Source organism: Scyliorhinus torazame, chromosome 13 (assembly GCF_047496885.1).
Source record: "Scyliorhinus torazame isolate Kashiwa2021f chromosome 13, sScyTor2.1, whole genome shotgun sequence".
NCBI lineage: Eukaryota > Metazoa > Chordata > Chondrichthyes > Carcharhiniformes > Scyliorhinidae > Scyliorhinus > Scyliorhinus torazame.
The window spans coordinates 121,145,425-121,289,603 of NC_092719.1; the positions used below are offsets into that span (position 1 = coordinate 121,145,425).

Consider the following 144,179-nt stretch of genomic DNA (forward strand, 5'->3'; position numbering starts at 1 on the left):
CAGTACATGCCTCCTCCATCCAGCACTCTCCTCCGCCACCCAGCACTCTCCTCCGCCACCCACCACACTCTTCCTCATTTCAGCACACTCCTCCTCCATCCCGCACACTCCTCCTCCATTCAGCACACTCCTCCTCCATTCAGCACACTCCTCCTCCACCCAGCACTCTCCTCCGCCACCCACCACACACCTCCTCAATCCAGCACACTCCTCCTCCACCCAGCACTCTCCTCCTCCACCCACCACACTCCTCCTCTATCCAGCACACTCCTCCTACCACCCAGCACTCTCCTCCTCCATCCAGCACACTCCTCCTCCACCCAGCACTCTCCTCATCCATCCAGCACCCTCCTCCTCCATCCGGCACACTCCTCCATTCAGCACACTCCTCCATTCAGCACACTCTTCCTCCACTCAGCACACTCCTCCTCCACCCACCACACTCATCCTCATTTCAGCACACTCCTCCTCCATTCAATACACTCCTCCTCCATCCAGCACACTCCTCCTCCATCCCGCACTGTCCTCCTCCATTCAGAACACTGCTCCTCCATCCAGCACACTCCTCCTCCATCCCGCACTGTCCTCCTCCATCCAGCACCCTCCTCCTCTATCCAGCACACTCCTCCATTCAGCACTCTCTCCTCCGCCCACCACCCTCCTCCTCTATCCAGCACACTCCTCCTCCACCCAGCACTCTCTCCTCCACCCACCACACTCCTCCTCTATCCACCACACTCCTCCTCCACCCAGCACTCTCCTCCTCTGCCCACCACATTCCTCCTCTATCCAGCACACTCCTCCTCTATCCAGCACACTCCTCCTCCATTCAGCACACTCTTCCTCATTTCAGCACACTCCTCCTCCATTCAATACACTCCTCCTCCATCACGCACTGTCCACCTCCATCCAGCACCGTCCTCCTCCATTCAGAACACTGCTCCTCCATCCAGCACACTCCTCCTCCATTGAGGCCAATCCTCCTCCATTCAGCACACTCCTCCTCCACCCAGCACACTCATCCTCCATCCCGCACACTCCTCCTCCACCCAGCACACTCATCCTCCATCCAGCACACTCCTCCTCTATCCAGCACGTTCGTCCTCCATCCAGCACATGCCTCCTCCATTCAGCACTCTCTTCCTCAATTCAGCACACTCCTCCTCCATTCAGCACTCTCCTCCTCGATCAGCACACTCCTCCTCCATTCAGCACTCTCCTCCTCGATCAGCACACTCCTCCTCCATTCAGGCCATTCCTCCTCCACCCAGCACACTCAGCCTCCATCCAGCACATGCCTCCTCCATCCAGCACTCTCCTCCGCCACCCAGCACTCTCCTCCGCCACCCACCACACTCTTCCTCATTTCAGCACACTCCTCCTCCATCCCGCACACTCCTCCTACATTCAGCACACTCCTCCTCCATTCAGCACACTCCTCCTCCACCCAGCACTCTCCTCCGCCACCCACCACACACCTCCTCAATCCAGCACACTCCTCCTCCACCCACCACACTCCTCCTCTATCCAGCACACTCCTCCTCCACCCAGCACTCTCCTCCTCCATCCAGCACACTCCTCCTCCACCCAGCACTCTCCTCATCCATCCAGCACCCTCCTCCTCCATCCGGCACACTCCTCCTCCATTCAGCACACTCCTCCATTCAGCACACTCTTCCTCCACTCAGCACACTCCTCCTAAACCCACCACACTCTTCCTCATTTCAGCACACTCCTCCTCCATTCAATACACTCCTCCTCCATCCAGCACACTCCTCCTCCATCCCGCACTGTCCTCCTCCATTCAAAACACTGCTCCTCCATCCAGCACACTCCTCCTCCATCCCGCACTGTCCTCCTCCATCCAGCACCCTCCTCCTCCACCCACCACACTCCTCCTCTATCCAGCACACTCCTCCTCCACCCACCACACTCCTCCTCTATCCAGCACACTCCTCCTCCACCCAGCACTCTCCTCCTCCATCCAGCACACTCCTCCTCCACCCAGCACTCTCCTCATCCATCCAGCACCCTCCTCCTCCATCCGGCACACTCCACCTCCATTCAGCACACTCCTCCATTCAGCACACTCTTCCTCCACTCAGCACACTCCTCCTCCACCCACCACACTCTTCCTCATTTCAGCACACTCCTCCTCCATTCAATACACTCCTCCTCCATCCAGCACACTCCTCCTCCATCCGGCACACTCCTCCTCCATTCAGCACACTCCTCCATTCAGCACACTCTTCCTCCACTCAGCACACTCCTCCTCCACCCACCACACTCTTCCTCATTTCAGCACACTCCTTCTCCATTCAGGCCATTCCTCCTCCACCCAGCACACTCCTCCTCTACCCAGCACCCTCCTCCTCTATCCACCACACTCTTCCTCCATCCAGCACACTCCTCCTCCATCCGGCACCCTCCTCCTCTACCCAGCACCCTCCTCCTCTATTCAGCACACACCTCCCCCATCCAGCACGCTCTTCCTCCATCCAGCACACTCCTCCCCCATCCGGCACACTCCTCCTCTATCCAGCACACTCCAACTCCACCCAGTACACTCCTCCTCTATCCAGCACCCGCCACCCCATCCAGCACTCTCTCCTCCACCCACTACACTCCTCCTCTATCCACCACACTCCTCCTCCACCCAGCACTCTCTCCTCCACCCACCACACTCCTCCTCTATCCAGCACACTCCTCCTCCACCCAGCACTCTCTCCTCCACCCACCACACTCCTCCTCTATCCACCACACTCCTCCTCCACCCAGCACTCTCCTCCTCTGCCCACCACACTCCTCCTCTATCCAGCACACTCCTCCTCTATCCAGCACACTCCTCCTCCATTCAGCACACTCTTCCTCATTTCAGCACACTCCTCCTCCATTCAATACACTCCTCCTCCATCACGCACTGTCCACCTCCATCCAGCACCGTCCTCCTCCATTCAGAACACTGCTCCTCCATCCAGCACACTCCTCCTCCATTGAGGCCAATCCTCCTCCATTCAGCACACTCCAACTCCACCCAGTACACTCCTCCTCTATCCAGCACCCGCCACCCCATCCAGCACTTTCTCCTCCACCCACTACACTCCTCCTCTATCCACCACACTCCTCCTCCACCCAGCACTCTCTCCTCCACCCACCACACTCCTCCTCTATCCAGAACACTCCTCCTCCACCCAGCACTCTCTCCTCCACCCACCACACTCCTCCTCTATCCACCACACTCCTCCTCCACCCAGCACTCTCCTCCTCTGCCCACCACACTCCTCCTCTATCCAGCACACTCCTCCTCTATCCAGCACACTCCTCCTCCATTCAGCACACTCTTCCTCATTTCAGCACACTCCTCCTCCATTCAATACACTCCTCCTCCATCACGCACTGTCCACCTCCATCCAGCACCGTCCTCCTCCATTCAGAACACTGCTCCTCCATCCAGCACACTCCTCCTCCATTGAGGCCAATCCTCCTCCATTCAGCACACTCCTCCTCCACCCAGCACACTCATCCTCCATCCAGCACACTCCTCCTCTACCCAGCACGTTCGTCCTCCATCCAGCACATGCCTCCTCCATTCAGCACTCTCTTCCTCAATTCAGCACACTCCTCCTCCATTCAGCACTCTCCTCCTCGATGAGCACACTCCTCCTCCATTCAGCACTCTCCTCCTCGATCAGCACACTCCTCCTCCATTCAGGCCATTCCTCCTCCACCCAGCACACTCAGCCTCCATCCAGCACATGCCTCCTCCATCCAGCACTCTCCTCCGCCACCCTGCACTCTCCTCCGCCACCCACCACACTCTTCCTCATTTCAGCACACTCCTCCTCCATCCCGCACACTCCTCCTCCATTCAGCACACTCCTCCTCCATTCAGCACACTCCTCCTCCACCCAGCACTCTCCTCCGCCACCCACCACACACCTCCTCAATCCAGCACACTCCTCCTCCACCCACCACACTCCTCCTCTATCCAGCACACTCCTCCTCCACCCAGCACTCTCCTCCTCCATCCAGCACACTCCTCCTCCACCCAGCACTCTCCTCATCCATCCAGCACCCTCCTCCTCCATCCGGCACACTCCTCCTCCATTCAGCACACTCCTCCATTCAGCACACTCTTCCTCCACTCAGCACACTCCTCCTCCACCCACCACACTCTTCCTCATTTCAGCACACTCCTCCTCCATTCAATACACTCCTCCTCCATCCAGCACACTCCTCCTCCATCCCGCACTGTCCTCCTCCATTCAAAACACTGCTCCTCCATCCAGCACACTCCTCCTCCATCCCGCACTGTCCTCCTCCATCCAGCACCCTCCTCCTCTATCCAGCACACTCCTCCATTCAGCACACTCTTCCTCCACTCAGTACACTCCTCCTCCATTCAGCACACTCCTCCTCGATTCAGCACACTCCTTCTCCATTCAGGCCATTCCTCCTCCGCCCAGCACACTCCTCCTCTACCCAGCACCCTCCTCCTCTATCCACCACACTCTTCCTCCATCCAGCACACTCCTCCTCCATCCTGCACACTCTTCCTCCATCCAGCACACTCCTCCTCCATTCAGCACACTCCTCCTCCATCCCGCACCCTCTTCCTCCATCCGGCACACACCTCCTCCATTCAGCACACTCCTCCTCCATTCAGCACACTCCTCCTCCATCCAGCACACTCCTCCTCCATTCAGCACACTCCTCCTCTATTCAGCACACACCTCCCCCATCCAGCACGCTCTTCCTCCATCCAGCACACTCCTCCCCCATCCGGCACACTCCTCCTCCATCCTGCACACTCCTCCTCTATCCAGCACACTCCAACTCCACCCAGTACACTCCTCCTCTATCCAGCACCCGCCACCCCATCCAGCACTCTCTCCTCCACCCACTACACTCCTCCTCTATCCACCACACTCCTCCTCCACCCAGCACTCTCTCCTCCACCCACCACACTCCTCCTCTATCCACCACACTCCTCCTCCACCCAGCACTCTCTCCTCCACCCACCACACTCCTCCTCCACCCAGCACTCTCCTCCTCTGCCCACCACACTCCTCCTCTATCCAGCACACCTCCTCCTCTATCCAGCACACTCCTCCTCCATTCAGCACACCTCCTCCCCCATCCAGCACGCTCTTCCTCCATCCAGCACACTCCTCCTCCACCCACCACATTCTTCCTCCATCCGGCACACTCCTCCTCCATTCAGCACCCTCCTCCGCCATCCAGCACACTCCAACTCCACCCAGTACACTCCTCCTCCATCCAGCACACTCCTCCTCCGTCCTGCACACTCCTCCTCCGTCCCACACACTCCTCCTCCATTCAGCACCCTCCTCCGCCATCCAGCACACTCCTCCTCCACCCAGCACTCTCTCCTCCACCCACCACACTCCTCCTCTATCCACCACACTCCTCCTCCACCCAGCACTCTCTCCTCCACCCACCACACTCCTCCTCCACCCAGCACTCTCCTCCTCTGCCCACCACACTCCTCCTCTATCCAGCACACCTCCTCCTCTATCCAGCACACTCCTCCTCCATTCAGCACACCTCCTCCCCCATCCAGCACGCTCTTCCTCCATCCAGCACACTCCTCCTCCACCCACCACATTCTTCCTCCATCCGGCACACTCCTCCTCCATTCAGCACCCTCCTCCGCCATCCAGCACACTCCAACTCCACCCAGTACACTCCTCCTCCATCCAGCACACTCCTCCTCCGTCCTGCACACTCCTCCTCCGTCCCACACACTCCTCCTCCATTCAGCACCCTCCTCCGCCATCCAGCACACTCCAACTCCACCCAGTACACTCCTCCTCCATCCAGCACACTCCTCCTCCGTCCTGCACACTCCTCCATTCAGCACCCTCCTCCGCCATCCAGCACACTGCTCCTCCATCCAGCACATTCCTCCTCCATCCAGCACACTCCTCCTCCGTCCCACACACTCCTCCATTCAGCACCCTCCTCCGCCATCCAGCACACTGCTCCTCCATCCAGCACACTCCTCCTCCATCCAGCACACTCCTCCTCCGTCCCACACACTCCTCCATTCAGCACCCTCCTCCTCCATCCAGCACACTGCTCCTCCATCCAGCACACTCCTCCTCTATCCAGCACACTCCTCCATTCAGCACACTCTTCCTCCATTCAGTACACTCCTCCTCCATCCAGCACACTCATCCTCCATCCAGCACATGCCTCCTCCATTCAGCACTCTCCTCCTCGATTCAGCACTCTCCTACTCTATCCAGCACACTCCTCCTCCACCCAGCACTCTCCTCCTCCACCCACCACACTCCTCCTCCATTCAGCACACTCCTCCATTCAGCACACTCTTCCTCCACTCAGTACACTCCTCCTCCATTCAGCACACTCCTCCTCCACCCACCACACTCTTCCTCATTTCAGCACACTCCTCCTCCATTCAATACACTCCTCCTCCATCCAGCACACTCCTCCTCCATCCCGCACTGTCCTCCTCCATCCAGCACACTCCTCCATTCAGCACACTCTTCCTCCACTCAGTACACTCCTCCTCCATTCAGCACACTCCTCCTCCATTCAGCACACTCCTCCTCGATTCAGCACACTCCTCCTCGATTCAGCACACTCCTTCTCCATTCAGGCCATTCCTCCTCCATTCAGCACACTCCTCCTCGATTCAGCACACTCCTTCTCCATTCAGGCCATTCCTCCTCCACCCAGCACACTCCTCCTCTACCCAGCACCCTCCTCCTCTATCCACCACACTCTTCCTCCATCCAGCACACTCCTCCTCCATCCGGCACACTCCTCCTCTACCCAGCACCCTCCTCCTCTATTCAGCACACACCTCCCCCATCCAGCACGCTCTTCCTCCATCCAGCACACTCCTCCCCCATCCGGCACACTCCTCCTCTATCCAGCACACTCCAACTCCACCCAGTACACTCCTCCTCTATCCAGCACCCGCCACCCCATCCAGCACTCTCTCCTCCACCCACTACACTCCTCCTCTATCCACCACACTCCTCCTCCACCCAGCACTCTCTCCTCCACCCACCACACTCCTCCTCTATCCAGCACACTCCTCCTCCACCCAGCACTCTCTCCTCCACCCACCACACTCCTCCTCTATCCACCACACTCCTCCTCCACCCAGCACTCTCCTCCTCTGCCCACCACACTCCTCCTCTATCCAGCACACTCCTCCTCTATCCAGCACACTCCTCCTCCATTCAGCACACTCTTCCTCATTTCAGCACACTCCTCCTCCATTCAATACACTCCTCCTCCATCACGCACTGTCCACCTCCATCCAGCACCGTCCTCCTCCATTCAGAACACTGCTCCTCCATCCAGCACACTCCTCCTCCATTGAGGCCAATCCTCCTCCATTCAGCACACTCCTCCTCCACCCAGCACACTCATCCTCCATCCAGCACACTCCTCCTCTATCCAGCACGTTCGTCCTCCATCCAGCACATGCCTCCTCCATTCAGCACTCTCTTCCTCAATTCAGCACACTCCTCCTCCATTCAGCACTCTCCTCCTCGATCAGCACACTTCTCCTCCATTCAGCACTCTCCTCCTCGATCAGCACACTCCTCCTCCATTCAGGCCATTCCTCCTCCACCCAGAACACTCAGCCTCCATCCAGCACATGCCTCCTCCATCCAGCACTCTCCTCCGCCACCCAGCACTCTCCTCCGCCACCCACCACACTCTTCCTCATTTCAGCACACTCCTCCTCCATCCCGCACACTCCTCCTCCATTCAGCACACTCCTCCTCCATTCAGCACACTCCTCCTCCACCCAGCACTCTCCTCCGCCACCCACCACACACCTCCTCAATCCAGCACACTCCTCCTCCACCCAGCACTCTCCTCCTCCACCCACCACACTTCTCCTCTATCCAGCACACTCCTCCTCCACCAAGCACTCTCCTCCTCCATCCAGCACACTCCTCCTCCACCCAGCACTCTCCTCATCCATCCAGCACCCTCCTCCTCCATCCGGCACACTCCTCCTCCATTCAGCACACTCCTCCATTCAGCACACTCTTCCTCCACTCAGCACACTCCTCCTCCACCCACCACACTCTTCCTCATTTCAGCACACTCCTCCTCCATTCAATACACTCCTCCTCCATCCAGCACACTCCTCCTCCATCCCGCACTGTCCTCCTCCATTCAGAACACTGCTCCTCCATCCAGCACACTCCTCCTCCATCCCGCACTGTCCTCCTCCATACAGCACCCTCCTCCTCTATCCAGCACACTCCTCCATTCAGCACACTCTTCCTCCACTCAGTACACTCCTCCTCCATTCAGCACACTCCTCCTCGATTCAGCACACTCCTTCTCCATTCAGGCCATTCCTCCTCCGCCCAGCACACTCCTCCTCTACCCAGCACCCTCCTCCTCTATCCACCACACTCTTCCTCCATCCAGCACACTCCTCCTCCATCCTGCACACTCTTCCTCCATCCAGCACACTCCTCCTCCATTCAGCACACTCCTCCTCCATCCCGCACCCTCTTCCTCCATCCGGCACACACCTCCTCCATTCAGCACACTCCTCCTCCATTCAGCACACTCCTCCTCCATCCAGCACACTCCTCCTCCATTCAGCACACTCCTCCTCTATTCAGCACACACCTCCCCCATCCAGCATTCTCATCCTCCATCCAGCACACTCCTCCCCCATCCGGCACACTCCTCCTCCATCCGGCACACTCCTCCTCTATTCCGCACACTCCAACTCCACCCAGTACACTCCTCCTCTATCCAGCACCCGCCACCCCATCCAGCACTCTCTCCTCCACCCACTACACTCCTCCTCTATCCACCACACTCCTCCTCCACCCAGCACTCTCTCCTCCACCCACCACACTCCTCCTCTATCCACCACACTCCTCCTCCACCCAGCACTCTCTCCTCCACCCACCACACTCCTCCTCCACCCAGCACTCTCCTCCTCTGCCCACCACACTCCTCCTCTATCCAGCACACCTCCTCCTCTATCCAGCACACTCCTCCTCCATTCAGCACACCTCCTCCCCCATCCAGCACGCTCTTCCTCCATCCAGCACACTCCTCCTCCACCCACCACACTCTTCCTCCATCCGGCACACTCCTCCTCCATTCAGCACCCTCCTCCGCCATCCAGCACACTCCAACTCCACCCAGTACACTCCTCCTCCATTCAGCACACTCTTCCTCATTTCAGCACACTCCTCCTCCATTCAATACACTCCTCCTCCATCACGCACTGTCCACCTCCATCCAGCACCGTCCTCCTCCATTCAGAACACTGCTCCTCCATCCAGCACACTCCTCCTCCATTGAGGCCAATCCTCCTCCATTCAGCACACTCCAACTCCACCCAGTACACTCCTCCTCTATCCAGCACCCGCCACCCCATCCAGCACTTTCTCCTCCACCCACTACACTCCTCCTCTATCCACCACACTCCTCCTCCACCCAGCACTCTCTCCTCCACCCACCACACTCCTCCTCTATCCAGAACACTCCTCCTCCACCCAGCACTCTCTCCTCCACCCACCACACTCCTCCTCTATCCACCACACTCCTCCTCCACCCAGCACTCTCCTCCTCTGCCCACCACACTCCTCCTCTATCCAGCACACTCCTCCTCTATCCAGCACACTCCTCCTCCATTCAGCACACTCTTCCTCATTTCAGCACACTCCTCCTCCATTCAATACACTCCTCCTCCATCACGCACTGTCCACCTCCATCCAGCACCGTCCTCCTCCATTCAGAACACTGCTCCTCCATCCAGCACACTCCTCCTCCATTGAGGCCAATCCTCCTCCATTCAGCACACTCCTCCTCCACCCAGCACACTCATCCTCCATCCAGCACACTCCTCCTCTACCCAGCACGTTCGTCCTCCATCCAGCACATGCCTCCTCCATTCAGCACTCTCTTCCTCAATTCAGCACACTCCTCCTCCATTCAGCACTCTCCTCCTCGATGAGCACACTCCTCCTCCATTCAGCACTCTCCTCCTCGATCAGCACACTCCTCCTCCATTCAGGCCATTCCTCCTCCACCCAGCACACTCAGCCTCCATCCAGCACATGCCTCCTCCATCCAGCACTCTCCTCCGCCACCCAGCACTCTCCTCCGCCACCCACCACACTCTTCCTCATTTCAGCACACTCCTCCTCCATCCCGCACACTCCTCCTCCATTCAGCACACTCCTCCTCCATTCAGCACACTCCTCCTCCACCCAGCACTCTCCTCCGCCACCCACCACACACCTCCTCAATCCAGCACACTCCTCCTCCACCCACCACACTCCTCCTCTATCCAGCACACTCCTCCTCCACCCAGCACTCTCCTCCTCCATCCAGCACACTCCTCCTCCACCCAGCACTCTCCTCATCCATCCAGCACCCTCCTCCTCCATCCGGCACACTCCTCCTCCATTCAGCACACTCCTCCATTCAGCACACTCTTCCTCCACTCAGCACACTCCTCCTCCACCCACCACACTCTTCCTCATTTCAGCACACTCCTCCTCCATTCAATACACTCCTCCTCCATCCAGCACACTCCTCCTCCATCCCGCACTGTCCTCCTCCATTCAAAACACTGCTCCTCCATCCAGCACACTCCTCCTCCATCCCGCACTGTCCTCCTCCATCCAGCACCCTCCTCCTCTATCCAGCACACTCCTCCATTCAGCACACTCTTCCTCCACTCAGTACACTCCTCCTCCATTCAGCACACTCCTCCTCGATTCAGCACACTCCTTCTCCATTCAGGCCATTCCTCCTCCGCCCAGCACACTCCTCCTCTACCCAGCACCCTCCTCCTCTATCCACCACACTCTTCCTCCATCCAGCACACTCCTCCTCCATCCTGCACACTCTTCCTCCATCCAGCACACTCCTCCTCCATTCAGCACACTCCTCCTCCATCCCGCACCCTCTTCCTCCATCCGGCACACACCTCCTCCATTCAGCACACTCCTCCTCCATTCAGCACACTCCTCCTCCATCCAGCACACTCCTCCTCCATTCAGCACACTCCTCCTCTATTCAGCACACACCTCCCCCATCCAGCACGCTCTTCCTCCATCCAGCACACTCCTCCCCCATCCGGCACACTCCTCCTCCATCCGGCACACTCCTCCTCTATCCAGCACACTCCAACTCCACCCAGTACACTCCTCCTCTATCCAGCACCCGCCACCCCATCCAGCACTCTCTCCTCCACCCACTACACTCCTCCTCTATCCACCACACTCCTCCTCCACCCAGCACTCTCTCCTCCACCCACCACACTCCTCCTCTATCCACCACACTCCTCCTCCACCCAGCACTCTCTCCTCCACCCACCACACTCCTCCTCCACCCAGCACTCTCCTCCTCTGCCCACCACACTCCTCCTCTATCCAGCACACCTCCTCCTCTATCCAGCACACTCCTCCTCCATTCAGCACACCTCCTCCCCCATCCAGCACGCTCTTCCTCCATCCAGCACACTCCTCCTCCACCCACCACATTCTTCCTCCATCCGGCACACTCCTCCTCCATTCAGCACCCTCCTCCGCCATCCAGCACACTCCAACTCCACCCAGTACACTCCTCCTCCATCCAGCACACTCCTCCTCCGTCCTGCACACTCCTCCTCCGTCCCACACACTCCTCCTCCATTCAGCACCCTCCTCCGCCATCCAGCACACTCCTCCTCCACCCAGCACTCTCTCCTCCACCCACCACACTCCTCCTCTATCCACCACACTCCTCCTCCACCCAGCACTCTCTCCTCCACCCACCACACTCCTCCTCCACCCAGCACTCTCCTCCTCTGCCCACCACACTCCTCCTCTATCCAGCACACCTCCTCCTCTATCCAGCACACTCCTCCTCCATTCAGCACACCTCCTCCCCCATCCAGCACGCTCTTCCTCCATCCAGCACACTCCTCCTCCACCCACCACATTCTTCCTCCATCCGGCACACTCCTCCTCCGTCCCACACACTCCTCCTCCATTCAGCACCCTCCTCCGCCATCCAGCACACTCCAACTGCACCCAGTACACTCCTCCTCCATCCAGCACACTCCTCCTCCGTCCTGCACACTCCTCCATTCAGCACCCTCCTCCGCCATCCAGCACACTGCTCCTCCATCCAGCACATTCCTCCTCCATCCAGCACACTCCTCCTCCGTCCCACACACTCCTCCATTCAGCACCCTCCTCCGCCATCCAGCACACTGCTCCTCCATCCAGCACACTCCTCCTCCATCCAGCACACTCCTCCTCCGTCCCACACACTCCTCCATTCAGCACCCTCCTCCTCCATCCAGCACACTGCTCCTCCATCCAGCACACTCCTCCTCTATCCAGCACACTCCTCCATTCAGCACACTCTTCCTCCATTCAGTACACTCCTCCTCCATCCAGCACACTCATCCTCCATCCAGCACATGCCTCCTCCATTCAGCACTCTCCTCCTCGATTCAGCACTCTCCTACTCTATCCAGCACACTCCTCCTCCACCCAGCACTCTCCTCCTCCACCCACCACACTCCTCCTCCATTCAGCACACTCCTCCATTCAGCACACTCTTCCTCCACTCAGTACACTCCTCCTCCATTCAGCACACTCCTCCTCCACCCACCACACTCTTCCTCATTTCAGCACACTCCTCCTCCATTCAATACACTCCTCCTCCATCCAGCACACTCCTCCTCCATCCCGCACTGTCCTCCTCCATCCAGCACACTCCTCCATTCAGCACACTCTTCCTCCACTCAGTACACTCCTCCTCCATTCAGCACACTCCTCCTCCATTCAGCACACTCCTCCTCGATTCAGCACACTCCTCCTCGATTCAGCACACTCCTTCTCCATTCAGGCCATTCCTCCTCCATTCAGCACACTCCTCCTCGATTCAGCACACTCCTTCTCCATTCAGGCCATTCCTCCTCCACCCAGCACACTCCTCCTCTACCCAGCACCCTCCTCCTCTATCCACCACACTCTTCCTCCATCCAGCAAACTCCTCCTCCATCCGGCACACTCCTCCTCTACCCAGCACCCTCCTCCTCTATTCAGCACACACCTCCCCCATCCAGCACGCTCTTCCTCCATCCAGCACACTCCTCCCCCATCCGGCACACTCCTCCTCTATCCAGCACACTCCAACTCCACCCAGTACACTCCTCCTCTATCCAGCACCCGCCACCCCATCCAGCACTCTCTCCTCCACCCACTACACTCCTCCTCTATCCACCACACTCCTCCTCCACCCAGCACTCTCTCCTCCACCCACCACACTCCTCCTCTATCCAGCACACTCCTCCTCCACCCAGCACTCTCTCCTCCACCCACCACACTCCTCCTCTATCCACCACACTCCTCCTCCACCCAGCACTCTCCTCCTCTGCCCACCACACTCCTCCTCTATCCAGCACACTCCTCCTCTATCCAGCACACTCCTCCTCCATTCAGCACACTCTTCCTCATTTCAGCACACTCCTCCTCCATTCAATACACTCCTCCTCCATCACGCACTGTCCACCTCCATCCAGCACCGTCCTCCTCCATTCAGAACACTGCTCCTCCATCCAGCACACTCCTCCTCCATTGAGGCCAATCCTCCTCCATTCAGCACACTCCTCCTCCACCCAGCACACTCATCCTCCATCCAGCACACTCCTCCTCTATCCAGCACGTTCGTCCTCCATCCAGCACATGCCTCCTCCATTCAGCACTCTCTTCCTCAATTCAGCACACTCCTCCTCCATTCAGCACTCTCCTCCTCGATCAGCACACTCCTCCTCCATTCAGCACTCTCCTCCTCGATCAGCACACTCCTCCTCCATTCAGGCCATTCCGCCTCCACCCAGAACACTCAGCCTCCATCCAGCACATGCCTCCTCCATCCAGCACTCTCCTCCGCCACCCAGCACTCTCCTCCGCCACCCACCACACTCTTCCTCATTTCAGCACACTCCTCCTCCATCCCGCACACTCCTCCTCCATTCAGCACACTCCTCCTCCATTCAGCACACTCCTCCTCCACCCAGCACTCTCCTCCGCCACCCACCACACACCTCCTCAATCCAGCACACTCCTCCTCCACCCAGCACTCTCCTCCTCCACCCACCACACTCCTCCTCTATCCAGCACACTCCTCCTCCACCAAGCACTCTCCTCCTCCATCCAGCACACTCCTCCTCCACCCAGCACTCTCCTCATCCATCCAGCACCCTCCTCCTCCATCCGGCACACTCCTCCTCCATTCAGCACACTCCTCCATTCAGCACACTCTTCCTCCACTCAGCACACTCCTCCTCCACCCACCACACTCTTCCTCATTTCAGCACACTCCTCCTCCATTCAATACACTCCTCCTCCATCCAGCACACTCCTCCTCCATCCCGCACTGTCCTCCTCCATTCAGAACACTGCTCCTCCATCCAGCACACTCCTCCTCCATCCCGCACTGTCCTCCTCCATCCAGCACCCTCCTCCTCTATCCAGCACACTCCTCCATTCAGCACACTCTTCCTCCACTCAGTACACTCCTCCTCCATTCAGCACACTCCTCCTCGATTCAGCACACTCCTTCTCCATTCAGGCCATTCCTCCTCCGCCCAGCACACTCCTCCTCTACCCAGCACCCTCCTCCTCTATCCACCACACTCTTCCTCCATCCAGCACACTCCTCCTCCATCCTGCACACTCTTCCTCCATCCAGCACACTCCTCCTCCATTCAGCACACTCCTCCTCCATCCCGCACCCTCTTCCTCCATCCGGCACACACCTCCTCCATTCAGCACACTCCTCCTCCATTCAGCACACTCCTCCTCCATCCAGCACACTCCTCCTCCATTCAGCACACTCCTCCTCTATTCAGCACACACCTCCCCCATCCAGCATTCTCATCCTCCATCCAGCACACTCCTCCCCCATCCGGCACACTCCTCCTCCATCCGGCACACTCCTCCTCTATCCAGCACACTCCAACTCCACCCAGTACACTCCTCCTCTATCCAGCACCCGCCACCCCATCCAGCACTCTCTCCTCCACCCACTACACTCCTCCTCTATCCACCACACTCCTCCTCCACCCAGCACTCTCTCCTCCACCCACCACACTCCTCCTCTATCCACCACACTCCTCCTCCACCCAGCACTCTCTCCTCCAACCACCACACTCCTCCTCCACCCAGCACTCTCCTCCTCTGCCCACCACACTCCTCCTCTATCCAGCACACCTCCTCCTCTATCCAGCACACTCCTCCTCCATTCAGCACACCTCCTCCCCCATCCAGCACGCTCTTCCTCCATCCAGCACACTCCTCCTCCACCCACCACACTCTTCCTCCATCCGGCACACTCCTCCTCCATTCAGCACCCTCCTCCGCCATCCAGCACACTCCAACTCCACCCAGTACACTCCTCCTCCATCCAGCACACTCCTCCTCCGTCCTGCACACTCCTCCTCCGTCCCACACACTCCTCCTCCATTCAGCACCCTCCTCCGCCATCCAGCACACTCCAACTCCACCCAGTACACTCCTCCTCCATCCAGCACACTCCTCCTCCGTCCTGCACACTCCTCCTCCGTCCCACACACTCCTCCATTCAGCACCCTCCTCCTCCATCCAGCACACTGCTCCTCCATCCAGCACACTCCTCTATCCAGCACACTCCTCCATTCAGCACACTCTTCCTCCACTCAGTACACTCCTCCTCCATCCAGCACACTCATCCTCCATCCAGCACATGCCTCCTCCATTCAGCACTCTCCTCCTCTATCCAGCACACTCCTCCTCCACCCAGCACCCTCCTCCTCATCCACCACACTCCTCCTCTATCCTGCACACTCCTCCTCTATCCAGCACACTCCTCCTCTATCCAGCACCCTCCTCCTCATCCACCACACTCCTCCTCTATCCTGCACACTCCTCCTCCATTCAGCACACACCTCCCCCATCCACCACACTCTTCCTCCATCCAGCACACTCCTCCTCCATTCAATGCGATCCTCCGCCATCCAGCACACTCCAACTCCACCCAGTACACTCCTCCTCCACCCAGCACACTCCTCCTCCATCCAGCACCCGCCACCCCATCCAGCACTCTCTCCTCCACCCACTACACTCCTCCTCTATCCACCACACTCCTCCTCCACCCAGCACTCTCTCCTCCACCCACCACACTCCTCCTCTATCCACCACACTCCTCCTCCACCCAGCACTCTCTCCTCCACCCACCACACTCCTCCTCCACCCAGCACTCTCCTCCTCTGCCCACCACACTCCTCCTCTATCCAGCACACCTCCTCCTCTATCCAGCACACTCCTCCTCCATTCAGCACACCTCCTCCCCCATCCAGCACGCTCTTCCTCCATCCAGCACACTCCTCCTCCACCCACCACACTCTTCCTCCATCCGGCACACTCCTCCTCCATTCAGCACCCTCCTCCGCCATCCAGCACACTCCAACTCCACCCAGTACACTCCTCCTCCATTCAGCACACTCTTCCTCATTTCAGCACACTCCTCCTCCATTCAATACACTCCTCCTCCATCACGCACTGTCCACCTCCATCCAGCACCGTCCTCCTCCATTCAGAACACTGCTCCTCCATCCAGCACACTCCTCCTCCATTGAGGCCAATCCTCCTCCATTCAGCACACTCCAACTCCACCCAGTACACTCCTCCTCTATCCAGCACCCGCCACCCCATCCAGCACTTTCTCCTCCACCCACTACACTCCTCCTCTATCCACCACACTCCTCCTCCACCCAGCACTCTCTCCTCCACCCACCACACTCCTCCTCTATCCAGAACACTCCTCCTCCACCCAGCACTCTCTCCTCCACCCACCACACTCCTCCTCTATCCACCACACTCCTCCTCCACCCAGCACTCTCCTCCTCTGCCCACCACACTCCTCCTCTATCCAGCACACTCCTCCTCTATCCAGCACACTCCTCCTCCATTCAGCACACTCTTCCTCATTTCAGCACACTCCTCCTCCATTCAATACACTCCTCCTCCATCACGCACTGTCCACCTCCATCCAGCACCGTCCTCCTCCATTCAGAACACTGCTCCTCCATCCAGCACACTCCTCCTCCATTGAGGCCAATCCTCCTCCATTCAGCACACTCCTCCTCCACCCAGCACACTCATCCTCCATCCAGCACACTCCTCCTCTACCCAGCACGTTCGTCCTCCATCCAGCACATGCCTCCTCCATTCAGCACTCTCTTCCTCAATTCAGCACACTCCTCCTCCATTCAGCACTCTCCTCCTCGATGAGCACACTCCTCCTCCATTCAGCACTCTCCTCCTCGATCAGCACACTCCTCCTCCATTCAGGCCATTCCTCCTCCACCCAGCACACTCAGCCTCCATCCAGCACATGCCTCCTCCATCCAGCACTCTCCTCCGCCACCCAGCACTCTCCTCCGCCACCCACCACACTCTTCCTCATTTCAGCACACTCCTCCTCCATCCCGCACACTCCTCCTCCATTCAGCACACTCCTCCTCCATTCAGCACACTCCTCCTCCACCCAGCACTCTCCTCCGCCACCCACCACACACCTCCTCAATCCAGCACACTCCTCCTCCACCCACCACACTCCTCCTCTATCCAGCACACTCCTCCTCCACCCAGCACTCTCCTCCTCCATCCAGCACACTCCTCCTCCACCCAGCACTCTCCTCATCCATCCAGCACCCTCCTCCTCCATCCGGCACACTCCTCCTCCATTCAGCACACTCCTCCATTCAGCACACTCTTCCTCCACTCAGCACACTCCTCCTCCACCCACCACACTCTTCCTCATTTCAGCACACTCCTCCTCCATTCAATACACTCCTCCTCCATCCAGCACACTCCTCCTCCATCCCGCACTGTCCTCCTCCATTCAAAACACTGCTCCTCCATCCAGCACACTCCTCCTCCATCCCGCACTGTCCTCCTCCATCCAGCACCCTCCTCCTCTATCCAGCACACTCCTCCATTCAGCACACTCTTCCTCCACTCAGTACACTCCTCCTCCATTCAGCACACTCCTCCTCGATTCAGCACACTCCTTCTCCATTCAGGCCATTCCTCCTCCGCCCAGCACACTCCTCCTCTACCCAGCACCCTCCTCCTCTATCCACCACACTCTTCCTCCATCCAGCACACTCCTCCTCCATCCTGCACACTCTTCCTCCATCCAGCACACTCCTCCTCCATTCAGCACACTCCTCCTCCATCCCGCACCCTCTTCCTCCATCCGGCACACACCTCCTCCATTCAGCACACTCCTCCTCCATTCAGCACACTCATCCTCCATCCAGCACATGCCTCCTCCATTCAGCACTCTCCTCCTCTATCCAGCACACTCCTCCTCCACCCAGCACCCTCCTCCTCATCCACCACACTCCTCCTCTATCCTGCACACTCCTCCTCTATCCAGCACACTCCTCCTCTATCCAGCACCCTCCTCCTCATCCACCACACTCCTCCTCTATCCTGCACACTCCTCCTCCATTCAGCACACACCTCCCCCATCCACCACACTCTTCCTCCATCCAGCACACTCCTCCTCCATTCAATGCGATCCTCCGCCATCCAGCACACTCCAACTCCACCCAGTACACTCCTCCTCCACCCAGCACACTCCTCCTCCATCCAGCACCCTCCTCCTCCACCCAGCACACTCCTCCTCCGTCCTGCACACTCCTCCTCCATCCAGCACATCCCTCCTCCATCCCGCACACTCCTCCTCCATTCAGCACCCTCCTCCTCCATCCGGCACACTCCTCCTCTACCCAGCACCCTCCTCCTCTATTCAGCACACACCTCCCCCATCCAGCACGCTCTTCCTCCATCCAGCACACTCCTCCCCCATCCGGCACACTCCTCCTCTATCCAGCACACTCCAACTCCACCCAGTACACTCCTCCTCTATCCAGCACCCGCCACCCCATCCAGCACTCTCTCCTCCACCCACTACACTCCTCCTCTATCCACCACACTCCTCCTCCACCCAGCACTCTCTCCTCCACCCACTACACTCCTCCTCTATCCACCACACTCCTCCTCCACCCAGCACTCTCTCCTCCACCCACCACACTCCTCCTCTATCCACCACACTCCTCCTCCACCCAGCACTCTCCTCCTCTGCCCACCACACTCCTCCTCTATCCAGCACACTCCTCCTCTATCCAGCACACTCCTCCTCCATTCAGCACACTCTTCCTCATTTCAGCACACTCCTCCTCCATTCAATACACTCCTCCTCCATCACGCACTGTCCACCTCCATCCAGCACCGTCCTCCTCCATTCAGAACACTGCTCCTCCATCCAGCACACTCCTCCTCCATTGAGGCCAATCCTCCTCCATTCAGCACACTCCTCCTCCACCCAGCACACTCATCCTCCATCCAGCACACTCCTCCTCTATCCAGCACGTTCGTCCTCCATCCAGCACATGCCTCCTCCATTCAGCACTCTCTTCCTCAATTCAGCACACTCCTCCTCCATTCAGCACTCTCCTCCTCGATCAGCACACTCCTCCTCCATTCAGGCCATTCCTCCTCCACCCAGCACACTCAGCCTCCATCCAGTACAAGCCTCCTCCATCCAGCACTCTCCTCCGCCACCCAGCACTCTCCTCCGCCACCCACCACACTCTTCCTCATTTCAGCACACTCCTCCTCCATCCCGCACACTCCTCCTCCATTCAGCACACTCCTCCTCCATTCAGCACACTCCTCCTCCACCCAGCACTCTCCTCCGCCACCCACCACACACCTCCTCAATCCAGCACACTCCTCCTCCACCCAGCACTCTCCTCCTCCACCCACCACACTCCTCCTCTATCCAGCACACTCCTCCTCCACCCAGCACTCTCCTCCTCCATCCAGCACACTCCTCCTCCACCCAGCACTCTCCTCATCCATCCAGCACCCTCCTCCTCCATCCGGCACACTCCTCCATTCAGCACACTCCTCCATTCAGCACACTCTTCCTCCACTCAGCACACTCCTCCTCCACCCACCACACTCTTCCTCATTTCAGCACACTCCTCCTCCATTCAATACACTCCTCCTCCATCCAGCACACTCCTCCTCCATCCCGCACTGTCCTCCTCCATTCAGAACACTGCTCCTCCATCCAGCACACTCCTCCTCCATCCCGCACTGTCCTCCTCCATCCAGCACCCTCCTCCTCTATCCAGCACACTCCTCCATTCAGCACTCTCTCCTCCGCCCACCACACTCCTCCTCTATCCAGCACACTCCTCCTCCACCCAGCACTCTCTCCTCCACCCACCACACTCCTCCTCTATCCACCACACTCCTCCTCCACCCAGCACTCTCCTCCTCTGCCCACCACACTCCTCCTCTATCCAGCACACTCCTCCTCTATCCAGCACACTCCTCCTCCATTCAGCACACTCTTCCTCATTTCAGCACACTCCTCCTCCATTCAATACACTCCTCCTCCATCACGCAGTGTCCACCTCCATCCAGCACCGTCCTCCTCCATTCAGAACACTGCTCCTCCATCCAGCACACTCCTCCTCCATTGAGGCCAATCCTCCTCCATTCAGCACACTCCTCCTCCACCCAGCACACTCATCCTCCATCCCGCACACTCCTCCTCCACCCAGCACACTCCTCCTCCATCCAGCACACTCCTCCTCTATCCAGCACGTTCGTCCTCCATCCAGCACATGCCTCCTCCATTCAGCACTCTCTTCCTCAATTCAGCACACTCCTCCTCCATTCAGCACTCTCCTCCTCGATCAGCACACTCCTCCTCCATTCAGCACTCTCCTCCTCGATCAGCACACTCCTCCTCCATTCAGGCCATTCCTCCTCCACCCAGCACACTCAGCCTCCATCCAGCACATGCCTCCTCCATCCAGCACTCTCCTCCGCCACCCAGCACTCTCCTCCGCCACCCACCACACTCTTCCTCATTTCAGCACACTCCTCCTCCATCCCGCACACTCCTCCTCCATTCAGCACACTCCTCCTCCATTCAGCACACTCCTCCTCCACCCAGCACTCTCCTCCGCCACCCACCACACACCTCCTCAATCCAGCACACTCCTCCTCCACCCAGCACTCTCCTCCTCCACCCACCACACTCCTCCTCTATCCAGCACACTCCTCCTCCACCCAGCACTCTCCTCCTCCATCCAGCACACTCCTCCTCCACCCAGCACTCTCCTCATCCATCCAGCACCCTCCTCCTCCATCCGGCACACTCCTCCTCCATTCAGCACACTCCTCCATTCAGCACACTCTTCCTCCACTCAGCACACTCCTCCTCCACCCACCACACTCTTCCTCATTTCAGCACACTCCTCCTCCATTCAATACACTCCTCCTCCATCCAGCACACTCCTCCTCCATCCCGCACTGTCCTCCTCCATTCAGAACACTGCTCCTCCATCCAGCACACTCCTCCTCCATCCCGCACTGTCCTCCTCCATCCAGCACCCTCCTCCTCTATCCAGCACACTCCTCCATTCAGCACACTCTTCCTCCACTCAGTACACTCCTCCTCCATTCAGCACACTCCTCCTCGATTCAGCACACTCCTTCTCCATTCAGGCCATTCCTCCTCCGCCCAGCACACTCCTCCTCTACCCAGCACCCTCCTCCTCTATCCACCACACTCTTCCTCCATCCAGCACACTCCTCCTCCATCCTGCACACTCTTCCTCCATCCAGCACACTCCTCCTCCATTCAGCACACTCCTCCTCCATCCCGCACCCTCTTCCTCCATCCGGCACACACCTCCTCCATTCAGCACACTCCTCCTCCATTCAGCACACTCCTCCTCCATCCAGCACACTCCTCCTCCATTCAGCACACTCCTCCTCTATTCAGCACACACCTCCTCCATCCAGCACGCTCTTCCTCCATCCAGCACACTCCTCCCCCATCCGGCACACACCTCCTCCATTCAGCACACTCCTCCTCCATTCAGCACACTCCTCCTCCATCCAGCACACTCTTCCTCCATTCAGCACACCCCTCCTCTATTCAGCACACACCTCCTCCATCCAGCACGCTCTTCCTCCATCCAGCACACTCCTCCCCCATCCAGCACACTCCTCCTCTATCCAGCACACTCCAACTCCACCCAGTACACTCCTCCTCTATCCAGCACCCGCCACCCCATCCAGCACTCTCTCCTCCACCCACCACACTCCTCCTCTATCCAACACACTCCTCCTCCACCCAGCACTCTCTCCTCCACCCACCACACTCCTCCTCCACCCAGCACTCTCCTCCTCTGCCCACCACACTCCTCCTCTATCCAGCACACCTCCTCCTCTATCCAGCACACTCCTCCTCCATTCAGCACACCTCCTCCCCCATCCAGCACGCTCTTCCTCCATCCAGCACACTCCTCCTCCACCCACCACACTCTTCCTCCATCCGGCACACTCCTCCTCCATTCAGCACCCTCCTCCGCCATCCAGCACACTCCAACTCCACCCAGTACACTCCTCCTCCATCCAGCACACTCCTCCTCCGTCCTGCACACTCCTCCTCCGTCCCACACACTCCTCCTCCATTCAGCACCCTCCTCCGCCATCCAGCACACTCCAACTCCACGCAGTACACTCTTCCTCCATCCAGCACACTCCTCCTCCGTCCCACACACTCCTCCATTCAGCACCCTCCTCCGCCATCCAGCACTCTGCTCCTCCATCCAGCACACTCCTCCTCCATCCAGCACACTCCTCTGCCACCCAGCACTCTCCTCTGCCACCCAGCACTCTCCTCCTCCATCCAGCACACTCCTCCTCCATCCAGCACCCTCCTCTGCCACCCAGCACTCTCCTCCTCCATCCAGCACACTCCTCCTCCATCCAGCACCCTCCTCTGCCACCCAGCACTCTCCTTCGCCACCCAGACCATTCTGCCGCCACCAGCACCCTCCTCCACCTCCCAGCGCACTCCTCCACCTGCCAGCACACTCCTCCACCTCCCACCACACTCCTCCTCCACCCATCACACTCCTTCTCCATCCAGTACACACCTCCTCCATCCAGCACACTCTGTTCCCTATCGACCACACTCCTCCCCCATCCAGCACACTCTGTCCTCCATCCAGCACACTCCTGCTCCATCGACCACACTCCTCCTCCAACCAGCACACTCCTCCTCCATCGACCACACTCCTCCTCCATTCAGCACACTCCTCCGCCATCCAGCACATTCTCCTCCATCCCGCACACTCCTCCATCCAGCACACTGCTCCTTTATTGAGGCCATTCCTCCTCCATCCAGCACAATCCACGTCCATTCAGCACACTCCTTTCCATCCAGCACACTCCTCCTCCACCCAGCACACTCCTCCTCAATCCAGCCCACTCCTCCTCCATTCAGCACACTCCTATTCCACCCAGCACACTCCTCCTCCATTCAGCATACTTCTCCTCCATCCAGCACACCTCTCCTCCACCCCACACACTCCTCCTCCATCCAGCACACTCCTCCTCCATCCAGGACACTAACTGCGGTAGTCACCACTGTTGTATTATATTGTATTTCCTGCACTGCATACGAGGGTATTACGGTAAGGCCCCTGTACTACAGGTACGAGGGTAGATCCCTGCCTGCTGGCTCCGCCCAGTAGGCGGAGTATAAATGTGTGTGCTCTCCGAACGGCAGCCATTTCGCCAGCAGCTGTAGGAGGCCACACATCTCTGTGTAATAAAGCCTCGATTACTCTCTACTCTCGTCTCGTCATAATTGATAGTGCATCAATTTATTACACAGAGATTTTTCAAAGATGGACCTCCGCATCAAGCTGGATTGCCTGCAGCTGCATCCTCAAGCCGACAACGGCAAAAAGGACTTCCAACATTGGCTAGCTTGCTTTGAAGCATACATCGGATCTGCACCAGACCCAATCTCAGAAGCACAGAAGCTCCAGATTCTGTACATGCGGCTGAGCTCCGATATCTTTCCCCTCATCCAGGAAGCACCTACCTACGCAGAGGCCATGGCGCTACTGAAGGAGAACTATGCTCAGCAGACCAAATAGATCTACGCCAGGCACCTCCTGTCCACGCGGCACCAACTTCCCGGTGAGTCTGTGGAAGATTTCTGGCGTGCCCTGCTCGCCCTGGTGAGACACTGTGACTGCCAGGCCATTTCGGCCACTGAAGATTCTAATCTGCTAATGAGCGATGCGTTCATTGCGTGCATAGGGTCGGCCTACATCCGCCAGCGCCTCTTAGAAGTGGCTACGCTTGACCTCGCGGCGACCAAGAAACTAACGCACTTGCTCACAGTCGCCTCACGCAACGTACAGGTGTATGCCCCCGACTGCCCCTCCTGGGCATCATGGACCACGCCAGCAGCCACCCCATCGTGGACCCCATCAGCGACCGCCCCCAGGCAACCCCACGCCTGCGCCGCGCGGCAGCCAACCTACCCCGGGGGACCCAAGTGCTACTTCTGCGGACAGACAAAACACACCCGGCAGCGCTGCCCGGCGCGGGGCGCGTGCTGCAAGGCCTGTGGCAAGAAAGGACATTTTGCTGCAGTGTGCCAGGCCCGCTCAATCGCCGCTATTGTCCCTGCACCCTCCGTGTGCGGCCAGTGGCCGCTGCCATCTTCCTCACGTCAGACCACGTGCGGCCCGTGGGTGCCGCCATCTTGCTTGCCTCACAACCAATGGGCGGAGCCATCTTGCCTGCCCCAGGACATGTGCGGCCCGAGGGTGCCGCCACCTTGCCTACATCAGGACATGTGCGGCCCGCGGGCAGCGTCATCTTCCCCGCCTCAGGACTCCTGCCCGCCGTGCACCTCATCCGGCCGCTCATCGCCTGCAACCGCCACCGACCAGCCGCGCCTCGCCTCCATCACGATCGACCAGGCCCGACCGCACAGCCTCGCGACCGCGTCGACAAAGGTGAAGGTCGACGGGCATGAGATATCCTGCCTTCTGGACTCTGGGAGCACTGAGAGCTTCATCCACCCCGATAGGGTAAGGCACTGCCCCCTCGCGTTACACCCCATTAACTAAAGAATCTCCCTGGCCTCCGGATCCCACTCCGTGGCGATGCAGGGTACTGCATCGCCACCCACACCATCCAGGGTATAGAGTTCAGCGGCTTCCGGCTCTACGTCCTCTCCGACTTCTGCGCTGCCTTGCTACTCGGCCTGGATTTCCAGAGCCTAATCCTGAAATTTGGCGGGCCCCTACTGTCATAATATACACCAGTATATCATGGTGCAGCCAAGCATTGATGGACACACAGCAAGACCAATCAACACACACAACACCGCAGCCAATCACCAGTGAGAGTACACACACTATAAAGACAGGGGGCATCAGAGTTCCCGCTCATTCGAGTAGCAGCTAGCTAGGAGCACAGAGCTCACAGCCTGCATCACAGACATTCACCATGTGCTGAGTGCATCAATTGGTTAGGACAAGGCAAAGGTCTTTAGTTAAAGCTGGTGTCGTATTTACCCACAGTTCAAGTATGTTTAAACATTTAACCTTTTAATAAAATAGTGTTGCACTACTTCAAGTGTTGATGACCTGTATGTGATCCAGAACACCCGACACATCACCTACCATCCCTTACTGTATGTTCCTCACGACCCTTAAGGTCGACCCGCCTTCTCTGTTTGCAAACCTCACCCCGGATTGCAAACCCATCGCCACCAGGAGCAGACGGTACAGCGCCCAGGACAGGACTTTCATCAGGTCTGAGGTCCAGCGGCTGCTGCGGGAAGGTATCATCGAGGCCAGCAACAGCCCCTGGAGAGCCCAAGTGGTAGTGGTGAAAACGGGGGAGAAAAACAGGATGGTTGTTGACTACAGTCAGAACATCAATCGGTACACGCAGCTTGACGCGTACCACCTCCCACGCATATCGGATGCGGTCAATTGCACAGTACAGGGTCTTTTCGACAGTGGACCTGAAATGTGCCTACCACCAGCACCCCATTCACAAGGTGGACTGCTCGGACACCGCGTTTGAAGCGGACGGCTGCCTTTACCATTTCCTTAGGGTTCCCTTCGGCGTCTCGGTCTTCCAACGGGAGATGGACAGAATGGTTGACCGGTACGGACTGCGGGCCACTTTCCCGGACCTGGATAACGTCACCATCTGCGGCCACGACCAGCAGGACCACGACGCTAACCTTTCCAAATTTCTCCACACCGCCAAACTCCTCAACCTAACTTACAACAAGGAGAAGTGTTTGTTCAGCACAAACCGATTAGCCATCCTCGGCTATGCGGTTCAGAACGGAATTCTAGGGCCCGACCCCGATCGCATGCGCCCCCTCATGGATCTCCCCCTTCCCCACTGCCCCAAGGCCCTCACCAATGCCTGGGGTTCTTTTCGTACTACGCCCAGTGGGTCCCTAACTATGCGGACAAGGCCCGCCCACTCATCCACTCCACAAGTTTCCCACTGACGGCCGAGGCTCACCAGGCCTTCAACGGTATCAAGGCCGACATCACCAAGGCCGCGATGCACGCGGTCGACGAGACGCTCCCCTTCCAAGTCGAGAGCGATGCATCAGACGTCGCTCTGGCCACCATCCTCAACCAGGCAGGCAGGTCCATGGCATTCTTTTCGCGCACCTCCATGCCTCCGAAATTCGGCACTCCTCCATCGAAAAGGAGGCCCAAGTGATCGTTGAAGCTGTGCGACATTGGAGGCATTACCTGGCCGGCAGGAGATTCACTCTCCTCGCAGACCAACGGTCAGTTGCCTTCATATTAAACAACACACTGTAAGATCAAAAATGATAAGGTCTTGCGGTGGAGGATCGAGCTCTCCACCTTTAATTACGAGATGTTGTATCGCCCCGGTAAGCTCAACGAGCCCCCTGATGCCCTGTCCCGAGGTACATGTGCCAGTGCACAAGTGGACCGACTCCAGACCCTGCACGACGATCTCTGTCACCCAGGGGTCGCCTGCTTTTACTACTTCATTAAGGCCCGCAATCTGCCCTACTCCATCGAGGAAGTCAGGGCTGTCACCAGAGACAGCCAGTGTCAACCGCACTTCGACCGGTCTGACCTGGTGAAGGCCTCCCACCCCTTTGAATGCCTCACCGTGGACTTCAAAGGGCCCCTCCCCTCCACCGATTGCAACACGTATTTTCTCAATGTGGTCGACGAACATTCCAGATTCCCCTTTGGCATCCCATGCCCTGATATGACGTCTGCCACCATCATCAAAGCCCTCAACACCATCTTCGCTCTGTTCGGTTTCCCCGCCTACGTCCACAGTGACCGGGGATCCTCATTTATGAGCGAGGAGCTGCGCCAGTACCTGCTCAACAGGGGCATTGCCTCAAGCAGGACGACCAGCTATAACCACCGGGGAAGCAGGCAGGTGGAGCGGGAGAATGGGATGGTCTGGAAGGCCGTCCAGCTGGCCCTACGTAGAACATTACAAAGCAATACAGGCCCTTCGGCCCTCGATGTTGCGCCGACCTGTGAAACCACTCTAAAGCCCATCTACACTATTCCCTTACTGTCCATATGTTTATCCAATGACAATTTGAATGCCCTTAGCGTTGGCGAGTCCACTACTGTTGTAGGCATGGCATTCCACGCCTACTCTGAGTAAAGAACCTACCTCTAACATCTGTCCTATATCTATCTCCCCTCAATTTAAAGTTATGTACCCTCGTGCTAGACATTACCATCCGAAGAAAAAGGCTCTTACTGTCCACCGTATCTAATCCTCTGATCATCTTGTATGCCTCAATTAAGTCACCTCTTAACCTTCTTCTCTCTAACGAAAACAGTCTCAAGTCCCTCAGCCTTCCCTCATAAGATCTTCCCTCCATACCAGGCAACATTCTGGTAAATCTCCTCTGCACCCTTTCCAATGCTTCCACATCCTTCCTGTAATGCGGCGACCAGAATTGCACGCAATACTCCAAATGCGGCCGCACCAGAGTTTTGTACAGCTGCAATATGACCTCATGGTTCCGAAACTCAATCCCTCTACCAATAAAAGCTAACACACCGTACGCCTTCTTAACAACCCTCTCAACCAGGGTGGCAACTTTCAGGGATCTATGTACATGGAAACCGAGATCTCTCTGCTCATCCACACTACTAAGAATCTTACCATTAGCCCAGTATTCTGTCTTCATGTTATTCCTTCCAAAATTAATCACCTCACACTTTTCTGCATTAAACTCCATTTGCCACCACTCAGCCCAGCGCTGCAGCTTATCTATGTCCCTCTGTAACTTGTAACATCCTTCTCCACTGTCCACAACTCCACTGACTTTAGTGTCATCTGCAAATTTACTCACCCATCCTTCTACGCCCTCCTCCAGTTCATTTATAAAAATGACAAACAGCAGTGGCCCCAAAACAGATCCTTGTGGTACACCACTAGTAACTGGACTCCAGTCTGAACATTTCCCATCAACCACCACCCTTTGTCTTCTTCCAGCTAGCCAATTTCTGATCCAAACTGCTAAATCACCCTGAATCCCATGCCTCCGTATTTTCTGCAATAGCCTACCGTGGGGAACCTTATCAAACGCTTTACTGAAATCCATATACACCACATCAACTGCTTTACCCTCATCCACCTGTTTGGTCACCTTCTCAAAGAACTCAATAAGGTTTGTGAGGCACGACCTACCCTTCACAAAACCGTGTTGACTATCTCTAATCAAATTATTCCTTTCCAGATGACTATACATCCAATCTCTTATAAACCTTTCCAAGACTTTGCCCACAACAGAAGTAAGGCTCACTGGTCTATAGTTACCGGGGTTGTCTCTACTCCCCTTCTTGAACAAGGGGACAACATTTGCTATCCTCCAGTCTTCTGGCACTATTCCTGCAGACAAAGATGACTTAAAGATCAAAGCCAAAGGCTCAGCAATCTCCTCCCTAGCTTCTCAGAGAATCCTAGGATAAATTCCATCTGACCCAGGGAACTTATCTATTTTCACACTTTCCAGAATTGCTAACACCTCCTCCTTATGAACCTCAAGTCCTTCTAGTCTAGTAGCCTGAATCTCAGTATTCTCCTCGACAACATTGTCCTTTCCCTGTGTGAATACTGATGAAAAATATTCATTTAGCACCTCTCCTATCTCCGCGGACTCCACGCACAACTTCCCACTATTGTCCTTGACTGGCCCTTCACTTACCCCAGTCATTCATTTATTCCTGCCATATCTATAGAAAGCTTTAGGGTTATCCTTGATCCTACCTGCCAAAGACTTCTCATGTCCCCTCCTGGCCCCTCCTAGCTAACTTGTAACTCTCGAGCGCCCTAACTGAACCTTCACGTCTCATCTTTGCATAAGCCTCCTTCTTCCTCTTGACAAATGTTTCGACTGCTTTAGTAAACAACAGTTTACTAAACAACAGTTCCCTCGCTCGACCACTTCCTCCCTACCTGACAGGTACATACTTATCAAGGACACGTAGTAGCTGTTCCTTGAACAAGCTCCACATTTCCATTGTGCCCATTCCCTGCAGTTTTCCTCTCCATCTGATGCATCCTAAGTCTTGCCTCATCGCATCATAATTGCCTTTCCCCCAGATATAACTCTTGCCCTGCGGTATATACCTATCCCTTTCCATCACTAAAGTAAACGTAATCGAATTGCGGTACTATGACCAAAGTGCCTCCAGATCTAACACCTGTCCTGGTTCATTACCCAGTACCAAATCCAATATGTCCTCGCCTCTCGTTGGCCTATCTACGTACTGTGTCAGGAAACCCTCCTGCACATATTGGACAAAAACGGACCCATCTAAAGAACTCAAACTATAGCGTTTCCAGTCAATATTTGGAAAGTTAAAGTCCCCCATAACAACTACCCTGTTGCTTTCGCTCCTATCCAGAATCATCTTTGCAATCCTTTCCTCTACATCTCTGGAACTTTTCGGAGGCCTATAGAAAACCCCTAACAGGGTGACCTCTCCTTTCCTGTTTCTAACCTCAGCCCATACTACCTCAGTAGACGAGTCCTCATCAAACATCCTTTCTGCCACCGTAATACTGTCCTTGACTAACAATGCCACTCCTCCCCCTCTTTTACCACCTTCCCTGAGCTTACTGAAATATCTAAACACCGGCACCTGCAGCAACCATTCCTGTCCCTGCTCTATCCATGTCTCCGAAATGGCCACAGCATCGAAGTCCCAGGTACCAACCCATGCCGCAAGTTCACCCACCTTATTCCGGAAGCTCCTGGCATTGAAGAAGACACACTTTAAACCACCTTCCTGCCTGCCTGTACACTCCTGCAACTTTGAAACCTTACTCATGACCTCACTACTCTCAACCTCTCGTATACTGGAGCTACAATTCAGATTCCCAAGCCCCTGCTGAACTAGTTGAAACCCTCCCGAAGAGCATTAGTAAATACCCCCCCAGGATATTAGTACCCCTCTGGTCCAGGTGTAGACCATCCCGTTTGTAGAGGTCCCACCGACCCCAGAATGAGCCCCAATTATCCAGAAATCTGAAACCCTCCCTCCTGCACCATCCCTGTAGCCACGTGTTCAACTCCACTCTCTCCCTATTCCTTGTATCACCAGCACGTGGCACAGGTAACAACCCAGAGATAATAACTCTGTTTGTCCTAGATCTAAGTTTCCACCCTAGCTCCCTGAATTCCTGCCTTACATCCCTATCCCTACCTATGTCGTTGGGACCTATGTGGACCACGACTTGGGGTTGCTCACCCTCCCCCTTAAGGATCCCGAAAACATGACCCGAGACATCACAGACCCTGGCACCTGGGAGGCAACACACCAACCGCGAGTCTCTCTTGTTCCTACAGAACCTCCTATCTATCCTCCTAACTATGGAGTCTCCAATGACTAATGCTCTACTCCTCTCCCCCCTTCCCTTCTGAGCAACAGGGACAGACTTTGTGCCAGAGACCTGTACCCCATGTCCCCCCCAACAGTATCCAAAGCGGTATACTTGTTACTAAGGGGGACAACCACAGGGGATCCTTGTACTGACTGCTTCCTCCCAGCCCCTCTCACCGTCACCCATCTATCTTTATTCTTCGGAGTAACTACATCCCTGAAGCTTCTATCTATGACCACATCTGCCTCCCGAATGATCCGAAGTTCATCCAGCTCCAGTTCCCTAACGTGGTTTCTGAGGAGCTGGAGATGGGTGCACTTCCCACAGATGAAATCAGCAGGGACACTGACGGCGTCCCTCACCTCAAACATTCTGAAAGAGGAACATTGCACTACCTTTCCTGCCGTCCCGTCTAGATAAAGAAAGAAAAAGAAAGAGCTTACCTGTTAGTCACTCTACCCCTTACGTTAAAGGAGGTGGAACGATGGGGGAGCACTACAAGTGTAGTGTCTAGGGTTTAGAAACTGCCCAACTTAAATACAGGTAAAAATAAAACACTTAACCAGCAACCACTGCGCCCCACACAAAAATGGCAATCAGCTGTTATTGGCCTGCACAAACAATTTAAATCTTTACTACTTACCCAGCAGTCACTCTGTCCTCACTCCGACCGGATTCTACTTCTACCTGCCCGCGAGCCTTCCTCTTGATCTTTACAGCGGTTGTTTTTTTTGGGTTAGAGGAGGAGGTAGGGTGGGGAAGTGTCACTTGACAACAGCTCCTCCACAAACCATCTTCAAGTTAGGGTAACCACAATGCATGTATGCAAATTTCCCCGCAACAGCCAATCAGCAGCTCCACTCTACTGCCCTTTTCTGGATGCTTGTCTTCACTTGAACAGCTAGGATCTCTTGCACAGGTACACCTTCAAGTTTGGATGACCACAACGCACGTATGCACATTTCCCCCGCAACAGCCAATCAGCAGCTCCACTCTACTGCCCTTTGCTGGATGCTTGTCTTCACTTGAACAGCTAGGGTCTCTTGCACAGGTACACCTTCAAGTTAGGGTGACCACAACTCACGTATGCAAATTTCCCCACAACAGCCAATCAGCAGCTCCATTCTGCTGCCCTTTGCTGGATGCTTGTCTTCACTTGAACAGCCAGGGTCTCTTGCACAGGTACACCTTCAAGTTAGGGTGACCACAATGCACGTATTCAAATTCCCTCCTCAACAGCCAATCAGCAGGTCCACTCTACTGCCCTCTGCTGGATGCTTGTCTTCACTTGAACAGCTAGGGTCTCTTGCACAGGTACACCTTCAGGTTAGGGAGACCACAACGCACATATGCAAATTTCCCCCACAACAGCCAATCAGCAGCTCCACTCTACTGCCCTCTGCTGGATGCTTGTCTTCACTTTAACAGCTAGGGTCTCTTGCACAGGTACACCTTCACGTTAGGCTGACCACAATGCACATAGGCAAATTTCCCCAACAACAGCCAATCAGCATCTCCACTCTACTGCCCTCTGCTGGATGCTTGTTTTCACTTGAACAGCTAGGGTCTCTTGCACAGGTACACCTTCAAGTTAGGGTGACCACAACGCACCTAAGCAAATTTCCCCCTCAACAGCCAATCAGCAGCTCCATTCTACTGCCCTCTGCTGGATGCTTGTCTTTACTTGAATAGCTAGGGTCTCTTGCACAGGTACACTTTCAAGTTAGGGTGACCAGAACGCACGTATGCAAATTTCCCCCACAACAGCCAATCAGCAACTCCACTCTACTGCCCTCTACGGTCCAGACATCTCCCGGCCTTCCGCTGGCAGGAGGTCTTCCCCGATGCACTTCACTCCATTCAGTCGCTTCTGTGCACGGCGACTAACGAAACCCCCCATGAACTTCTCTTTGCCTTCCTCAGGAAGTCCACCTCCGGGGTTTCACTCCCAACGTGGCTGGCAGCTCCAGGGCCCGTTCTTTTCCGCAAGCACATGCGGCACCACAAGGCGGACCCGTTGGTTGAGAGAGTACAGCTACCCCACGCAAACCCGCAGTACGCCTACGTAGCATAACCTGATGGCTGCCAAGATACAGTCTCCCTCAGGGACCTGGCACCAGCTGGGTCCCCACCCCCCCCCCCCCCCCCGCCCCGGCTCCACCCAGCCTTCCCCCAGCGCACCCCACCACAGCCCCCGGCCCAGGACAATCCATCCTCCCATTGGTCCCACCCGGGGATGAAGAGGATGTCGACACGCTCCCGGAGTCACCGACAACCGAGCTGACGCCTGAGTCACCACCAGCACTGCGGCACTCTCAACGACGGATCAAGGCGCCCGACCGTCTAAATTTGTAATCTTCTCTGAAATTTTAATGACAACCTGTATGTAAATAGTTTTCCACCACCCCCGCTGGACTCATTTTTAACAGGGTGTGAATGTGGTAGTCACCACTGTTGTATTATATTGTATATACTGCACTGCATACGAGTGTATTACGGTAAGGCCCCTGTACTACAGGTACGGGGGGTAGATCCTTGCCTGCTGGCTCCGCCCAGTCGGCGGAGTATAAATGTGTGTGCTCTCCGAACTGCAGCCATTTTGGGAGCAGCTGTGGGAGGCCACACATCTCTGTGTAATTATAACCTTGATTACTCTCTACTCTCGTCTCGTTGTAATTGATAGTGCATCACTAACCTTTTGTGTTTATCCTATGATTAGTTTGCTGTTGGGTTATTAATAAAAAATTGGATTACACCAAAACTGGGTGCTTGGGAAATCCGCTTCTGCTTGTAAAAAGGGAAGCAAATCAAACTATCTTTCTGTTTATGGACAGGCGTGTGAGAGGGGAAATCAGGGCAGTTTACATTTCAGCCTGCTAGCGAAGATCGATCATCAGCTGAAGCCCAAGGTGAGATGCAATTCCATTTCTTGTCAGCTTGGATCTTGTATGGAGTCCGTGAATTGGGTTCAATTTGAGATGTTTTTTTCGAGCAAGCAATGAAGCGGATTAGGGGCTTGCCCATTCCACCCTGCGCATTAGCTTTGCCACTTTAAGAATGGAGTAAAAAAATTAATTACCCTCCTCCGCCCTTGTCTGTGATAGATGAAACAGTCTGACTGTCAAGAAAAAGAAACACTTCCATTTATATAGCACCTTTCAAAAACAACCCATTGTCGCCAAATTAATTATTTTTGATTACCTTCAGCAGGTTGACGAGGGATTTCTCAGAGATATTTTTCTCTGAGATTGCCTAACGTGTATGTGTTGCCTCTCCCAGGAGAGTACATGAGTACTGAATGTTGGGAAAGATTGTGGGTCATAATGTTGGTTTACTACCTGACTGAATGGGGCAGGTTGGTGCTCTGCAAAAGGTGACACAGAGGCTGAAAGAAATTACAATCACATTTTATGAGTAAATGCGTAGCTTGGGCATCATATGAAAGGACAATTAACTAGAGGTGGATCCAAATTATTGCTGCAGCATCAAATTATTGCCACAGGTAAGGGTTGAGGTGGAGATCGTTGATGTTTTATTGGGAAAATAGAAAATACTCGAGGGAAGGACAGCACACTTACGATGGGCCAAATGGACTCACTTCTACCATTCTGTAGCAGTATAGCAGAGCACAAAGCAGGCTTACCGCCAAGAATATGCAGCAATCTGCTAGACACGAAGCACTTGAGATGTCAAGAAGTCGTGGTGACAGGAGATGGTATGAAGGACCCAGATGAATCACTGAGCAACTGGTCTTCAATTCCCACAAGAATAGGCAGAGACGAGTTATAGCTGATCCTTCATCAACTCGCACTCATGTTTCAATCCTGGTGTAGCATTAGAATCTATGCACTTCAGGGGCGTCATTCTCCGACCCCCCGCCGGGTCGGAGAATGCCCGTTGGCCGCCGTGAATCCCGCCCCCGCCCCCGCCGAAGTCTCCGAAGGGAGAAAAGTCGGCGGGGCGTTAATGGCGCCGCTGCCGCGGAGAATGTCACGGGTCTGCGCAAGGCAGCCGATTTTCGGCCTGCCGATATTCTCCCTTCCGGATGGGCCGAAGTCCCGTCGACGTGATGACCGTTCACGTCGACGTGAATCAAACCTCCTTTTCATCGGCGTGATCCGGTGCTCCAGGCTCACGCCGACCAGCGAGGAGGTGAGTGACGGCCTGGGGGCTTGGCTCTGGGCAGGAAATGGCGTGGCCGCAGACTGATTGCGTGAGGAGAGGCGTGTCTCGGCTTGTGTGTGTGTGTGTGTGTGGCCGGGGGGGGGGGGGGGGGGGGGGAGGGGGGGGGGGGTTAGAGTAGGTTGGGCTCCGGGGGAGTGCCGGGAGGGGGTCCGTGCTGGGGTGGAGGTTGGGGGGGGGGGTCCGTGCCGGGGTGGAGGTTGGGGGTTGGGGAGGGGGTCCGTGCCGGGGTGGAGGTTGGGAGGGGGGTCCGTGCCGGGGTGGAGGTTGGGGGTTGGGGAGGGGGTCCGTGCCGGGGTGGAGGTTGGGGAGGGGGTCCGTGCCGGGGTGGAGGTTGGGGGTTGGGGGGGGGGTCCGTGCTGGAGTGGAGGTTGGGGAGGGGGTCCGTGCCGGGATGGAGGTTGGGGGTTGGGGGGGGGTCCGTGCTGGGGTGGAGGTTGGGGAGGGGGTCCGTGCCGGGGTGGAGGTTGGGGAGGGGGTCCGTGCCGGGGTGGAGGTTGGGGGGGGGGTCCGTGCCGGGGTGGAGGTTGGGGGTTGGGGAGGGGGTCCGTGCCGGGGTGGAGGTTGGGGGTTGGGGGGGGTCCGTGCTGGGGTGGAGGTTGGGGAGGGGGTCCGTGCCGGGGTGGAGGTTGGGGAGGGGGTCCGTGCCGGGGTGGAGGTGGGGGGGGGGTCCATGCCGGGGTGGAGGTTGGGGGTTGGGGAGGGGGTCCGTGCCGGGGTGGAGGTTGGGGGTTGGGGAGGGGGTCCGTGCCGGGGTGGAGGTTGGGAGGGGGGTCCGTGCCGGGGTGGAGGTTGGGGGTTGGGGAGGGGGTCCGTGCCGGGGTGGAGGTTGGGGAGGGGGTCCGTGCCGGGGTGGAGGTTGGGGGTTGGGGGGGGGTCCGTGCTGGAGTGGAGGTTGGGGAGGGGGTCCGTGCCGGGATGGAGGTTGGGGGTTGGGGGGGGGTCCGTGCTGGGGTGGAGGTTGGGGAGGGGGTCCGTGCCGGGGTGGAGGTTGGGGAGGGGGTCCGTGCCGGGGTGGAGGTTGGGGGGGGGGTCCGTGCCGGGGTGGAGGTTGGGGGTTGGGGAGGGGGTCCGTGCCGGGGTGGAGGTTGGGGGTTGGGGGGGGTCCGTGCTGGGGTGGAGGTTGGGGAGGGGGTCCGTGCCGGGGTGGAGGTTGGGGAGGGGGTCCGTGCCGGGGTGGAGGTGGGGGGGGGGTCCATGCCGGGGTGGAGGTTGGGGGTTGGGGAGGGGGTCCGTGCCGGGGTGGAGGTTGGGGGTCCGTGCCGGGGTGGAGGTTGGGGTTTGGGGGGGGGGGTCCGTGCTGGGGTGGAGGTTGGGGAGGGGGTCCGTGCCGGGATGGAGGTTGGAGGTTGGGGGGGGGTCCGTGCTGGGGTGGAGGTTGGGGAGGGGGTCCGTGCCGGGGTGGAGGTTGGGGAGGGGGTCCGTGCCGGGGTGGAGGTTGGGGGTTGGGGAGGGGGTCCGTGCCGGGGTGGAGGTTGGGGAGGGGGTCCGTGCCGGGGAGGAGGTTGGGGGTTGGGGGGGGGTCCGTGCCGGGGTGGAGGTTGGGGGTTGGGGAGGGGGTCCGTGCCGGGGTGGAGGTTGGGGAGGGGGTCCGTGCCGGGGTGGAGGTTGGGGGTTGGGGGGGGGTCCGTGCTGGGGTGGAGGTTGGGGAGGGGGTCCGTGCCGGGGTGGAGGTTGGGGAGGGGGTCCGTGCCGGGATGGAGGTTGGGGGTTGGGGGGGGGGTCCGTGCTGGGGTGGAGGTTGGGGAGGGGGTCCGTGCCGGGGTGGAGGTTGGGGAGGGGGTCCGTGCCGGGGTGGAGGTTGGGGCGGGGGTCCGTGCCGGGGTGGAGGTTGGGGGTTGGGGAGGGGGTCCGTGCCGGGGTGGAGGTTGGGGGTTGGGGGGGGGTCCGTGCTGGGGTGGAGGTTGGGGAGGGGGTCCGTGCCGGGGTGGAGGTTGGGGAGGGGGTCCGTGCCGGGGTGGAGGTTGGGGGGGGGGTCCGTGCTGGGGTGGAGGTTGGGGGTTGGGGAGGGGGTCCGTGCCGGGGTGGAGGTTGGGGGTCCGTGCCGGGGTGGAGGTTGGGGGTTGGGGGGGGGTCCGTGCTGGGGTGGAGGTTGGGGAGGGGGTCCGTGCCGGGATGGAGGTTGGGGGTTGGGGGGGGGGGGTCCGTGCTGGGGTGGAGGTTGGGGAGGGGGTCCGTGCCGGGGTGGAGGTTGGGGAGGGGGTCCGGGCCGGGGTGGAGGTTGGGGGGGGGGGGTCCGTGCCGGGGTGGAGGTTGGGGGTTGGGGAGGGGGCCCGTGCCGGGGTGGAGGTTGGGGGTTGGGGGGGGGGTCCGTGCTGGGGTGGAGGTTGGGGAGGGGGTCCGTGCCGGGGTGGAGGTTGGGGAGGGGGTCCGTGCCGGGGTGGAGGTTGGGGGGGGGGTCCGTGCCGGGGTGGAGGTTGGGGGTTGGGGAGGGGGTCCGTGCCGGGGTGGAGATTGGGGGTCCGTGCCGGGGTGGAGGTTGGGGGTTGGGGGGGATCCGTGCTGGGGTGGAGGTTGGGGAGGGGGTCCGTGCCGGGATGGAGGTTGGGGGTTGGGGGGGGGTCCGTGCTGGGGTGGAGGTTGGGGAGGGGGTCCGTGCCGGGGTGGAGGTTGGGGAGGGGGTCCGTGCCGGGGTGGAGGTTGGGGGTTGGGGAGGGGGTCCGTGCCGGGGTGGAGGTTGGGGAGGGGGTCCGTGCCGGGGAGGAGGTTGGAGGTTGGGGGTCCGTGCCGGGGTGGAGGTTGGGGGTTGGGGGGGGGTCCGTGCTGGGGTGGAGGTTGGGGAGGGGGTCCGTGTCGGGATGGAGGTTGGGGGTTGGGGGGGGGTCCGTGCTGGGGTGGAGGTTGGGGAGGGGATCCGTGCCGGGGTGGAGGTTGGGGAGGGGGTCCGTGCCGGGGTGGAGGTTGGGGGTTGGGGGGGGATCTGTGCTGGGGTGGAGGTTGGGGAGGGGGTCCGTGCCGGGATGGAGGTTGGGGGTTGGGGGGGGGGTCCGTGCTGGGGTGGGTGATGGGAGGGCAAATGAGTTGGTCCACCTGGCCAGGTGCCAGCCTACAACAGTTGGACCCATGCGGTCCATGCCACCTGGCTGGGGGGAGGAGGGGATATGGGCAATGATGACATGTCGTCGTTCCCCTCCCCCCCACCAGGCCGTCATGTTTTCAGACCATCCAGCGATGTTGGCCGCCGTGGTGGCAGCCGCTCATGTCTATGTTGCCCTGGATGAGGAGGAGGAGGAGGAGGAGGAGGAGGAGCGTGCCAGAGAGGCGGCGCAGGCTGCCGCAGAGGGGCAGGCGGCAGCCGCCCAGGCTGGAGGGACACCTGACCGACAGGACGAGGAGGGGGAGGAGGACGTCGCGGCCCCACGGCAACGGAGGCACCCGAGGGCGCCCCGTGTGTACCGGCCCCGGCAGTCATACCAGGACCTCACGGACCGGGAATGCAGGAGGAGACTCCGGATGAGCCGGGAAACCGTGGCTCACATCTGCCACCTGCTGGCACACCTGTCACCGCGTGGCACTGGCGGGGGACACCCTCTCCCCGTGTCCGTCAAGGTTACGGTGGCCCTGAACTTTTATGCAACGGGGTTATTCCAGGCACCGAGTTGGGACCTGTCCGGCATATCGCAGACATCGGTGCACCGATGCATCCGGGCAGTGACAGATGCCCTTTATGCCATGGCGCACCGCTACATCCGCTTCCCCGTGGACCGGGCCAGCCAAGATGCCCGGGCCGTGGGCTTCTCTGCCGTTGCCGGGTTCCCCATGGTCCAGGGCGCGATCGATGGGATGCACGTCGCCGTGCGGCCACCTGCAGAGAACAGGGCCGTGTTCACTAATAGGAAGGGGACCTATTCAATGAACGTACAGGTGGTCTGCGACCACCGCATGATGATCCTGCACGTCTGCGCCTGTCACCCAGGCAGTGTACACGACTCATTCGTGTTGTCGCGGTCATCCATCCCCGGCATGTACGAGGGACGCCATCCCCGGCTGAGGGGCTGGTTGCTGGGCGACAGGGGCTACCCATTGCGATCGTGGCTGATGACGCCTATACGGAGGCCACGCAATGAGGCGGAGAACCGCTACAATGATGCCCATGTAGCGACAAGGGGAGTGATCGAGAGGTGCTTTGGCGTGCTGAAGATGCGTTTCAGGTGCCTGGACCTCTCTGGGGGCGCCCTCCAGTATCGGTCAGATAGGGTCGGCCGCATCATTGTGGTGTGCTGCGTCCTGCACAACATAGCCCAGCAGAGGGGCGATGTGCCGCAGGCAGAGGAGGGCGGAGTGGAGGAGCAGCAGGAAGAGGCCCAGTCCTCCCCAGATGAGGGGGATGGGGGCAATGGTCAGGGCAGACGGGGTAGACACAGACGGGTGGCTGTCCACCGTTACCGGCTGGCCCAGCGGGCACGGGACAGACTGATAGACGCCCGCTTCACTGACTAGATGGGCGTGGGAATCGGGTAGTATGGCCACAGACCGCACACCATGACAACAGCCGACCACCCACACCCCCCACCCATCCACCCACCCAGCACCCTCACCCCCCTCCCCAACCCTACACACCCCACCCGCATGCACACCACCCCCCCACCCCCAATTGCCGATCCACCGGCGGCACAACGGGCCGGGCTCACCCAGTTGCGGGTGGACGCGTGTCTATCGCAGGCCATGGAGAATGATGACAACCCGCCCTGCGATGAGCTCCTGGCTCTACATCGTTGGACGATGTCTGACCCATGGCCACAGTACCACCATCCACCCGGACCATCCCTGCATGCGGCTGTGACACTGCAGCGCACGGTCCCGTCCTCTGCCCGGGGGATGTTGATGGCGGCCCAGGGGGAAGGGGGCAGACTCACCTGGGGCTGAGGTAAGACCACCCCTCACACACACACTTGCGCTCAACGTACATGACACCCCCGCACACTTTGGACAGAGCACAAAGGCAGCTTCGGTAGGTGTAACATTGACTTTAATAACCAAAGGAGTTCATGCACGTGCCCTAGCGCCTAAAGCTCATCTGTGCCCTGCACCCGTGCCAACTTACTCAGTGTCTAATTGTTTGGCCTTACGGGCCCTTTGACTACGTCTACGTGGTTCCCCAGACGGTACAGCAGAACTGGAGGTGGACTCCTGTGATTCCTGCCCTCTGACACTGGATCCCTTTGGCGGCCGTTTCCTGGGGCGTCCTGGCCTAGATGGGCCAGGCTGCGGCCCGGGCGACTGGGATGGCGATCTGTCAGCCTGTCCTGCCCGTTGCCCACCCGATGCACCTGGGACGGAAGGGGGGGAGTCCGAGGTGTCGCGGTGTACCGGGACCTCCCCTACAGAGGGAGCCGGGACGGACCACACCACCTCCTCCTCCCTCGGGGTGCCCGATGGCCCCCAGGCCTCTACATGGGTGGGGGATGCGAACGGACTGGCCATCCGACGCGCCCCCGACATCTGGCGCTGCCAGTCCTGGAGGCCCGTGCTGGTATCGACAGGGGTCTGCAGGTTTGCAGCCATGGAGCCCAGGGGGTTGTCGAACCCTGTCTGCGACAGTGCGACGCCAGCTCGCACATGGCCACTGGCGCCGATGCCCTCAGCGATGGCCTGCTGAGACTGGGCCATGGCCTGCAGAGACTGGGCCATGGCCTGCAGAGACTGGGCTATGGCCTGCTGAGACTGGGCCATGGCCTGCTGAGACTGGGCCATGGCCTGCTGAGACTGGGCTATGGCGTGCTGAGACTGGGCTATGGCGTTGAGCGCCTCTGCCATCTGGCGCTGGCACTGGCTCATGGCCTCCTGTGAGAGGGCAGCCATTTCCTGGGCCACAGACGCCGCCTGCACGGAAGGCCTCGCAAACCGTTCCCCATGTCTGACACCGTCGCACCCATTGCCTCCACCGCGGACGCCACCCGTGCGGTGTCAGCCTGGGTGGCACGCATGACCGGGACCACTCCCAGCTCCTGGACGCGGGTGGACTCCTCCACCTGCGACCGCAGCCGCCGCAAGCCACCCGTCACCCTATTCGCTCGTCTCCGTGTCAGTGGTTGCATCGGATCTATGTGTGGGTGTGGTAACTGCAGGAACCCGGGATCCATCTGGGCGGCAGATGTTCGCTTGGCCTGGGCTGCCCTCCGACCGCCCGGTCCCTCTGCTGCTCCTACCTCCACCTGCTGTACCGGGACGGCTGTGTTGTGCGCACCAGTGAGTGTACCAGACGCCTCATCACTAAAGTGCCCAACCGTGGTGTTTCTGCGATGGTGGAGGGTGTTGGTGACAGCAGTGGCGTTGTGTCGTGCTCTTCGTCCCACTCTGAGTCCATGGCACTTTGGGGTGGGGGTTCGTCTCCACCCATCCACTCTGAGTCACTGTCCGGTATTTCGTCTTCCCGGGTAGGGGTGTCCTGGGTAGTGCTGTCCCGGGTAGTGCTGTCCCGGGTAGTGGTGTCCCGGGTAGGGGTGTCCTGGGTAGTGGTGTCCCGGGTAGGGGTGTCCTGGATAGTGGTGTCCTGGGCAGTGGTGTCCTGGATAGTGGTGTCCTGGGTAGTGGTGTCCTGGCTCGGATGTGACGGGGGCCTGTGGCTGCCCCCCTCGTCGCTGGATGGTCGCTCCCGCACGTGACGGGGGTGTCGTCTCCCTGTTGCTCCAGGTCTCTCCGTCTCCCGTGGTGTGCGAGGGGCATCCTGCGGGCGTCGCATGCTGGAGGGTCCGGGTCTCTCCGTCTCCCGTGGTCTCCGAGGGGCATCCTGCGGGCGTCGCATGCTGGAGGGTTCGGGTCTCTCCGTCTCCCGTGGTCTCCGAGGGGCATCCTGCGGGCGTCGCATGCTGGAGGGTTCGGGTCTCTCCGTCTCCCGTGGTCTCCGAGGGGCATCCTGCGGGCGTCGCATGCTGGAGGGTGCGGGTCTCTCCGTCTCCCGTGGTCTCCGAGGGGCATCTTGCGGGCGTCGCATGCTGGAGGGTGCGGGTCTCTCCGTCTCCCGTGGTCTCCGAGGGGCATCCTGCAGGCGTCGCATGCTGGAGGGTGCGGTTCTCTCCGTCTCCCGTGGTCTCCGAGGGGCATGCTGCGGGCGTCGCATGCTGGAGGGTTCGGGTCTCTCCGTCTCCTGTGGTCTCCGAGGGGCATCCTGCGGGCGGTCTGCATCTGCGGGGATGGGTGCCTGGACGTTTGGTCCTGCGATATACAATGAAGCATGCATGGTTAGACATCAGGCAGTGATCAGGTGATACGGGGGAGGGGGATATAGGGGAGGGGGGATATGGGGACGGGCTGTTGGTGGCTCACTTGCTCGTGGGGCCCCGACCTCTGCATCAGCAACCTCCCAGTCCTCAGGTCCGCCAGCCAGTTCCAGGGCCCTTTCCTCGTGTACGGTCAGTGGCCTCTCATCAGCGGGCCCTCCTCCAGTCCTCACATGCTCCCTATTGTTGTGTGCGCGCTTCTCCTGGGGGGGGGGGGGTGGTGGCAGGGGTAAAAGGCAACAGTGTTAGGCAGGTATATGAATGCACGCCATCGGTTGCGCGTGCATTGCAGAGGCTAAGGTTAGGGCTGGATTCACTTGGGGATATGGGGGATATGGGGGAGGGGGGGATATGGGGCAGGGGGGATATGGGGGACGGGGGAATATGGGGGATATGGGGGAGGGGGGATATGGGGGACATGGGGGAGGGGGGGATATGGGGGAGGGGGGATATGGGGGAGGGGGGATATGGGGGATATGGGGGAGGGGGGATATGGGGGATATGGGGGAGGGGGGAATATGGGGGATATGGGGGAGGGGGGATATGGGGGATATGGGGAGGGGGGAATATGGGGGATATGGGGGAGGGGGGATATGGGGGATATGGGGGAGGGGGGAATATGGGGGATATGGGGGAGGGGGGATATGGGGGAGGGGGGAATATGGGGGATATGGGGGAGGGGGGATATGGGGGAGGGGGGGATATGGGGGAGAGGGGATATAGGGGATATGGGGGAGGGGGGATATGGGGGATATGGGGAGGGGGGAATATGGGGGATATGGGGGAGGGGGGGATATGGGGGATATGGGGGAGGGGGGAATATGGGGGATATGGGGGAGGGGGGATATGGGGGATATGGGGGAGGGGGGATATGGGGGAGGGGGGATATGGGGGATATGGGGGAGGGGGGATATGGGGGATATGGGGGAGGGGGGAATATGGGGGATATGGGGGAGGGGGGATATGGGGGATATGGGGAGGGGGGAATATGGGGGATATGGGGGAGGGGGGATATGGGGGATATGGGGGAGGGGGGAATATGGGGGATATGGGGGAGGGGGGATATGGGGGAGGGGGGAATATGGGGGATATGGGGGAGGGGGGATATGGGGGAGGGGGGGATATGGGGGAGAGGGGATATAGGGGATATGGGGGAGGGGGGATATGGGGGATATGGGGAGGGGGGAATATGGGGGATATGGGGGAGGGGGGGATATGGGGGATATGGGGGAGGGGGGAATATGGGGGATATGGGGGAGGGGGGATATGGGGGATATGGGGGAGGGGGGATATGGGGGAGGGGGGGATTTGGGGGAGGGGGGATATGGGGGATATGGGGGAGGCTCACCCTGCCTGCTCTGACGAGGTCGTTCACCTTCTTGTGGCACTGGGTGCCTGTCCGTGGTGTTAGGGCCACAGCGGTGACGGCCTCTGCCACCTCCCTCCACAGACGCCGGCTGTGGCGTGGGGCAACTCTGCGGCCGTGCCCGGGATACAGGGCGTCCCTCCTCTGCTCCACCGCATCCAGGAGCGCCTCCACATCGCGTGACTCGAACCTCGGGGCTGAGCGACGGCCATCCATCAAGTCGGGTGTTGCGGTCGGCTGTTCCGGTCGGGTGGGGGGGAGCTGCGCGGCCTTATGAGCCGTCACGCCGTGCAGCGCGTATGACGCTGCACGGCGTGAACCACTGCGCAAGCGCGGATCCCGTTACGTCGCTGCTAGCCCATTTTGGGCCGCAGAATATCGGCCCATTTTTATGACGTGACGCAAGTGGGATTTGCGCCGTTTTTTGCGCCGATCGGCGGACTTTCCGCCGATAATGGAGAATTTCGCCCCAGATTCCTGGGATATTGGGAGCGGTTATGGGAGTGATGGCACCTGCAGAGGTCAGATGGGTTGCAGCTGAGCAGGAGACGGGAGCAATTTCCTTTGCAGGGCAATTTGTGAGCATATTGAGAAGGTTTAGACTGATCTAATAAGGGGGATGGAAACCAGGAGGTAATATCAGAGAGAAACACCAAGATGCACAGGGAATTAGAGGAGATGGTTAGCCCTAGTGTAGAAAATGGTAGTGCTTTATTTGCAGCACAGCAGGGGGCCAAGGCCGCACTCAGCGTTATTTCCTGCAGTGAGGAGCTCCGGCGTCCTAATCTCTTGACGCCACCCCCCCCCCGATGCAACCCCCAGATCCCCCAATGCTCCAACTCATCTATAAAGGGTCATCGAGCCACCTTGCACCCACGTCACACGGGCAGGGCATCCAAGGGCCCAATGCCAGCGTCCGGTTTGAGCGGTATTCTATAATTGTAGGGCAGTGTGCCCATGCCCTCGAATGCCTCCTGGTTGTGGGCGAGGAGCGAGTGGAGCTGTGCCCTAAGTCTGACGTGCCTTCTGGAGACAGAGCGTGTACCCGCTGAACGAGGTGGAGAACCTTGCATGCCTGTGCGCTTAGCAGGGAGTCCTTCATGATCCAACTATCTCAAAGGACAGTAATGCTGTGTATGCATTGTGTGAGACCTGGAGCTGGCAGGATCCCACGGCCGGGATAACGTTTCCGTTGTAGTCGACCATCTTACAACGGGATGGCCAAATTGGTGGTCTGGCCTTCAAGGCGTATAAGGCTGACCATGCTATTAGGTTGGCGGAGGCACCAGTGTCCAAACGGAATGTGGTTGGTGATCGGTTGACCGTTAGGGTGGCACACCATTCATCACCCGGATTGACACTGTTCACTGGCATCGGCTGGTGCTTGGGGACATCCGGTTCCTGTCAATGACCGCAACACGGAGGGCTTCCCGGTCGTCTGTATCACCGGTCTGTATATCATCAGGGTATGACTCGGTGTATGGAGGCTGAATGGTCCGCACGTCCCTACGAGGCTGGCGGAATTGGGGAGCGTTGACAGGTTGAGCTGCTCGACAGCAGGCAGCGTAGTGGCCCATCTTGCCACAGCGGAGGCATTGTCGGTTCTTTGCTGGACATTGCCACTTTAAATGTGCGGATCCACAGCTGCCGCACGTCGTGATGTCATGGCGTTCGTTGCGCTATCGCACATGCACCGATCGGTCCTGCATAGAGCGCGCCTGCGCGTCACGTCCCTCTGCGTCGACGTCTCTTTTGGCGCGTACAAGCACGGGAGACCAGGGAAAGAGCGCAAAATGGCTGCCCTCGTCTGGGCAGCGGGCCGGGAGGAATTTGATCGCCTGGACCTGCTCGGCCTCGTAGGACCCCTGCCTTGCCGATTTGGCCGCGTAGGACCCCTGCCGTGCCGATTCAGCCGCCTGGAATTGGGAGTAGCGGCTGGTCGCGTTTTCATGGAGGACGCAGGCTTCGATGGCGGTGGCTAGGGTGAGGCTTTTAATTTCGAGGAGCTGCTGGCGTAGGGTGCCCGAGGTGACCCCAAACACAATCTGGTCCCGAATCATTGAATCAGAGGTGGCCTCTTAACCGCAGGACTGCGCGAGGATACGGAGGTGTGTTAGGAAAGATTGAAAGGGCTCATCCTTACCCTGCAGGCGCTGCTGGAAGAGGTACCTCTCGAAACTCTCATTTACCTCGACGCTGAAGTGTTGCTCGAGTTTGAGAAGGACCGTCTTGTGCTTCGTCTTGTCCTCACCTTCCGCGAACACCAGGGAGTTGTAGATGTGGAGTTGCCCTGCCGTGGAGAGGAGGAGGGCGATTTTCCTGGTGTCGGAAGCATTCTCCCGTTCTGTGGCTTCTAGGAATAACTGGAAGCGCTGTTTGAACAACTTCCAGTTGACGCCGAGGTTTCCAGCGATTTGGAGCGGCTGCGGCGGGCTGGTGGTGTCCATGGCGCAGGATGGCGGATTCCTGCAGATGTGTAGGTAGGTCTCACAGTTACTGGGTTCCAATCCTGGTACTATGTCGTGTTGGGTGCTCTGCTACATAGACGAGCCAACACGGTTGCAGATGGTACAACTCTGTTTTATTACTTTCAATAACAACATCTGTAAATTTGTTACTGTGGTTCGTTCATTACCCTTTAACCTGTGGACCCAGCCCTAACACTATCTTGGAGAGGCACTCATCACATGGTGAATGTCTGAGTGGCTTGCTGTGAGCTCTGTGCCCTGAGCTATCTCCTGTTGGAATGAGCGGGAACTGTGGTGTTCCCCGTTTTATAGTGCGTGTGCCCTTGCTTGTGATTGGCTGCGATGTTGTGTGTGTTGGTTGGTCCGTTGATCTGTCCATCAGTGTGTATGTGTGTTTGCACCATGATGTTTATCTGAATATCATGACAGCTGGGTTCTCCTCGGCCAGGCTGATAGATGCCAAGTGGCTTAGATTCAGTGCAAGCACGGATAAGTGGATTCCTAAACTCAATTAGCCGTGCGACACTGGGTTCCACCCACAATGGACGGGATCCAGATTGTAATGTGTCGCAAGATCTGGTTAGATCTTGCAAGGTGTAACAGCCATCGGGAAGCCCTGGAAAGGCCTATTCTACTGGTGAGACGGGGCTGGTACATTGAGCTGCAAAAGCCAGATGCAATCCTCTAGTTGGGCTGAACCAGGGGCTGGGCTCTCCGTTCCCCGACGTCAAAATGGAGTTTGGCAACGGGGTGGAGAATCCATTTTGGCGCTGAATTCAGGAGCGACGTCGTTTTTAAAATTCTCAGTCCCCTGAAAATTGGCGTATTCAAGGAGTATGTCGCGCCGAGTATCCACGGCCTCAGGCCATTGCCTAAGGCCCGCCCCACGATGTTCCGTTGCCGACCAGCCGAATTCCCGACGGCGTGGCTTACCAGTGCTCACACCATCTGGGATCCTCGTGTAGCGACTACGGACTCAGTCTGGGGCCGCCACAGTCAGGGGACGGCCGATGGGCGAGCTGGGGGGGCTTCATTCGGGGCTGGAGGCAATGTGGGCCGGCAATCCGGGCTGCGCAAGCGGCTGATGCGGGGCACTACTTTGGCGGTCTAGGTCCGCGGGCTGAGTCCGTCATGGAGCACGGCGCTGTCGCTGCAGGCCACCGCTGTGTGCATGCGCGGCCTCTGACCCGGAAGTGCTGGGGGCCATAGCAGCAGCTAGAGCTGCGAGCTCTATCCCTGCTATCCCATAGCAAAACAGGGAATCTGTGGCCTTTTGACGCCAGTTTTCCTTGCGTAAAAGACCACAGTTTTCACGATGGCGTGGGACTTAGTCTCCAAAACAGAGAATCAAGCCCCAGATCTTTATAAATAATCAGCTTGATTTTCCTACTCAATGTACATAAAAGGCAGGAATAGAGTCAAGAACCTGGTAAAATAAAGCCAGTGGATCCAGAATTTCAAAGATTCCTTCCCATTTCCATGGCATACCACCTTCCTCTGGGCGGAAAAATGTTGGGTTATGACTCCACACGCAAGCCCTGTGATGTTGATTTTGCCATTCTCAAGGCCAAAGAGAAACTTGTTCTTCAACCACCATGTGATTCTTTTGTTTCCACGGGATGGATGTGGAATCCTGTGCAAACTCAATCCAGATAAGTCAGTTTCTGAACTTCTGGGAAGCGTACTTGAGAGTCGGGGAACCTTTTGACTGGTAAGATTAAAAGATCTTGTCAATGATCCTCATTCCCCTTCTGTCTCCGTGCATCCCCCGACATATCCCCTCCATATTCACATCATCTTCCGTACCCTTCCATTACCCCCATACCCCATTCAAGCCCCGCCTATTCAACTTCCATACCCACTCATCGAGCATACACTTTGTACAAACCAACTGAATCATCAGAAGTTTGTCAAGTCTTTGAAAAGGACCTGTAAATGACACAATGAACAAAAAGGCTTTAAAAATCTCTTTTGAAAAAAACTACTGACCTTACAAAAGCATAAAAGTGTCATTCAACCACTGCCATTTGATGCTTTAACAACATAATGCCTCTAAATCTTAGCTAAATAGACAGGCATTGAAAAAATGCATTAAAGAAATAATAACTTATTACAACCCCATAAAGCTATCAATCAAACAGAACTTGCACCCCCTTCAAGCCCTGTAAACAGACCCCTACTATACAGAGTCCATTTCCCAGTCTTGATACTCAGCCAAGCATTCATAATGAGACCATCTGGCAACTATATCAATAGAAGCAGTTTAACAGATGACCAGATATTTCCTGTGGTTAACTGATACTTTTATGTGCTTGTAAGATGACCAACTTAATGAAGGGATTTTTGTTGTTAGTGCTTCTTCACTTCTCTCAAGATGATTTCCACAATTTGGGAGATCACTTCTGCTACCTAGGTAGTTTTTTTAACCTTTGACCTGCACTTACCAGCTGTCAGCCTTCACAGCAGCATGGCAGCTGCTGATACACCTCCACCTTGGACCTCAGATAAGCAACAAGAGGAGGGGAAGTAACACCAACGGCAGAGCAAGCAGCAGTATTCTTCCACAAGACAGCACCTTCTGAGGACACTTGAATGATCTCTGAAATTGCCACACTGCACATCTTTGCCAGATTCTCAGCTGTCATCTTACACTGGCTATTACCTATAGTCTGCACATGTAGGGCCTGAGGCCTGACTCCAAAGGTGGATGACAACTGACTGGAGTGACTCTTGACTCTGCGCTCCTCATTTGCAGGAATGTTAGGAAGGTTTTTCCTTATCACAGGTACCATTGGAGGTCACGGCAGCTTCATTAGAATCGGCAGCACACTCCGCCAAATAAAAAGCACTCAGGGACCTGAAGTGCCTACACCTTTACAAGAGCCTGGGCAGTAGCTCTATTGACACTGAGGGTAAGATTTCCCTGCTGGCTCCAGAACCGCATTGTCATGTGGGTCAGAACTCTCCACCATGTGAGGGACAGACTCATGTTATGGTTTTTACCGGATGGCCAACTAATGGCTGTCATTATCCAATCAAGGATGGTGGGCAAGCTCTCGCAGCTGGATGGAGGGTCAATCAATGGTCTCCCCGGTTGAAAGGCGCTTTTCGGAGACTGATAGCAAAGGTAAGAAAGAGCCCATGGGATCCAAGGACATTTCACAAAATTGGATCCAAAATTGGCTGAGTGGCAGGAAGCAGAGGGTGATGGTCAAGGGGTGTTTTTCTGACTGGAAGCCTGTGTCCCACAGGGATCAGTGTTGGGACCCTTGCTGTTTGTGGTTTTAGAATTGAATGTCAGAGAGTTGATCAATAAGTTTGCAGATGATATGAAAATCGGTGGGGTGGTAAGTATTGGGGATGATAGCCTTCGATTCTAGGGGCATATAAATGGGCTGATCAGTGGCAAATGGAATTCAATCCGGGTAAGTGTGAGGTGATGCATTTGGGCAGGACAAACAAGGCAAGGGAATACATGAGAAATGACAGGACCCTGGGTAGCACCAAGGATCAGAGGGATCTTGGTGTGCATGTATACTGGTCCCTTAAGGTAGCAGGGCAGGCGGATACAGTGGTTAAGAAGGCATATGGTACACTTGCCTTTATTAACCGAGGCATGGAGTTTAAGAGCAGGGAGATTATTGTGGAAGGGAAATTAATGAGTTGCCAATTTAGAAGCATGGTGGGAAATGCTTGACTATAGTTAACACTGCTTTTTAGCGAAAATGCTGAAATATTCTGGTCTTGGCCTTATTATGAAAACACATTGTCCTCCAAAAGATAACAAAATGTGTACTCGAATTGTTTGTAGCCAAATGCAAGAACATACGTACTATGTATTTCATCTTGCGTACTTTCCAAGGTCTATTTAATACAAACATGGATGTTTACTTCAAACTGTTATTTCAGACTGTAAAAATATTTGCTTCCTTCAATCAAATCTCAGAGTGCAGTGCACTGGCTTTGCAGCTCGAACACTCTCTCTCCGCAAATATATTTGTGTAAATAAATTTCCTTAAATCAAACCTCGAGGAATTTGTCTTTATTATGATTTCCACAACAGTTATGCTGGAACTGTATAAAATGTTGGTTCGGCCACAGCTAGAATATTGTGAGCAGTTGTGGAATCCATATTATAGGAAGGATGTGTTAGCACTGGAAAGGGTGCAGCGGAAAATTACCAGGATGTTGCCTGGGCTGGAGAGATTTAGGTATGCAGAGAGATTGGATAGACTGGGGTTGTTTTCCTTGGAGCAGAGGAAACTGAGGGGGTCACGATTGAGATGTATAAAATTATCGGGCATAGATAGAATAGACAGGAACAAACTTTTCACTTTGGTGAAGGGGACAATGACCAGGGGGCCATAGCTTTAAGGTAAGGGGCAGGGGGTTTAGAGGGTGTGTGAGGAAAATCCTTTTTAACCCAGAGGATGTTGGGAGTTTGGAATTCGCAGCCTGAAAGGTTGGTGGAGGCAGAGACCCTCATAACATTTCGTATTAAATGTGCACATGTGATCCCAAGGCATACAAGGCTATGGGCCAAGTTCTGGAAAATGGGATTGAATGGTTAGGTGGTTGTTTTAGACTGACGCAGACACGATGGGCTGAAGGGCACTTAGGCGGGCAGGGAGAGCCTGGAGTACGATTCCTCTGGTCTCCAGCCAAGGCACTACCTCCAGCCAGTTCAATTCCTCCCTTCACCTCCAGGACTCTGGAGGCCTATTGGAACATTCCAGCCAGCCTCTTTTAATTGGCCTTAAACGACCCTTGATGATCAGTGTTGGTTAGCGGGCGGCTAGCTCTGCCACCCCTCCATCATGCCTGCAGAGATACAGTTAGCAATGCATCCCTACCAGGAGTGCCCGCTGGCATGAGTGGTGAGCCACCTCAGTCCCAAGAGATTTCTGCAGAGTGAGCAGCTGAGAAGGTCCGCCCTTTGTCCCCCACAGTCCGCAAGGAGAAACCAGCAGAAGGAAGTTTATTAATAACAGTGACTAGAATTTAATATACAGCAAATACAACGGGCGGGATTCTCCTTTTCTGAAACTGTGCTGACGCCAATGGGGAATCTGTGGACTATTACGACAGCAAAACCGGCACCACACCTGGACCAATTTCGTGACCATTGAGGGGCTAGTACCGGCACCACGTGAAACACACTCGATTTCACTGAAAAATGGTGCGGAATTCGCCGGGTCCGTGATAAACACTCGGGAGGCTGACAAACTGCAGCCACATACACATTACAATCCCCACACACACTCATCCCAGCCGACAAGATGGCACTGGTTGTGCTGGAGCGCGCCCATACAGGTGATGGGTCGTCTGGGGCCAGAGGGCACCTGGGGGGGGGGGGGTGTCCTGGGGGACACCTAAATGACCCGTGGCTGGTTCACAGTGGACTGCATAGCTGCCTTGCCGGCTGCGGCAATGGTGCTCCATGTCCGTCGACCGTGACCCCACAGCCCACCTCTTGGCCACCCCCACTACCACTCCCCCCGGCCCTGACAAAAGCCCCCTGGCCAGCGGCACAACTGTCAGCAAACTATGGCTATGTTGGACACCTGCCGTACCCCCTCTCTCTTCCTCAGCAGCCGGCAAGCCGGTTTCACGATTTTTAAAAGCACAAGTGAACCACGCCGTCGCAAACTCGGCCCATCAGAGTTGGAGAATCGTGAAGGCCCCGGAGAGTACTGGGTAGGGCCTGTTAATGATATGGAAACAGTGCCTATTGTACTTGTGAAGTGAAACACATTGATGTTGTTTTCGAGATGACAGAGAATCGCGATTTGGCATCAAATCGGCTTCTGCTGTGATTTTGGCGTTGGAAGCTATTCTCTGCCAAATCACATTTCCTGATTTCGGCATCGACTAACGGAGAATCGCTCCCAACAGGTTAACTGGTGTCTAATTCCTAACCCCCGACTTAAACTCGCCTCACCCTCTAGACACACACACAAGACAGGCAAACATAGAGGGGAGAAGATTGGTGTAAAATAATAAGTAAAAAAGATAAGGGGCGGGATTTCGTCCAAAGCTGGAATTGAGAAACGTGATTGGGCGGAGAATCGATTTTGACGCTGAAATCATGGCTGGCGGCCGTTTCACGCCAAATCGAAATTCTCCGGTGCCTCGACAGTGGCGTCAATGAGTTCCAGTCCGCATTTACAGTCAACGGCGTTGGCATATCATAGGTGGGTCTGACCCGGTATTCTCCGGGGCCTCCGCGATTCTCCACCTCCACTGAGGAGAATTTCCGGCGGCGAGGTTTACTTGTGCTTTTAAAAATCGGGAAGCAGGCGGCGTGGTAGCTGAGGGAGAGAGGGGGATACGGAAAGTGTCCAACATCGCCATAGTTTGCTGACAGCTGGCCGGGGGCCTCTTCCAGGGCCGGGGGAATAGCGGGGGTTGGCTTGGAGGTGGGGTCGGGGTGGATGGACATGGAACACCATTGCCACAGCCGCAAGGCAGCCATGTAATTGCTGCTGACTGCCCACTGTGATTTTGGTGCCACGGGTCATATAGGTGTTCCCGCGGGCCAACCCCCTAGGTGCCCTCTGGCCCCAGCCGACCCATTAGCGGTATGGATGTGCTCCAGTGCCATCTTGTTGGCTGGGATGGTGTCTGTGGGGAGTGGTGTGTATATGCGGCTGCAGCTTGTCAGCCTCCTGAGTGACAATTGCGAATCTGCCGAACCCGTAACGTTTTCATTGGAATCGATTGTGTTCCACGTGGCGCCGGTGCTAATCTCTCATCGGTTGCTGAATCGGTCCAGGTGCGGCACCAGTTCTGTTGTCATGGAAGTCCACCGGCTGGGTTCTCCGCTGGCGGGATGCTCCATTTTGCCGGCAGCCCGGGAGTTTCCCGAAGGCGTGGGGCTGCCCCGCAATGGGAAACCCCATTGATCAGCCGACGTAACGGAGAATCCCGTCGGCGTGGTGAAACAGAAATGTGGTGCGGCGTGGTGGAGAATCCAACCCCGCGATTCCTGTCCCGGCGTCAACACTGTGGCCGGGGTTCTCCGTCCCGCCGCACCATATTCTGGTGCAACACACCGTCGGGATTCTCAGTTTCATCGGTTGGTCAATGGAGTTCCCCATTGTGGGGCACCCGCATGCCGTAGGGAAACCCCCGGGCTGCCGGCAAAACGGAGAATCCCGATGGCGGGGAATTCAGCCCTTAGTCTCAGGAACGGAGAATCCCACCCAAGAGTCTTTGTTTCAGCTGGTTGTTTCTAGCACACCTTCCTTCAAGGCTTTCAGTTCGAGATTTCTGTTTCCAGTCTGGAATGGTTTTCTCTGTAGATTCATTCAGGTCTCTGCTGTTTCAGAAATACAGCAGCTGCTCGACTTCCGGTGGCAGCCATGGAGTGAGTGGTCACACATTTGGTGGCTCCCGCTCAAGGTGGATTTTGTGGTCCTTCCCCACCCGAATGGTGCGGTGTTGGAGGGCAAAAGATGTACGAGTGCCCAAGGAAGGTAATACTCCTCTGGTGAGGTCGATGCATGGATGAGCGGACGAGGCGTACCACAAGGAAGAGAGAGCAGGAACGTTTGTGTGATGCGACACAAGTGAAGATGGTGGAGGGCAAGGGGGGCAGTGCTGCCCACCCAGTGGTCGACAGAGCAGCATTTAAATAACAAATTTCAGCAGCAGAGGAATGAGGCTTTGGAGGATTTGGCCAAGGTGGCGGAGCTACTTAGGGCGGTGATCGAGTGGGTGGAGCAAAGGCAGGAGGCTCAGGGCCTGGTGATCCAGAAGGTGGAGGAGTCGGTGGTGGAGAATCGGCTGACCTCGCTGGAGGTGGAGATGATGATGAGCAGCCAGAAAAGGTTGAGAGAGAAATTGGAGCACCTCAAGAACCGCTCTGGGAGGCAGAATCTGAGGATTGTCAGAATGCCTGAGGGCATTGAGGGAGTGGAGGCCGCCAGGTTTGTGGCGAGCATGTTGGAGAGGCTGATGGGGGAGTTGGGCCTTTGACTGGCCCCTCAAGGTGGATCGGGCACACAGGGCACTGAGAAGGAGGCTGCAGTTGGGGGAACTGCTGAGGGCGATGGTCGTCAGGCTATATCGCTTCCTGGATAAAGAGAAGATCCAGAGGTGGATGAGGCAGACCAGGACCTACACCTGGGAGGGGAGTGAGCTACAGATTTACCAGGATTTGAGAGTGGAGCTGGATAAGCAGAGGGCCAAGTTCAACCGGATAAAGGCCGCCCTCTACAAGAAGAGGGTGAAGTTTGGGGTTTTGTACCCTGCCCGCTTGTGAATGGCGCATCCAAAACAGGAATTTTATTTTGGCTCGCTGGAGGAGGCGATGGACTTTATGAGAGACCATTGATTGGAAGGAGTGTGAGGACATTGAACTTTGGAGAGGAGTTTTGTGTAAATTGTGGGCACATTGGGTGGGTGGATTCGGGTAGGTTTTGACAAGGGACTGGAGATGGTGAGTGTACTTTTAGTTTCTTTTTGTTTGTTGGTAGTTGGGAAGATTGGTGAGGGGGGGGTGGAGTGGAAGGGTGAGGGGAAGTCAGAGACCTTGGTTGGGGCACACCATGCTAACTGGGCGGGCTAGTTAATGGGAGTGAAGTAGCAGGTTGTCAGGTGAAAAGGGTGGGGGTGGGATGTGGATTGGATTGGTTTTAGGTTTGGTGTGGGGGTGGGGAGGGGCAGTGGTGCTGACATGGGTGTGGTGGCAGGCCTGGAGGACCGTGTGACGAGGGCCGGCTTAAAAAGGGGTATGGTTGAACGGCAGGGGATGGGGCAGAACCCCCCCGAAAAGGCTGGCCATAAGGAATGTGCGAGGGTTGAATGGGCCGGTTAAACGGTTGCGTGTTTTCGCCCCCTTGAGGAGTTTGAAGGCGGATGTTGTGATCCTGCAGGAAATGCACCTGAAGTTGGGGGATCAGATGAGGCTGAGGAAGGGATGGGCGGGGCTGGTGTTCCACTCGGAGTTAGACATGAAGATGCGAGGGGTGGCGGTGTTGGTTAAAAAGAGATTGGCTTTTGAAGTGAGGCGTAGTGTGGCTGATCCAGGGGGTAGATATGTGATGGTCAGTGGGAAGCTGGACGGGTTGCCGGTGGTTTTGGTGAATGTGTATGCCCCGAATTAGGACAGCGTGGACTTTATGAGGCGGGTGTTAGGGAGGACCCCGGACCTAGACACGCATAGGCTGATCAGTGGGCGGGGGGCGATCTCAATACGGTCCGAGATCCGAGTTTGGACCGGTCAAATCCTAATTCGTGGAGGGTGTCGGCGGTGGTGATAGAATTGAGGGGTTTCATGGAGCGCATAGGGGAGAGGAGGGAAACCCGTGGAGGTTTGGGAGGCCGAGGGCGAAGAAGTTTTTGTACTTCTCCCATGAGTGTCGGGTGCTGCTGGCGGGGTGGCGGGGGGGAGGGGGAGGGTGTTTGTGTGGCCAACTCAGAGTACTCGGCGATTGTGGTTTTCCGGCCACGTGCTGCACTGGGTGGGTTTGCGGGTGGTGCGGGTGGATGCCCAATGGCCACAATGGAGGTTGGATGTGGGGCTGCTGGCGGAAGAGGGGGGGTGTGAGCGGGTGAGGGCTGCCATTCGGGAGTATGTGGAGTTGAACGATATGGGGGAGGTCATGACCGCCATGCTGTGGGAGGCACTTAAGGAGGTAGTTAGGTGAAAATATATCTCAATTTGGGCACATAGGGAGAGGGTGGAGCGAGAGGAGAGGGCAAGGCTGGTAGAGGAGATCTGAGGGTGGATAGGAGTTACTCTGTAGCGCCAGAAGGGTTGCAGCAGGGAAGGCCAGACAGTCTGTGTGAGTAGAGGGAAAAGGCAAGTAGGATGCTGGCCCACCAGCTGAGGATACAGGCAGCAGCGAGGGAAATTGGGAGGGTGAGGGCCAAGAGGGGTAAGGTGGTGACAGATCCAGAGGGAGCGAATGGAACATTTTAGGTCTTCTATAGGAAGCTGTAAAGGTCAGAGCCCTCAACCAGGGAGGATGGGATGCAGTGGTTCCTGAATATCGCAGCTGAATGTTGATGCAAAGTTGTTGGCGAATGTGCTGGCGGCGCGAATAGAGGACTGTGTGCCGGGGTGATAGGGGAGGACCAGGCGGGATTTGTAAAGGGACGCAGATGTCGGCAAATGTGCGTTAGCTACGTAATGTATTTATGATGCCCTAGGAGGGGCAGGAGGTTGAGGTTGTTGTGGCAATGGACACGGAGAAGGCCTTTGATTAGGTGGAGTGGGTGTATTTGTTGGAAGTACAGGGCGATTCGGGTTTGGGGAGGGGTTTGTGGCTTGGGTTTGGCTGTTGTACAGGGCGCCAGTGGCGAGTGTCCAGACGAACCGAATCAGTTCAGGGTACTTCAGCTTACATCGGGGGACCAGATACGGGTGCCCGCTTCTACCCATTGCTTTTCACCTTGACGATAGTGCCATTGGCAATGGTGCTTAGTGCGTCGAGGGGTTGGAAAGGGATTGAGCTTGGTGGGGGGGGTTGCCAAGCATAGAGTCTCGCTGTATGTGGATGATCCTTTATATATTTTGGACTGGTGGGCGGCACTGGAGGGATTATGGAGGTTTTGAGGGAATTTGGCCGGTTTTTGGGGTACAAGTTGAACATGGGAAAGAACGAGGGGCGTCATTCTCCGACACCCCGCCGGGTCGGAGAATGGCCGTTGGCCGCCGTGAATCCCGCCCCCGCCCCCGCCGAAGTCTCCGCTCCCGGAGATTGGGCGGGGGCGGGAATCCGGCCGTGCCGGTTGGCGGGACCCCCCGCTGGATTCTCCGGCCCGGATGGGCCGAAGTCCCGCCCAGGAATTGCCTGTCCCGCCGGCGTAAATCAAACCTGGTATTTACCGGCGGGACCAGGCGGCGTGGGCGGGCTCCAGGGTCCTGGGGGGGGCGCGGGGCGATCTGACCCTGGGGGGTGCCCCCACGGTGGCCTGGCCCGCGATCGGGGCCCACCGATCCGCAGGCGGGCCTGTGCCGTGGGGGCACTCTTTCCCTTCCGCCTCCGCTACGGCCTCCACCATGGCGGAGGCGGAAGAGACTCTCCCCACTGCGCATGCGCGGGAAACTGACAGCGGCCGCTGACGCTCCCGCGCATGCGCTGAGAAACTGACAGCGGCCGCTGACGCTCCCGCGCATGCGCCGCATTTCCGCGCCAGCTGGCGGGGCAACAAACGCCATTTCCGCCAGCTGGCGGGGCGGAAATCCCTCCGGCGTCGGCCTAGCCCCTCAATGTTGGGGCTAGGCCGCCAAAGATGCGGAGACTTCCGCACCTTTGGGCCAGCGCGATGCCCGTCTGATTGGCGCCGGCTTTGGCGCCAGTCGGCGGGCATCCCGCCGTTGGGGGAGAATTTCGCCCGAGGTGTCCTCGATCAATACTAGAGGGCAAGAGAGGAGGTTAGGGGAGTTGGTGTTCAAGGTGGTGGGAGCGAGTTTTAGGTATATTGAATCCAGATGGTGCAGAGCTGGGCTCAGCTACACAAATTGAACTTGGCACGATTGGTGGAGGGAATGAAGGCAGATTTTATGAGGTGGGATGTGTTGTCGCTGTCACCGGCTGGGCGCGTACAGACGATAAAAATGACAGTGCTGCCCAGGTTCTTGTTCGTGTTCCATAACTTCCCTATCTTCATTCCCAAGTCCTTTTTCAGGAAGGTCAATGGGATAATTTGGGGATTTGTGTGGAGGGGAAGGCCCTGTGGGTGAGGCGGGAGTTTCTGGCGAGAGGGCGAGGGGAGGGCTGGCATTGTCGAATCTGCTAAATTATTATTGGGCGGCGAACATTGCGATGGTGAGGAAACGGGTTGTTGAGGAGAGATCAGTTTGGGGGTAGATGGAGGTGGCGTCGTGTAGGGGATGGGTTTGAGGGCACTGTTGTTGGCACCTCTTCCGGTCTCACCTGTCAGGTGGATTCGGCATTACAGGAGTCAAGCCATGTGCAGGCAACATTTTGGGCTGGAGGGCATGCCATTGTGGATGCTGATCTGCGACAACCATAGGTTTGTGCCGGCGGGACTGGGTGCGGGGTTCCGGGGGTGGATAGAGTTCTTTAGGGACTTGTTTATAGGGGGCAAGTTTGCAGGGCTGGAGGAATTGTATGATTTTTCCAAGGGGAATGGTTTTAGGTAACTGGAGGTGAGGGATTTTGTGAGGAGAGGAGTCGTTCTTCCCGGGGCTGGCACCCCCGGTGCTGAAGACAAGTTGCTGTCGGAGGTCGATATGGGGAGGGGCGTGTGTCGGATATTTATAAGGAATTGATGGTGAAGGAGGGCGCTCTGGTGAAGGAGATTAAACGCAAGTGGGAGAAGGAGCTGGGAGAGAGGTGTGGGCAGAGGCCTTGCGGATGGTGAACGCACCCTCGTCATGTGCGAGTTTAAACCCCATCCATAGGGCCCATATGATGGTGGCGAGGATGAGCAGGTTCTTTGTGGGGTTGGAAGACAGGTGTGGGCGGTGTGCGAGGGCGGGGGGGGGGGGGGGTTCGATGCTGCGAATCACGTCCATATGTTTTGGGCTTGTCCAAGAATGAGGGAATCCTGGCAGAATGTGATGGGGTGTTGATATCGGGAGAGGTTGGCGATTTGTGGTTGTTGGTTTGGGTGGATCTTTTGGTCTTCTGATATTTTGTGTATAGATGTAAAAAGCCTTGAATAAAAAATATTTCTAAATAAAAAAGAAATACAGCAGCTGTACAGCGTTTCTGGAGAAATACAGGGGAGAAAGAATGGGCAGGTCCTTTCTTCTGAGCGTCCAGGGACCCAACTGCCTTCCCCCTGGCTCTCTGAAAATCATCCCACTCAAATCATTGCCTGTTCCCAGGCAGACTACAACCTTTTGACCAATTCATTGGCCACCAGCCAACCAATCAAACCAAGTCCCACCAATCTCTCGGGTACCAAAAAGTCTGAGTTCTGCTGTCTGAAAGCTAGCAGGGTGTTCTGTTTTGTAACTTTTGAATTCCTCACTTACCCTGCTCGACATACGTCCATTAAGCACCCATGGATCAAAACAATAACAGCAAAAATAAAGGACAGGGAAATAAGGGAATTAACAGGAAGGACCCTTACAGAGGCTCATCAAATCTTCAAAAAAAAACTCCAATCACAATTGTATGTGCAACAGGGTGGTTTAATAACAGGATTTGTGGTACAAATCAGAACATTTCATATTTTGTCTTTCACCTCATTCACTTCTCCGTCTACCCACTTTCTTGTCTAATCTTATAAACCCAAATTCCCCTATCCAATATGGGAAGAGCCACAACTCCTCCGCCCAGGTTCTCATGATTGTTGCACTCTCCCTCGCACCCCAACCCCAAACTTCCACCAGGAATTTGCTCATTGGGTTCTCCAAATTGGTTACCCTAAGATGCCTGGAGAATTTCTTTACATGTTTGTCTGAAATTATGATGATGGATTGCGGGTGAAGGCTCGAAGAATTTCTTCACATTAGTCTCTCACATTGTGTATGAACACTCAGAGTCCTATTTGACAATGATGTCGAACATTGACGAAGCATATATCAAAATGTACATAGCGAGTGACAATTCAGACAAGTTCTTTAGAAATTACATAATCATAAAATCATAGAATTTACAGTGCAGAAGCGGGCCATTCGGCCCATCGAGTCTGCACCAGCTCTTGGAAAGAGCACCCTACCCAAGCCCACACCCCCACCCTATCCCCATAACCCAGTAACCCCACCCAACACTAAGGCCAATTTTGGACACTAAGGGCAATTTAGCATGGCCAATCCACCTAACCTGCACATCTTTGGACTGTGGGAGGAAACCGGAGCACCCGGAGGAAACCCACGCACACACGGGAAGAACGTGCAGACTCCGCACAGACAGTGACCCAAGCCGGGAATCGAACCTGGGGCCCTGGAGCTGTGAAACAATTGTGCTGACCACTATGCTACCGTGCTACCTAATTACCCTGGGGCCTTCAACCTTTTTGAGTGAAACATATTTCCCACCTTCAAGCTCTCTTCCTTTGAATAATTGACATTATCTGAGGTCACAATTGTTACAGCAATCAAGCTGTAGCGATAAATGGTACAATCTCTTGTATCCCAATCATTCAAGTTACTCTGGCACTACACTGCCCTTATCAATAACCTCTTGTCCAAAGTAAACAAATATTTGGAGAAACATGACTGTAAAGTCACATTTTGGACTCAATCTAGGTGTTCTCTCCCATTGTGCTGCTTCACACTCATCTGTTCATGATTCCATCTTCTCCTCATCCACTGGCATCATCTCTGTTAATCTAAGGCAGCACCCGCACGTAATCATAACTGTTGTGATGAGGACAAACAGTAAGAGTTATTCTGTCAGGTTTTGCTGATGTTCCCTTGACTACCCCTTCATGAACAGTCCTCCTCATCCAAAGTGGGAACATCACGGTGGCACCAAACGCTGTCTTCTTGTCGCCTTGGAAACCTGTATTAATGATTTCCCTCCATGGGTCTCTGTAGTTGGGGACTAGTTTGACCCACTTGCTCTCCATGAATCTAGAGTAGCTTCTTAGCTTTGTTAAGTTAAGAAGCATTTTTATTTCTTTTTGTTGACGTAAGCTACAGTCGGATGGTCCTTTACTAGGTGATACCTATCTTCCCAAAAAATTTTTAAGACTTGAATAGCAGGAGCCAACAGTTCTTCCATCAGACGGTCCATTGGATGATCCAGGATTCTCAGTCAGGTCAAAAGGGGGAACCAAAATCCTTCCAATGAGGATCAATGCTGGTGATCACCCATGCTGGTGTAAAGTGCAGCTGCAATAATGGCACATGTGCTATTCAGTATGCTTCTGACCAACTCAGGCCCACGCTGTACTGAATGTTTGGTTCATTATCTCAGTTTGGCTCAACTTCTAGTGTCCCCATTCTTTTTTCAGGGACTGGATTTGTAAAGAATGCTCCCCAGTCAGATAGCACAGAAAAACCTTTTCACCACACAACTACTTCAGAATATCTTCATCTTGTTGGAAAATAATTCAACAAATATCAATGCACCAAAGTTGCTCAAGATGCAGGGAAAAGGTCCAATAAATTTCAGCCCCTTGCCCTCATGTACTCCATTGAATCTGGTGGCTTTAGAGCAAACATTGTCTCTGTTGGAGCTCAATGTAAAACCTGACATATATCTCAGGATTTTACACAACCAATTTAATTCTTCTTCATACTTAATCTTGTTGGTCAATCTATTGTATATTCTTCAAGATACCCAGCTGTGTACTCAAGGCATTTGCTTAGATATGTAGCATGTACATTTCCTGGTGAGTATAGTTTAAGGGTTGCCTTCAGTTTCATATGGCTTATTCTGATAGTTAAAAACCGCTTACCCATCACCCCGGGTAACGAGATGGATAAACTGAGCAAGAACCCACTGTGAGGTGTCAACTGGAGCTGTCACCACCCTCCACCACCCCCCCACCCACCCACCCCCCGGTTGGTTTATTTCATTGTTTTTTTTGTTGGAACGAGTATAATTAGGGAAACAAGTGATGTCCGCCATCATGATTGAGGTCTTCCTTGAGCAGTGGACATCATGGGGGCTGGAGTGCATTGTTGACGTGGAATGCAGAGGTTTCTTTTGTAAGGTTGTTATTAGTTACAGTGTCCCTTTAAGGGACTATCCTCCTCCCCCTCAATTTGTTAATTCATTGATTTTATTCAATCTTTGGTGCACTCAAAAGAGCACACAAAGGGAGGTGCCCCTTTAAGGGGCTCTCCATTTAATTTGATTTGTTTATTGGTTAATTGCCAAATTTCTTTTTGAATTTAGAGTACCCAATTCAATTTTTCCAATTAAGGGGCAATTTAGCGTGGCCAATCCACCTAGCCTGCACATCTTTGGGTTGTGGGGGCGAAACCCATGCAAACACGGGGAAAATGTGCAAACTCCACACGGACGGTGACCCAGAGCCGGGATCGAACCTGGGACCTCGGCGCCGTGAGGACGCAGTGCTTACCCACTGCGCCACCGTGCTGCCCTAATTGCCAATTTTTAAAGGTGTACTCAAAAGAGTATTACGAGACAATTAGCTATCTGTGAGCAGTGGGCATCACAGCACTTTCTGTTCCAGGGCCGCTTTGAGGGACTGTAAACTTGTTCATTACATTGTTTATTGACTGAGCATAAAGAGACGATTGTTGACTCCGGGGGGAGGGGGGGCGGGCGTAGAGTTAGGAGTTACGCTGAGTGAAGATTGCCGTCTGGTCTCCACCTTCACCAACTGACTGTCAGAGGTTTAATCTGAGGAACTGAGATCCGTAACAACTTAAAATGAAGTTCCATCAAGATTGTCTCAAGAACTGCTCTTCCCACCCTAAATCGAGGAGCGCTTATTCAAACCCATGAGGAACTCCCATCCAGCAAGCAGCTGGAAGCAAAATCATTGCAAAATGTATCGCAGCACAAAAATAAGCAGTACTCAACAATGACAAAATAGTGAATGAATTAAAATAAATACAGAATAAGCAACCGCACAAAAACAAACGGTCTAACAACAATTATAAAGTGACACCTTGAAAAAGCCTACTCTTACAAGCCAATGCTTGTTTCGAACTGCTGGTGCGGAGATGATGAACAGGCATAAAAGACGCAGAGAGGAACTGGCTTAAATAACCAGGCAGGCCAGTGCTGGAAATCAGCAGGACGCCAACAGAACATGCTGGCATTTTTCCTGGCCACAATATGCAGCCCACACCACCTCCCCCTGACAACCCAGGTATCCACAGCCCCGAGCGGGGCCTTGTAAAATCAGCTCTTGTTTATCAGCAGGTTAGTTGGGGCCGGTTTAGCTCAGTTGGCTGGACAGCTGGTTTGTGATGAGTTCAATTCCCGTACCTGCTGAAGCTGTCCATGAGGGCCCCACCATCTCAACCTTGCCCCTCGCCTGAGGAGTGGTGATCCTCAGGTTAAATCACCACCAGTCAGCTCTCTCCTTCAAAGGGGAAAGCAGCCAATGGTCATCTGGGACTATGATTATTTCACTTTGTGCAAACTTGTTCTATTCACATCCAATGGCCACTCAGAGGTCAGTGAATACCAGTTAGGAACAGGATACATGGCCCCATTGCATTCCCTCTTCAGTCAATCTCCATTGTTAGCTGTCGATTGCTAGTGGTATCATACCCAACAGGACCCAGCTACAATAAGGTCAAACTTGATCAGTGCATTAGAGGTCATTTGAGAGGAATAATAACTTATCACTTACAATCGGCACAGCATTTTAAATAATGGATAAAGGGCAAAAGAAACATGGGGAAAGATCTCTGCGGAATGGGCCTTGCCACACAGACTCGACTGTGGTTTGCGTTATTACTGCTGATAGAGTGAAAGGCTCTTCTGACTGCCTGAGCTTTTGAGGCTGATGGCGAGAGTGGAGGAGTTGCTTTTCTTGCTGCACGTCAGCTCGCTGTTGGGTTGCTCGTTTTTGTTGAGCCTCAAGGAGCAGCAGTGGAAACGCTGGATCAGGTCGTGGTACAACCGGCCGGTAAAGCACATGTAGATCCAGGGGTTGCAGCAGCTGTTGAGGCTTGCCAGCAGCATTGAGATGACGAAGGGCCAATCTGTGGGAAGATGGTGAAAAACAAGTTATGTTGGTCCCTTTAATAATGACCATCACCGTGAGTATGCAGACCCAGAGGAACATTAGAAATAGGAGTAGGGGTTAACTATTTGGCCCCTCAAGCCTGCTCTGTCATTCAATAAGATTATGGTGACCTTGACTCCACTTTACTGCATGCTGCTGAAACATTGACTCCCTCGTGGATCAAAAATATATTCAATGACCACTCTCAGGGGTAGGGAATTCCAAAGATTAACAACCCTCTGGGAGGGCAAATTCTCCTTCTCTCCATCTTGAAACTGTGCCCCCTAGATTTTCCCCAGGAGGGGAAACAACCTCTCAGCATCAAGCCTGTCGAGCCCCCTCGGAATCTCACACATTTCAATGGGTTTTCCTCTGATCTACAATGAGTATGGGCCCAACCTCCTCAACATTTCCTCATAAGACAAACCCCATCATCCCTAGAAACAACCTGGTGAACATTCTCTAAACTGTCTCCAGTGCAAGTGTATCCCTCACTGTGTTCATCTCAACCAGGAAGTCGGGCGGGATTCTGTGATCCTGAGGCTAAGTGTTGACGCCATCGGATACGCCGTCGCGTTTCTCGACGGCGTCAACATGGCCTCAGGAGCAGCAATTCCAGCCCCTACAGGGGGCCAGCACGGCACTGGAGCTGCTGATCCCGGCATGAACTGGGCGCCGCGGGATCCGCACATGCTCAGTGGCACCAACGCGTGCATGTGCAGTGGCACCGCCGCCAATGCGTGCATGCGCAGTGGCCTCCTTCAACGCGCCGGCCCCGAGGCAACATGGCGCAGGAATACAGGGGCCGGCGCGGAAGAGAGGAGGCTGCCAGCCAGCGAAGCCGGCCCGCCGATCGGTGGGCCCCGATCGCGGACCAGGCCACATCGGAGGCCCCCCCCGAAGTCGGACACCCCTCCCCCCCACAGGCCGTGCCCGACCCTTCCACGCCGAGTCCCGCCAGCTGAGAGCAGGTGTGCACGTCGCCGGTGGGACGTGGCCTTTTTACGACAGCCGTGAATCGGCGGGCTGGCCGCGTAGAGCGTACCCCTACCTGCGCCGCCCAGTCACACTGGCGCCAATTGCACCGATTCTGCGCTCTGCGGAGAATCGCATGCCGGCGTCGGGGCGGCGTGGTGTGATTCGCGCCGGTCGCGGTGATTCTCCGGCCCGGCCCCGGGCTGAGAGAATCCCGCCCTCTATGTTTTACTCCAGAAGGCTATTTGCTAAAGGATAGAACTGGAGCCAATCTTTACAAACTTCTTCATTTCTTAACAGAATGTGGAGATGCCGGCGTTGGACTGAGGTGAGCACAGTACGAAGTCTTACAACACCAGGTTAAAGTCCAACAGGTTTGTTTCAAATCACTAGCTTTCGGAGCACTGCTCCTTCCTCAGGTGAATTCTCTGATTTCTTAACAGAATAACTTTAAAAGCATATACTAATAATAGGTGCTTTAATTTTTGTCTGTTTAGTGGTCTGAGAGGAGGGGTGCCTTGCAATGCAGTGTATATACAAAATATGGAAGTTTTTGATCTAATTTGTTTTGAAATTTTGGTTGCATATATTAACTCTATAACAGAGAGAGGAGGCGCAAAATGAATGCCAAGTTAATGCCCACCACTTGTACACAATTAAACACGATTAACAGATTCCTTTCTCTCTCTTTAAATAAAAATCGGCGCCATTGACATTATGCACGACCAAAATGTCAAAACAAATGAAATCAATAACATTCATATTATGTACAAAACAATACATTCCGAGAGGTCTCGCCTCTCTGTGTGAAGTATCAGCTGCGGTTCAGTTGGCAGTACTCTTGCCTCTGATCCACAAGGTTCAAGTCCAACTCCAGGCTGGAGTGTATAAATTCAAGGCTGACACTCCAGGTTACAGTCACTGAGGGACAGTGCTGTCTTTCGATGAGATGTTGAACTGAGGTCCCATCGGCCCACTCACTCAGGTAGATGTAAAAGACCCCTTATCTGTCCCTCAATCAATATCAAAAAACAGATTATCTGGTCACTATCACATTGTCAACCACATTCATAAAAGTTGGCGAGATGCGAATGTTAGTCAGTGATGTCGACACAACCAAAGCAAAAGTATCCTGTAGGTTACCCAACAATGTTTTCATCCATGTATTTCCTTTTAAATAGGCATTTGCTGTCATGCCTCCACCCATTCAGTTTAAGAAAAGATTTCCTTTTTTCAGCAATGGTTTCAATCCAACAAGATCAATTTCCAACCTTTTCTCACTGACATTTTTTAAAGAGTGCAAATTACCCTACAATGAACAGGTATCCACATCCCATTCAATGCAAAAACTATCTGCAGTACAATCAGTATCTCACTTAAAATATTTGACAAACAAATTCTATTGCTCTGCCTCCACTGGAGTCATGGAGCTGGATGGAATCATGGAGCTGGATTCTCCGATTTTGAGGCTCCTGCCGGAGGAAGTGTCTAGTTCTATGATGAAAAAAATCGGCGCGGCTCCAGCACCGACCCTCTGACCGGTGAGGGGCTAGCTGCTGCGCCATGTAAAACACACGGCCTTCACAAAATAAACGGCCAGTGAATTGCTGGGTCCGTGGCTGGCATGCACACGGCAGCGACCTGCAGCGGTCACACTGTACAACATGGCGCCGGCCACGCGCGGACCTGACCTGTCAGATAGTGTCCCCCTGGACACCGCCTCACCACCCCCGGACCACCCTCCAACAGTCCCCCCAGCCCTCGCCAAAGCCCCCCAGCCAGCGGCACTGCTCCTCCCTCCGACTATGGGGGTGCTGGACACAGTCCACAGCCACCACTTCAGGTTCAAGAAAACTGAGAGCATATGTGCCCCACGCCGTCGTGAACTCGACCCATTGGGGGCGGAACATCAGGGGAGGGCCTTCAGTTATGGTGCAGTCTACTTTCCGATGACGCCGTTTTGGAGGGGGCGGAGCATCAGAAAACAGGCGTCACCCCCGTAAAAAGGGATTCTCCGCCCGATTGGCGGTTGCATAATCGGCGTCGGGGAATGGAGAGTCCCGCCCATTGTTTCCACAGCTAAATTACTCTCAGCATTCATTTTATTTTGTTAGCTTCTCAAGGTAAAGACAATGGGTGGAATTCTCCATCCTGCCAGCCCCGTGTTCCGGCGCGGTGCATCCCTGCCAGCAGCGGGATTCCCAGTTCCGAAAGCAAGTCAATGGGGTTTCCCATTATGGCCACCCCACGCAGTCAGGAAACCGCAGGCGTGAGTGAGCTGCCGGCGAAGCAGGGGATCCCGCCAACGGAGAATCCCGCAGAATATATTTCTCATTTTTACCGCCGAAAGAATGACAAAACCAACTATATTAGAATGCCCATCAGGAAGATTAACATGTGAAGCATTGCTAAAATTATTAGTTTTGTCATCTCTGGGTTGTCTAAACATGGAAGCCGATGGCCTTTGGATGCGATAACCCTGTCTTGTGTGCAATTGTCACTCACCTTACCACCTGTGATGAATGTAGGAATTTCAGATATATTGTATTACATGTATCTGCTGCAGTCATGTTTTTAAAAAGTATTGGTTTGAAAGATTTTGGTGGTCAGAGGTGCTATTCAGGCATTGTAAAAGCTTGGGCTAATGAAGTTTTGTTTCGATTAAGGGGTGTTCCATGTGGAGCTAATTAGATTTCAGCTTGGTAAGGTGATGTAATTTTGGTAAGATGATGTAATTAATGGGTGGAGCTACGTTACTAGGCATTTTGCAGAAAAGCAGGTTTGTTGGGTTTTAGATTGGGATGTGAACAAAAGTCAAGCATCTGCTCTCACTGCAGACAGATAAGCAGTTTCTTTCCAAGCAGTTCAAAATTGTGTGGCTGAAAGGTGATCTGAAACAAGCTAAGAAGCAGCTGCTGAAGAAATGCAGCCCGAGTTTCTGCTTCGTTCTGACAGGATTCAGGGGCGGGATACTCCGCAAACTGGCGCGATGTCCGCTACCCGGCGCCAAAAATGGCGCGGATCACTCCGGCGTCGGACCGCCCCAAAGGTGCGGAAGTCTCCGCACATTTAGGGGCCAAGCCCTCACCTTGAGGGGCTAGGCCCGCGCCGGAATGGTTTCCGCTCCGCCGGCTGGCGGGAAAGGCCTTTGACGCCACGCCAGCCGGCGCCGAAAGGACTTCGCCGGGCGACGCATGCGCGGGAGTGTCAGCGACTGCTGACGTCATCCCCGAGCATGCGCAGGGGAGGGGGTCTCTTCCGCCTCCGCCATAGTGAAGACCATGGCGAAGGCGGAAGAAAAAGAGTGCCCCCACGGCACAGGCCCGCCCGTCGATCGGTGAGCCCCGATTGCGGGCCAGGCCACCGTGGGGGCACCCCCTGGGGCCAGATCGCCCCGCGCCCCCCCCAGGACCACGGTGCCCGCCCGCGCCGCCTTGTCCCGCCATTCACAAAGTGGTTTAATCCACGCCGGCTGGAGAGGGTTGACAGCGGCAGGACTTCGGCCCATCGCGGGCCGGAGAATCGCCGGGGGTGGGCCCGCCGACCGGCGCGGCGCGATTCCCGCCCCCGCCGAATCTCTGGTGGCGGAGAATTCGGGACACGGCGGGGGCGGGATTCACACCAGCCCCTTGGTGATTCTCCAACCCGGTGGGGGGTCGGAGAATCGCACCCATGGTCTTTTCTTTAAAGCAGTGTCAAAATATATTTTCTCTTGAAGTAGAATATCCAGACATCTCTATACAGCAGGTATTCCTGAGTGCTAACCGCAGTTGAAGATGGATTGAGAGCAGAGATGGTTCTGTTGTTTGAGTGGGAATAAAGATAGCAGTTAAGGGTTAATGTGTCACTGTATTGATTATAATTGTTTAAGGGGTAATTGTAAGCTATTTGTCTTGTGTGATGTTGAATATGTTTTAATGCTGTGTTAGTAATAAAGTTTATTTTAATGTACCATATCCCTATTTTGCATAAAATCACTCCTGGAGTGAGATTTCCTTTCCTCACAGTCTTACAAAATTAAAATATATTGGGGTTTCTGTCCAGTCCTAGTCTCTGCTGGGGGTTGGTCCGGGATCATAATATGTCTTCCAAGCTTCGATCTACCCCGGTCTGTTCCGCAGAACCTTCATTAGAAAACAAACAAGCACTTGAGTTGTGAAGTTGCTCAGAGTCTGGGATTTTGGAATGAACCTTAACAGTTTGATAACCACTGTTTATACCATCAGGACCTACCTCACCAGGGCCTTTCCATTTCCTATGACCCTCTCTTTTACAATACAACAAATCCCCTGATTTGAATTCTGTTTCAGATTGTCTAACATGGTGCCTCAGAGTTCTCTAAATTTTCTCGGAGACTCCAGCCTTGATAAAAGTCAATCTCCTTGCATGAAAAGTATTGAAATATGGAGAAAAGATGGAGCTAATTGCAGTGTCTTCTGGAGCAGGAGGACTATCGCACAGTGCAGAAGGAATTTAGGAACTTACCCACACATTAATTGTCGGGGGACTGTACCCGCCAATCACCGAATGTGAATTCTTGTCAACTTGCAGTTTGGTTGATAAGCTACAATCATATGGAACGTTTAATTGATCACAGCTTGGCTCCCTCCATAGGGTCCATTGCTGAAAGAACATCATGACCATGATGTTCGTAGTTTCACATGTCTCTCAACTCATCATTGGCAAATACCCCATCATCATCAGTTAGAAGCTTTACTGGTATCTTAACTCATGCCCCTATTTATTGCTCCATGATTTAGTTTATAATGATACATTTATCCTTGTTAAGTATCGTTGTAGAAAGATGAAATCCGACAGCCAGCTTGTGGCTGGGATTCTTCGGTCCTGCTGAAAGTGAATGGAGTTTTGGCTGTGATGCCAAATTCTCACTTGCAGGGGGCGGCATCGGATGCGATTGGAGAAATGTCAACTTTTGTTAAGGGGTGCGGTAACATGGACAGGGAGTTTGTCGGAACTATTAATGTCCCTGGTGCAGTGACAGAATCAATTTCTTGCATTGAGGAGCATGCCTTAGCTGCCTGATGTAAACACCCTGCTAATGGTTTTCATTTCACCCTCAATTATCTTTGAATTGATTGGGGGGTGGATGGGTGGGGGTGAAACCGATGAAATTCTGCACGATCTTCATGAGATGGTGGAGTTGCTTTCAGCAACACTCAATTATTGGCAGCCATAAGACATAAAGGGTGAAGCCACTATTTAGTGGCTGTGTCTCCATTTATCATACAAATATCTTTGTCCTATTTCGTCATTGGTCACAAGCCAGATTTCATAATGGAAACCTATTTTTAAAAATCCGTATCCGCTTTGTGGTCAGTCAGTGACTTAAATGAAAAAGGGGAAAAGTTTTACAAACTGTATAGTTGATTGTTGGGAAGTATGTTTCACAGGATATGTATGTGCTGTAACGTGTTTTGATACACATTTATTTTAAAACACATTTTAAAAATAAGAAGGCTGCAGAGGGATCTGGGGGTCCCTGTACATGATTCACACAATGTTAGCATGCAGGTACAACCTGTAGTTAGAAGGGCAAATGGAATATTGGCCTTTAGTGTGGGGTGCGGGGGGGGAGGCAGAATGAAGTACAAAGGTAGTGAAGTCTCGCTACAACTGCAAAGAGCCTTGGCGAGACCACACCTGGAGAATTGCAAACAATGTTGGTCTCCTTACCCAAGGATATTTACATTGGAAGCAGTTCACGAGAGAATATTCACTGGCTGATTCCTGGGAAGAATGGGTTAAATATTTTATGAAGAAAGGTTATACAGACTGGGCCGAAACGCATTGAAGTTCAGAAGAATAAGTGGCAGGATTCTACATTCGGGCGGAGAATCCCTTTTTACGATGGAATCGGGGCGGCGCCTGTTTTCAGATGCTCCGCCCCCTCCAAAACGGCGTCATCGAGGAGCCTTCAGGACATTACTGAAGGCCCTCCCCTGATGCTCCGCCCCCGATGGGCCGGGTTCCCGATCGGGCAGGGGAGCGGTGGTCTCAGTCGAGCAGGAGCTGGTCGCTGGCCGGGGGGCCGGAGGGGGGGGGGGGGGGGGGGGGGGGGGGCTTCGGCGAGGGCTGGAGAGAATGGTTGGGGGTGGCCCGAGGGTGGAGAGGGGATGTTCAGGGGAAATCGGAGAATCCAGATTTGGGGCGAAATTCTCCGGAAACGGCGCAATGTCCGCCGACTGGCGCCCAAAACGGTGGCAAATCAGACGGGCATCGCGCCGCCCCAAAGGTGCGGAATGCTCCGCATCTTTGGGGGCCGAGCCCCAACCTTGAGGGGCTAGGTCGGCGCCGGACGAATTTCCGCCCCGCCAACTGGCGGGAAAGGCCTTTGGTGCCCCGCCAGCTGGCGCAGAAATGACATCTCCGGGCAGCGCATGCGCGGGAGTGTCAGCGGCCGTTGACGGCATTCCCGCGCATGCGCAGTGGAGGGAGTCTCTTCCGCCTCCACCATGGTGGAGACCGTGGCGGAGGCGGAAGGGAAAGAGTGCCCCCACGGCACAGGCCCGCCCGCGGATCGGTGGGCCCCAATCACGGGCCAGGCCATCATGGGGGCACCCCCCGGGGCCAGATCGCCCCACGCCCCCCCCCAGGACCCCGGAGCCCGCCCGCGCCGCCTTGTCCCGCCGGTAAGGTAGGTGGTTTAATTTACACCGGCGGGACAGGCATTTTAGCGGCAGGACTTCAGCCCATCCGGGCCGGAGAATCGAGCGGGGGAGCCCGCCAACCGGCGCGGCGCGATTCCCGCCCCCGCCGAATATCCGGTGCCGGAGACTTCGGCAACCGGCGGGGGCGGGATTCACGCCAGCTCCCGGCGATTCTCCGACCCGGCAGGGGGTCGGAGAATCTCGCCCCTGATCTGAGTGATATGAGATTCTGGGCGGACTTCACAGGTGGATACTGAGAGGATGTTTCCTCTTGTGAAGTTGGGGGGGGGGGGGGATTAAAACCAGGGGCCCAATTTAAAGTTTAGCATTTAAGACAGAGATAGAATAGAATCATAGAATCCGTACAGTGCAGAAGGAGGCCATTTGGCCCATTGAGTCTGCACCAATGCTCTGAAAGAGCACCCCACCTATCCCTGCAACCGCGTAACCCCACTTAAGTCCACATAACCCTGGACACTAAGGGGCAATTTAGCATGACCAATCTACCTAACTTGCACATCTTTGGACAGTGGGAGGACACCAGAGCACCCGGAGGAAATCCATAAATTACCCATGCACATCTCTGATAGGCCCGACCTTTTCTTTAGTTATTCTCTTGCTCTTAATGTATTGGTAAAACATCTGAGGATTTTCTTTGACTTTACCTATGAACATTTTCTCATATCCTCTCTTTGCTTTCCTAATTTCCATTTTTACTTCACCGCTGTACGTTTTATGCTCCTCGAGGCTTTCTTATTGGACTGACCTGATTAACACTACACCCCTGTATGCTTCACCCGTTGCCGGTGTTTATGTATTTACATTGTGTACCTTGTGTTGCCCTATTATGTATTTTCTTTTTCTTTTCTTTTCATGATCTAAGTACTTAGAAAAATACTTTTCACTGTACCTTGGGACACGTGACAATAAACCAATCCAATCCAATTACAGTATTAGTACTAATCTGGAGTTTGTGGGTGGGATTTTCCATTTCTGAGACTAGGGTTTGGATTCTCCGATTTTGGGGCTATGCCGGGATGATCCAAGGCGTTTTAAGTCAGAAAAAGCAGTGCCATCCCATCACCGATCCTCTGGCCAGTGAGGGGCTAGCAGCCACGCCACGCCACGTAATAAACGGCCGGAGAATTGCCAGATCCATGGCCGCGCAAGCGTACGGCGACGACCTGCAACCGGTTATGCCGTACAACATGGCACTGCCCATGCGCAGACCCGACCTGCCAGATGATGCCTCCCTGGACACCCCTGTCCACCCCTTGGCCACCCACAGTCTCCCCAGCTCTCGCCGAAGCCCCCCCCCTCGGCCAGCAGCACTGTTCCCGCCCGACTGTGGTGGCGCTGGACACAGTCCGCAGCCGCCACGCTGGGTTCCCGACCACTGAGACCACATGTCAATCACATGGTTGGGAACTTGGCCCATTGGGGGCGGAGCATCGGTGGAGGGCCTTCAGGTGAGGTCCTGAGACCATCACAACGACGTGCGGCGTGTTCTGCGATGACGCCGTTTTGGAGGGGACATAGCAAACAAAACCTGCAACAAACAGGCGCCGCCCTCGATTCGATGGAAAAATGGATTCTTCGCCCGATCGACGATTACAAAATCGATGTCGGGAAACGGAGAATCCCGCCCTAAGTGTTGATGATGAAGCAGAAGTTGTGGACTTTCACGACAGCAAAACTGGCGCCGAACCTGGACCGATTCAGCGACTGTGGAGGGGCGAGCACCGGCCCCCCCGTGGAACACAATCGATTCTAATGAAAAACAATGTGGGGTTCGCTGGGTCTGTGATCGCCACCCAGGAGGCTGACAAGCTGCAGCCACGTATACACATTGCTCTCCTCACACACACTCATCCCAGCAAACACAATGGCACTGGTTGTGCTGGAGCACACCCATACAGCTGATGGATCGGCTAGGGCCAGGGGGCACCTTGGGTGTGGCCTGGGGGGACATCTATATGGTCACAGTGGGCTGTTAGCAGCGTGTGCAGCTGCATGGCTGCCTTGCCTGCTGCGGCAACGATGTTCCGTGCCCCTCCACCCTGACCCCAGCCCACCTCCCGGCCACCCCCCACCCAGCCCTGGCAGAAGCCCTCCGACTAGTGGCACAACTGCCAGCAAACTATGGCGACATTGGACACTTTCCGTACCCCCTCTCTCTCCCTCAGCAGCCATGACGCCGGTTTCACGATTTTTAAAAGCACGAATGAACCTCGCCATCGGGATCCGGCCCATCGGATGCGGAGAATCCAGGGGGGCCCGGAGAATACCAGGTCGGGCCCGCTGATGACATGCAACCAGTGTTTACTGTACATACATTCCAGACCGCATTGACATCGCTGTTGAGGCGATGGAGAATAGTGATTTGGTGTCAAATCGCCGCCTGCCGCGATTTTAGCTTTGGAACCTATTCTCCACTCAATCGCGCTTCGCGATTTCAGTGTCAGCCAATGGAGAATCCCGCCCACTATGTTTGGGTGCCATTGGGGTCTGATATTCCAGGGAAAGGAGAAAGCATGTTTTCGAGTAAAGATGTCCAAATTGTCCCCAGTTGTCTCCCCATCTGCCCCATTCACGAGAATGCAGATCAAATTCAATGGCACTGTGCAAATGGGAACCACACGCATCATGGACCTTCCCCCAGAATCAGTTCTCATGCAGACACAGGGAGAACATGCAAACTCCACACAGTCACCCAAGGCCGGAGTTGAACCCAGGTCCCTGTTACTGTGAGGCAGCAGTGCTAACCACTGTGCCACTGAGCCGCCCAGTATTCGTGAGAAATTTCTGCCTTCAGAGGGTTGTTAGTCTTTGGGACTCTGTTCGACAGAGGACAGTGAAGGCTGCGTAATTAAAAATGTTCAGAGCTGAGTTGGACAAATTTTTGACTGATAACAGAGTCAGGAATTTTGGGCGACAGAAAAGAAAGTGGCGTTAAAGCCACAATCAGATTAGCCATGTTCTTACTAAATGGCAGAATAGGCTCAAGGGGCTGAAGGGCCTGCTATTTCTCCTATCTCCTATAATCTTGTGACTTTATTAATAGATTGTTGTCGCTGCTTGGAGAGTCTGGAAGGGTTGGCATAGTGTCAGGATAAGGATCAGTTATTCAAGACTGTGAAGAGGAGGAGCTTTTTCACTCAGAGCGTTCCAAATCTGGGGGATTTTCTACTCCAGTCACAACATCCTGCTCATCCACTCAGCATCGGAGGAATATAGAGCCACCCTTACCTTAACATAGGTTGATTCAACCCAGGGAGCATGGGCAAAGGCTCCCTTATCCTCCTTCCACACAGGTAGAAACCATTTCTTCAATGTACTTCAGAATAATACCCTAACCTGTCCCTGTTTAGTAACGAACAGTGCAGGCACTTCATTGTGACAGGATTGCAACATTAGCACAGAGAGCTGTGGAAGCTTATTTACTGAGTGTATTCAACATTGAGATAGATAGATTCTCATACTTCAAGTTAATCAAGGGATATGAGGATCGGGCAAAGAAGCAAAATGGAGGTGAAAGATCACCCATGAATTGTTCGAATGGTGAAGGAGGCGCGAGGGGGCATGTGGCCTACTCCTGCTCCTGTTTCTTCTGAGCTTATGTTCAAATTGGCAGGATGTGCTGAGTATGTCCCGTAGGGTCCTGGGCTAGAGCTTCAGCTGTTTGGTATATTTATAAATGAGTTGGATACAGGAATAGAAAGCTACGCATCCATGTTTGTTAGAAAACACTTACGTTTGGAATCACAGTTAATAGATTGCATGGGAGCAGAAAGTTGCAAAAAGATTGGTTTGGTTAGCAACCAAAACTGTGGTGGAGGATCTGTAAGGGATCTTGAATATAAAGGAGTAGAGATGTGCATAGAATTATAGAATCCCTGCAGTGCAGAAGGAGGCCATTCGACCCATCGAGTCTGCAATCCTCTAAGAGCACCTACTCACTCATCCTATCCCCACAACCCCACCTAACCTGCACATTCCTGGGACACCAAGGCACAATTTAGCATGGCCAATCCAGCTAACCTGCAGATATTTGGACTGTGGGAAGGAACTGGCGCACCCAGAGGAACCCCACGCAGACAAGGGGGAGAATGTGCAAACTCCACAGAGACAGTCACCCAAGGCCGTAATTGAACCTGGATCCCTGGCGCTGTGAGGCAGCAGTGCTAACCACTGTGCCACTGCGCTGTCCTAGGAAAGTCACCATAGTCCCAGATGTCCAAAGGCTGCTTTTCCCTTTGAAGGGGGGGAGCTGACTGGTGATGATTTAACCTCAGGATCACCACATCTCAGGCAAGGGGCAAGATTGAGAAGGAGGGGCCTTCATGAATAACCTCAGCCGATGCAGGAATTGAACCCGTGCTGCTGGCCCTGCTCTGCATCACGAACCAGCTGTTCAGCCAACTTAGCTGAACCGGTCTGAAGCTGGATTCAACTTTCCTGGAGTACTGGGTGGAATAGTACATTAATATGGCGGATGTTTGTGGAGGGGTACCACAACCCCGGAAACCATGTCAGCCAAAAGTGCTGTGGGGCTGATTAACAAGGGCCGAGTGGGATCTCCGCCATTCCAATGGACTGGGTATAAGGGAGGGGGCGGGTACATAGAAACATACATAGAAAATAGAAGCAGGAGGAGGCCATTCGGCCCTTCGAGCCAGCTCCGCCATCCATTATGATCGTGGCTGATCATCAAGTTCACTACTCTGATCCTGCCTTCTCCCCATATCCCTTGATCCCTTTTAGCCTCAAGAGCTGTATCTAATTCCTTCCTAAAATTACACAAAATTGTGGCCTCAACTACTTTCTGTGGTAGTGAATTCCACAGATTCACCACTCACTGGATGAAGACATTTCTCCTAAAAGTGTGTGTGGGGGGGGGGTTTGTTTATGCAACAGCTTTGCAAATTAGTTCATCTGCATAATTATTCCAACATTGCAGACCAGTAAATAAATCAAATAACGTAATTTAATCTAGCCCAGTTATTGTAATAATTACTGATTGTGTAAATTGTAAATTGCACATTAAAATTATCGATCAACTTGTGAAGGACACATGGCATCATGGGAAGGACATCATGTAAGCCCCTATTACACATTGTAATGAGCATCTCTTCCAGCACATTTGCTGTAAAAAGTGTACATTCCCATTGTCCTGCAATCAATATCAGAATATTCTACATTTTGTAAAATTAATCTGTAGTTATCAATGCAGAATTCCTATTCACGCTAATGTACAATACTCATTTTTAAAAGTTAAGTGTCAGGAAGGGTGCAGGACTTACGTCGGGTGCCAAATACTTTTACATCACTCCTGATATTAGGGGTTATGGATCTAAGGTGGCTCAATGGAGTTAAGATCAGCCATGATCTAACTGAATCGCAGAATAGGTTTGTGGGGCTGAATGGTCTACATCAGTTCCTAGACTCTGTGCTGTATAATTCTGATGTGCTGTATAATTCTGATGCGACACAGACTTGGGTGCAAAATCACTCCACCGCCAAAGTCACCAGCAAGTGCCCCTCTGGTGGTCACATGATGTCAGGACTGTGACCAAACGGTTTGCATTTAAGGGTCTATTTGCTAATTGTGCGGTGTACAATTTTCTACACTAATCCTGGCGACGGTTTGGCCAAGTAAAAGTAGGGAAAGCAATCTGATAATGGTTTTTAAACATCAATACCTTTTTTGTTGACATTCTCCTGTCCATCTGGACCAGCCCCTATCAGGGAGCTCAATGTTCAGTTTGGAGGACTGCACCTCAGGAAGAATACACTGGGTGAGATTCTCCGTTTCAGCGGCTAAGTGCTGATGCCAGCGGAGCATGTGTGGTCTTTTACGACCAAAAAAAATCAACGTGAAACCCTCACCGATTCCGGGACCGGTGAGGGGCTAGCATCAGCGGCGGGATAAACTCCCACCTCTTGTGCTGAAAATGGCCGGAGAATGGCCGGTCCTGGGTCACGCACGCGCGGATCCGACCCGTCACCTGTGACCCCAAACCCCCTGGCCACTCCCCCCAGCCCTTGCAGAAGCCTGCCCGGTCAGCGGCACAGATCCCAGCCGCACGTGGCGGCGCTGAAGATAGTCCGCATCCGCCAAGCCGGGTACCAGCATGGCTGAGACCACAAATGTCCCGCGTTGTTGAGAATCCGGCCCATTGAGGGTGGAGCATCGTGGGAAGGATGGCCGATGATGCGCCAACGCCGTTGCAACGGCACGCGTCGTGATGACGCTATTTCGGAGGAGACGGAACATGGCTGACCGATGTTGGCCCCGATTTTGGCGTTGGAGCCCAATCTCTGCTCGATCGCTGAACATGATTTCAGAGTCGGGCACCGGGGAATCCCGTCCTATGTTCTCCCGCTGGAGGAGAATTGCTATCGATTCACATTCCCCCTGGGAGCTCAAATCAGAAGGCAATTTTGTATCCATTGTCATGCAAATGTGTGCACGGCGAGGAACACGAGGGATTCCTGCTATCGGGCCACCATTTTGAGCGGGTGGCCCAATAGAACATACAGTGCAGAAGGAGGCCATTTGGCCCATTGAGTCTGCACCGATCCACTTAAGACCTCACTTCCACCCTATCCCCGTAACCCAATAACCCCTCCTAACCTTTTTGGTCACGAAGGGCAATTTATCATGGCCAATCCACCTAACCTGCACGTCTTTGGACTGTGGAAGGAAACCGGAGCACCCGGAGGAAACCCACACAGACATGGGGAGAACGTGCAGACTCTGCACAGACAGTGACCCAGCGGGGAATCGAACCTGGGACCCTGGCGCTGTGAAGTCACAGTGCTATCCACTTGTGCTACCATGCTGCCCCATAGCAAAGTCCTTAATAGGGAGACCCACATCCCCGGGGACAACCCTAATATGAAGACACCAGGAACCCCTTGATAGGGAGCACCCCCCAGGATCTCCTAACTGATCACCTATCAAAAGGGATCCCCACAGAGACTGCCTAATTAAAGCAGCCCACAGGAGCCCCCTGACTAAAGGGACTCCACCCGCAGACTTCCCCCCCCCTGCAGACCTCCCCCCCACAGACCTCCCCCCTCCCGCACCCCCCCCGATCCGCAGACCTCCCCCCACCCCCGCCACAGGCAACCCCCCCCCCCCCTCCTCCCACTGAAACAGCATCCCTATCTGGAGGCTGGAGAGGGGTCCAGACAGGACCCCTGAGGGGGGTGTCATGTGAGAGTACCTTTAAGAAATGGGTGTTTATAAATGTGTGTGTATATAACTATCTGTAGTGAGAGTACCTTTAAGAAATGGGTGTTTACTACTGCAGTGATGTCAGGGAGTGGGTGGAGCTGGGCTGTCTGTCAGCTTTTTACTTTCGTTTTAGGCTGTTTGCTGCAGGGTGTGTTTTAGTTTCGTTTTCAGAGCTGGATAGCTACAGTCACAGCCAGAAGGTGTATGAATATCTCTCTGTAACCTAAAGACTGTAAATCGATCCTGGTGATTTAAAACTAATAACAGTAGTGACTTTAAGCTGATGTGCTTCTGGTAAAAGGTGTTTTAAGTCTTATGGATGTTAAAAGGAAAGCTCAAAGGATTACTTAGTGTTGTATTCTTTTGGGGTTGTATTTGAATTAATGGTTGCCAAGATGTTCACTTTATATTTTAAAAAGGTTAACTTGAGTTCATAGAATAAACATTGTTTTGCTTGAAAAAATATTTTTCCATTTCTGCTGTACCGCACCTGTAGAGTGGGCCGTGTGCTCCCCATACCACAATCTATTAAAAGTTGTGGGTCAGGTGAACTCCATGATACACTTTGGGGTTCTTTAAACCCTGGCCCATAACAAATTGGGGGCTCAAGGGGGATAAAAGTCTATCTATTGGATTGGCTTAGTGAACTTAAAGACAGTGAGGGGTGAGCATATTGTGGTTGCTTTTCATGTGTGGTATTTCAGTTTAAGTAGGGAGTGTGTTGTGGACAATGGCTCTTTCAGAGGCTCTGAAGTTTTTTGGGGTGGAGACTGTCACACGCAGTAACTTACGGACAGAGACTAAAAGCAGACTGTTAGATTTGGCAAAAATATTGCAGTTAACATTGCCTGACAAAATGCGAAAAGGTGAGGTACTTACTGCGGTAGCTGAGCTAAGTTGTGGGTCATGTGAACTCCATGATACACTTTGGGGTTCTCTAAACCCTGACCCATAACAGGGGTCCCTTTAGTTATGGGTCTCTGTGGGGTCTTCTTTTAGTTAGCAGGTCCCTGGGGTTTGATCTGGTTGAGGAAGGTGGGCAGGTAGTGCATTGTGGGGGGAGGGTGGCCTTCGGATGGACTTTGCGGGCAACTCCCTCAAGGACTTATCCCTTTGGCCCACCACGGGGTCTCCACGTCAGGGTCACGTTTGGTGAGATCTGTAGTAATCCCCGGCCATATGATTCCTGGTTCAGGGGACCGGAGAATCAGGGAGGGCTGGAGATTAGGGTGCCGAAAATGGGTCATTAAGACACATTTGTATTCATTCACAACCTCCTCCTGGAAAGTGCAGGTGCGAACCTTGATCCTGCCACAGTGGGGGGGGGGGGGGGGGGGGGGGGGGGGGGGGGGGGGGGGGGGGGGGGGTCGGAGCATCGTGTTCAGATCAGAGCCCCGGCACTTGGTGCCGATCCCGATTTTTCGATTCTCCGCCGCATCGGTAACCCCTCTACCGCTGACATGCGGCAGAGAATCCAGGCCATTGTCTGGAGGATTGCAGTACTGAGTCACCGGGATGATACCGGTGCCAAAAGAGTTACATTATGAGGACAGGTTTGTAGACCTGGGGCTTAATTTTAGGCCTTTTCTTATTCTCCAATCTCACTTCCTTCATTCGCCTATAACCCAAGATCCTGCGACACTCTCTGCCACTCAGATCCCGGATCACTCTCTGACTCTGAGATCCCGGATCACTCTCTGACCTCGAGATCCCGGATCACTCTCTGACCCCCAGATCCCAGATCACTCTCAGACCCCGAGATCCCAGATCACACTCTGACCCCGAGATCCCGGATCACTTGCTGACCCCGTGATCCCGGATCACTCTCTGACCCCGAGATCCTGAATCACACTCTGACTCCGAGATCCCGGATCACTCTCTGACCCTGAGATCCCGGATCACTCTCTGACTCCGAGATCCCAGATTACTCTCTGACCCCCAGATCCCGGATCACTCTCTGACTCCAAGATCCCAAATCACTCTCTGACCCCCAGATCCTGGATCACTCTCTGACCCTGAGATCCCGGATCACTCTCTGACTCCCAGATCCCGGATCAATCTCTGACCCCCAGATCCCGGATTAATCTCTGACCCCCAGATCTCGGATCAATCTCTGACAACCTGATCCCGGATCACTCTCTGACCACCAGATCCCGGATCACTCTCTGACTCCGAGATACCGGATCACGCTCTGACCACCTGATCCCGGATCACACTCTGACCACCTGATCCCGGATCATTCTCTGACCCCGAGATCCCGGATCACTATTTCTGTTTACATTAATGAACATATTGAGCAACAGCAGAAGGAGTTCATCATTGTGACTTTCGCAAACATTGTGGTTTTCACATGAGAGGTTGTTTCCTCTTGTGGGAGAATCTCGGACCAGTGAGCATAATCTCAGAGTGAGGGATCGAACATTTAAGACAGAGAGGAGGAGGAATTTCTTCTCTCAGTGGGTGGTGAATCTGTGGAATTCTTTACCGCAGAGAGCTGGAGAGGTTGGATCGTTCAGTATGTTCAAGGCTGGGGTAGACACATTTAAAACATTTTTTAAAATAATTTTTATTAAAGGGTTTTCATAAATTATCAATAACAAAATGAAAAAGAAACCCAACAGGGTAAAGTACAAAACACAGTCCAGAAAAACAACCCTCCATACCCCTTGTACATAAATAATGAATTAACATTAGCACCCCGACTTAATATAACAAGTATAAACAACCCCTCAGACCTTCCAGTATAAATAACAAAAACAAAAAAGTAAAGTGACCCCCCCCCCGCCACCCCCACCCCGCCCCACCGAGTTGCTGCTGCCATTGACCAATGTCTACCGCTCTGCCAGGAAGTCTAAGAATGGTTGCCACTGCCTAAAGAACCCTTGTACCGACCCTCTCAAGGCGAATTTCACCCTCCAACTTAATAAACCCTGCCATATCGCTGATCCAGGATTCCACGCTTGGGGGCCTCGCATCCTTCTACTGAAGAAGAATCCTTCGCCGGGCTACCAGGGACGCAAAGGCCAGAATTCTGGCCTCTTTCGCCTCCTGCACTCCTGGCTCCTCTGCCACCCCAAATATTGCGAGCCCCCAGCCCGGCTTGACCCTGGATCCTACTACCCTCGACACCGTCCTCGCTACGCCCTTCCAAAATTCCTCCAGCGCTGGGCATGCCCAGAACATGTCCAGCTCTACTCCGCACCACACTCCCTCCCCTGTCCTTAACTCCCCCGATCTCCCTAGCTGCGTCCCGCTTCCGAAGCTGATGCGCCAGCATCCGGCTTGCCTTTTCCCCATACTTGTAAATCGCCCCCTGGGCCTTCCTCCACTGCACCTCCACCTTCCTGGTGGTCACCAGGTCGAATTCGGCCTGGAGGCTATGCCTCATACTCAACAATCCTTCCTCGGGCTCATTCAGTCCCCTTACATTCCAGGTTATCAGCCGGATCAGGGGGCTACCTGCCCCCCTCCCCCGCCGACTAGCCATGACCCCTCCTCGGCCAGCCACGTGCCTGCACCCCACACCCGGCCCGTTCCCCACAGCGGCATACCCCCGTCTCGACCCACTCGCTCCAGTTCCTCCTTCACCATAGCAGCAGCAACTCGATTCCCCCCCCCCCCAACCCCTCCCCCCCCCCCCACCACCCGGCTAGGACGCATCCTAGCTGATTTACTCCCCCCATTGCACTTCCGCAAGTCAGCTGACTCCTGCTGACCCCGGCCACTCCCGCCTCTCCTTCGACTCCTCCCATTGTGTGGCGCACCCTCCTCTCCCGTTCCCATCCATAGGCTCTCCCCTCCCCCTTCTGTTCAAAGTGCAGGAAACAACCCCCGCTTCCCCGCCCCCTCCAGTCTTCAGCGCGGGAAAAAGCCCACGCTTTCCACCTACCAGGCCCCGCCACCTCTGGCGCAGCTCCTTTTACAGGCCCGGTCGCCTCACCCCTGACTCGGGCCTCCCCCTCCCCCGCGGGCCCCATCTTTACCTCCAAGAGCCCTCCCGACCAACCCAACCAAAACAGTGCCCAACCCGCCCGAGCCACCCTCGCCGACCCAAAAGAGAAAAAACACAAAGAAAAAGAAACTCGGAGCAATACAAAGGCCCCCCCCTCGAAACAAAAATAAATAATACATATCAACCGCAGTCCCAATTCGCCCGTCCCGACCCTCAATCTGTGTCCAACTTCTCGGCCTGAACAAAGACCCACGCCTCCTCCTTCGGAGGTAGGTGATAGCACTTTGGTGATAGTGACCACAATTCAATTACGCTTACTTTAGTGATGGAAAGGGATAGGTATATACCGCAGGGCAAGAGTTATATCTGGGGAAAGGCAATTATGATGCGATGAGGCAAGACTTAGGATGCATCAGATGGAGAGGAAAACTGCAGGGGATGGGCACAATAGAAATGTGGAGCTTGTTCAAGGAACAGCTACTGCGTGTCCTTGATAAGTATGTATCTGTCAGGCAGGGAGGAAGTGGTCGAGCAAGGGAACCGTGGTTTACTAAGGCAGTCGAAACACTTGTTAAGAGGAAGAAGGAGGCTTATGTAAAGATGAGACATGAAGGCTCAGTAAGGGCGCTCGAGAGTTACAAGTTAGCTAGGAAGGACCTAAAGAGAGAGCTAAGAAGAGCCAGGAGGGGACATGAGAAGTCTTTGGCAAGTAGGATCAAGGATAACCCTAAAGCTTTCTATAGATGTGTCAGGAACAAAAGAATGACTCGGGTAAGAGTAGGGCCAGTCAAGGACAGTAGTGGGAAGTTGTGCTTGGAGTCCGAGGAGATAGGAGAGGTGCTAAATGAATATTTTCATCAGTATTCACACAGGAAATAGACAATGTTGTCGAGGAGAATACTGAGATTCAGGCTACTAGACTAGAAGAGCTTGAGGTTCATAAGGAGGAGGTGTTAACAATTCGGGAAGGGTTAAAATAGATTGGTCCCCTGGGCCGAATGGGATTTATCCTAGGATTCTATGGGAAGCTAGGGAGGAGATTGCTGAGCCTTTGGCTTTGATCTTTAAGTCATCTTTGTCAACAGGAATAGTGCCAGAAGACTGGAGGATAGCAAATGTTGTCCCCTTGTTCAAGAAGGGGAGTAGAGACAACCCCGGTAACTATAGACCAGTGAGCCTTACTTCTGTTGTGGGCAAAATCTTGGAAAGGTTTATAAGAGATAGGGTGTATAATCATCTGGAAAGGAATAATTTGATTAGACATAGTCAACACGGTTTTGTGAAGGGTAGGTCGTGCCTCACAAACCTTATTGAGTTCTTTGAGAAGGTGACCAATCAGGTGGATGAGGGTAAAGCAGTTGATGTGGTGTATATGGATTTCAGTAAAGCGTTTGATAAGGTTCCCCACGGTAGGCTACTGCAGAAAATACGGAAGCATGGGATTCAGGGTGATTTAGCAGTTTGGATCAGAAATTGGCTCGCTGGAAGAAGACAAAGGGTGGTGGTTGATGGGAAATGTTCAGACCAAAGGGTGGTGGTTGATGGGAAATGTTCAGACTGGAGTCCAGTTACTAGTGGTGTACCACAAGGATCTGTTTTGGGGCCACTGCTGTTTGTCATTTTTATAAATGACCTGGAGGAGGGCGTAGAAGGATGGGTGAGTAAATTTGCAGATGACACTAAAGTCGGTGGAGTTGTGGACAATGCGGAAGGATGTTACAAGTTACAGAGGGACATAGATAAGCTGCAGCGCTGGGCTGAGAGGTGGCAAATGGAGTTTAATGCAGAAAAGTGTGAGGTGATTCATTTTGGAAGGAATAACAAGAAGACAGAATACTAATGGTAAGATTCTTGGCAGTGTGGTTGAGCAGAGAGATCTTGGTGTCCATGTCCATAGATCCCTGAAAGTTGCCACTCAGGTTGAGAGGGTTGTTAAGAAGGCGTACGGTGTGTTAGCTTTTATTGGTCGAGGGATTGAGTTTCGGAGCCATGAGGTCATGTTGCAGCTGTACAAAACTCTGGTGCGGCCGCATTTGGAGCATTGCGTGCAATTCTGGTCGCCGCATTATAGGAAGGATGTGGAAGCATTGGAAAGGGTGCAGAGGAGATTTACCAGAATGTTGCCTGGTCTGGAACGAAGATCTTATGAGGAAAGGCTGAGGGACTTGAGGCTGTTTTCGTTAGAGAGAAGAAGGTTAAGAGGTGACTTAATTGAGGCATACAAGATGATCAGAGGATTGGATAGGGTGGACAGTGAGAGACTTTTTCCTCGGATGGTGATGCCTAGCACGACGGGACATAGCTTTAAATTCAGGGGAGATAGATATAAGACAGATGTCAGAGGTAGGTTCTTTACTCAGAGAGTAGTAAGGGTGTGGAATGCCCTGCCTGCAACAGTAGTGGTCTCGCCAATACTAAGGGTATTCAAATGGTCATTGGATAGACATATGGACGATAAGGGAATAGTGTAGATGGGCTTTAGAGTGGTTTCACAGATCGGCGCAACATCGAGGGCCGAAGGGCCTGTACTGCGCTGTAATGTTCGATGTTCTATGTTCCTCCGGAGACTCAAAATAATGGTGCCGGTCCTTGTAGGTAACCCACAGTCGCGCCGGTTGCAACATGCCAAACTTCACCCCCCTCCTGTGCAGCACCGCCTTCGCTCGATTGTACCCGGCCCTCCTCTTCGCCACCTCCGCACTCCAGTCTTGATATATCCGAACCTCCGCGTTCTCCCACCTGCTGCTCCTCTCCTTCTTGGCCCACCTGAGCACACACTCCCGATCGACGAACCGATGGAACTGCACCAGCACCGCCCGCGGAGGCTCGTTAGCCTTGGGCCTCCTCGCCAACACTCTCTGGGCCCCCTCCAGCTCCAGGGGCCCCTGGAAGGACCCCGCTCCCATCAGCGAGTTCAACATGGTGACCACATAGGCCTCCACGTCCAGCCCCTCCAGCCCCTCCGGGAGGCCCAGAATCCGCAGATTCCTCTGCCTCGACCGATTCTCCATCTCCTCGGACCGCTCCTGCCATTTCTTGTGGAGCTCCTCGTGCGCCTCCACCTTTACCGCCAGGCCTAAGATCTCGTCCTCGTTGTCGGAGATCTTTTGCCGAGCCTCGCGGATCGCCACTCCCTGGGCCGTCTGTGTCTCCAGCAGCTTATCAATAGAAGCCTTCATCGGCTCTAGCAGGTCCTTTTTAATCTCTCTGAGGCAGCGCTGGATACCCTCCTGTTGCTCCTCCGCCCACTGCCTCCACGCTGCCTGGTCTCCGCCCGCCACCATTTTGTCCTTCTTCCCTCGCACCTTCTTCGGGTCCACCACCAACTTTGGCAGGAAAGTGGAGTTGAGGATTATCATCTCAGATCAATCATGATTTCATTGAATGATGGAGCAGACTTGATGGGCTGAATGGTCTACTTCTGCTATTATAACCTAACCAAAACAATGGCTGTTCATTCTTCCGGTTATCTGGGGAAAGTAATTTGAATGAGAGCAGTGAACCTTGAAGGGAGTTTGTCTGAGACGCCAGCAACCCACTTCTGATCTTCAGGGGTCAGGGGAGTTTATGAAGGATAGATTTACTTGCAGTTACACCAGAGAAATAATGCCAGACACACGGTGTGATTTGGGACTGTGTGCTATCCCAGATGATTCCGGCTGGAACCTGCCGGAAAACCCTGCCATTGCTCGGGTGGAACCGGCAGCACTCGCATGAAGCAGGTTGTATCCCAGTTAACCAAGCATTCCACACAATACAGAGTTTGATTGTGCTGATCATTGTCATGGTGGAGACTGCCAGCAGAGGGCAGCAAAGTACAGGGAACCTGCAAAGCACTTCAAACCGACCAATTCCCCTTGGTGGGGAAAGGCTGCTGGGGTTAAACGAGCCACTTTAAAGGGGAGGGGATGGGGGGGGAAGGGGGAGGTGGGGGAGGTGGGAGGTGGGGAGAGGGGGGGGGAGGAAGGGGGAGAGGGGGGAGGTGGGGGAGAGGGGGGGAGAGGGGGGAGGAAGGGTGAGGGGGAGGGAGAGGGGGGGAAGGGGAGGGGGGGAAGGGGAGGGGGGGAAGGGGAGGGGGGGAAGGGGAGGGGGGGAAGGGGAGGGGGGAAGGGGAGGGGGAAGGGGAGGGGAAGGGGAGGGGGAGAGGGGGGAAGGGGGGGGGAGAGAGGGGAGGGGGAGAGGGGGGAAGGAGAGGGGGGAGAGGGGGGAAGGGGAGGGGGGAGAGGGGGGAGGGCGGAGAGGGGGAGGGGAGAGGGGGAGAGGGGGAGAGGGGGAGGGGGGGGGAGAAGGGGGGGAGGGGAGGAGAGGGGGGGAGAGGGGGAGAGGGGGAGAGGGGAGGAGAGGGGGAGGGGAGAGGGGGAGAGGGGGAGGGGGGGGGAGAAGGGGGGGAGGGGAGGAGAGGGGGGGGAGAGGGGGGGAGGGGAGGAGAGGGGGGGGAGAGGGGGGGAGGGGGAGGAGAGGGGGGGGAGAGGGGGGGAGGGGGAGGAGAGGGGGAGGGGGAGGGGGAGGGGGGAGGGGGAGGGGGAGAGGGGGAGGGGGAGGGGGAGGGGGAGAGGGAGGGGGAGGGGGAGAGGAGGGGGAGGGAGGGGGAGGGGGGAGGGGGAGGGAGGGGGAGGGGGAGGGAGGGGGGAGGGGGAGGGAGGGGGAGGGGGAGGGAGGGGGGGGAGAGGGGGGGAGAGGGGGGGAGGGGGGGAGGGGGAGGGAGGGGGGGAGGGAGGGGGGAGGGGGGAGGGGGGGGAGGGGGGGGAGGGGGGAGGCGGGGGGGGGGGAGGGGGAGGGAGGGGGGAGGGGGAGGGAGGGGGGAGGGGGAGGGGGAGGGAGGGGGGAGGGGGAGGGAGGGGGAGGGGGAGGGAGGGGGGGAGGGGGAGGGAGGGGGAGGGGGAGGGAGGGGAGGGGGGGAGGGAGGGGAGGGGGGGAGGGGGAGGGAGGGGAGGGGGGGAGGGGGAGGGAGGGGAGGGGGGAGGGAGGGAGGGGAGGGGGGAGGGGAGGGAGGGGAGGGGGGAGGGGAGGGAGGGAGGGAGGGGGGAGGGAGGGGGGAGGGAGGGGGGAGTGGGGAGGGAGGGGGGAGTGGGGAGGGAAAGGAGGGGAATGGGGAGGGGAGGACGGGGAGGGGAGGACGGGGGGGGGGAGGGAGGGAGGGGGAGGGGGGAGGGGGAGGGGGGAGGGGAGGGAGGTGGAGGGGGAGGGAGGGGGAGTGGGGGGCGAGGGAGGGGAGGGGAGGGGGAGGGGGAGCGGAGGGGGATGGGGGTGGGGAGGGGAGGGGGATGGGGTGGGGAGGGGAGGGGGATGGGATGGAGGGGGGAGAGGGGCGAGGGGGGAAGAGGGGAGGAAGGGAGGGGGATGGGATGGAGGGGGGAGAGGGGCGAGGGGGGAAGGGGGGGAGAGGGGCGAGGGGGGAAGGGGGGGAGAGGGGGAGGAGGGGGGAGAGGGGAGAAGGGGGGGAGGGGGAGGGGGAGAGGGGAGAAGGGGAGGGGGAGGGGGAAAGGGTGGAGGGGGAAAGGGGGAGGGGGGGGAGGGGGGAGAGAGGGGGGAGGGGAGGGGTGAGGGGGGAGGGGGAGGGAGGGGAGGGTGGGGGGAAGGAGGGAGGGAGGGTGGGGGGAAGGAGGGAGGGGGATGGGGGGAAGGAGGGAGGGGGGATGGGGGAGGGGAGGAGTGGAGGGAGGGGAGGGGGGAGGGGGAGGGGGGAGGGGGAGGGGGAAGGGGGAGGTTGGGGGAGAGGGGAAGGGGAGGGGGAGGAGTGAGGGGAGGGGGAGGGGAGGGAGAGGGGAAGGGGGGAGAGGGGGGAAGGGAGAGGGTAGGAGGGGAGGGGGCACAGTTTTAATTATAAACTCTGCTGATCTTCCAATTCCGTCAGAGAATTATCATAGATTATCATAGAATTTACAGTGCAGAAGGAGGCCATTTGGCCCATCGAGTCTGCACCGGCACTTGGAAAGAGCACCCTACCCAAGGTCAACACCGCCACCCTATCCCCATAACCCCACCCAACACTAAGGGCAATTTTGGACACCAAGGGCAATTTATCATGGCCAATCCACCTAACCTGCACATCTTTGGACTGTGGGAGGAAACCGGAGCACCCGGAGGAAACCCACGCACACACGGGGAGAACATGCAGACTTCGCACAGACAGTGACCCAAGCCGGAATCGAACCTGGGACCCTGGAGCTGTGAAGCAATTTTGCTATCCACAAGGCTACCGTGCTGCCTTGGAGCGCTGTTCACTGCTGGCTGTTCATGTTAGATGAGTGCATGAATCCGATGGGCATGGTGCAGTTTTTAAAAATGCAATTGCAAGATTCGGGCTCATAAGCATTTCTACAAAGGGATTGGACACTTGCAGTTTGATCTCCAGACATTCCCGCATGCTTTCCAGCTAACTAAGTACTTTTGGCGTGTGGTTATGGTTACTTTGTGGGAAACGTAACTTGCGATTTACACACAAGCTCGCACAAACAGCGGTGGCGGTTAATCAGATTTAATAAGCTGAGTTGACAGATAAATATTGGCGGCGGCGGAGCTCCCCTGCTCTCTTTCGATGGGATGGAATCTTTCATATTCACTTGCGATGGCAGACAGAGCCTTGGTTTAATGTGTACATTGGAAATAAGGCACCCCTGACGGTGCCGCACTCCTTCAGTACTGCACTGGGTTAACTCAGTCGAATTCCAAGGTGATGTCAATGTATCAAAGGTTCCTATCTGTATGAAAGTGAAGTTACCATAGTCCCCGAGGACATTAGGCTGCCCTTTCTGAGAGAGAGAGAGAGAGAGAGCTGACTGGTGGCGATTAAAGCTAGCGGCCACCACCCCTCAGGCAAGGGACAAAGGTGAGAAGGCAAACTTCAATGACGCCACCAGCGAGGGACCAGAGCATGGCGACGGAATCGGCGCTGGGTGCAACCATGGTTTTTCCATTTCGCGCAACTCTCTGCCCGATTTTGAATCTTGCTGCTGGCATCACGAAGCAGAGAATTCATCCCCTTAACTCTATCTTTTTGCCATTCTTTGAATCTCTGGCTTTATCTACAGCACACTTATAGGTCTGCACGCTCAATCGCTACCTGCCGCGGATTATCACTTCTCTTATTGCTACCTTGCTCTCTTGCCTTGTCTTGGCTCTTTAATTGATCTCGTCATCCCAGACTGGGTCCGTTGACTCTAGTTAGATGACTCACATCTTCCGGGAGTCCACAGCTTTCTTCCTTACAGTCTACCACATGGCCAATTAGTGTATCATCTTAATCATACCTCCTACATTCATGTCCAAACCATTAATATATACCACAAAAAGCAAGGGACCTGGTGCTGAACCCTGCAGGACCATGAAACAACCATCCAGTCACACAAACACCCATCAGCCATTACCCTTTGCTTCTTGCCTCTGAGCCAATTTTGGATCCAAATTATCACTTTGCCTTGGATCCCATGAGCTTTTACTTTTGCAACCAGTCTGCCACATGGGACCTTATCAGGCACCTTGCTAAAATCTGTGTAGACTGTGAGATATGCCTATGAGCTATATCATAGTTGGATGTTGTGCGACCTCGAACCAGCAGGTGGCGGTAGAGGCGGTTGTTAGACCAAGGTCATGTGACCTGGGACCCGGATATAAAGGGAGACGCATCCGGCTATCTTCAGAAGAAGATTAGAGGGTAATAAGGCATACATGTAATTGGTCAGTGCTAAGTGTAAGTTCCAGAGGAGTAGCAAGACTCCATTGTTTTAAATAAATTTAAGAGTACCCAATTATTGTTTTCCAATTCAGAGACAATTTAGTGTGACCAATCCGCCTACTCTACACATCTTTGGGTTGTGGGGATGAGATCCACGCAGACACAGAGAGAATGTGCAAATTCCACACGGACAGTGACCCAGGGCTGGGATTGAACCCGGGTCCTCAGTGCCGTGAGGTAGCAGTGCTAACCACTGCGCCACTTTGCCTTGGGTGGCAAGACTCCATGCTAACGTGCTCTGTATCAGATTGCCATTTTACCACACCAGACACAATATAAGGGTCCTGGTTTGGACATATCGAAGTGTTTGGTGAGTTACTTCATAAAGTACAAGGGACCAAACACAACATGGTACCACGAGTGCTGAAGATTTAAAGATAACGCTGGCAGTGACAACGTTAGACATTCAGCTGGAAGATCGGTCTGGTGAACTGCAGCCTGAGGCGACCCAACGCGTAAAAAATGGTGAAGCTCGAGATGGACGGACTGAGGGTCCCTCACCAGCTTCAGATATCCGGGAACGTCGGTGAGAACTGGCGGCTGTTCAAACAGCAGTTTCGGCCATGGGCCTAGAGGCCCAGCCTGATGAAAGGCCAATCACGTTGCTGCTAACATTGGCAGATCCACAAGCACTCAAACTGTGTAACTCATTTGTGCTTGAACGTGAGGGGGATCAGAAGAATTTTGATTAAATGATAAAGTGCTTTGATCAGCATTCTGGAACAATGAACGACAAGAAAGGAAACTCGTTAACAGTACTGTAAAACAATTCAGTGAGTCCAATGTGCTAACAGGCTCATAACTCAAGTCTCTCAGGTGGGTGACGAATTTGGGTTGACCGTTAGGGTGGCACACCACTCATCGCCCGGATCAATGCTGTGCACTGGCAGCGGCTGATGGTTCCGACTTGGGGACATCCAGTTCTTGTGGATTACCGCAATGCGGAGGGGCTCCCTGTCTTCGCTATCGCTGGTCTGTATGCTATCAGGATATGACTCAGTGTAGGGGGGGCTGAATCGCCCGCACGTCCCTGCGAGGCTGGCGGAATTGTTGAGAGTTGGCAGGTTGAGCTGCTTGACAGCAGGCAACGTAGTGGCCCATCCTGCCACAGCGGAGGCATTGTCGCACTTTGGCCGGACATTGCCGCTTTAAGTGGGCGGAGCCACAGTTGCCGCACGTCGTGATGTCATGGCGTTCGTTGCGCCACCGCGCATGCGCGGTGTGGTCCTGCATAGAGCGCGCCTGCGCATCCCGCCCCTCTGCATCAACATCCCCTCTTTTGGCGCGTACAGGCGCGGGAGGCCTCGGAAAGCGCGCAAAATGGCCACCCTCGTCCGGGCCACGGGCCGGGAGGAACTCGATCGAGTGGACCCACTCGGCCTCGTAGGACCCGTGCCATGCCGTTTCGGCCGCATGGATTTGGGAGTACCGGCTGGTCGCGTTCTCATGGAGGACGCAGGTCTCGATGGCAGTCGCTCGGGTGAGGCTCTTAATGTTGAGGAGCTGCTGGTGTAGGGTGTCCGAGGTGACCCCAAAAACTATCTGATCCCGTATCATGAAGTCGGAGGTGGCCTCATAGCCGCAGGACTGCGCGAGGATACGGAGGTGTGTCAAGTAAGATTGGAAAGGCTCATCCTTACCCTGCAGGCGCTGCTGGAAGAGGTACCTCTCGGAGCTCTCATTGACTTCCATGCTGAAGTGTTCCTCGAACTTTAGAAGCACCTCTTTGAATAGTAACTTATATTTTGACTTGTCCTCGCCTTCCGCGAATGCCAGTGAGTTGCAGATGTGGATGGCGTGTTGCCCCGCCGTGGAGAGGAGGAGGGCAATCTTCCTGGTGTCCGATGCATTCTCCCTGTCTGTGGCTTCTAGGAAGAGCTGGAAGTGCTGTTGAAGCAGCTTCCAGTTGACACCAAGATTTCCAGCGATTCGGAGCGGCTGCGGCGGGCTGATGTTTTCCATGGAGCAGGATGGCGGATTTCTGAAAGGGTGCAGGTAAGTCTCACAGTCGCTGGTTAGCTTCCACTACTGGTATCATGTCGTGTTGGGTGTTCCGATGCACAAATGATCCAACACGGCTGTAGATGGTACAACTCTGTTTTATTGTCTTAACAACGACTACTACTAACTGCTGGCTTGGGTACGTGCTTCACCAGCTAACCTGTGGACCCATCCCTATCACTATCTTAGTGAGGCACTCAGCACATGGTCTATGTCTGAGTGGCGCGCTGTGAGCTCTGTGCTCTGAGCTAGCTCCTGGTAGAATGAGCGGGAACTGTGGTGTTCCCTGTTTTATAGTGCGTGTGCTCTCACTGGTGGTTGGCTGCGATGTTGTGTGTGTTGGTTGGTCCAACTACCTGTCCATCAGTGTGTGTGTGATTGCACCATGATATGCTGATGTGGATATCATGACAAGCACTGTGACCACTGCACACTTTGATCATTATCTCCTTTGACTTACACCATACAGTTTGCCTGTATCGCTCAATATTCTATTGGCTTCATTAAGTACTGCTTGGCATTGGTTTAACATGCTTAGTGTCAAGCCCACTAGGATGGCTGAGTCTCTCTTGGGCTTAACCCTTATTTTTCTCAACACCATCGACAGAGGCTGGTTTTCCCTTTCTTTGTGGAACACTTTGCATTTGTCTGCTTTCCCTGTCTCACCTGTCATCATTCCGCCCACTGACGTACATTCTGAGCTGCATCTAGTCCCTCCTAATTTATTATCAGCTGCAAAGGTAGTCACTTTGCATTGGTATATGGAACTCACGTCATTCATGTAAATGATAAACTCATCCTAAGCTGAGTCCTGAGATATTCCACTCAGTATTTCATCCAGGTTTGGACATAACCCTTGGAACCAATACTTCAAGTCCGTTCCATCCCTTTAGAAGATAGGGCACCATTGTGGCCTGTTTCTCATCTAATAGCATTACCCACCATCGAACAACTCCTTCATAATGAGGACCGACACCTTACAGGCATCCTCCTTTGTCTCTCTCAATCCTCTGGGACAAATATCACCTGACACTGAAGATAAACCTGCTTAAAGTGCACTTAGTCTGTCTAGGGCTGATTTACGGTAAAGTTATAGATTGCACTAGGGCTAACTTTGTTTGGAGACAGCATGCTGCTCATATTCTTCCTTCTGAGTAACTGGATGGATTAGTCACATAGTAAATCAACTAGTTTTCAGTCAATTGCATTGTTATAGTATTAAACAAAATTATTTTTCAGTTTGTTTTATCTTTGAGCATCTTTTAGTGGAGTGGACCACCTGTGATGATATTCTATTGGTTGTGCCTTACACTTGAAGGACCACTTGTAGCAATATTAGGAACAATTGCTATCTTGTTAACTCCATTCAAAATAGGCCTGCTTTGGAAATATTAGACATTTGTTTCCAGAGTCCGTCCGCATGGCCAGAAGCCTATTCCTCGCACAAATATTTTGCAAATAGGTTTTAACAAATGACATCTCACGGTTATGGTACTGAAATTATTTTTAATGCTACACTGAGCCTCAGCTGCTATACCTTTTCCTACGTTCCTCATTGCCCGTAATATTCCTTTTCACTGCATTTTCTCACATTCATCCCAAAGCGTCCCCTCACCTTCCTATCTGTGGTCGCGTGGCCCCTTTCAAGAGTGAACCCTTGTGGTCCATGTCACCGGCCCAGGGCCAATTGCACGGGGCTCGAACACCGGCCAATGGAGAGAAAGCGTGGGGCTCTCGGTATAGGTGCCTTGGCAGTGTGGACCCTGGAGCTAGGGTGTCAAGACCTCGTCATTGTTGCGCTGAGCCTGTACATATTTATCTTTGCCTATTGCTAATAAACCCCTTTTGTTGTTACTAGACGTCTCCAGTGTATTGTCTCGAGTCACCACTTTGCTGACGAGTGTAAACCGGATCAATCGCTGGCCCTCAGCAGTTCGAGGGGAACGGAAGAAGCCTCCAAGGACAAAAATCGGGAAGCAACAAAATAATGAGTGAATATGCCGATGATCGGGAAATTAGACCCTTTTGACCAGGGGGCCGGGAACTGGAGCCATTATATCGAATGACTCCGCTACTTTTTCACAGCGAATTAGGACAAACAGGTGTTACTATTTGTCAGCTTCAAACCTACAACCTGATAAGAAATCTTACGTCCTCGGAGGCCCTGGATATCAAAACTGTGGACCAGTTAGTGACATTAATCAAGGAGCATCTTAACCCCAGGCGTCGATCATCTTACAGTGGTACAAATTCAACTCTGCAGTTAGATACCCAGGAGGGCCCATCAACACCTTTGTAGCCAGGTTCTGTCAAATGGCTGAGCAATGGGAGTTCGGGGCAGCATTCACCAATACCGTTTAGTGTGCAGAATTAACAACACAAGCATTGTTAAGCAAAGTTATTTGATGTTAATGTGGTTAATTGTGTGTTTAAATTAAAGTTTGCTTTAATGAGCAGTTGGTCAGAGTCATCACTCCTGGGGTGAAATATCCTTTCCTCACAGTTTTACAAATTTAAAACGATTGTACGGGGTTCGCGTACGGTATCCGACCAAATGTTGGGGTCTGGTCCAATACCTAACACTTTGAGCAGACTTCCATTGTCACAAATAATTTCTGAACCTCTCATTCTGCAGGAGATCATCCTGGCTGTAAATTCTCACCTATTTCATCTGGCCACGTTAAAACACGTACTAACGGAGACCCTGGGCGGGATTCTCCACCGGCGGGATGCTCCGTTTTGCCAGCAGCCCGGGGGTTTCCCAACGGCGTGGGGCTGCCCCACAATGGGAAACCCCATTGACCGGGAGGCATAACGGAGAATCCCGCCGGCGGGTCGGGGCCGAAATGTGGCGCGGCGGGGTGAAGCATCCCATCGCCTATGTAGTCAAGAGTCAAGACAATGCTTCCTAAGAGCTGGCATTGTGAAGAGTCGGAACAGAAGAGGCTCTGTATGCAATGCAGAGACAGAATCACTTGTGAGAACGGGGTCCTCCTGTGGGTCTCCAGGGTAATAGTGCTACTCCCGGGGTAGCAGATTCTTCTTCAAAAATTACACAGTGGTCACCCGGGGCAATCTAAATAAAGGTACTGAATAAGTATGGTGGCCAGGGATTGACAAGGATATTGAAAACATGGTCAATTAGTGCGACTACCCAGTCTCAACACAACTTCTACCGGCAGCAACTTTGCACCCTTGGGAGTCTGTGGACGAGACTTCACATAGACTTTGTGGGTATGCTGCTTTTGGTCAATGAAGATGCTCACTCGAAGTGGCTATAACTCCTATGCGTTCGACAACCGCGGAGACCACAGGGACAAACTATGTCAAATTGTTGCCCTTCACAGCCCTCCTGAGGTGATTGTCTCAGACAACGGTACTGCCTTCACAGCCGCAGAATTTCAACTCTTCATGTAATCAAATGGGACCCAACAGGTGAGGACAGCCTGCTACCCCCACCACACAAAACGTGCTCGATGAAAGAGCTGTCCAAACCCTAAAAACAACAATGCAGAAAAAAGCTAATAAGCTATTGCTTCGCTTTGTGGACTTCTTGCTCTTGGCACAATTCAACCCTGCATACAACACTGGGGTTACCCCGACTGAGCTGTTAGTGGGGCGGCCCCTGAGGACCTGGCTCGATCTTACTTTTCCAAATTTATCGGGGAGGATGGAGGCTAAGCAAGCCTCACAGAAAAGTCGCTATGATACAGCCAAGATGGACAGGTCATTTCAGGCAGATGATTTAGTATAAATGCGGAACTTTGGTGGAGGACCAGAATGGTTACCTGGAAGAGTTGTCAAAATAACAGGGCCGAGAGGCTAGAAGACACATTGACCATCTGAGGAGGAGAGAATCTGACATCCCGAAAAGGGACAGGTGGACCAAAGCCCAGCTACCATTATACAACTTGCTGAGGCGGTGGTGTCAGAACCGAGATCAAGGAGACGCTTCAAGAGCCACCGAGGAAATTGATGTAGGAGTCAGAACAACCCCTGCTGTGAACTCTACAGATCTACCTGCCATTGCTGGAGACTAAAATGCTCCTAATCTGGAAGAGCCATTGGCCAAGTTGAGACATTCGGCAAGGTTAGGAAGTCGCATGACAGATTTACCTTATGGACTTTGCTTTAAGCTTCTTTCATGTATCCCTGGTCAAAGTTAGTCTGGGAATCTTGGGAACAAGACCTGTGTATTAGTTGTACTGTCCAGTGTGTATAGTTGCCTTAGTTCAATAAACCTCTTTTGTGTTTCAACGTTGTCGCGCCGATTGCCTCGCAACACAAAACATAGTTATCATTACCTATTGTTAATAAACCCACATTTCTGTCAGGGGAAGTCTTAAGGGTATTGTCTAGAGTGACCTTCCTACCTGCAAAATTTCTACAACCCTCTTTTATATTGCCCTCTTTATCTTAGTTTTAATTTGTTTGTTCCTCCATTTTGAGCCATGTTTGATTTGTCTAATCTTCTTTAGTTTGTATGCATTTATCCTGCATTCTCTCCATTATACCTTCAATGGTGCTCTACCTGGCTTCAAACAAAATTTATTTTTATTCACTCATCAGATGTGGCCTTGGCTGTCACGGTCAACCTTTATTGCTCATTCCCAATTACCCTTGGCAAAGAGTTATGAGCCTCCTTCCTGAACTGCCGCAGTCCATGTGGTGTAGGAACACCCATGGTGCTGTTAGGGAGGAAATATTAATAGGAGCACAAAGTACAAGAGCAAGGCAGCTATGTTGAACTTACACAAGACACTAGTTAACCTCAGCTGGATTATTGTGCACAGTTCTGGGCGCCACACTATAGGAAAGATGTGAAAGCATTGGAGAGAGTGCAGAAGAGGTTTACAAGAATGATTCCAGGGATGAGAAACTTCAGTTATGAGGATAGATTGGAGAGATTGAAGAGAAGAAGGCTAAGAGGAGATTTGATGGAGGTGTTCAAAATCACGAAGGGACTGGACAGAGTACAGAGGGAGAAACTGTTCCCACTCAAAAAGGATCAAGAACGAGAGGGCACAGATTTAAAGTGATTTGCAAAAGAAGCAAATGTAATGCGAGAAAAAAACATTTCACACAATGAGTGGGTGAGGTCTGGGATGCTCTGCCTGCAAATGTGATGGGAGCAGGTTCAATCAATGCATTCAAGAGGGCATTAGATAATTATTTGAATAGAAACAATATGCAGGGGAGCAGGGAAAAGGCAGGGGAATGGCTCTAAGGATGCTCATTTGGAGAGCTGGTGCAGACACGTGGCAAAATGGTCTCCTTTTGTGTTGTCACAATTCTGTGATTCTGGAATTTTGACCCAGTGACAGTGAAGGAATGGCGATATAGATCCAAGTCAATGTGTAATTTTAACTGGGTTTAATTTAATGTTTTGTGCATGGAAGGGTAAAACCTATAGTTAGATTCATGCTGGACAAAGATGCAAGTGCGTGTGAGGGTTGGTTTCAATTCCAAATGTGAGTCTATTGTGCTTAGAGAGGACTATGGCATGAAGAGTAAATAAACTAGTAGTGGTTGCTTAGCAACTGGGGCCTTGTAAGGTAGAGAAGCTTTAAGTTTTAGTTTAGCTAATTTGATTGTAGTTAGAGATAATTAGCAAGAGAGAAGGCAGCTCTCTCAGCTCTGCTAGAGGCAGTTGTTTTTAGAAGGCTAAAAAGGGAACATCTCTCTCAGCCTTGCTCGAAGAAAGGCCATACTATGGAGTAACCATTAAGAAAACAGATGTCGGAAATCTAAAGTCCAGCTCGTTAAAGAAACTAGAGACTATTCAAGAAGTCTGGAGTTAACGGAACTGAGGAAATGGGGAGCCCATCCTACTGTTCAGTAAAGTCACAGAATTGAAAAGGCATTGGATCATGGAGGCCAGAAAGATATCTCCAGTCGTGTTAATTTGAAAGAGATTTGAAAGTGTGACTTTTGAAAGTGGAATTTGAAATCACTTGTGTGGAAGTCGATGTTCAGTGAGATAAGGGGGCTCACGGTATTTGAATCAACTGGGGGGATTTTGAGGAGAAATCTGCAGACATTCACTTGGGTTCAGAGAGGAGTGTGTCTTACCATAGCCATCTTGTGTGGTTAAAAGGGACTTTATGTGTTAAGATGTACTTGGTAACACATGTTAATCTCAAATCCTGTGTGCAATTGTTAAACTAAAGGGGGAGTAAAGGAGCATTGCATTAGAATCCATTTTTTTTCATGTTTAATAATGTTATTTTTCCTTGTTAGTGGTCCTGCGACTCTTTTCCTCCATGTTTTATAAAAAAGTAAATGTTACACTCTTTTGAGCCAGGGTTTCATCTGGAATCTTCCCATCCAGTTATACCATCAACTGCGGTCATAACAATTGTCTAAGGAGCATTGGTGAGTTGCTGCTGTGCAACTTGTGGATGGTACACATTGCTGCCATTATTCATTGGTCGTGGAGGGAGTGATTGTTAAGCTGGATTCATCAAGTGGATTCATAGAATCATTACAGTGCAAAAGGAGGCTATTTGGCCCATTGAGTCTACACCGACCCTCTGAAAGAGCACCCTACCCAGGCCCATCCCCCTGCCCGATCCCCATCTAACCTGCACATCTTTGGACACTAAGGGGAACGTTTAGGATAGCCAATCCACCTAGCCTGACATCTTTGGACTGCTGAATGGTGTTGAGCTTCCTGCGCGTTGTTGGAGCTGCAGGCAATTGTAGAGAGTTCCATCATTCTTTTCATGGCTTAATTGGTTTAGTTTTTCCCTCGTTTAATCAAGTGTTACCTTTTAAAATTACATAATTCAGAAGCAAAATCTGCAGAAATGTCTGTACTGACAGCGAGTTGGCAAACACAATTGCTAGAGCAAGCTCAGCATTTGCCCATCCATGCAGGAAACTGTGGAGGAAACTATGGTTTCAAACTTACAACAAAACTTGTTGTGTACAAAGCAATTTCTACTCTCCTATATGCCAGACACATTAACCAGTTGGACAGGTTCCACATGAACTTCCATACGCTTTCAGCATAGTATTGGGCATCAAATGGGAGGACAAAGTTACAACACTGAGGATCCTCAAAGAGCAGAAATGTCTGGTATTGAAGCACTCACCATCAGAGCACAGCTCAGATGGAGTGGACATGGGGCTGTTGAGGCTGCAGTGGTTCCCAGGTAAGGTCTGCACGGAAATTGCTCAGGAATGCAAACTTCCCCTGGACACTGCTCTGCGCTGGGCAACATCCAAAAATGCAACTCAAATCGCAAATTCAGATGGTTCCATCTGGGTTACACCAATAGTTACCAAGAAAAAGTTGGGGGAATGTAAACTTCTAACTTCTGGGTAACTAATGTAAAGCCCAGCCACTGCCCCCCCCCTCCCCTCCCCCACACACGCCTTCCCCCACACCTTGTATCGGCCCCTCTCGGTCTCTAGGTTAATCGCAGGAGGTTTTCCCTCTGCTGGGCCCAGCCGTCATGTTTCACGTTGCGACAGGCTGGATTAAATTACTACCATGAGGTACCTACGACTAATGGCCAAATGCCTCAGACTGTTATGCACGCGCAACTTAAATCTTGGACATTGCCTGCGGGGTGGACTGAAATTAAGATTCAAGTATTCCTGGACTGGGAGAGAAAATCACAGGTATGAATCATCTGAGGGGGGGGGGGGATCTCAAGGAGCGGCAATGGTTCCTTCAAACAGCAAAGAATAGAAGCAACTAACGATAAAACACAAGCAAGGAAGACACAACAAAATCAAACAATTTGTCCTTTCCCACATGCAGGTCTGCAATGGGCTCCACAGACATGTTAAAAGGTCGACACGCATAATAAAAGACCATTTTCAACATCGAAAGAAAACTGATGACAATTTGGAACAAAGTAATATAGCAACACAGGAATAGGGGTAGGATATCTAGCCCCTTGAACGTGTTCCATCATTCAGAGAACCATGGAGTCATTGGTCACAGAATCAGACAGCACAGAAAAGGCCCTTCGGCCCAACATGTCTGCGTCAGTCAAAAACAACCACCTAACCATTCTTATCCCATTTTCCAGTTCTTGGCCTTGTATGCCTTGGGATCGAAAGTACACATCTAAATACTTCTTAAATGTTATGAGGGTCTCTGCCTCCACCACCCTTTCAGGCAGTGAGTCCCAGATTCCCACCACCCTTAGGTAAAAGGTTTTTTCCTCACATCCCCTCAAAACCTCCTGCCCCTTACCTTAAATCTATGCCTCCTGGTCATTGCTCCCTCCACCAAGGGGAAAGGTTTCTTCAAGTCTACTCTTATCTATGCCCCTCAGAATGTTATACTTCTCAATCATGCCCCCCCTCAGTCTCCTCTGCTCCAAGAAAAACAATCCAAGTCTATCCAATCTCTCTTCACAACGAAAACTCTCCAGCCCAGGCAACATCCTGGTAATTCTCCACTGCACCCTTTCCTGTGCTATCACACCCTTCCTATAATATGGATTCCACAACTGCTCACAATATTCTAGCTGTGGCCTAACCAACATTTTATACAGTTCCAGCATAACCTTTCCCCATCCCACCCCCATAACCCCACCTAACTTGCACACCCGAGGACTGTGGGAGGAAACCGGAGCACCCGGAGGAAACCCATACAGACACAGGGAGGAAGTACAAACTCCACAAAGACAGACACCCAAGGCCGGAATTGAACCTGGGCCACCATTCTGCCTATGCCCATTTGCAATAAGGTTACTAATATCAGGCTCTTAGTGTAATATAGCTACTGCAACTCTCAGTAAAGCCAATATATATCTGTCAGAATGACAATATCACCACGATCAGTGTTTAAGGGCCCACATTGCTCCTGAACACCCTCTCGTTCCTTACCAAACAGCATTGATTCTGACACTCATTGTATTTGTGTTTACATTCTCCTGTTTTGTGGCCCTTCCTATTTGGTTTGTCACCATTTGCTGTTCTTTGTATCTTTCCTATTCATGAGGATCTGTGATTTTTTGGGGGCTTTTGATTTGCTTTTTCTTTTAGTTTTATTTTGTTTCTTACCTCTTTAGTTGTCCATGGCTGCTTATCTGCCAAGAGGAATGAGCTCTAAGCTTTTAAAAAATATATTCTTTTATGGGATGTGGGTCAGCATTTGTTGTCCGTCCATAATTGCTCGAGAACGGAGTGGCTTGTGTGGCCATTTCAGAGGATAGTTAAGCACATTGCTGAACATGTCATGTACGCTCGGGGAAGGATGGCAGATTTATTCCCCAATGGGGACATTAGTGTTTTTTTTATGACAATCAAGGTTTTCAACTTGCACTCATCAGCACAGATGCAAGAATGCCAAATTTCAAAGGGAGCAACGAGTTATAATGCATGAGAAAAGGGCACAAACTGGTTGACAAGCCAACTCTGATTGGTAGGGCAGCACGGTAGCACAGTGGGTAGCATTGTTGCTTCACAGCGCCAGGGTCCCAGGTTCGATTCCAGGCTTGGGTCACTGTCTGTGCGGAGTCGGCACGTTCTCCCAGTGTCTGTGTGGCTTTCCTCCTGGTGCTCCGGTTTCCTCCCACAAGTCCTGAAAGACGCACGGTTAGATATTTTGGACAGTCTGAATTCTCCCTCCGTGTACCCAAACAAGCGCTGGAATGTGGCGACTCGGGCCTTCTCACAGTAACTTAATTGCAGTGTTAATGTAAGCCTACTTGTGACAATAAAATATTATTATTATAAGAAGTGTTGCTGTGGAGAATGCACCAGGGAACTACTGTCCCCCATGCTTTTGTTTAATTCAAGAAAGGTGCAGATGCCTGGACTTATTCTTTTCGCCTGCAGAGGACAGGTCCCTGCGTATGAATATATGACTGGAAGGCACTTGCTGAACAATCCCAAGTGTGCTGAGTATTAGACTAACAACCAAATTAAGATTACCAGTCAAGTTTGCAATGTGGTTGATTTACACTCGCTCGGAGAAAGACAACATTTTGATAGCATGCTTCTTTTTTTCAGCAATAATCAAGTTCTGTACTCCTAAATGACTATCTTAACACTTTATTATGTTTTTTTATTTCTCCCTCCTGGTTTAATAATTTTACATCTCTACCATTTTTTTCCCCTTTACCTGTAGTGCACCTTTGGCACAATTTCTGACTGTGACTGTACTCTCTTCCCTTTCATTTGCTTTGGAACATGACCATCTCTTCTACCTGAGCGCCTGCCCCCTCCCTCCACTAACTAGTTAAAATCCTTAGGACCGCCCTATTTATCCTTCTTATTCGGACTCTGCTTCCAGGCTTGCTCAGTTATGCCAGATTTAAACAGATTGATTGAAATCTGGGATGGGGGTTTAATTTATGAGGAAAGGTTGGACAGCCTAGGCTGGTATCCATTGGAATTTGGAAGATCAGAGGCGATCTTATTGAAACACAAAACCCTGAGGGGACCTGGCAGGGTGAAAGGATATCTCCCTTTTGTGGGAGAGACTAGAACTAGGCAGCACAGTATAAAAATAAGGAGTTGAGAAGAAATTATTTCTCTCAGAGGGTCGTGAATCTTTGGAACTCTCTGCCCGAGGGAATGGCAGAAAAAGGTCAATATTTTTACGACAGAAGTAGATAGATTTTGATGAACAAGGGAATCAAAGGTCATCGGGGGTAGGCAGGAATGTGGGGTCAGAGTTACAATCGGATCAGGTATGATCTTATTGAATGGCAGGGTAGGTTCAAGGGGCCAAATGGCCTACTCCTGGTCCAAATTCATATGTTCATATGTACAAATGCTTCCTGTCCCAAAATTGCTACCAGTGTCCCATGAAATTAAATTGCTTTTCCTAAACTATTCCTTCAGCCACATGTTACCCCCCTAATCTGCTTCTCCCTATGCCAGTTTGTAATAAATGGGTGGCACTAATACCCTTCCCCATGGCAAGCTGGTTGGTGGAGGCATGTAACTGAGCAGGAGGATAGTAGGTTGGGACCTCATCACATTCCAGTCTCCACCCAGATTAAGTCCATGGTGGGATGGCCCTTCTAAGGTCTATTCACCCTGCAGCCAAATTAAGCCCTTAATAAGAACATAAGAACTAGGAACAGGAGTAGGCCATCTGGCACCTTGAACCTACCCTGCAATTAGTGCCCATTTATGGACCTCATCACACCACATGCCTGGAATTAGCCCAATGGCAGACAGGGGAGCTCAACAAGCAAACCCTGGCATGTTTGCTGCGCGATTTGGGGGAGGAGGTCTATCATTCAAAGGCACTCAGTGCCTGGTCACGGGATCCAGCACCGAGAAGGGGGACCAGCTGAAAGTCACTGTTTTTACTGCTAACCCCTCCTACACCATGACCCCCATCCCAGGGCACCTCTTCTGCCATCCTTCACCTGTCCCTGGGATCCTCCTCGACCCAACGCCTTGGGTAGGTTCAGTACCAACAGCAGCCACTGCTTCCCTGGTGGTGTTGCGGAGTACAGAATAACTGGCAGCCTCTCATTGGGCGGGTCCTCTGCCCCAGAGTCCTTGATCCCGGGAGAAGCCCCGTCAAATGCCCGACTGACATTTAACTCAATGGTCCTAAAAGTGGTTCTTCAGCCTCCAGAACCTGAGACTGGCAGAAACACCAGTAAATCCAGCCCAATTTAATCACAATCAGTCTATTGATCGAATCTATTATACTTGTCATTAGAGCTCAGACACATGTGCAAGAATAATGAATTCAAGGCCATCAATATAGCACTACCACTACAATTGAGATAAACCTGTCAATCTGATAAGACTGCAGTTTTAATAGGCAATATCACCAACATAAGCCTTTTATTATCACAACTGTAAATATAACCCATCACTATTGGCATAACTGGAAAAAGTATATTGTACACCTATTTAAGGTTCTCAAAGCCAGAGTAACATTTGGAATGCTTTCTTTTCTTGCTCATCCAATGATTCCTCTGGTGTCCCCTGAGAATCAATCCTTATCCCCCTTAAATTCCACATCTACCTGCTACTCCTGAGTAACACCACCAAAAGCACAGTATTGGTTTTCACCTCAATGACATCAGCTCTATCTCACCAGCATCCCTCTCGACTTCTCCACAGTTATTAAATTATCAGACTTCTCATCCAGTATTGGATACGCAAACATTTACTCCACTTAAATATTAGGAAGGCTGAAGCCATTGTTTTTGCTACAAACTCCATTCCCTGTCTACCCACTCCATCCCTCTTCCTCCTTTCTCTGGTTGCACACTCCATCTCTCTCCCTCCTTTCTCTGGTTGCACACTCCATCTCTCTCCTTCCTTTCCCTGGTTACACACTTCATCCCTCTACCTCCATTCCCTGGCTACAAACTCCATCCCTTTCCCTCCATTCCCTCGCTACACACTCCATCCCTCTCCCTCACACTCCATCCCCCTATCCCTGTTTCCTGGTACACACTCCACCCCCTATCCCTGTTTCCTGACTACACACTCCATTCCTCTACATAGTCACAGTCTGAGATTAACCCTAGTCTGTTCACAATCTTGGTGACACACTGAGTCTGAAATGATCTGCCATCCCCATATTCGTTCATCTCTAAGAACGGCAATCTCCACCTCAGTAACAGTGCCTAACTTTGCTCCTCTCACTGCTCACTTGCTGTTGAAACTCTCATTCATAGTTTTGTTGTCTGTACATTTGACAGCCTGGCTGCTCTCGCACATTCTATCCTGTGTAACCTAGAGTAACTCTACTGCCTGCGTCCTAACTCACAGTAAGGTGCGTTCTGCTATCACGGACCTATATTTACTCCGGTGTATGCAATATTTTGATTTTAGAATTCTCATCCTTGTTTTCAAATCCTTCCATGGCCTCACCCCTCCCTACCTCTGTAATCTCCTCCAGCCCCACATCCTTCCAAGTTCTCACCTACTCTTCCCCCCCCCCCCCCCCCCAAAATCATTATTACTCCACCATAGGTTCCCAGGCCTTCAGCTCTGGAATGTCTTCCCTACACTTCTCTGTCTCTCAACTCTCCTCTATTAAAACACACACTTGTTATGGTGCCGGGGGCCATTTGGCCCATTGTGTCAGAATCAGCTCTCTAAATGAGCATCATGACTTGGGCCATTTCCCAGCCTTTTCCCCGCACTCCTGCACTTTGTTTATATTCAAATAAACATCTTGCCTCGATTAAACCTGCTCCAGGTGGTGCGTTCCTGCACTGAACCACTCGTGTGAAAAACAATTCTCACATCTCAGTTGCTTCTTTTGAAAATCACTTCAAACCTGTGCCCCCTCGATCTTCATCCTTTAACAGGGGGAACAGTTTCTCCCCGTCTACTCTCATGATTTTGAACATCGCTATCAAACCTCCTCTTAATCTTTTTCTCTCCAAGGAGAATAGTCCCAACCTCTCCAATCTATCATCATGACTGAAGTTTATCACATAAGAACTAGGAGCAGGAGTAGGCCATCTGGCCCCTCGAGCCTGCTCCGCCATTCAATGAGATTATGGCTGATCTTTGTGGACTCGGCTCCGCTCTCCGGCCCGCACACCATATCCCCGAATCCCTTTATTCTTTAGAAAGGTATCTATCTTTTTCTTAAAAACGTTTAAAGAAGGAGCCTCAACTGCTTCACTGGGCAAGGAATTCCAGATATCCACAACCCTTTGGGTGAAGAACTTCCTCCTAAACTCCGTCCTAAATCTACTTCCCCTTATTTTGAGGCTATGCCCCCTAGCTCTGCTTTTCCCGACCAGTGGAAACAACCTGCCCGCATCTATCCTATCTATTCCCTTCATAATTTTATATGTTTCAATAAGATCCCCCCACATCCTTCTAAACTCCAATGAGTACAGTCCCAGTCTACTCAACCTCTCATCATAATCTAATCCCCTCAACTCTGGGATCAACCTAGTGAATCTCCTCTGCACTCCCTCCAGTGCCAATATGTCCTTTCTCAGGTAAGGAGACCAAAACTGAACACAATACTCCAGATGTGGCCTCACCAACACCTTATACAATTGCAGCATAACCTCTCTAGTCTTGAACTCCATCCCTCTAGCAATGAAAGACAAAACTCAATTAGCCTTCTTAATCACCTATTGCACCTGCACACCAACTTTTTGCGACTCGTGCACCAGCACACCCAGGTCCCTCTGCACAGCAGCATGTTTTAACATCTTACCATTTAAATAATAATCCATTCTGCTGTTATTCCTCCCAAAATGGATAGCCTCACACTTGGCAACATTGAATTCCATCTGCCAGACCCTAGCCCATTCACCTAACCTATCCAAATCCTTCTGTAGACTTCCGGTATCCTCTGCACTTTTTGCTTTACCACTCACCTTAGTGTCGTCTGCAAACTTTGCCACATTGCACTTGGTCCCCCAACTCCAAGTCATCTATGTAAATTGTGAACAACTGCGGGTCCAACACTGATCCTTGATGGACCCCACTAGTTACAGGTTGCCAACCAGAGAAACACCCATTTATCCCCACTCTCTGCTTTCTGTTAGTTAACCAATCCTCTACCCATGCTACCACTTTACCCTCAATGCCATGCATCTTTAGTTTATGCAGGAGCAGAGGGACCTGAGTCACAAGACCATTCTTGTGAACCTCTTCCAAACTCTCTCCAATGTGTTCACATTCTTCCTGTTGTGTGATGCCCAGAACTGTACACAATACTCCAGCTGAAGTCCAGTCTTGTATCAGTTCAGCATAACCTCCTTCCACTTGCACTCTATGCCCTATTAATGAAGCCCAGAATTTTAGAAACTTTATTAACTGCCCTCTCCACCTGTCGTCCCACCTTCACCGATCTTGTCACACAGACACACCCAGGTCCCTCTGCTCCTGCATACCCTTAAGTATTTGACCCCTTATTGTATTGTCTCTTCATGTGTTGTCTCCTTAAAACCCCTCTCTTTGACAAAGCTTTCGTTCGCCTGACCCAACATCGGAGTTAGACATATGGCAGGTGCATTTACTCTGAGTGTAGCAAAGGGCTGAGCTGGAATAAGCAAGTTGGCCTGAGCGAGTGGAGCTGCTGGAACATCAAAAACACTTACTTTCCTCGGGAGCCTGGTCGTCCCACACACTCCACATCTGCACCACGAAGAAGGGCGTCCAGCACACGATGTAAGCCAGGACGATGACGAAGGTCATCTTGACCGTCCTGATCTTGGCCCGGGAGATGATCTTGATGCTGCTGACCCGGGACAGCATGGCCCCGCCGCGGGACGCCCCGGCCTCCCGCTGGGTCTTCAGCTTGACGTTGCGCCAGATCTTGAGGGTGATGAGCGAGTAGCAGAGGAGCAGCAGCAGCACGGGCACCACGTAGACGGACAGGGTGAACCAGGTGACGTACGCCCTGGCCCCCCAGGGCTGGATGAAGTGCCCCCAGCAGTCGTAAGCGCCGGGCCCCATCTGCTTGAGGGAGAAGATGAAGAGCTGCGGCAGGCTGAAGAGCAGGCTGACCACCCAGGAGCACAGCACGTAGGCTCGGTTGGAGCGCTGGTGGAGGGACTTGAGGGGCTGGCATATGGTGAGGCAGCGGTCGATGGACATGACGATGAGCAGGTAGGTGGAGGCGAACATGCCCACCACCTGCAGGTACTTGACCGCCCGGCACAGCAGGTCCGGCGCGTAGAAGCGGAACGTGATCTCCCAGATGAGCTGCGGCAGGACCTGGAAGACGGCCACCACCAGGTCGGCGATGCTCAGGTGCTTGACGAAGTAGTACATCCTGGAGGGCTTGTGCCGGTTGGTGTGGATGGCCAGCAGCACAGCCAGGTTGCCGCTCAGCGCCAGGATCAGGATGACGGCCAGAACGGTCACCTCCAGCTTGGCCACCAGCTCGTTCCTCACCCGGGGCTGGCCCGAGCCGTTGCAGTACATGCTGGAGTTGTCCAGCCAGGCGCTGGCCGACACATTGTGCAACCAGGGCTCCCCCAGCTGCTTGCACTGCCGACCCATACCCATCAGGACCACTTGTGCTTCCTTGCCACCACCTCCCATCTCTGCACGGACCTCTCTCGGTTTCTACTTCATCCTTCACTTTGTTCCTCTCTCTGTGTCCAGTTTCCGCTGGGGCTATACTCTCTCCAAAACCAAAACGAAACGAAAACGTTTCCCAAATTGACCGCTTTCCTCCACGCTCTTCTTCCTCACCTCGCCAGGCACACAGTCCACCTCCCAAGAAGGTTTGTCCACTCCCCTGTCACACTCCGGCCTGAGTCGATTTCATGGAGGTCAGTTTCAGCCAACACGTGTCCCGGTGGGGCTAAAAAAAACAAACAAAAGGCGTGTGGGGTGTGGGGGAAAGACATAACAACAACAGACCAGGTCAATCAAAGAACCAGACAGATCATCTAATCTGTTAGAATTAACCTCATTACCCCCCGCCCACCCAAATTCCCTGAACTTTGCCCCTTTTCAAATTACTCCTGGAATAAAACCAGGCGACGCAATCGCCCCATAGCAAATTTCGAAACTTAACGAGTGCCCTTGCACACACGGGTCGCGGGGCGAATGGTTCTACCCGGTGGTTATTTAATGCTACTGTTTATAGAGTTGAAATTGAACTTTTAACCCAATCTTATTGGCGTTTGTATCGATTTCTGATCAGAATGCTGCAGGTTACAGACACAACATTCATTGCCTTAAACCACCCTTGTAAAGTCATCAGACACGTTAGCATTTTAAATATAATGAAGCACTCCTATCTCAGAGATCGTTAGGTATATATATATATATTTGTATATTGAGGACGTTTTTAATAGTTACCTGTTTGCAGTAACCTTGGTGTTTGCACGAACAGGGCAAAGTCTTGAAACTTGTCTCCTCACAGCCAATAATTTGAGAGTTTGCGATTTCCAGCAAGTCTGCCATCAGAAATTGCCCACATCTTCACATCCAAGCGTGTGAGTGAGTTTATTTTCCTTTTCGTTGACGGGGTTTGTTTTTTGTTGTGGGTTTGTTCTCGCTTGTTGATAACTGCAAGAAAAGCAGCAGCTTCAGCGGACTGACCTGCTGAGCTCCCAGTTCCCAAATATTTATAGCAGCAGATTGCGGGGAGGGGACCAGGCTGGCCGATTGCTTCACCACAGGGGGAGCTACCCACCACAGCAAGTCTCGCCCGCAATATTGACCCGTTCCGCGCTTGAGAGGAGGAGGAGCGAGGAGGGAAGAGAGGGGGTGGCGAAAGGTGGTGAAGGGAGGGGGGTAGAGATGGGATGGAGAGAACCTAGGGGGCAGGGGGGGGGAGGGGACTAGGGGAGGTAGGAAAAGGGAGGAGAGGGGGTAGGGGAAGAGGGGAGGAGAAGAGGGGGGGGGGAGAGGAGGGGGAAGAGTATGGGGGGATGGTAGGGGAATGGGAGAGGGGAGGGGGAAAGGTGAAGGTGATATCTGGAGAGGGGTGGGAGGCGGATCTGGGGGCGATCTAGGAGAGGGGGAGAGGGAGGAGTGGAAGAAAATGGGGGGTGAGCGTGGGGGAGAAAGGGATGGAGATGAGGGAAGGGAGGAGAAGCTGGAGCATGGAAGAAAGGGAAGGGGAAAGAGAAGAGGTGAGAAGGAGAAACTGGGGAGGGAGAGGAGGGCGGGAGTGAAGGAGAGGAAGGGGGAGAGAGAGGTGTCGTGATCTGTACATCTCTACATACATCTGCACATACACCAGGGACTACAGACCGATGTAACTGCCACAGCATCACTAGAGGGCAGCATCAGAGACGGGTATAAAGGGAGGATCCGCCTCTTTCAGAAGCACAAGGCTAGTGAGCAGCAGCAGACAGAGTCAGCTCAGCATAGGCAGTTTACCTTAGCTTCACTGGTCATACCTCTTGACTGTATTATATCTAGTTAAGTTCTGGAAACAGAACAAACCCACTGTATAAAGTATTTGTGTTAACTGGAGGTCTACAATCTTTATTCAGACTTAGGGAATAACATGAGAGGCAGGAGGGAGCGAGACGCAGGAGGGAGAGAGCGAGACGCAGGAGGGAGAGAGGGCGACGAGAGAGAGAAGGGGACTGGATGGAACAGGAGATGAATAGAAGAGGGAAGGAAACAAGGGACTGAAAGACAGGAGAGAGAGGGGGACATGAGGGAGAGGGGCAATGATACCAGGAGGGAAGGAGTGGGAATAGTTTAGATGGAAATGGGAAAAGGAAAGAGGGACATTAGGGAGAGAGGAAGAAGCAGATAGAGGAAGACGGAATAAGATGTATCGGGGAGAAAGTTATGGAATGTTGTGGGGAATTCAAACACAAAAAGAGAATATAAGGCTGGAGAAACAGAAGAATGAACGAAAAAGTAGAGGTGATAGAGGATAGAAACAAACTAATTAACTCAATCTCACGTCTTTTCGAAACAATTGGTCAAAATCCCACATGTAAACTCTCATTCTGTATCCAAGTGACCAGCCTTTAATACTTCTCCCTCTCCAGAAACACTTCATGGACTGAATGTTTGTTCATTATGTACAATGACAGGGTACATGTGTGTGTGCTGATCATCTGTCTCTGCTCGTTGCAGCATTCGCAGAAAAACAGTGTCTTTAGAACTTTGCAAAGCCAGACATCTACGAGAGAGAGAGTAACAAACACTCCTTATGCAATGCTTGTGTTTGCTGGATCGAATTCCTGGCTATGCTGAAAGTTTTTTTTTACATTGTAAACCTTAATTTGATAGTCAAAACATTTTCCCTCCCCTTTCCAGTTTACGTTGGGTTCCACAGGTGTTGCTCACCCAAAGGGCTACTATGAGTCCCACTGCCTTCATCCCACCACCAGTGACTATGCTTTTACCAGTCTGGGCCCAAAGGTCTGGTATTCCCTCCCAAAAACCTCTCCACCCCTTTCTCTTCTCCTTTAGCATTCTCCTGCACTTTTGGCCACCTGTCTTAACATGGTCTTCTTTGGCTTGATGTTTATTGGAATTCATAGAACTCCGAACAGTGCAGAGTCTGCAACCACCCTCTGAAAGAGCCCCCTGCCTAGGTGCACTCCCTTGCCTATCCTTGTGATCCCCAAACCCCACCGAACCTGCACATCTTTGGACTGTGGGAGGAAACGGGAGCACCCAGAGGAAACCCACGCAGACACGGGGAGAAAGTGCAAACTCCGCACAGACAGCTACCAAAGGTTGGGATTGAACCCGGGTCCCTGGCGCTGTGAGACAACAGTGCTAACCACTGTGCAGCCTAATTATTGCTGGCGTGCAGCACCTTAGCACATTTATTAAAAGGTGCCATGCAAATGGAAGCTGCTGTAGCAAGTCAGGTTTGCTACAATTTTCTACTTTATACAATGAATATGCAACTATGCATCCTCTGCAGGTAGATTGGCTCACTCCACCCACTTTGTACTGGCCATGGAACAGCTTCCATTTAGATGGCACCTTTAATAAATGTGCTGAAGTGTTCCTGTAATGAAAGACAAAACCTGCATTTCTATAGTGCCTTTCATTCCACAGGATTACATATGATATAGGGTGCAGAAACAGGCCACTCTGCCCCAGCAGTCAATCTCATTCTAATCTAATTCTACCTCCTTAACCCTCTATCCCCTTCTCCCTCTCTATACTATTCACTTCAACCATTCCCTCTTGTAGCAAGTTATCCGTTCTCATGACCTTGAGGTGTCCCAAAACGTTTCACAGCCAATAATGTAATTTTAAAATATAGTCTCTTCTTGTAATGTAGGAAATACAGCAGCTAATTAGGGCATAGCAAGGGTCCACACACAGAAGGAGATCAGATAATCTGTTTACGTGGCCAAGGCTGGATTAGGCTAGATAAAAGAAAAATGCTGTGGATGCTGGAAATCTGAAAAACAGAGAGCGCTGGTAAAACTCAACAGGTGTGGCAGCATGTGTGGAGTGAAACAGAGATAACGTTTAGAGTCTTCTACAGAACTGAACAAGTGTAGAAATGTAAAGAATTATGTAGTTGGAAAGGAGATGGAACAGAAAAGAAGAACAGGGTGGGCCAGGGGAAGGAGAAACTGACAAATTTGTCTTGGACATATTGGCCAGGCCATTAGGGAGTACCTCCCTGCTGTTCTTCGATTTGTGTTATGGGATCATTCATATCCACCTGAGAGAGCAGGCGGGCTTTCCTCTGAGAGAAGACATTTCCAGCAGTCCAGTACTATCTCAGTAACTCCCTCATTGCCTGCACTGAAATGCCAGCTTGGATGATATTATGCCATTTCTGCCTTGATGCTTTGAACTGTGTGCAATTGTGGGATGTACTGTAGTGACTCACCAGAAATACTACAACACCACCGGCCACACCTGTGACCACTACCACCAAGAACACCAAGAAGGATTGAGAAGCCAGGCCGTGGGAACCATCACCTCCAAATGTCCTGTCCAAGCTGCACACACAACCACACCACCATTGCCTCATTGTCTGTATCATAGAATCCCTACAATGCTGAAGGAGACCATTCGGCCCATTGAGTCTGCACCGACCCTCTGAAAGAGCATCCTATCCAGGCCCACTCCCCCACTCTAACCCTGTAACCCCACCTAACCTACACATCCCTGGACACTAAGGGGCAATTTTTTTTATCATGGCCAATCCACCTAACCTGCACATCTTTGGGAATTAGAGCTGGGAATTTTCCATCTTACGCTATTGTGGGAGAACCATTGTCGCTTGGGTTCAAGAGGTTCAGGAAGAAAGCCCACCATCACCTTCTCAAAGCGTAGTGATTGACGCTGCTTCACTCATGATGCCCAAACCTCGAGAATAATGAAATAAGAATGAGAGACAGTTATGATTCCAGGCCAACCCCTGCATGAATGCAGGGATAAAAGCAAAATACTGCAGAGCTGGAAATCTGAAACAAAAACAGAAAAGCTCAGCAGGTCTGGCAGCATCTGTAGAGAGAGAAAAACAGAATTAACGTTTCAAGACTAAATTCCTCTTCTTCAGAACATAAACATAGGGACCAATAGTGGCAACCTGGCAATGGCGTCAATATGTAAGGTGAAAGGTAAAGTTGCCATAGTCCCAGATGACCACAGACTGCTTTCCCTTTGGAGGGGGAGAGCTGACTGCGGTTGATTTAACCTGGGGACCACCACACCTCAGGCAAGGGGCAAGGTTGAGAGGGTGGGCCTTCATGGACAATCTCAGCCAGTCTGGCAATTGAAGCAATGCTCTTTGGCCTTGTTCTGCACCATGAACCAGCTGACTAGTCAACTGAGCTAAAACGGCCCCCATCCACAAGTGGAAGGTTAAGCAAAGACACCATTCAATTTCACAAAAGAATAGAGATAGGCAATAAGGAAGACTGCAAATGATCTTGCATTACTCTCGGGGGGTGGGTGGGGGTGAAAGGAAGTTGCAAGTACAGGGCATGTTTTCTCAATAGCTTCACGGGAGAGCATTATTAACCTCAGCGTTTGTGCTGAATGTGGAGCACAAAAGAGATGCGATGATCATATTTCAACAAATATTACAATAGATCAGAGCAGTAAAACATATAATGTTCCCACCTGAAAGCAAAACGTGTTGACTCAAAGGTGCTTAGCACAGATGGAGCTGGAAGTAAGAAAGTGTGCTCTTAAAAGTTCAACTGGCATGGGATTTGAAATATTCTTCGTGTCTTCACCAAACTTTAACTCTTGCAATGTCGGAACTCTATATCTTACCTGTTCTGTATCTTGGCCTGGGCATTCATGATGAAGAAGCGGAGATGGAATTTTGTCCTATTTTTAGCCTGGACTGTGAATTGAAGTTTTCCTTGCTATCTAACCTCCTTTCTACAAACCATTTTCAAGTCCAAAATAAAGTCATTGCAAAATAATAAATGGTTCAGATTTTTAGTAAAAGCTGGCCTGATCAAGGTGGCAGAAACCGTACCAACCAGAGAGACAATCTACTGTCGACTCTGAAACGTTGCTTTACTTTGGCGATAAAATGGGGCAAGTTGCAGACTTCTTTTTAGCAGCCTCTTTATTTAACTGTGAACACACTTCCTCCCTTTCATGTAACAGAGCATTTTGAATGAATTAAATCCATCTCTTCACTGGACCAACATCCAGTGCTCCTTTGGGCTCTTTTCACATCCTCGGGTGTTGTCAACATGACTTTTTATCGGATCTTATGGCAAGTATTCCAACCCACAATATTAGTGTGGCTGGCTGCTGTCTCAGGAGCAAATGTAGGGTTAGCCTCGGGCAGCGGGATGAACTACTTTTCTGAGATCAATAATTGCCCATTTATTAACATATCAAATTATGGAAACCAAGAAAAGAGGAGGACCTTTGTAAGACCACTGTGCTGTGACGCAAAGAATATTCAAGAGAGTGATTGCTCCAAACTCCTGTACTGAATTCAGACTCTGTGAGCTCCTATTTCACATGATTCAGAGGGCCGATTTTCATCACCTTTTCCCCCTGGTATCCATCTCTCAGTAACTTCAATTCTCCCTGTGCAAGTATCAGGGAGAATTGGCTGGAGAACAGACCGACACATTTCACCCCCTCCCTCACTTTCCTTTGCCTCAGGATATTTGAGTAATGCTAAAATACTTGCAGTAGGTGCAGAGCCTGTGACACGTAGTTATTGTATTGGAGGCAAATACAAGGGCCAATTGCCAGATGGCAAAGTTAGATGTTCAGCCACTTCAAAACAACTATTGCAAATTCTCTTACGCACTACATCACACTGGATTGAATTAATTCCCAGGTGTCAGCTGGAGCTCAGCAGTAGCTCTCTAACCTCTGTGTCAGAAGGTTGTGGGTTCACATCCCATTGCTGGCTATCATTTGACTGCAGTGCTGAAGGTGCTCCGTGCCTTTGGATCTGCTGCCTATTGGTTGAGGGCACTGCCTGACCTCTCTGGTTAATGAAAAAGATTCCATTGCACTATTTCAAAGAAGAGCAGGAGAGGTGGCCTGACCAATGTTTAATATAATTGAAACAGATTATCTGGCACTTACATAGTTGCTGTTTCTACAATATTTCTGTGTTTCCCATATTACAACAGTGGTTACACGTAAAAACACCTCACCGCTGTGAAGTTGTGAATAGTACCTCTGAGGCCTGAGATTCAAATCCAGTTCAGACTTCAGGCAAAGGTCTGCTCTGCAAAACCTAGAACCACTAAAAATGACGATGGTACCATCGGATTATTGCAAAAGCTAACTGGAAAGATACCCCCTTCCCATTTCTGGTCTGGCTCATACATGATGTCCTGGAGGGGCAAGCAAGGCACCCAGTTATATCAAATGACAGAAGTTCCATCACAGCCTTCTTGGGGAAAATGAGGGACAGTGCCATTCATTTATCCATCACCTCTGTGCTCGCTGACCGAAACTGGCTCCAGGCCATGTAATTGATATTAAAATTCTCATGCTTGTATTCAAATCCCTCCTAAGCTTCACTCCTGCCTATTGCTGAACCTTCAAATCTCTCCCCTCCCCCACAGTGAACACTTCACATCTCCAATTCTGACCTTTTGTACATACCCAATTTCCTTTTTCCCACTATTGATGTCTATGTTTTTAGCTGTCTAGGCCCTAAGCTCTGGGGTTGCCTTTCTTAATCTCTCTGCCACTCCATCTCAGTCTCCTCCCGTAAGACACTTCCTAAAATGTACCTCTTTGATCAAGGTTTTGGTCACCTGTCTTAATATCTCCTTCTGTTGTTGCCGTCAAATATTTATCTGGTAATAGAACCACAGAAAGGTTACGGTGGAGAAAGTGGCCATTCAGCCCATCGTGTCTGCGCTGGCCAGAAAAGAAACTCACCACTTATTTGAATCCCAATTTCCTGGTCTGTAGCCTTGCAGATTCCAGCACCTCAGATATAGATCCAGGTACCTTTCAAATGAGCTGACTGTCTAGGCCTTAACCACCAATTTAAGTAGTGAATTCCAGATGCTCACCACCCTCTGGGTGTTAATGTTTTCCTCATGTCCCCTTTAATCCTTCTACCAATCACCTCAGATCTATGCCCTCTGGTAATTGACGCCTTAGTGAGGGAAACAAGTCTTTCCTGTCTACCCTGTCCAGGCCCCTTATCATTTTGTGCACCTCAATTAGGTCACTCTTTAGACTCCTTTGTTCTAATAAAAGAAACCCCAGCCTATCCCATCCCTCCACATAGCTGCAATTTTCAAGTGCTGACAACATTCTTGTAAATCTCCTCTATGCTCTCTCCAGAGCAATTATAACCATCCTGTAATGTGGAGGCCAGAACTGTCTATAAAACTCAAGTTGTGGCCTCACCAGCATTTTATATCATTCCATCATTACATCCCTCCTTTTGTGTGCAATACCTCGCCCAATAAAGAAAAACATTCCAGAGGCTTTCTTCACCAGATTGTCCACCTGGTCTGCCACCTTTGAGGACCTGAGCACATGCACACCAAGGTACTTCCTTAACCCCCCTCAATATCTTCCTGTTTATTTGTTTGCCTTCCCCAAATGCAAAACCTCACACTTTTCCAGATTGTATTCCATTTGCCACTTCTCTGCCCACTCAACCAAACCATTGATAACATTCTGGAGTTGACAGCTATTCTCTTCACTATCAACCACAATGCCAATTTTAGTGACATCTGCAAATTTCCCAATCATGCCTCCCACACTTAAGCCTCATGTATGTAGTGAGGATTATCGTTCATTTTTGGAGGGTTGCAGTAGGTGTTCAACTTTCAGCGGTTAGATTATGTTCCTGTTAAGCTCCTTGGGGATGTTTCATTACAATAAAGGTGGTATATAATTGCAAGTTGTTTCTGTAAATAAACAATAACTGTTGAATTTACCAGTCATGTGGGCAGCATGGTGGTTAGCACAGTTGCTTCACAGCTCCAGGGTTCCAGGTTCAATTCCCGGCTTGGGTCACCATCTGTGTGGAGTCTGCACGTTCTCCCTGTGTCTGCGTGGGTTTCCTCCAGGTGCTTCAATTTCCTCCCATAGCCCAAAGATGTGCAGGTTAGGTGGATGGCTATGATAAATTGCCCTTAGTGTTCAAAAAAAAGGTTAAGTGGGGGTTACTGGGTTATGGGGATAGGGCAGATATGTGGGCTTGAGTAGGGTGCTCTTTGTAAGGGCCGGTGCAGACATGATGGGCTGAATGGCCTCCTTCTGCGCTGTAAATTCTATGAATTCTATGTCCATGGTTTGAAAAGTAATGTTAAAAAATGCCCCCTCTCGGCCGGAGCAATCTTCATGATAGAAGCCACGTTGGGAGTGGCTGAGTGTAGTAGGTGTTCACTTTTCTGGGGTTAGATTAAAGTGTATCGAGGGGGTGGATCAAAAGGAACTTCACCTTGCCCTTAATGTGGGGAAAGAGAAAATGGTTCCTCAATTGTACAGGGTCTTGAGTCACAAGATTTGGGAAGCATTCCATTCTCCAGCACCAACGCCCGCATCCAAAAGGAAAATCGTCACCACAAAACAATGTGCATTTAAAAAAAATAAATGTAAGTAAAACAAGCTGACAAGAAACAGGATCCCTCCTGTTTCTGACAATTGGTAATTATGCCAAGAGTAATGTTACTTCATTGGTGTTATACCATCAGTGACAGGCTGAACACACAAAATAAATATTTATGCATCATGCGGATGATTAAACTGAAAGGGTTTATAATTGGTAATTGGCAATTTGGCTGCAATACAGTGTTGGATTATTTTTGACATTGAGGTACGAAGAGGTTTTTATGGCAACCGGCCTTTCTGTGATCATTGCACAATAGAGCAAAGCACTAAGCCCTGATTATTACATTCCACAAATGGGGTTGTGCTGGCCAGCCCGCTCCCATCGCTCAGGTGTCAGCTGTGACTCAGCTGGTGGTGCCCTAGGTTAGCAGATTATGCAGATTGCCTCAGCTGGGCATTAAAGATCCTGTGGAATTGTTGCAAAGTAAAACAGGGGAGTATTCCCTGTGCACTAGCCAATATTTATCCCCCGACCAACATCACTGGTCATTTTCACATTGCTGTTTGTAGAATCTTGCTGTGGAACCTTGCTTTTGCAAATTGCCTGACATGTTTCCGACATTACAACACTTCCAAAGTATTTCATTGGGTTGTGAAGTGCTTTGGGAGATCCTAAGGTCACAAAAACCATCAGAGAAATGCACTGCAGCTTCAAATGGGCTACAGGTACAGGAGCAGCTAGTTAAGCAGGCTTGGCACAGTGGGGCATTGGACTGGGGAACAGGTGAGATCATCCCTTAAAGGACTGCTACTGGCTGTGAGAGGTGAAGCTGTGTTGGTAACAGAAATGTTTGCAATGGTACAGGAGTAATGTATCGTGAACCCTGTTACCTTTTGAGGCTGAAGATCACAGGCCCTGATGCTGAAGGCACACCATTGGAGGGGAAACCTACTTCAGGTTGAGTGCCACCTTGCAGGAAAAGTGCAGATCTTAGTTGGAATTGAAGTGGGGGGGGGGGGGGGTGTAAGGAACCTCTTTTAAATCATTGTCTGATCCTGGTTTTCTTTTAATGCCTGTCCTGCTGGCTGCTTTTAAGACAACAGACTTTTGGTTTTGAACTGAACACCTCCCCCTCCCCCCATCACTGCAAGCTGCTAGTTGAACTGGCCCAAGTACACCCTTTGATGCAGTGTGGTCTGTGATGTCATGTCGTAAAGCATAGCTCGTGATGTTATGTTGATGGATGTGGCTAGCAGCAAATCCCCTCTTTTAGAATTCTGGGACATTTTCTGTTTTTGATTGGGATTGGTAGAGCCTTTCAGAAGATTCTTGAGCAGAAAGCAGGTTTCATTTTTGCTTTCAGTTTTCATTCTGAGAAAGAATGGGCAGAAGCTTGTTAAATATCTCTTGCAGAAACACTCAAACTTCATCCCTCTCAGATATCTCAGTTGGAGTGAGCAGGTATGGACACTCTATCAGTCCAGTGAAGGTTTAACTCCTGATTTAAATACTGCAGGCATTCTTTCCAACTAGGCCTGTGCAAGTTTAAACCTTTGTGAGAAAGGCTGGGAAAAGTCCAGGCTGATACTTCTCTTCTGAGAATCCAAAAAGGGTCCTGAAGCCCATAAGAATAAGGAAGGAAAATATGGGCAGAGAATGTAACTATAAAATAAAAAGATTGAGAGCACCCTGAAAAAAACCAACAGTGACCGGGGGCACGGTGGGGTAGTGGTTAGCACTGCTGTCTCAGGGCACAGAGGACCCGGGTTGGATCCTGACTCCGTGTCTGGGTGGGTCTCACCCATGTAATAGTCTTGTTGGATAGCCTTATTTATTACAAGAACACTTGTTATAAACGATTTATTAACATTAACTGGGGGTAAACTATATACAAGGAAACAGATGAACAACAGCAAAATCATGCACATGCAAGTTCTCTCTTTTACTTCCTCCAGACAGTGTCTGGTCAGCTGACTTTACATTCACTTATATACCAGTGAGACGTCTTGTGGTCAGTCGGTGAATGACAACACACCATAACTACAACCCCCACAAACCAAAGATGTGCAGGGTAGGTGGATTGGCCACGGAAATTGCCCCTTAACTGAAAAATAAATTCTGAAGAAAACAACAATGACATAGAGCCATTCAGTGTTTTAATGAAGAAAATTATTTTCACCTTTTGATAAGTTTATAGCAAGTTGATATAAATTTAAGGTTATTGCCAAAGGCAAAGGTTAGGATTGTAGAAGATGTAACACAAAAACAGACCATTTCGCCCAAAGCAGCCCATACTGAAAATAAGTCATTTATTTTATGCATGGTGCTGTCAGAGACAATGGTGGAAGCAGAATCCATTTCAAAAGAAAGTGGATAGACGTTTGTAAAAGAAGCATTTAAAAGCACATGGCAAAAGGGTTTGCCAATTAAGTGAATCGCTCTTTCAGAGTGTAAAATTACAAAGATTTTAAAGCACAGATATAGCTTAATGTTGGTGTTTATGCTCCCTTGGAGCTTCCTCCACCTTCATTTCATCTCAACCTATCAATACATCCCTCCATTCAATTCTTCTTCAAGTACTTATTGAGCTTCCTCTTAAAAGCGTCTGTACGATTCACCTCAAACACTCGCTGTGGTCAGGGGTTCCCCATTCTCGCCACTCTCTGAGACGTGCAGTTTAATGTGTTGTGTTATGCTGCTTCGTGTAGCATAAGCTGCTTCCTTGATGTATGCTTTGACAAAGGAATCTCCAGACTATGAAATGAGTTCAACTTGTTTATTGAACTATTAACACAGCCCTTAAATGAGTTTGACTCTCTGCTAATCTAGCTGTAGTAACTCAGTCTATCTTTACCAGCCTGCTCTAAGCCACGTGCTGGGTGTGATGCTGCTGATCAACCCTGATGTACTCTCTAGATGTCTGTCTGTGGAAAGAGGCAGAGCATGTGTGCCTTGTCCTTTTATATGTGTTGTGATGTGCCCCCCTTGTGGTAACGTCACCTCTGGGTGTCCTGATTACCCATTGGTTGTGTCCTGTTGTAATGACCCATTGGCTGTATGTCTGCATGTCATGACATCTCTGGTGCTCCCTCTAGTGGTTACTTAGTTGTAGTGTATTTACATTAACCCTTTGTGTATATACAATGATGCATATCACCACATCCCCCTTTTTTCGTGTTACATATTGTCTGTACTTGGTTAAAGAAAATTGAACAAAATAGGTAGATAAGTGATGACATGAACAAGTCATGATGACAGTGATGATTATACAATACCAAATAATATTTATGAGTCCAAAGTTCATGAATTTATATGGTCGAGTGGCTTTCTTGTTTTGTTATTGAAGTGTCGGTGTTGATGTTGTCTTTTCCTTGTAAACGCCATCAGTGTCCCTGTGCTTAAGGAACCAAGAAGTCATCATGAGGTGTTCAAATGGTCAAATCACTTTGTTGTCTGCTTTGGACTCTTTTTGTTTGATGCTTGTGGTAGCGATTCTTGATGTCATCTTTCCTGTCTGATCTTGACTGGTGTCTGTGTTTGCGGTATTGATGCCGTATGTCAGCTGCCTTGAAAGTTGGTCTGCTTGTTTGTAGTGTAGCAAACGTGAATTTGTAAGATGAACTATCATGCCATAGTATGTCTGCACACTTGCCATTGTCTTGAGCTGTGCTGTCACAGTGTCCTGCATTGGCAGAATAGTACCATGTCGTACCAGTCATTGTTCCAGTGTTGTTGGTGTTGTCGTGCTTGTTGTTGATGTTGGTGCCTTTGCTACGCGTCTTGTTGTTGTCTGTGTTGTTGTTTTTGTAGGTTTTGTTGTTGTGTTTGTTGCGCTCAATGACCACACCGAGTGGAGAATTTGAGTCCTTCACAAAGTTACTTGTGTCAGTGTCCTTTGTGGCATCTGCTGTTTCATTGAGCGTTTCGTCTTTGATTCCTCGGTGCTCCCCGTCTGGAGTCATGTCCAGTTCACTTGAATCATCTTTGGCTTGTTGATGCTGGAGCCACCTGGGTTGGCCACTTCCCGACTTAAAATGGAAATCCGCAAAGGCTGCAGGGAAATTCAGCCAACACAGGCAAAAACTAGCAAGTGCAGAAATCCTGTGTTTTAGAACTTGCAAAAGCCCAGACAGCACTGAAACCAGCAGCCACCTGCATATTAATGAGCGATCCCCATGCACAGTTGAAACACTTAAGGTGAATAAGGCCAAGCCAGACTCCTCGACGCCGGCAGGAGCCAAGACAAAGGAAGGCCAACGGACACTCAGGGACCGCCCAGCGATCAGGGAACAACTCCAGTATTGGAGAAATCGATCCAAGTGATCAGAACGCAGTCCAATCACTTGGAACCAGGTATGGGGTCCGCCCCGAACGGCGGGAAGCCCCTGGGGACTATAAAGTAAAGCCCCCAAGTTCAAATCGTCCTTCTTGGCAGGGTCACTCAGCAGCGAATCAACCCTTGAGAGTGAACTGCCCAAGCTGCCGTACCAACCAAGTAAGTCTCCAGTCAATGCACGCTACGAGATAGGCGCTCCTAGTTACCAGTCCATACCAGCTTTGAATCCAGCAGACTCAGATCGAACAAAAGGCCATTTGTTCCCCTGACCCGGTGGCCAGTCCGAAGCTAAGTATAGGCCTGTTAGTTATAGAGATAGTTTATCAAGTAGAATTTATGCATGAGTAATGATTTACTGTGTATAATAAATGTGTTTTGATTTGAATCTTCCTAACTGGTGTGTTGAGTACTTGAACTTGAACCTCGTGGCGGTATCATAAAGATACCTGGCGACTCTAGAGCAAAGGTTATAGAAACAGAGCAAATTAAGTAAAGATACAATGGGCAACATTTAAGAACCAACCAAAAGTTAGCAACAATGCTCCCCATCTGGAGTCCGTTCTGGTTCAGCTGAATCATCTTTGGTTTCTTGATGATCCTCTGTCAGAGTAATTTCAGGTTCACTTGAATCATCTTTGGTTTCTTGATGCTTCTCGTCTGGAGTCAAAATGTTCAAAATTTCATTTTCTTGTGGAGAGGCTCGTGTGGATGAGGTTTCAATTGACGTGGTCGCACCGGACTCACGAGTAGTTTCACGTGGATTGTCGAGTACCTCTGTGCATACGAGCTGAGATCTGTCAGTCTCGCTGTGATGTTGCACATCTTGTATAGGAATTGTGATGCCTTCGTCACGGGCAGCACGGTAGCATTGTGGATAGCACAATTGCTTCACAGCTCCAGGGTCCCAGGTTCGATTCCGGCTTGGGTCACTGTCTGTGCGGAGTCTGCACATCCTCCTCGTGTGTGCGTGGGTTTCCTCCGGGTGCTCTGGTTTCCTCCCACAGTCCAAAGATGTGCAGGTTAGGTGGATTGGCCATGATAAATTGCCCTTAGTGTCCAAAATTGCCCTTAATGTTGGGTGAGGTTACTGGGTTATGGGGATAGGGTGGAAGCGTGGACCTTGTGTAGGGTGCTCTTTCCAAGAGCCGGTGCAGACTCGATGGGCCGAATGGCCTCCTTTTGCACTGTAAATTCTGTAAAAAAAAAATTCTGTCACTTGTCTCACATACAGTGGATAGATCTGCAGTGCGTCTTGTTGGCTAGATGAGCTGGGTAGACTGTCAGAGTCTTCTTCTGGTGGCTCATGTAATCTGGCGAGACTGTCATAGTCTTTCTGTTGTTCACGTGAGCGTGGCAGACTTGTATCGTCTGCTGCTGGTTGCTCAGATAAGGTGGATAGACTTTCATGGTCTTGTTCATGCATGGACTGCGTTTTGGAGTCTTGAGTTGCTCCCATTGTGGAGTCTGTCAACGAGCTCGCTGTGGAGGCTTGTATCGCTCTCTGTGTGGAGTCTGGCATCATTCCCTGTGTGGTGTCGTGCGGTGGTCTCGCTGTAGAGTCGATCTGTGCGCTCTCAACAGAGTCGTGCAGTGGTCTCGCTGTGGAGTCGACCTGTGCGCTCTCAACAGAGTCGTGCAGTGGTCTCGCTGTGGAGTCGACCTGTGCGCTCTCAACAGAGTCGTGCAGTGGTCTCGCTGTGGAGTCAACCTGTGCGCTCTCAATGGAGTCGTGCAGTGGTCTCGCTGTGGAGTCGACCTGTGCGCTCTCAATGGAGTCGTGCAGTGGTCTCGCTGTGGAGTCGATCTGTGTGCTCTCAACAGAGTCGTGCAGTGGTCTCGCTGTGGAGTCGATCTGTGTGCTCTCAACAGAGTCGTGCAGTGGTCTCGCTGTGGAGTCGACCTGTGCGCTCTCAATGGAGTCGTGCAGTGGTCTCGCTGTGGAGTCGATCTGTGTGCTCTCAACAGAGTCGTGCAGTGGTCTCGCTGTGGAGTCGACCTGTGCGCTCTCAATGGAGTCGTGCAATGGTCTCGCTGTGGAGTCGATTTGTGCGCTCTCAACAGAGTCGTGCAGTGGTCTCGCTGTGGAGTCGACCTGTGCGCTCTCAACAGAGTCGTGCAGTGGTCTCGCTGTAGAGTCGATCTGTGCGCTCTCAACAGAGTCGTGCAGTGGTCTCGCTGTGGAGTCGATCTGTGCGCTCTCAATGGAGTCGTGCAGTGGTCTCGCTGTGGAGTCGACCTGTGCGCTCTCAACAGAGTCGTGCAGTGGTCTCGCTGTGGAGTCGACCTGTGCGCTCTCAACAGAGTCGTGCAGTGGTCTCGCTGTGGAGTCGATCTGTGCGCTCTCAACAGAGTCGTACAGTGGTCTCGCTGTGGAGTCGACCTGTGCGCTCTCAACAGAGTCGTGCAGTGGTCTCGCTGTGGAGTCGACCTGTGCGCTCTCAATGGTGTCGTGCAGTGGTCTCGCTGTGGAGTCGACCTGTGCGCTCTCAACAGAGTCGTGCAGTCGTCTCGCTGTGGAGTCGACCTGTGCGCTCTCAACAGAGTCGTGCAGTGGTCTCGCTGTGGAGTCGACCTGTGTGCTCTCAATGGAGTCGTGCAGTGGTCTCGCTGTGGAGTCGATCTGTGCGCTCTCAACAGAGTCGTGCAGTGGTCTCGCTGTGGAGTCGATCTGTGCGCTCTCAATGGAGTCGTGCAGTGGTCTCGCTGTGGAGTCGATCTGTGCGCTCTCAACAGAGTCGTGCAGTGGTCTCGCTGTGGAGTCGACCTGTGCGCTCTCAACAGAGTCGTGCAGTGGTCTCGCTGTGGAGTCGACCTGTGCGCTCTCAATGGAGTCGTGCAGTGGTCTCGCTGTGGAGTCGACCTGTGCGCTCTCAATGGAGTCGTGCAGTGGTCTCGCTGTGGAGTCGATCTGTGCGCTCTCAACAGAGTCGTGCAGTGGTCTCGCTGTGGAGTCGACCTGTGTGCTCTCAACAGAGTCGTGCAGTGGTCTCGCTGTGGAGTCGACCTGTGCGCTCTCAATGGTGTCGTGCAGTGGTCTCGCTGTGGAGTCGACCTGTGCGCTCTCAATGGTGTCGTGCAGTGGTCTCGCTGTGGAGTCGACCTGTGCGCTCTCAACAGAGTCGTGCAGTGGTCTCGCTGTGGAGTCGATCTGTGCGCTCTCAATGGAGTCGTGCAGTGGTCTCGCTGTGGAGTCGACCTGTGCGCTCTCAACAGAGTCGTGCAGTGGTCTCGCTGTGGAGTCGACCTGTGCGCTCTCAATGGTGTCGTGCAGTGGTCTCGCTGTGGAGTCGACCTGTGCGCTCTCAACAGAGTCGTGCAGTGGTCTCGCTGTGGAGTCGACCTGTGCGCTCTCAACAGAGTCGTGCAGTGGTCTCGCTGTAGAGTCGATCTGTGCGCTCTCAATGGAGTCGTGCAGTGGTCTCGCTGTGGAGTCGATCTGTGCGCTCTCAATGGTGTCGTGCAGTGGTCTCGCTGTGGAGTCGATCTGTGCGCTCTCAATGGAGTCGTGCAGTGGTCTCGCTGTGGAGTCGATCTGTGCGCTCTCAATGGAGTCGTGCAGTGGTCTCGCTGTGGAGTCGATCTGTGCGCTCTCATTGGAGTCGTGCAGTGGTCTCGCTGTGGAGTCGACCTGTGCGCTCTCAATGGAGTCGTGCAGTGGTCTCTCTGTGGAGTCGATCTGTGCGCTCTCAACAGAGTCGTGCAGTGGTCTCGCTGTGGAGTCGATCTGTGCGCTCTCATTGGAGTCGTGCAGTGGTCTCGCTGTGGAGTCGATCTGTGCGCTCTCAACAGAGTCGTGCAGTGGTCTCGCTGTGGAGTCGACCTGTGCGCTCTCATTGGAGTCGTGCAGTGGTCTCGCTGTGGAGTCGATCTGTGCGCTCTCAACAGAGTCGTGCAGTGGTCTCGCTGTGGAGTCGATCTGTGCGCTCTCAACCGAGTCGTGCAGTGGTCTCGCTGTGGAGTCGACCTGTGCGCTCTCAACAGAGTCGTGCAGTGGTCTCACTGTGGAGTCGACCTGTGCGCTCTCAATGGAGTCGTGCAGTGGTCTCGCTGTGGAGTCGACCTGTGCGCTCTCAACAGAGTAGTGCAGTGGTCTCGCTGTGGAGTCGATCTGTGTGCTCTCAACAGAGTCGTGCAGTGGTCTCGCTGTGGAGTCGACCTGTGCGCTCTCAATGGAGTCGTGCAGTGGTCTCGCTGTGGAGTCGACCTGTGCGCTCTCAATGGTGTCGTGCAGTGGTCTCGCTGTGGAGTCGATCTGTGTGCTCTCAACAGAGTCGTGCAGTGGTCTCGCTGTGGAGTCGATCTGTGCGCTCTCAATGGAGTCGTGCAGTGGTCTCGCTGTGGAGTCGATCTGTGCGCTCTCAATGGAGTCGTGCAGTGGTCTCGCTGTGGAGTCGACCTGTGCGCTCTCAATGGAGTCGTGCAGTGGTCTCGCTGTGGAGTCGACCTGTGCGCTCTCAATGGAGTCGTGCAGTGGTCTCGCTGTGGAGTCGATCTGTGCGCTCTCATTGGAGTCGTGCAGTGGTCTCGCTGTGGAGTCGACCTGTGCGCTCTCAATGGAGTCGTGCAGTGGTCTCGCTGTGGAGTCGATCTGTGCGCTCTCAATGGAGTCGTGCAGTGGTCTCGCTGTGGAGTCGATCTGTGCGCTCTCAATGGAGTCGTGCAGTGGTCTCGCTGTGGAGTCGATCTGTGCGCTCTCAATGGAGTCGTGCAGTGGTCTCGCTGTGGAGTCGATCTGTGCGCTCTCAATGGAGTCGTGCAGTGGTCTCGCTGTGGAGTCGACCTGTGCGCTCTCAATGGAGTCGTGCAGTGGTCTCGCTGTGGAGTCGACCTGTGCGCTCTCAATGGAGTCGTGCAGTGGTCTCGCTGTGGAGTCGACCTGTGCGCTCTCAATGGAGTCGTGCAGTGGTCTCGCTGTGGAGTCGATCTGTGCGCTCTCATTGGAGTCGTGCAGTGGTCTCGCTGTGTAGTCGACCTGTGCGCTCTCAATGGAGTCGTGCAGTGGTCTCTCTGTGGAGTCGATCTGTGCGCTCTCAACAGAGTCGTGCAGTGGTCTCGCTGTGGAGTCGACCTGTGCGCTCTCAATGGAGTCGTGCAGTGGTCTCGCTGTGGAGTCGATCTGTGCGCTCTCAACAGAGTCGTGCAGTGGTCTCGCTGTGGAGTCGACCTGTGCGCTCTCAATGGAGTCGTGCAGTGGTCTCGCTGTGGAGTCGATCTGTGCGCTCTCAATGGAGTCGTGCAGTGGTCTCGCTGTGGAGTCGACCTGTGCGCTCTCAACAGAGTCGTGCAGTGGTCTCGCTGTGGAGTCGACCTGTGTGCTCTCAACAGAGTCGTGCAGTGGTCTCGCTGTAGAGTCGATCTGTGCGCTCTCAATGGTGTCGTGCAGTGGTCTCGCTGTGGAGTCGATCTGTGTGCTCTCAACAGAGTCGTGCAGTGGTCTCGCTGTGGAGTCGATCTGTGCGCTCTCAATGGAGTCGTGCAGTGGTCTCGCTGTGGAGTCGACCTGTGTGCTCTCAACAGAGTCGTGCAGTGGTCTCGCTGTAGAGTCGATCTGTGCGCTCTCAATGGTGTCGTGCAGTGGTCTCGCTGTGGAGTCGATCTGTGCGCTCTCAACAGAGTCGTACAGTGGTCTCGCTGTGGAGTCGACCTGTGCGCTCTCAACAGAGTCGTGCAGTGGTCTCGCTGTGCAGTCGACCTGTGCGCTCTCAATGGAGTCGTGCAGTGGTCTCTCTGTGGAGTCGATCTGTGCGCTCTCAACAGAGTCGTGCAGTGGTCTCGCTGTGGAGTCGACCTGTGCGCTCTCAATGGAGTCGTGCAGTGGTCTCGCTGTGGAGTCGATCTGTGCGCTCTCAACAGAGTCGTGCAGTGGTCTCGCTGTGGAGTCGACCTGTGCGCTCTCAATGGAGTCGTGCAGTGGTCTCGCTGTAGAGTCGATCTGTGCGCTTTCAATGGTGTCGTGCAGTGGTCTCGCTGTGGAGTCGATCTGTGCGCTCTCAACAGAGTCGTGCAGTGGTCTCGCTGTGGAGTCGATCTGTGCGCTCTCAATGGAGTCGTGCAGTGGTCTCGCTGTGGAGTCGACCTGTGTGCTCTCAACAGAGTCGTGCAGTGGTCTCGCTGTAGAGTCGATCTGTGCGCTCTCAATGGTGTCGTGCAGTTGTCTCGCTGTGGAGTCGATCTGTGCGCTCTCAACAGAGTCGTACAGTGGTCTCGCTGTGGAGTCGACCTGTGCGCTCTCAACAGAGTCGTGCAGTGGTCTCGCTGTGCAGTCGACCTGTGCGCTCTCAATGGTGTCGTGCAGTGGTCTCGCTGTGGAGTCGATCTGTGCGCTCTCAACAGAGTCGTGCAGTGGTCTCGCTGTGGAGTCGACCTGTGCGCTCTCAACAGAGTCGTGCAGTGGTCTCGCTGTGGAGTCGATCTGTGCGCTCTCAACAGAGTCGTGCAGTGGTCTCGCTGTGGAGTCGATCTGTGTGCTCTCAACAGAGTCGTGCAGTGGTCTCGCTGTGGAGTCGACCTGTGCGCTCTCAAGAGTCGTGCAGTGGTCTCGCTGTGGAGTCAACCTGTGCGCTCTCAACAGAGTCGTGCAGTGGTCTCGCTGTGGAGTCGACCTGTGCGCTCTCAATGGAGTCGTGCAGTGGTCTCGCTGTGGAGTCGACCTGTGCGCTCTCAATGGAGTCGTGCAGTGGTCTCGCTGTGGAGTCGATCTGTGTGCTCTCAATGGAGTCGTGCAGTGGTCTCGCTGTGGAGTCGATCTGTGCGCTCTCAACAGAGTCGTGCAGTGGTCTCGCTGTGGAGTCGACCTGTGCGCTCTCAATGGAGTCGTGCAGTGGTCTCGCTGTGGAGTCGACCTGTGCGCTCTCAACAGAGTCGTGCAGTGGTCTCGCTGTGGAGTCGACCTGTGCGCTCTCAATGGAGTCGTGCAGTGGTCTCGCTGTGGAGTCGACCTGTGCGCTCTCAATGGAGTCGTGCAGTGGTCTCGCTGTGGAGTCGACCTGTGCGCTCTCAACAGAGTCGTGCAGTGGTCTCGCTGTGGAGTCGACCTGTGCGCTCTCAATGGAGTCGTGCAGTGGTCTCGCTGTGGAGTCGACCTGTGCGCTCTCAACAGAGTCGTGCAGTGGTCTCGCTGTAGAGTCGATCTGTGCGCTCTCAATGGTGTCGTGCAGTGGTCTCGCTGTGGAGTCGATCTGTGCGCTCTCAACAGAGTCGTGCAGTGGTCTCGCTGTGGAGTCGATCTGTGCGCTCTCAATGGAGTCGTGCAGTGGTCTCGCTGTGGAGTCGACCTGTGTGCTCTCAACAGAGTCGTGCAGTGGTCTCGCTGTAGAGTCGATCTGTGCGCTCTCAATGGTGTCGTGCAGTGGTCTCGCTGTGGAGTCGATCTGTGCGCTCTCAACAGAGTCGTACAGTGGTCTCGCAGTGGAGTCGACCTGTGCGCTCTCAACAGAGTCGTGCAGTGGTCTCGCTGTGCAGTCGACCTGTGCGCTCTCAATGGTGTCGTGCAGTGGTCTCGCTGTGGAGTCGATCTGTGTGCTCTCAACAGAGTCGTGCAGTGGTCTCGCTGTGGAGTCGACCTGTGCGCTCTCAACAGAGTCGTGCAGTGGTCTCGCTGTGGAGTCGATCTGTGCGCTCTCAACAGAGTCGTGCAGTGGTCTCGCTGTGGAGTCGATCTGTGTGCTCTCAACAGAGTCGTGCAGTGGTCTCGCTGTGGAGTCGACCTGTGCGCTCTCAAGAGTCGTGCAGTGGTCTCGCTGTGGAGTCAACCTGTGCGCTCTCAACAGAGTCGTGCAGTGGTCTCGCTGTGGAGTCGACCTGTGCGCTCTCAATGGAGTCGTGCAGTGGTCTCGCTGTGGAGTCGACCTGTGCGCTCTCAATGGAGTCGTGCAGTGGTCTCGCTGTGGAGTCGATCTGTGTGCTCTCAATGGAGTCGTGCAGTGGTCTCGCTGTGGAGTCGATCTGTGCGCTCTCAACAGAGTCGTGCAGTGGTCTCGCTGTGGAGTCGACCTGTGCGCTCTCAACAGAGTCGTGCAGTGGTCTCGCTGTGGAGTCGACCTGTGCGCTCTCAATGGAGTCGTGCAGTGGTCTCGCTGTGGAGTCGACCTGTGCGCTCTCAACAGAGTCGTGCAGTGGTCTCGCTGTGGAGTCGACCTGTGCGCTCTCAATGGAGTCGTGCAGTGGTCTCGCTGTGGAGTCGACCTGTGCGCTCTCAATGGAGTCGTGCAGTGGTCTCGCTGTGGAGTCGACCTGTGCGCTCTCAACAGAGTCGTGCAGTGGTCTCGCTGTGGAGTCGACCTGTGCGCTCTCAATGGAGTCGTGCAGTGGTCTCGCTGTGGAGTCGACCTGTGCGCTCTCAACAGAGTCGTGCAGTGGTCTCGCTGTGGAGTCGACCTGTGCGCTCTCATTGGAGTCGTGGAGTGGTCTCGCTGTGGAGTCGACCTGTGCGCTCTCAATGGAGTCGTACAGTGGTCTCGCTGTGGAGTCGACCTGTGCGCTCTCAATGGAGTCGTGCAGTGGTCTCGCTGTGGAGTCGACCTGTGCGCTCTCAATGGAGTCGTGCAGTGGTCTCGCTGTGGAGTCGACCTGTGCGCTCTCATTGGAGTCATGCAGTGGTCTCGCTGTGGAGTCGATCTGTGCGCTCTCATTGGAGTCGTGCAGTGGTCTCGCTGTGGAGTCGACCTGTGCGCTCTCAATGGAGTCGTGCAGTGGTCTCGCTGTGGAGTCGACCTGTGCGCTCTCAATGGAGTCGTGCAGTGGTCTCGCTGTGGAGTCGATCTGTGCGCTCTCAACAGAGTCGTGCAGTGGTCTCGCTGTGGAGTCGACCTGTGCGCTCTCAATGGTGTCGTGCAGTGGTCTCGCTGTGGAGTCAACCTGTGCGCTCTCAATGGAGTCGTGCAGTCGTCTCGCTGTGGAGTCGATCTGTGTGCTCTCAACAGAGTCGTGCAGTGGTCTCGCTGTGGAGTCGATCTGTGCGCTCTCAATGGAGTCGTGCAGTGGTCTCGCTGTGGAGTCGATCTGTGCGCTCTCAACAGAGTCGTGCAGTGGTCTCGCTGTGGAGTCGACCTGTGCGCTCTCAATGGTGTCGTGCAGTGGTCTCGCTGTGGAGTCAACCTGTGCGCTCTCAATGGAGTCGTGCAGTCGTCTCGATGTGGAGTCGATCTGTGTGCTCTCAACAGAGTCGTGCAGTGGTCTCGCTGTGGAGTCGATCTGTGCGCTCTCAATGGAGTCGTGCAGTGGTCTCGCTGTGGAGTCGATCTGTGCGCTCTCAACAGAGTCGTGCAGTGGTCTCGCTGTGGAGTCGACCTGTGCGCTCTCAATGGAGTCGTGCAGTGGTCTCGCTGTGGAGTCGATCTGTGCGCTCTCAACAGAGTCGTGCAGTGGTCTCGCTGTGGAGTCTTTCATCGCTCTCTGTGTGGAGTCGGAGACTCTTTGTGGTGCGTGGAACACCCTCTGTGTGGAGTCGGGGTCTCTTCGTGGTGCGTGGAACACCCTCTGTGTGGCATCAGGCCGCTCACTGTGGGCTTCGTCTTCGTGGGTTTTTGACAGGTTGCTGTCCAATATATTGACGATCTGCCATGGCATCATGGTATTGGATTCATCTACCATGAGTAGAGTTGTTTTGAGTTTTGCAACCGTGTTGTTGATGCTGTGATCAGCATATCCGAATAACTCAGCCATGTCTGAGTAGTTTTCTTCGATAAACCAATTACCTTCTTTTGTTTCGGTATTGTCATTGCACTCTCTGTGTCCAAGGAAAAAATCATCGTCTGAGTAGTCTTCAAGGACCAAATCATCTCTTTGGGCGGTGCTAACTGCTTGTTGCAGAGTTCTGCAAAGGGTTGATTTCAACTACTGGTAGAAGATCAGGCATGTTCTGTCTTTCGAGGTGAAAGAATGGTGTTTTGCGGCTTTAATACTCTTCTTTTTAATTTTCTGACATTTCCCCTTTAAGTGGGCGTGGTCCGGGACCTCTGACGTCATGCCGCTCGTGACGTGAAGCGTAGTAATGGATTGCGCATGCGCGGCTTCTTGCGCAAAACACTGTTTTGCCCGTTCGCGTCGTCCAGGGAACTACACGTGTGGACTGAGCCGGCTGGATACGCGCAAGGTGGCTGCCAATCAAAATTGCCGTTTGCTTCTGTTGCAACCCTACCTCTGCCTCGTGGTGAGTATTGGCGCCAGTTTCACCGACTTCTTTTGTGTTTACCTCGCAGTAGCTTTCAAATTTGTCCAGGACTGTCTGGAACTTCGTTCTGTCCTGCCCTTTGGTGAATTTAAAGAAGAGGAAGATCTCTGTTGCATGTTCACCCACAATGGTGAGTAGAAAAACAATCTTCTCAGCATCGGCCACGCCATGTAGGTCGGATGCTTGCATGTAAAGCTGAAATCGTTGCTTAAATGAACGCCAGTTGGCACTGAGATTGCAGTGGTACCTGAGTGGATTAGGAACCGGAATCTCGATCATCGTGCCTGGGTTCGGTTGCTGGTTGTCACAGATCTTGCTGAGTTGAACTAAATAGATTGAACAGGCACTCCCGGTGTCATGCTGTGTTATGCTGATTCACGTAGCATAAGCGGCTTCCTTGATATATGCTTTGACAAAGGAAGCTCCAGACTATGAAATGAGTTCAACTTGTTTATTGAACACAGTTCTTAAATGAGTTCGACTCTCTGCTAATCTAGCTGTAGTAACTCAGTCTATCTATACCAGCCTGCTCGAAGCCACGTGCTGGGTGCGATGCTGCTGATCAACCCTGATGTACTATCTAGATATCTATCTGTGGAAAGAGGCAGAGCATGTGAGCCCTGTCCTTTTATATGGGTTGCGAAGTGCCCCCTTGTGGTATTGCCACCTCTGGGTGTCCTGATTACCCATTGGTTGTGTCCTGTTGTAATGACCCATTGGCTGCATGTCTGCATGTCATGACATCTCTGGTGCTCCCTCTAGTGGTTACTTATGTAGTGTATTTACATTAACCCCTTGTGTATATACAGTGATGCATATCGCCAGAAAATGGGCACCAATGGGCTGAATGTCCTCATATGCTGTAAATCTTTCAGCATTCTACTTTATCGGAATGGTGATGCCGATTTTCTGTAAAAATGTAACTTAAGTGACATGACGCAAGTTCCCAACTTTCCACACTCGTTGATGTCAAAATCTCGAGATCTGCAGCAACTGCATTTCATCATCCCATCGTAGGCCAAAAAAGGATGTCACACAATAATGTCAGCCACCAGGCTTTGCACAGCTCTACTTCAGACTGGTTTGCTCGCTCTTTGGGCCGAATTTTATACTTGGCTCTACTTATTGATTTCACATTTTTCCTCGGTTCCCATGTGGGTCAGTGAGCAGCAACGGATAAGGACGATGAACAGTCGAAGGCAGAGGGAGGGCTGAGGGGAGGGAAGCTGGACTCCGACAAGGCTGCATGAAATGCTGACAAACAAGGGAGTCAAAGGGACACCACGTCCTTTACTGCAAGGAAATGCATACAGACTACAGAATATGGAATGAGGCTTGCTATTGTGGCACATTATGGATGGTTCACACCAGCACTCAGAAGTTGAGGCTGTAGCGGTTTGTGAGGGTCACTGCTGTCCCTTTGCACGCTGTGTAAATGGGGACTATGTGAAGGTTCCCATTTTAGGTCAGGGGTTTGCAGACAGCGTGGAATCATATCATTCACAACTCATCACTGACCGACAGGGTTCCAGATGTCATGGGCAGGATTATCCATCGGCTGACACTGGAATTGGGAAACGCGATTGTGCGGAGAATTGGTTTTGAAGGCAAAATCGCGGTGGGCACTTGTTTCAATCGCAATTCTCCAGTGCTTCAACAGCGGCGTCAATGAATTCCACTTGCGTGCACAGTAAATAACTTTGGCATATCATTAGCGGGCCTGACCCGGAATTCGCCGGGGCCTCTGCGAATCTCCGGCTCCACTGGGGTGAATTCCCGACAGCGAAGTTCATTTGTACTTTTAAAAATTGTGAAACTGGCGCCGTGGCTGATGAGGGAGAGGGAGGAGGTAGGACACAGAGAGGCACGACGGAGGGCTGCCGGTCCTGACACTGGCCGGGCTGGCTGGGGTGGGGGGGTGGTGACGGGGGGAAGGGCTGTGGAACCAAGGTGACCCCCCCCATGAGAATAGGACGGTGCCCAGGCACAGACTGCCATTACAGAGGTCTGCCAGCAAGGCAGCCATCTTGCTGTGCACCCCACAGACCAACCACCTTGGCCCCTGGTTCCGCAGAGTGACACCGGCGCATGGGTGCTCCTACCCCACCACCCCCGCACCCCAGCCCCCACACTCCACCTCATCACACCCGACCTGCTGGCACTCACCGGAGGGGCATCACGCGATCCACCCAAGGGCAACACGGTACCACCTACAGGGGGGACTCCAGATGGGAGCCGCGGAGCGTACCGCTGTCAAGGGCAGCTCCAGCTGACAGTGCCCCTAGCAGCAGGGATGAGTGACAGAGGCCCATGGACAGGCCAGGGTGAGGAGTGGAGGGAGGATGAGGATGTGTGGGGGTAGAGTCCACAGTGCCAGCCAGGTCCACTATGTAGCCTGTTGGATCAGGTTGGGCACGGGGGCGTACGCACCATGCTACCCTGTCAGCCTTCCACTCCCTGCAGACAATGGATATTGGAATTCAACCAGTAATGGTGGCCTTCCTACTCATCGCTGCAGCCCTGGGGGATGCCCTTTTTTTTTCTTTGTTCTTTCATGAGATGTGGGCATCGCAGGCAAGGCCAGCGTTTGTTGCCCATCCCTAATTGCCCTCGAGCCGAGTGGCTTTTTAAGAATCACCCACATTGCTGTAGATCTGGAGTCACAAGTAGGCTAGACCAGGTAAGGACGGCAGATTTCCTTCCCTAAAGGACGTTAGTGAACCAGATGGGATTTAACGAAAATCGGCAGTGGTTTCATGGTCATCATTAGACTTTTAATTCCTGATTTTCTTTCTTTACTGAATTCAAATTTCACCATCTGCCATCGCTGTATTTGAACCCGGGTCCCCGGAGCATTACCCAAGGTGTCTGGATTCCTAATCCAGTGACACTATCACTACGCCACTGCCTCCCCTGTGGCTGTACGAGCTGGAGCTGCTCGAGGAGGAAGAAACTACAGCTAGTGGTCTTGGCAGTGGCTAATTTCTTTGCCTCTGTATTTTTCCAGGGATCAACAGGGGCCTGTGCAGCATTTCTCAGTTGGCAACACGTCGCTGCACAAAGGAGGTGATCAGTCATGTTTGCTCAGGACAAAAATAATGAGACTCAAAGATTCACCAGCTTGGCAGCCATCTTAGGCTTCCCAAGAGTGCACGGGGTGTTACGACCCCTGGGCTACGGCACGGTCAATTCCAGCCCCACTTGGCCCCGAGTCACTACACAATTGAATTAACCAATAATTCTTCGGAAAATACCCAATATCTTTGGCCCTTGGCTCTCCAATAATTACTGTCACTGTCATGATATGCAAACATGCAGCTAATGAACACATAGATAGGACACGACCAATGAGCAGTCAGGACACTCAGGGGTGGTATCTCACTATAAAAGGGATGAGGCACTCACACCCCGCCTCTTTCCACAGACCAACATCTACGGAATGGGACAGGGTGTATCCTCAGCATCACACCCCAGCACGAGGCTTAGAGCAAGGCTGGTTCAGTTAGACTGAGTTAGTACATTTAGATTAGCAGTGAGTCGAACTCATTGAGAACTGTGCTAATAGTTCAATAAAACACATTGAATTCACTTCAAAGTCTGGAGCATCTTTTACTCAAAACTGCATCAAATGGCAGCTTGTGTTATTCCAAATTACACAACACGACATGATACCAGGAGTCTGTTCAATCTAGTTAGTTCAAGTCAGCAAGATCCGTGATGACCAGCGAATGTTTACCGGCACAAGGGAAAATATTCCGGCTCCTTACCAGCTCAGGACCTCCGGCAATCTCAGTGCCAACTGGCGGACATTCAAGCAGAAATTTCAGCTTTACGTCGAAGCATCAGACCGTCTGATGCACGGAAGATAGCTCCTCACCTCACCACCGCGGGTGATCACGCCTTGGAAATATTCAACTCCTTTCACTTCGCCGAAGACCAGGACAAGACGAAGTTTCAGACCATCCTGGACAAGTTTGACAGCCACTGTGAGGTGGACACCAACAAAATCTCCGAGCACTACATATTCAAGTAGCGATTGCAAGGTAAAGACGAATCCTTCACCTCATATTTAACTAACCTTAGACTGCTAGCGCAATCCTGCAACTTCGGTGATATCACTGACTCCATGAAATCAAAATCGCTTATTGTCACAAGTAGGCTTCAAACGAAGTTACTGTGAAAAGCCCCTAGTCGCCACATTCCGGCGCCTGTTCGGGGAGGCTGGTACGGGAATTGAACCGTGCTGCTGGCCTGCCTTGGTCTGCTTTAAAAGACAGCTCTTTAGCCCTGTGCTAAATCAAATCGTTTTTGGAGTTCACTCTGATCCTCTGAGAGAGCAGTAACTGAAGATCAAGCATATGACTCTGCCAGTCGCGATTGAAACATGTACAGTGCATGAGCACGCTGAAAATCACTATTCCCAGTACAAAACGGCAGAAAATGATAGACTAGCCTCTCACGAGGCGGAGAGTGTGCAGGCCATCTCCCGGATGCACTGCCTCAGCAATGACGAAAGCGGCCATTTTGCGCGGTCTTCCTGGGGCCCGACGCATGCGCGATGCGGACGGTTTAACAAAGCGGCCGAAACCCACACTGCGCAGGTGCAGATGTCTGAGAACCGCACTGCACATGTGCAACGACGCACGGAGCGTCAGGACGCCAACGTCATGACATGTTCGAACTGTGCCACCGCCCATTTAAAGAAACACTGCCCTGCAAGAGGCAGGCGCTGTTTTAACTGCGGGAAGCCAGGCCACTATGCAGCCCTGTGCAGATCTGCACCACCAGTCAGGAGCCAGCGCTCCCAATTCCTATGACGGCGCATCTGGAGTGTGCAACAAAGACGACAGGATTCTGATCCCGGCAGTGCAACGGATCCAGATGATGAATGCCTGGACAACACCTGCCGTGTGGGCATTATTACAACGTGTGAAAATGCCACACCAGACACATCGCAAGTCCAATCCACCCTAGGTGTGGATTCCGAGGACGAATGGTGAGCAGTGATGAAGGTCAACCACTGCTCCATCCAGTTCAAGCTGGTCACAGGTGCCTCTGCCAACCTTCTCTCACAGGCAGACTTCAGACGCATTAAGAAGCCCCCCACGGTCCTTCCAGCTGCCTGCAAGCTCCTGGATTACAACGGGAATGCCATCACAGCACTGGGATCCTGCCATCTGCACGTACCCAACCGACACACACAAGCACGGTTACGCTTTGAAATTGTTAAGCCGGACAGGGCATCCCTACTAGGTGCGCAGCACGCCTGCAAGCAGCTGAACCTCATTCAAACGGTTTACACCACGACATCCTCCCATGTGGATCTTCAGGCCGGCATCAACAACATCCTCGTCCAGTATCCAGATGTGTTCAACGGGATGGGCACGCTGCCGTATCGATACAAGATTCTGCTATGACCTGATGCCAAGCCAGTGGTCCACGCACCACGACGAGTCCCTGCTCCACTGAGAGAGCGCCTGAAGGCACAGCTCAAGGATCTTCAACAAAAAGACATCATATCCAAGGTCAACGAACCGACTGACTGGGTCAGCTCGATGATGTGCGTAAAGAAGCCTTCGGGGGACCTGCGCATCTGCATTGATCCCAAGGATCTCAAGAAGAATATCATGCGTGAACACTACCCCATCCCGAAGTGGGAGGAACTCACGAGTGAGATGGCACATGCGTGCTTCTTCACCAAATTGGATGCATCACAGGGATTTTGGCAAATCCAGCTGGAAGAGTCCGGCAAAGCCTTCCGCGTGTGCCATCTCACTCATTAGTTTCTCTGCACCTTCAACACGCCTTTTGGCAGATACTGCTACAATCGCATGCCATTTGGCATCATCTCGGCATCGGAGATATTCCATCAAATCATGGAGCAGATGATGGAAGGCATTGAAGGGGTTTGTGTGTACGTGGACGACATCATCATATGGTCCATGACCCCTGAAGAACATGTCCCGTCTCCAGCAGGTATTCCGCCGTGTACATGCCAATGGCCTAAAGTTAAACAGGTCCAAATGTTGTTTTGGCACATCGACGCACAAGTTCCTAGGCGACCAGATCTCACAGCATGGTGCGTGCCTGGACACAGACAAAATCAAGGCTATCGAGGCGATGAAAGTCCATGAGGACAAAAAGGCAGTGCTACGCTTCTTGGGTATGGTCAATTTTCTGGGCAAGTTCATTCCAAACATGGCCACACACACCACGGCCCTACGCAACTTGGTGAAAATGTCAACTGCCTTTGAGTGGAAGACGGCACACCAGACAGAGTGGCTGGAGCTGAAAGCCAAGCTCACCACTGCACCAGTCCTGGCATTCTTCCTATACCCAGACCGGGAGACAAAGATAGCCACAGATGCGAGTCAGGATGGCATCGGTGCGGTGTTGCTTCAATGAGATGACGCATCATCCTGGGCACCAGAAGCCTACGCATCAAGGGCGATGACATCCACTGAAACCAGATATGCACAGATTGAGAAGGAGTGCTTGGGTCTTCTAACCGGCACCCTCAAATTTCATGATTATGTCTACGGCCTGCCGACATTCACTGTCGAGACGGATCATAGGCCTCTGGTCCACATCATCCACAAGGACGCCTCGGTTGCAGAGAATCCTGCTTAAACTTATGAGGTATAACTTCAACTTGGTGTACACACCTGGCAAGGAGCTCATCGTCGTTGATGCATTGTCCAGCTCTGTCACCTGACCCAGTGAGCCGCTGGAGATCATCCAGCACATCGAATCGCAGGTGCAGCTGTGTGCTAGCACTCTCCCGGCGTCAGATGAGAAGGTAGTTCTCATCCGTGATGAGACAGCCAAAGACCCCCTCTTGCAGCGCGTCATCCACAACCTCACCAATGGCTGGCAAAAAGGGCAGTGCCCACGATTTTACAATGTGAAGGATGACCTGACAGTGATTGATGGTATCCTCCTCAAGCTGAACAGGATTGTCGTTCTGCTCAGTCTCCAGAGTTTGGTGCTGCGCCAGATTCATGAGGAACACCTGGGCGTCGAGAAGTGCAGACGCAGAGCCCGGCAAGCTGTCTACTGGGCATCAGCCAGGACATTATGAACATGGTCCTGAACTGTGCTACCTGTCAGCGGTTCCAGCCAGCGCAGAGCAAGGAGACGCTCCAACAGCATGACATAGTGACCTCTCCGAGGTCCAAGGTTGGCATCAACCTCTTTCATGCGAATAGTCTACTAATGTGGCAGGGGGTGGGAACCAGATTAGGAAGTTAGAGGTCAGTAAAGAGGCAGCGACTAAAGCCAGTAAGGTACTAGATAATAAACTCAATGTGACTAAGGGGAAGAGTGGACAGGGCAGAGATGATGAACGCAAAGGGACAGGTGGTCTGAGGTGTATTTGTTTCAATGCGAGAAGTGTAGCAGGTAAAGCAGATGAATTTAGGGCTTAGATTAGTATCTGGTAATATGATGTTGTTGGTATGACTGAGACTTGGTTGAGGGAAGGGCAAGACTGGCAACTAAATATCTCGGGGTATAGATGCTTCAGGAGGGATAGAGAGGGAGGTAAAAGGGGTGGAGGAGTTGGATTACTGATCAGAGATGATATCACAGCTGTGATTAAGGAGGGCACAATGGAGGATTCGAACTCTGAGGCAATATGGGTAGAGCTAAGAAATAGGAAAGGTGCAGTAACATTGTTGGGACTTTACTACAGGCCTCCCAAAAGGAGCTTGAAGTAGAGGTACAATATGTAGACAGATTATAGAAAAATGTAGGAGCAATAGGGTGGTCGTGATGGGAGATTGTAACTTCCCCAACATTGAATGGGACTCATGTAGTGTTGGAGGCGTAGACGGAGCAGAATTTGTAAGGAGCATCCAGGAGTTTTTTAGAGCAGTATGTAAATAGTCCAACTCGGGAAGGGGCCATACTGAACCTGGTATTGGGGAATGATTCCGGCCAGGTGGTTGAAGTTTCAGTCGGTGATTACTTTGGGAATAGCGATCACAATTCCGTAAGTTTTAGAATACTCATGGACAAAGACGAGTGTGGTCCTAAAGGAAGAGTGCTAAATTGGGGAAAGGCCAAGTATAACAAAATTCGGCAGGAGCTAGATGATGTGGATTGGGAGCAGCTGTTTCAGGGTTAATCTACATTTGAAATGTGGGAGTCTTTTAAGGAAAGGTTGATTAGAGTGCAGGACAGACATGTCCCTGTGAAAATGAGGGATAGAAATGGCAAGAATAGTGAACCATGGATGACGGGTGGAATTGTGAGACTAGCTAAGATGAAAAAGGAAGCATACATAAGATCTAGACGACTTAAATCTGATGAAGCTTTGGAGGAATATCGGGAAAGTAGGGCAAATCTCAAACGCGCAATAAAGAGGGCTAAAAGGGGTCATGAAATATCTTTGGCTAACAGGGTTAAGGAAAATCCCAAAGCCTTTTATTCGTATAGAAGGAGCAAGAGGGTAACTAGAGAAAGGATTGGCCCACTCAAAGACAAAAGAGGGAATTTATGCGTGGAGTCAGAGGAAATGGGTGAGATTCTTAATGAGTACTTTGCATTGGTATTCACCAAAGAGAGGGACATGACGGATGTTGAGGCTAGGGATGGATGTTTAAATACTCCAGGTCAAGTCGGCATAAGGAAGGGGGAAGTTTTGGGTATTCTAAAAGGCATGAAGGTGGACAAGTCCCCAGGTCCGGATTGGATCTATCCCAGGTTACTGAGGGAAGCGAGGGACGAAATAGCTGGGGCCTTAACAGACATCTTTGCAGCATCCTTGAGCATGGGTGAGGTCACGGAGGACTGGAGAATTGCTAATGTTGTCCCTTTGTTTAAGAAGGGTAGCAGGGATAATCCAGGGAATTATAGACCTGTGAGCTTGACGTCAGTGGTAGGCAAACTGTTGGAGAAGATACTGAGGGATAGTATCTTTTCACATTTGGAAGAAAATAGACCTATCAGTGATAGGCAGCATGGTTTTGTGCAGGGAAGGTCATGTCTTACAAACCTAATAGAATTCTTTGAGGAAGTGACAAAGTTAATTAATGAGGGAAGGTCTGTAGATGTCATATACATGGACTTTAGTAAGGCGTTTGATAAAGTTTCCCATGGCAGGTTGATGGAAAAAGTGAAGTTGTATGGGGTTCAGGGTGTACTAGCTAGATGGATAAAGAACTGGCTGGGCAACAGGAGACAGAGAGTAGTGGTGGAAGGGAGTGTCTCAAAATGGAGAAAGGTGACTAGTGGTGTTCCACAGGGATCCGTGCTCGGACCACTGTTGTTTGTGATATACATAAATGATCTGGATGAAGGTAAAGGTGGTCTGATTAGCAAGTTTGCAGATGATACTAAGATTGGTGGAGTTGCAGATAGCGAGCAGGACTGTCAGAGAACACAGCAAAATATAGATAGATTGAAGAGTTGGGCAGAGAAATGGCAGATGGAGTTCAATCCAGGCAAATGCAAGGTGGAAGATTTTGGAAGATCTAATTCAAGAGCGGACTATACGGTCAATGGAAGAGTCCTGGGGAAAATTGATGTTCAGAGAGATCTGGGAGTTCAGGTCCATTGTACCCTGAAGGTGGCAATGCAGGTCGATAGAGTGGTCAAGAAGGCATACAGCATGCTTGCCTTCATCAGACGGGGTATTGAGTACAAGAGTCGGCAGGTCATGTTACAGTTGTATCGGACTTTGGTTAGGCCACATTTGGAATGCTGCATGCAGTTCTGGTCGCCACATTACCAGAAGGATGTGGATGCTTTAGAGAGGGTGCAGAGGAGGTTCACCAGGATGTTGCCTGGTATGGAGGGTGCTGGCTATGAAGAAAGGTTGAGTAGACTAGGATTGTTTTCGTTGGAAACACGGAGGTTGAGGGGGGACCTGATTGAGGTCTACAAAATTATGAGAGGTATGGACAGGGTGGATAACAACAAGCTTTTTCCAAGAGTGGGGGTGTCAATTACAAGGGGGTCACAATTTCAAGGTGAGAGGGGGAATCTTTAAGGGAGATGTGCGTGGAATGTTTTTTACGCAGAGGGTGGTGGGTGCCTGGAACACTTTGCCAGCGGAGGTGGTAGAGGCGGGCATGATAGCTTCATTTAAGATACATCTAGACAGTTATATGAACAAGCGGGGAACAGAGGGAAGTAGATCCTTGGAAAATAGAAGACAGGTTTAGATAAAGGATCTGGATCGGCGCAGGCTGGGAGGGCCGAAGGGCCTGTTCCTGTGCTGTAATTTTCTTTGTTCTTTGTTCTTTGTATGTGTTGATCATCGACTACTTCTCGAATTACCCTGAGGTGCTGAAGCTCCCGGACCTCACCTCTCGGACCGTCATCAAAGCCTGTAAGGAGATGTTCTCAAGGCATGGCATCCCAATCACTGTCATGAGCGACAATAGCCCGTGCTTTACCAGTCCAGAATGGTCCACGTTTGCCAGGTCAATTTCCAGCATGTCACCTCCAGTCCGTACTATCCACAGTCCAATGGAAAAGTCGGGAAAGGGGTGCACATTGTGAAACAGCTCATCTGCAAGGCCGCGGACTCTGCTTCCGACATACACCTATTGTCCACTGGCAAGTCGCCGGCTCAACTCCTGATGAACAGGGACCTGCGGACGGCGCTTCCAGCCGTACACCTGCCCAACCTGGATCACCTCCCGGTGCTGCAGAAGATGCAGCAGCTCAGAGACCGTCAAAAGCTGGGCTATGATGTCCATGCCACCGATCTGGCCGTGCTATCCCCAGCAGACACTGTCAGGATCAAGATACCGGATGGTGGGTGGTCTGCCCCGGTTGTTGTTGTTCGACAGACCGCGCCCCGCTCTTACGTTGTACGTATGACTGATGGCTCCATCGTGCAAAGGAATCGATGGGCACTGCGCAAAGTTGCCTGCCCGCAACCACTTTCTCCTCCATTTCCATGTGTTGAATTGCCACCCCCTGATACCTCGCACCACGAGGGCACCAGTCAGGCTTCCATCCCGCCTGTCAAGGCGTCACCGTCCCATCCGCCACCTCTCTGGCGGTCGACCAGAATCAGACGCAAGCCTCAGAGACTGGACTTGTGAACATTTGTTTTGTTTGCTCTGTTCTGTTGTCCTCCGTCAGTCACGTTAGACAGACTCATTCACATGTAAATGCATTCACATATGCCAACAAAACATGAAAAAAAAGGGGAGATGTCATGATGTGCAAATATGCAGCTAATGAACACATAGAATAGGACACAACCAATGAGCAGTCAGGACACTCGGGGTGGTATCTCACTATAAAGAGATGAGGCACTCACACCCCGCCTCTTTCCACAGACCAACACCTACAGAGTGAGACAGGGTGTATCCTCAGGATCACACCCCAGCACGTGGCTTAGAGCAAGGCTGGTTCAGTTAGACTGAGTTACTACATTTCGATTAGCAGAGAGTCGAACTCATTGAAAACTGTGCTAATAGTTCAATAAAACACATTGAACTCACTTCAAAGGCTGGAGCATCTTTTACTTAAAACTGCATCAAGTGGCAGCTTGTGTTATTCCAAATTACATAACATGACAGTCACCAGGTTTGTTTAAACACAATTACATTTTATAACAAGAACTACAATGAAATATGCAGCAAATACAACTGGTTAACTATCAACTAATTGTTAATCTCCTACTTTAACTTGCCCCACGCTCTACACACACACACACACACACACACACACAGAGGGGAGGAGAGGGGTGAAAATCATAAGTAAGAGGAAAAGGAGTCTTTGTTTCAGATGGTTGTCTTTCAACAGACCTTCCTTCAATGTAAGCTTTCAGATACAGGTCTCTGTTTGCAGCCTGTAATGGGTTCACTGTAGATGAGGAGGTGATGGTGCAGTGGTATTGTCACTGGACGAATAAACCAGAGACCCAGAGTAATGCTCTGGAGATCCTGGTTCAAATCCAGCTACGGCAGATGGTGAAATCTGAATTCAATAAAAATTTGGAATTAAAAGTCTAATGATGACCATGAAACCATTGTCGATTGTCATAAAAACCATCTGGTTCACTA

The 144,179-nt window shown here is 52.8% G+C and overlaps 1 protein-coding gene across 1 annotated transcript; it reads right to left on the reverse strand.

The window, feature by feature from the left end:
- Nucleotides 1–61,563: 61,563 nt before the first annotated feature.
- On the reverse strand, nt 61,564–109,259 carry LOC140388263 (mesotocin receptor-like). Its single transcript, XM_072472122.1, has 3 exons — nt 109,030–109,259; nt 107,313–108,526; nt 61,564–63,689 (listed from the first exon to the last, which is right to left on the reverse strand). The coding sequence occupies exons 2-3, from the start codon at nt 108,259–108,261 to the stop codon at nt 63,439–63,441; spliced, it is 1,200 nt and encodes a 399-aa protein (XP_072328223.1). The 5' UTR covers nt 108,262–108,526; nt 109,030–109,259; the 3' UTR covers nt 61,564–63,438.
- Nucleotides 109,260–144,179: the final 34,920 nt, after the last annotated feature.

Coding starts and splice junctions, on each gene's coding strand:
- LOC140388263 (XM_072472122.1), bottom strand. CDS start 108,261: ATGGGAGGTGGTGGCAAGGAAGCACAAGTGGTCCTGATGGGTATGGGT. Junction 63,690..107,312: donor CGACCAGGCTCCCGAGGAAA/GTAAGTGTTTTT, acceptor ATCTTCCCACAG/ATTGGCCCTTCGTCATCTCA.